The sequence below is a fragment of the Meriones unguiculatus genome, chromosome 11, assembly GCF_030254825.1.
Source record: "Meriones unguiculatus strain TT.TT164.6M chromosome 11, Bangor_MerUng_6.1, whole genome shotgun sequence".
In the NCBI taxonomy this organism is placed as follows: Eukaryota; Metazoa; Chordata; class Mammalia; order Rodentia; family Muridae; genus Meriones; species Meriones unguiculatus.
In genome coordinates, this window is record NC_083359.1 from 16,851,868 (window position 1) to 16,969,613 (window position 117,746).

General features: G+C 46.3%; 2 protein-coding genes and 1 long non-coding RNA gene across 10 annotated transcripts; all 3 read left to right on the forward strand.

Annotated features, from left to right (window-relative positions):
• Positions 1-6,176: 6,176 nt before the first annotated feature.
• Slc22a4 (solute carrier family 22 member 4) lies at positions 6,177-50,094 on the forward strand. 7 transcript variants are annotated; one of them, XM_060363716.1, is made up of 10 exons: positions 6,177-6,763; positions 26,765-26,868; positions 28,880-29,034; positions 35,127-35,298; positions 38,051-38,177; positions 39,730-39,830; positions 41,004-41,218; positions 42,607-42,789; positions 45,048-45,183; positions 49,558-50,094. In XM_060363716.1, the coding sequence occupies exons 1-10, from the start codon at positions 6,371-6,373 to the stop codon at positions 49,649-49,651; spliced, it is 1,680 nt and encodes a 559-aa protein (XP_060219699.1). In that variant the 5' UTR covers positions 6,177-6,370; the 3' UTR covers positions 49,652-50,094. The 7 variants fall into 7 exon arrangements, with proteins under 7 accessions (XP_060219699.1, XP_021493029.1, XP_060219700.1 ...); XM_021637354.2 differs by having other exon boundaries at positions 49,576-50,094; XM_060363717.1 differs by lacking the exon at positions 49,558-50,094 and adding an exon at positions 47,498-49,550.
• Positions 50,095-51,565: 1,471 nt separating this feature from the next.
• On the forward strand, positions 51,566-79,168 carry LOC110548780 (organic cation/carnitine transporter 2-like). The gene is made up of 10 exons (XM_060363720.1): positions 51,566-52,285; positions 57,474-57,577; positions 61,115-61,269; positions 62,220-62,391; positions 63,539-63,665; positions 65,630-65,730; positions 66,785-66,999; positions 68,680-68,862; positions 78,565-78,700; positions 79,030-79,168. Exons 1-10 carry the CDS (start codon positions 51,893-51,895, stop codon positions 79,145-79,147), a joined length of 1,704 nt encoding a protein of 567 aa, XP_060219703.1. The 5' UTR covers positions 51,566-51,892; the 3' UTR covers positions 79,148-79,168.
• Positions 79,169-100,892: 21,724 nt separating this feature from the next.
• Positions 100,893-103,818, forward strand: LOC132646469 (uncharacterized). Of its 2 annotated transcripts, none has more exons than XR_009584761.1 (2): positions 100,893-101,153; positions 103,253-103,818. It is a non-coding gene; the product is annotated as an uncharacterized LOC132646469 (long non-coding RNA). The 2 variants fall into 2 exon arrangements; XR_009584760.1 differs by lacking the exon at positions 100,893-101,153 and adding an exon at positions 101,601-102,429.
• Positions 103,819-117,746: the final 13,928 nt, after the last annotated feature.

A 117,746-nucleotide genomic window follows, 5' to 3' on the forward strand; every position in this document is an offset into this window, starting at 1 on the left:
AGGGTCTGTGAGTGAGTGATCAATGAAATTATATAAAATAAGCCTACTTTTTCTAATCCTTATGCTTTATTGGCAAATCTTCCCTGACTGATAAGTACAATGCTGTCCTGGATTTAAAAGGCTCCTGTGTCACCCTGGACTCTGAGCTATTTGCCTTCAAATGCAGGAATCTGAGACACTACAGGACCAGGTTCCCACCGGGATTCATGTTCTCCCAATCATGGACACGTCACACTCTCTGCGCTCAAGCTCAGGGAACAGTGAGAGAGGGCAGAAAGACTGTAAACTCCAGATGTTGGGGATGACAGCTGTAAAACACAGACGTTGTAACAGTTTTAAACTTGTTGACTGAAAAAGGCACAAAGACTTCCAAGGAGAAGGCGCAACTATTTAAAGAAATGGTGAAACACCTGTTCTTGTTTGGTTTCTGTTGCTGTGATAAGCGCCATGACCAAGAAAGCGACTTGGGGAAGAAAGAGTTTATTTCCAGTTACAGATTGATGGAAGCCAAGGGTGGGAGCTTACAGGTTCATGGAAGCCACTCCTTTAATAAACTCAAGAGGTCACTGATGAGTGACCCTGCATGTCTGCTGGACAAAAATAAGCCACTTGATTGAGATGCCCACGAACAAGAAATTGCAACTGGTGTATTGGTGCAGTTGCTGGGTCCCTTGAGGATAGATGTTTATTTCTCTAACCTACTAGTTGCTATGTGGTGGGATTGGTCCCCTTGTCGAGAATAGTTGCTACAACTTGCTTTTTCATTAAAGAGGCAGAAAAACTGGGCATCACTGACAGATCTGATACCAGGTCTCTATTGTTCTTGAAGCAGAAGGACATCTGTCTGAAAAGGTGGTAGACCAGAGTCTTTCCATCTGACTTCCAAGACCCTCACCCCACCTGTGGGCCATGACCCTTTCACAGGGTCGCCTAGGATCATGGGAAAACATGGACATTTACATTATGGTTCATAATAACAGTAGCAAAGTTACAGTTACAAAGTACCAACAAAACTATATTAAAGGGCCTCAGCTTTAGGAAGGTTGAGAACCACTGTTGTAGTCCCTGACTGCCTGGAAGGGAGTGGCTCACCAGACTAAAGCAGATAAGACCTGCTGCTGGCAGCCTTTCTGAGAGGCTGGAAGTGGTCCACAGAAACAGCAACATGACCAAGAGTCTATCTGTGGCCACAGCTTCGAGACCATGGTTTGCCTCAGAGGTCAGTGAATCAGCAGGTGACCAAATGGTACCTGGCATTTGCTCATCAGTCTTCAGGAGATAGGCCAGTCCTCCGGCCCAGAACCTATTGTTTTAAGACAAAGCCAAGTATCTTTCTGGAAGAATCCAGTCAATGAAACCAAGAGCATGCACACACAAGAGTGGTTTTCTCCCAGTTGCTCCCCATAAGAGATCTGTGGCTTTTCATTACAGGAACTCTGGTGGAGGTGCAGGTGAGGGTAGGGCCTACCCCTACCCTCAGTGGGGACTGAGGGGAGAAATGGTCCCTTTGAGTAATGTCGGGTAGAGTAGGAGCTGGTGTCCATGCTGGAGCAGAGGAACACTTCTTTGTTACTATTTCTTGGAAACACTTCTTTGTTTGTGACTACTTCTTTCTTACTATTTGTTACTTTCTTTATTCCTATTTGCATGAGAAATGTCCCTCACAGGCTCATATGTTTGAACATGTGGTCACCAGCTGGTGGTGCTGTTTAGGAAGGTTTGGAAAACTTTGAGGCTGAAGGCAGAGTAGAGGTGGCTCCCTGGGAGAGTTCCTCTGAGGTCTCTGGCTCAATCTCACTTCCAGCCTGGCATTCTGCTTCCCACTGCCTCACACTTCTGCCAGCATGGCTTCCTGCCACAATGGACTGTATGCTTTGATTTGTAAGTGAAAATATACCTCTTTCATCTCTCTCTTTGTCTCTGTCTGTCTCCTTCTCTTTTTCTCTCTCTGTCTCTCTCTCTTTGTTTTTTTGAGACAGGGTTTCTCTATGTAACCCTGACTGTCCCAGAACTTGCTTGATAGACCAGGCTGGCCTCAAACTCAGAGATCAGACTGCCTCTGTCTCCCTAGCGTTAAGATTAAAAATATGTGCCACAATTGCCTAGGGTAAATAAATCTCTCTTAAGCTACTTCAAACAGGTATTTGGTCACAGTGGCATAAAGAAACTAATAAGCTCCAATTATGAGAACTAGACAATCAGTGAAGTTCTTAGACAAACAGGTTCAATGAGTCCCTATAAAAAAGAAAGTTTCTGAGGTGTCCTAAATGTAACTGCAAAGTCTAGGGGATGGAGAGATATGTCAGATCACTTTCCACCACTATAACAAAACATCTGAGGTGATTTACAAAGAGAAAAGGTTACTTAGACTCATAGTTTGCAGGGTCCAATCCATGCTGATTGCCCTTAAAGTTTTGGATCTGTAGCAAAGAACTAAAACTACATTGTATGGGTGTGTGGCAGAACAAACACAGTTACATCAAGCAAAAGAGAAACAGGAAGGAGCCCAGGTCCCTTTAAGAACACACACCCAATGACCTAAGGATCTCCTAAAGGTCCCACCATCTTTCAACAGGCTACCCTGGGGTACAAGTAACCTGAGGGAAATGTTTAAGATCCAAGCTCTAACATGGTGAGAAGAGATAATGGAAATGAGTCAGGCACTATAGGCAAATCCAAAGAAAAGACTGTGTAGCTAGGGACATGCTCCGTGGTTAACAGTGCTTGCCTTGCAGAGGACCAAAGTTCGGTTACCGGTCAGGAGGCTTACACACTGAATATAATTCCAGCTTCAGGGGAATCAGCACCCTCTTCTGGTCTTCCCAGGCACCCTCACATATGTACACATATACAGAATCACATACACACAAATAAATTAATTTTTAAAAGGTTATGTTAATGTTGACTTAAATCCCATCCTCGGCAACTCCCAGGTCCACTTTGCCTTGCTATGTGCAATCATTCTGGCCTGTTAGTCCTGCTTCTTCCTCTCCCATCCCAGAACAAGTTTTCCCCCTCACCGTAACGGGAGTTTTAGTTTCTTTGTAAACTCAGTTATGTTATGTAAATATGTTTTTGTTTTAATTCCAAGTGTGGGATTTTAGTTTGGGCTTTCGTTTGTCCATGGCTGATTGTTATCTCCTGCAGGGGGTGGCTTTTGCCAGCTGGTAATGGACTGCCTCGTGCAGCACCGAGGTGGAGGAAGTAGTCTAGGGTTCTGAGTATATAAAAGAGAGCCCAGAAACTGAGAGTGTGGCGTGCGGTGTTGGCATGCTTCAGAAAGGTCAGAAATGGTAGGTTTGGGATCATGTCTAAGCAGGTCAGAAGGGTATGCGCATCATGGGCGGGTCAGACACTACCTCAGCTGTGCCAGCACTCCTCCCTCCGATCAACCCTGTGGCCTCCTGAGGTAGTTCTCTGTAACCAACTGATGGGAGCAAAATATGCAGCCCTGACTCCCAGATGTATTCGCTTACTATGTATTCGCTTACTAGCCAGAAGTCACTGTCACACATCTCAGGGGTGAGCTTAAGGAATGGTGGCGGCATAAGCCAGACCCATTTCGGATTCATTTTTGGGCAGAGGAAAATGAGATGCTTTACATACCCTTGTCAACAACTGGCAAACTGCTGAGGTGACTGATACCTGCTTAGCGCGCGCACACACACACACACACACACACACACACACACACAAGCCTAGAAGTGGGGGGGGGAGTGGCTCAGAGGCAGAACTAAGGATATAATGCCTCCTACTCTCCCCACAGGGACCAAACTCCATCCTCCTAGCAATGAGGGTGAGATGAAATTGAGGCAAGCCGCCTGCTGGGGGGACACATGAAGGGACACTAAGAAATGCAGTGAGTGAAACAGCTGTTTGAGCTGGGCGTAGAGCTGTGTGGGCATTGTCCCAGCTGTTTGGGAGGCTGGAATGGGAAGATGCCTCGGGCCTGGAAGATTTTAACAAGAGTTCTATCTACTCAGTTGGTAGACTGCTTGCCCAGCCCCCACAATGCCCTAGCCGACATTTGATGCCTAACCTTGCATAAATCAGGCAAGGGGGTACACATTAATAATGTTTTAATAGTATTACTGTTTCAGTGTTAGTCAGCCAGTATTTTTAATGCTTAGTTGATTAATATTAGTAGCTAACCATTTTAATAAGATGTTTGATGTTATAAAAATGCCAAAAAAGGTTTCGTTGTTTTTTTGTTTTTTGTTTTTTTTTTTGACACAGGGTATTTACTGTCGCTCAGGTTAGTCTGGAACTCACAATCTTCCTACTCTAGCTTACCCAGTGCTAGGATTTTAGGTGCACACTACATGCTTGACCACAACACCAACATTCATTGCCCATTCATCCAGTCTCGGGCTCCAAGCGGGCTCCCCTGCATGGCATGGGCACCGACCCTGCACACTTCCAAGAACCAGCTCGGCTTTGGGGTCCTAAGGTGATGTCACCTTCTCGTTTGCTATTTTTCCTCAGTCCCTCAGTTTTGTTCTTTGGGGAATCATTATCCAAAAAATAAACCGCTAGTTCTTGTCCCTGGTTGCGTTTTATTAGTAGTTTGAGGTGAAAGAATAAAAGCTAAGTAAGATTCCAATCATAACATACCACTCAAGCATTTCAGAAGAAAACCTGTGAGTAATCTCAGTGGATTAATAAATACCAGCAAATCCAGGCATAGGTGCACCTTTAATCCCAGCACTTTGGAGGCAGAGACAGGCAGATCTCTGTGAGTCTAGGCCAGCCTGGTCTACCTAGCAAGTTCCAGGATGGACAGGGCTACATACAAAGACCCTGTCTCAAACAGATAAATAAAAATAAAAGGCATAAGCTAGAGTTGTCCTAGCATCCTAGGAGGCATGCCTTAAATAACAGGAAAAGAGGGGCTGGAGAGATGGCTCAGTGGTTAAGAGCACTGTCTGCTCTTCTGGAAGGACCCGGGTTCAATTCCCAGCACCCACATGGCAGCTTACAACTGTAACGCCAATTCCAAGGGAACTGACGCCTTCACACTAATGCACACAAAATAAAAATTAAATAAATTATTAAGAAAAAAATAACAGGAAAAGAAACTCGGGTTTCAAGTGGTGGGAAGCCAGCCTAATGAGTAGGGGTCAGAGCAGAAGCTATCAAAAACAACAACAACAACAAAATAACAGAAGTCCCCTCCAATCTCTTGCCAGAGTCAGAAAACACAAGGCAATCCGGTTTGTGTAAAGCGTTAGGCTCCTCAGCCCGTCAGTCTCAACAGCCCCGTGGATCAGAGGCCACAGGGCCCAGCCTGGGCTAGCACACGCTGCCCCCACGGGCCTTAGGTGTAGATACTTGAGCAGAGAGAGGAAAAGGCAATCTTGTCCCCCCTTTAGTCACCCTACCAGATCTGTGGGCCAAATACTACCAGTTTGTCCTCTCTCTGTCCCTTCCTCCCTCGGTTGCTGGACAGGGAATGGGCCTTTCTGCAAGTAGAAGGCCTTTCTGTCCAAGAAGGCTCTGGCATTGTTCCACAAGGGCCCTGGGTGCCTGGAGAGGGCAAAGGACAAACACCAGAGCCTAGACTATGTTATGCTCCCACAGTGGGCCCGCCTCCCTGTGGTGTCTCTAAAGAGGCCCCAGGGAATCTTAGAGAGGACACTGGGGGACTACTCAGAGGCCCGTGACCCAGCCTTTTAGTCCAGCCTCTGACTCAGCATGACGTAGGACATCCCTCGCTGGCCACAGTTGCCTCTTTTCAAGGTGAGAATCCTGCTTTTCCAAGGACGAGTCTCCGGTGCCCGCTGTCCCGTGATGGACTACAGCCATGCTAAGGTTCATAAGTGAGCTCCCACGCTGGTGTGTGTGAAGAGGTGGTGCTCCTGCCACCCACAGAGGTCTCCTGCGAGCCTGAGCTCAGACTCCAGACTGGAACCGTGGAGCAAAGGACTCCTGCCCCGGGCTAGGCCTGGCACGGCCAACCCGTTAGAGACCTTGCTCTGGGGACGCGGCTCCTCCCTGTCACTCACCCTCCCACGTGGGGCCGAGAAAGCCAGAGCTCCGAGCTGCATGCGCTTTGTCCAGCGGACCCCGGGGCGGGAGGCCCCACTTGGAAGGCCGCTGGGTGCAGGGAACCGAGCAGGAGGCGGAGCCCGCCCGGGAGCCCCGCCCAGTTCGGTGGAGCGCACTGGCCTTTCGCTGCCTTGCCCGCACGGGGGTGTGGTCCAGAGGACACGGCTTCCCCGCGCTCCGCGCCAGCCCTAGGGAGTTTTTTAGCACCCGCCGCGCATTTGCACGCAGTCACCCCGGGAAGACCCCCGCGGCGCCCCGCCATCGCCGACCTCTCCTCCCCAAACCCCTCCCTCGTGCAAGCTGAGGAGGAGAGGCGGGAAGCATGCGGGACTACGACGAGACGACCGCCTTCTTGGGCAAGTGGGGCCCCTTCCAGCGCCTCATCTTCTTCCTGCTCAGCGCCAGCATCATCCCCAATGGCTTCAATGGTATGTCAGTCGTGTTCCTGGCGGGGACCCCGGAGCACCGTTGCCTGATCCCTGACACGGTGAACCTGACCAGCGCGTGGCGCAACCACAGTATCCCGTTGGAGACGAAGGACGGGCGGCAGGTGCCTCAGAGCTGCCGCCGCTACCGATTGGACACCATCGCCAACTTCTCTGCCCTCGGGCTGGAGCCGGGAGTGGACGTGAACCTGACGGAGCTGGAGAAGGAGAGCTGCCTGGATGGCTGGGAGTACGACAAGGACGTCTTTCTGGCCACCATCGTGACCGAGGTAGGTGGTAATGCCTTGCTGGAGCTGCACATTGGGCATGGAACCCCCATTGCGCCCCCAACAGTCCCTGGCAGTGCATATGGGCCAATGTCACACTCCGTCTCCAAGCTGCCAGGCACAAAGTGGGGTTATGAATGCACTCTCAGCACATGCTCAGAGCTGACGAGTTTCTGTGTGGTTTGGAGAGGGGGTGGGAAAAAAAAGCGTTGCCAACCAACTGCCTTTTCCTTTCTGAGTTTCACAACAGATGGTTTCCCAAGAGCCACGATGCTTCCCTGGCCAGGCCAAACCCCAGACTGTCTTGATTTACAGTCGGCGATTTATGTCCTTGCCACGGAGGAGAGAAGGGCTACAGGTGGTCTGTGGAGCTCAAGTATGGACACAGGGAAGGATCCTGAGACAGAGAAGGGCCTCTGTGTTTAGGTGCCAATTTCTCCAAAAGAGGGCAGCAACCCCTTGACACTGGTTGGATGCAAGGAGCCAAAAGTAGAATCTAGCGTTTGGACACTGGTGAAGGGACCAGCCCTTGTGTGGGAAGTGACAGCTGGTGGACAGGGGCTCCAGCTGAGGCCACCTACCTCCTTAACTCACCAGAATCTGGATGTGGACCTCTCTGTGTTTCCTGCTGAGCATTTGCCCAGGGCCAGGTGGTAATAAGGGCCGGGTCAGGACACACACACTCTTCCTGGCAAGAGCATCCCCAAGTACTGGTTTCCTGCTGCTGATCAGGCTGATAGAATCTCCTGCCTTTCCACCTGCCAGTGCTCTATTCTCTCTGTCTCCTAAGGTTTGGGTTGGGGGGGCTAAGTAAAAGAAACTATGTTCCTCCCAACAAAGAGGGCAGGGAGGGGACGCCCAACAGCTGCCCCAACTGCTTTATCTCTTTCGCTCAGCACTGCATAGCTGTCCTCAGAAAATATGTCTGGCCCTAGGGTGTAGACAGCTAGGGTGTGGATCCCACCTGCAGGGCTCAGATGCCTGTGTTGTTGGGAGAGTTAACATTAACCCTTACCTGGGCTTGTTTTCTGTGTGGCTCTGGGTAAATAAACTAGATCTGAGGATCCTGCGGGAAGGAGTTGTAAAATGAGCAGTAAATCTGGAGATGAGACAGTCAGTCCTGTTCAGCAAGGAACACGGCTGGTTCTGGGGATGGGAGCACCAAAGATAGGGTAGGTAGAGTTCAGGGGAGGGTCAGAGGCTAGAGCTGCCCGAGGACGAGCTCCTGGGTATTGTGAAGAGCTGACTGTATTTTGAGGACTTTGGAAATAGCAAGCCTAGGATTTGTGTGGTTTGTTTATTTGTTTGTTTGTTTGTTTTTCTTTTGAGACAGGGTCACAGGATGTAGTCTTGTCTAGCCTGTGACTCAGGCAGGATGGCTTTGAACTCAGTGATCCTCTTGTCTCTGCCTCCTAAACACAGAGAATTCCTCGTGAAACACCAGTCCTCCCAGCCCCTTCTTTGCTCTTAGAAGGAGTTTGATCAAGCTGCTGTGGAAAGTGAGAGTGGGAGGGAAGCTGTGAAAGTCGCTAGTGCAAGCTGGTCCTCAGCTAGCAGCTGTGGAGCACGTGGAGAGTGGCTGAGCCCGTGAGCCCCCTCTGGGTCCCTCACACTAGCACCCTGCCTGTCTTGAATCCTAGGTGGCTGTGCCTCTCCAGCTGTGATCCCCTAGCAAGGACTCAGAACACTTGTCCTGGGGTATCTAAGACTAGGAGTTCATCCTTCCGTTCTTTAGTTATTCCCTGCATCCGGTTGGACCCACACGCTGCAACCTCCACAGGCAGCTGGTCTAACCTGGCTGCTGTCCTTCTCCTGGATGATTCTGTTTGCCTGAGGATGGAAAAGGGGCGGGGACTACCAGCTCCTGAGTCCAAGGGTGCTCCTCCCTCTGTGCTGTCCCCAGGGTCCTATGGTCTGCCTCACACGTGAACACCGCGACTCGTCTTGCTTGGCAGCCTTTCTCTCCCTTGCATGCTCTTTTGGATGGTGGGAGTCAAAAGGCAAAGGGCACTGGTGGCTGGAAAGAGAAGGGAAGTAAGCAAGAAGCAGGGGAGAAGGGTGGGTGGCTCTCTCAGGGGGGTGGGGGCCAGGCGGTGACTCAAAGTCTGTGTGGCAGCTAATGAAAACAGAAACAAAACAAGTACGGGGGGGGGGGGGGGACTGTGGAGAAGAAGAAAGCCCCGGGAACTGCTTGTGGGGATGTGTCACTCAGCTTCAGGCCCTGCAACAGACACTTGACACAAGCAATTTATGAAGACACTAGGTTCCAGGCCCTGTTGATTGAGGGCCTTGTCGTGAGGCTGCTCATCCTGATGGGGAGTGAAGCAGCCTCCCTCATGGAGAAGAAAGAGGAAGAGGCCAGGATCCTAAACTCCCCTCCAGGAGACTCAGCTTCCTTCCAGTGGGCCTCGCCTCCTACAGTGCCCACCAATCCACAACAGCTTCAGGCTGGGAGCCACGACTTCAATAAATGTCTTTAGATCCAGTCTAGATCCCAGCCCTCAAGCAGCTGAGGCAGAAGGGTTGCTAGGAGTTCAAAGCCAATCTGCGAAACAGCGTGAAACCCTGTCCCAAAACAAAGCCCAAGCCACAGCAGAAGGTGTAGTGACACAGCCCCTGTGAGGAGAGTGTTACTGTCTATCAAAAAAAAAAAAAATTAAAAATAGAATAAACTTAGAGCGATGACGCATGCCTGCAATCCCAGAACTCAGGAATAGAAGCAGAGGCCCAAAGTTATCCTTGGCTACATCATGAATTCCAGACCAGCCTTTGATACATGAGACCTTGTCTCAAATAACAATAGAATTAAAAATACAATCCATCCTTTCCACTTCTAGGCAGACACCAAAAAGAATTGAAACCAGGGTCTGAAAAGGGTCATTTATGAGGCTGAAGAGATGGCGCAGGGCAAAAGCATACACACTCCTCTGACAGAGGACCAAAGTTCAGATCCCAGCACCCAGGTCAGGTGGTTTACAATTGCCTGGAACTCCAGCTCGGGCACCCATGCCCTCGCGTGCGCACATTCGCAATTAAAAATAGATAGTAAGAATCACTGTATGTCTTCATTCATGGCAGTATTGTTCACAATATCCAGAAGATGAATGCACCACTGGTCGCCATCAACTACTTGAATGGGTAAACAAAATGTTCTATGTATGACAAACAGAGGTTTATCTCACTCCAAGAGAAAGAAAGTTGTGGCACAGGCTCTATAAATGAGCGGTGAAGACATCATGCTTCACGAAACAGGCTTCACTTCACTGATCAGACTTAGGTGAGGCACAGACAAGATAGCACATGCCCAGAATAGCACTGAGGAGTGATAGGCAGGAGGATCAAGATCAGTCCGGGATGCGTAGTGAGACTCCTGTCTCAAAACACGATCAAGAGAAGGGAGGTGGGAGAAAGAAGGGGGGAGGGATATGAGAGAATTGTGGATTATTGTTGCTTAATAGTTTTTAGGGCACATTCAGCCATTCCCAGCTTCTTTTTCTTCTTTTTCTTTTTCTTCTTCTTCTTCTTCTTCTTCTTCTTCTTCTTCGTCTTCGTCTTCGTCTTCGTCTTCGTCTGCGTCTTCGCCTTCGCCTTCGTCTTCTTCTTCTTCAACATGAGTGCTGTAGTCCTCACTCAGATCCTCAAGCTTATATAGCCCAGTGCTTTTACCCACTGGGCCGTCTCTCCAGCCCTCTTCATCACAAGTTCTTAAAGAGTAGATGAACAGTGTCCATCTCCAGAGAGGTGGCCTCATGCAGCTGGACTGTATCATTTGTGGCGCCGACAAAATGGTGTCACAGGTGAGCGGTGAGTAGATCTAAGGACAGACCCTGGCCACCCTTTCCTCTTGCCTGCACCTCTCTCTGGGCACTGTGGGCATTTGGGAACTTTTCCCCAAGGCTTGAGTTGTGGCAGATAGAAAAGGTGAAGACAATTGCTGGATGACAGCTGAGCCCCTGACCCCACCGCTGCATTGCCAGGACTGTGAGAACCAGACATGTGTGCGTCAGAACCCGTGCTGATTGACAGTGAACAAAATGACCTCATTCTTACAAGCTGATCCCTGACAGGGGCCTATATCCTGGCTGACCAGGATGGAAGGACTGTCCTCAGAAAGTGCCTCTGTCTTGTACTGGGGCACCCTGATATTCTCCAGAAGAGAAAAGCCCATCCAAACTGTCCCTGGACCCCTCCACAGGAAGACAGGGCCAGCCAGGAGTCCAGAGAAATGCCTTTCATAGATGCCATGAAGGAAGATGGGAATCTGGTGTCTGGATTGTGACTCGCATGTATATAGCTGTTCCTGTGTCCTTCACACATAAGGTCATTTCCTTCCTTAGGGGCCGTGTGCGAGGTACAAGCCATTCAGCCTGTGTTCTGCTAAGAAACAAATTTCTCATCCTTATTTTGAGATAACTTCTGATTCAAAGAAGGGTTGTTAAAACAGTACAGAACATTTATATATACCCTCCAACTAGCTTCCTCTGCAATGTATTTATTGTTTCCCTGAAATAAGATTTTACTATATAGCTCTCAGGCTGGCCTGGCACTCTCACTATGTCATCCAGGTTGGAGTCCTCTTGACTCTGGCCCCCAGTGCTGGGATTGCAGACATGTGTCACCACACCCAGCTCTGATAATATCAATTCAAATTACCCATACTGCGCTTATCAAAACCAGGAAATTAACATTGGTCAAAGTGTCACTAGTGTCATTTTTCCGTTTTCTGATCCAGTCCATTATCCCACTACACTTAGCTGTCACGTCTCAGTCTCCAGTGTGACTAAGCTTTTCAGCCTTGGCTGATCTTTCGTGACCATGATGTGTTTTGTGTGTGTTGTTTTGATGAATGTCCCCTCAACTTGGGTTTATGTGATGTGTCTCATGATCTGATTGTGCTATGCAGTTTTGGGTAAGAATGCAACAGAAGTGTTATATTTTCAGGGCTTCAAACCTGGTATATAATGCTGACAGTGTCTTAATTACTAGTGAGATGAACATCGGTCATTTGGTTAAGTTGGCGTCTGCTGGATTTTCCACTATCGGTAACACAAACTTTGACTCGCTGAATTTGACACAGATCTTCAGACACTGAGTGAGGTGACTAGTTCTGTAGTAATTGCCTAGTGGTGACCTGAGATTATCCTGGAAACAAACGCTTCCCCTCCACGGCCATTTGCTTTTTATATATATTTATTCATGTATGCATGAGCTCATACCTTATATATTTAATCTAATCAGTTATGCCTAATGCTACCCTTAATATTCTGTAGCTCCAGCTATCCGAACTTGGACCAAATTACTTTTCACTTTAAGGAAAAAGAATGTAAAGATAGATGGTGAGGGTTTTCTGTCTCTGGACTCTGGGCTAGAAGATTCTGTGATCACCCTGGGAGAAGGCGTGACAATCCTATCTAGTAGCTAAGTTACCCATGGAGTGGTGTCTGGGCAGAGGGGCAAGGATGATGTATGGAATTTGTGATAGGAGGGACCCTGAGCACCAACAGAACCTAAACGGTCTTTCGGATGATGGGTGATTTTCACTGAGACCTACCATAAAGCTTTATCTCCAGGGCTATTCCATCCTCCAGCCCCTAGACCTGAGGAAACTCAGATGCCTCCTGCCCTGAGGCTGAAGGAGCAGGGAGAAGAGGCAAGGAAAGAGCATGTTTTCTTCTCTCACAGGACAGCATTAGGTGTCCTTACCTTTAGTCCACAAACTAGAAACACCTGGGTAGCTTCATTCGAATCAGACCCAGCATCTCCTAGGCCTTGTGCTTCAGAGGCCTCGAGGGAGTCCTATGTCCTGAAGGCCAGCCTGCTCAAAAGACCCTTCTGTGGCCTAACATGGGGCTGCTGTCTCACCCTAGCTGCGTTTGTCCTCATCTGCGGCTGGCCCTGACCTTGAAGCCTGGGGATGAGGAAACTGAGGGTATGACTACTCCCTCAGATAGAACCTGCAGCAAAGGGCCTGTGCCCATGGAGGCACCAGCCTTGTGCCACCCTTCCTGGGACCAGGACACTGATTTCACTCATACCCCGAAGGTGGACCATGTTTGTAGAGGAACATGGGGGAGGAGCTTCTGGGATGGTAAGGGAATAGGGACACTGACTAAGCCAGTATGGGACTGGCCATTCCACAGACTTCAGCTTGTAGCTGACCTTAACACAGACTATTTCCACCAGGGTCTAGGCCAGGGATAGACCTGGAGTAAAAGGCCGTTTGCCTCATTCCTCCTTTGTTACTGGAGTTGTTCAGAGCCTGGGCCCTGGCAGTCCTAAGAGCTGTGCTCAGCCAATTATCCTGATGAAGTAAACCATCAAGTACTGACAAAAAGCAGGAAAAGGCGATTATTCAGTGAGGCCATATCAGGAAGAAGAACAAGTCTGTCACAGTCCTGTGGTGGTGACATATGCCTTTAATCCTAGCACTTGGGGGGCAGAAGCAAGTAGATCTCAGAGTTCAAGGTCACCCTGATCTACAGAGTGAGTTCCAGGACAGCCATGGCTACACAGAGAAACCCTGTCTCAGAAAACAAGAAGAAGGAGGAGGAGGAGAAGAAGAAGAAGTCCTGTGACACCCCCCCCCTCAGAAGTCCACCACCTGGGTCCTGACATGAGGCTCAGGTTTAAGTGAAGGGCAAGAGGACTGCTCAGCTAAGGTCAGGGTGTGGTCCTGCCATCATCCTTGTCTGGAGTCCAGGCTCTCTAGCAAGGTGGGCTGAGAGGTTGTCAGAACTGTGTGAGATTTCCAGAAGACAAGTGGGTCCTCTGGATGGCACCAGCATCCCAAGTCTTTTCTTTCATTCAGGGACTCTTAGGAAAACTACAATTTCTTCAGGTCCATTGTTCCAATAGTCTGCTAGACAAAGAGGAGGGCACAAGTGTCTCTTTAGATTGTCTTCATTCCTGCCAGGATGGTTAGACCCTAGGATTCTACTGGCGGCCAGGATGAGACACTTGTGTCCTTTCTTGAATCATTAGACTAAAACAATGGGCCCCAAGACATCATAATGGTAACTTGGCTGTCAAGATGGCTTAAACATTAACTAAATCTCTCAGCACTCAGATTTGCCTTCATGGTTCCAAAGACAGTGTGCCAACCAGCCCCAAGGAGACTTTATTTCCAGTCAGCCTTCAGGAAGTGTGCTTTTGCCAGTGAATCAACAGAGGAAGACTTGGGGGCTGGCCCTGGCTCTGGCATGTGCGTGCTTCCCTGTTTATCAGCTGCTTCGTCGCCTTGAGGCTGTGTTTCTCTGACAACTGGCCCTGGCGTGTCAGAACGCACCTTTGTTCTCACCTGCACCTGCTGCCAAACCTCAGGATAAACAGACTTTGTCCATTCCTCTCAGTGGGAACCCAAAGACAGAGTCCAAGGTGGCATGGTGACAAATCAGGCAAGCTGGCTAGGAGGGGACTGGCAAATGCCATGGACTTCAAGCAGTGTTGCTGTTCCTCCCTATTGCTGGCTATTTTCTTATGGATAAGGTCTGTGTTGGCTCCTAATGCATGTCTCCGAAGCCTAAAAGAAAGACAAGAACCTGTATTTGTGACCACAGTGTAGGGGGAATTTGGCTGGAGGGGGATTTGGAGAAAGGATGGATTTACTCCTATTATATGCAAAGCTCCCCAATCCACTTTGCTCTTATAGGAAGTACTGGGAGCCCAGGCTGGCCTGCTTAGCGTTTGCAAGTTAAGAGGGCAGGCAGATGCAGCAGCCCATGCCTACAATCCCAGCACTAAGGAAGCAGGAGGGCCCCAAGTTTGAGGCCAGCCTGAGCAACAAAGAGAGGTCCTTTCTGAAAAATGGCTAACTAAATAAATCACTGGGCCTGGGGCCAGGCTCACAGTGATGTCACACCTTTGAGCATCTTCCTCTGGGTAGGTACTGGTAAAGTCTATTTGTTCATAGCCCCAGAAGAGGGTCTGGGCGGGCCACAGTAGACCCTGTCCCCAAAGGGACAGATTCGGGTCTTCAAGGGCCTCTTCCCCTTTGCACAGCTCCTTCTCCCAACCTTACCTTGCTTCTTAGACGGTTGGCTCACAGCTGTTACCAGAACCTTATGTCCCTTATCCATGGCTCTAACCCAAAACTTGGAAGACCTGAATCATTCAAAAGAATGGTTTTCTCTGAGAGAGAAAAATTCTTAGCTTATGTCCACCTTGCCTATATCAGTACTGTAATTTACAGAAAGGATTAAACAAAAACCCACACAGGAGACTGGGGGTGTCGCTGAGGTGTTAGAGTGCTGGCTTTGATCCCTGACATTGCACAAAGTGGGTATACACACCTGTAATCGCAGCACTCAGCCGGTAGAGGCAGGATGGTCAGGAGTTCAAGGTGTTCTGCTACAGGGCTAGTTGGAGGCGGGCCTGAGATACTTTGCCTCAGAGGAGAAAACAGAGCCTGCACATGATTCATAAGTCAGCACACGGAGATTCGACGATGAGATAAGCTAACCAGAACTAGGAGGTTAATCTCTTCCTCTAAGACAGCTCCTCTTCTGGCCAGGGCTTCTCAGTCTCTCTCATTCTGGCATAGAACTTCTTGGATAAAACGTAATTTTGTAGATTGTGTTACACTGTTACACAAGATAGGGCTTTCTGTTGTTCTTCCTGTTTGTTTGTTTGTTTGTTTGGTGTTGCTGTTGCTGGTTGAACCCAGGCCTCTTGCATGCTCGGCAAGTGCTATAACAATGATGTGTATCTCCAGCCTCAGGTGACCACAGAACTACCCCCTCACACCTGTCCACCTATGGTGGCTTTTTCTTTAGCCCAATCTAAAGGAAGGACGACTCTGCAAGCATCATTAGGTTCAGCAGTCTCGTGTCTCAGTTATTTATAAAGAAAAATGTAAGGGGGTTGCGGGGGGCAATGCACGCCTTTAATCTCAGCACTCTAGAGGCAGAGGTGGGCGGATCTCTGAGTTTGAGGTCAGCCTGGTCTACAGAGTGAGTTTCAGGACAGCCAGGACCACACAGAGAAAACCTGTCTTGAAATAAAGAAAACTAAAATAAATAAATACATGCATAAATAAATAAATAAAACAAAAAAAGCAAAGTATTTACAAATCATGTATGCGACAAAAAAGGATGGAGAGATGGTTGATCCGTTAAGAGCAAGTACTGCTCTGGCAGAGTTTGGTTCCTAGAACCCTTGTTAGGAAGCTACAACCATCTGTAACTCCAGCTGCAGGAGATATCATCTGACCCCTGCCTGAGGTCAAGACACACAGAAAATAAACCCACCCAGAGCTGGCCTGCCACCACAACAGGAGCGGGGAGGGAGGATGAGAAGCGAGGGGGGAAGGGAGGACACCAGGAGCCCACCAGCCCCTGGCCCAGCCATAGCAGAAATCACTACAGCATGCAAGTATGTGGTGGAGAGATGAGAAAGAGAAGCATAATGGTTTGAGCATCGTGAGGAGAGGTAGGATTGGAGACTGCAGGGTAGAAAGGAAGAGCCTGGTCTGAGTAGCCTGCCCTGTCACCTGAAGACCATGTCTGGGTCTATGGCCATGCAGTAGCAGGACTCTGTGTTGATGTCTGTGGCTCATATTACCACTGAAGGCCATGCAGATGTCCCTGTTCTGGGCTGCTGCCTGGGACCAGGTTGGTGTCCAAGGGTTGTGCAGAGCAGGCTCCGCCTCTCAGCAGTGGGGCTCTCTGGAGCGCTGGCCCCATCCCTCACCAGCCGCAGCATTCGGGAGAATAGGACCTCCACCTTGCCAAGGCAGCACGATGTGGGAGTGGGAGTGACCTGGCCCTCAAAGCACGAACACCAGGGAGCAGGCCCTACCCCTCATCTGGGCAGCCCAGGAGAGCTAGCTCTGGTGGTGTGGGTGCAAGGGAGCAGGCCCGAGGGCATGAGGACAGGAGAGCCCTTGCTAGCAGAGGCATTGGGCGAACTAGCCAGGGCAGTGCCAGAGAGCTTGCCCTGGTGCTGTGGGTGCAAAACCTCTGTTGAGCGGGTCAGCTCAGCCACCACCCAGGCCCAGATCCAGGGCTTTGAGTTGGCCCGCCCCAACATCTACCGCATCTAAAAAGTGCCAGAGCTCGGGAGAGGGCCAGCCCTGCAGATCCAAACCTGCAGGATCTCCCTGACACAAGGCAACAACAGCCTATCCAAAGGAGCCCCGGTGAGGACCTAGTATTGATAGTATAGCAAAAGCCAGAGACCGCGAAACAGACCATTGATTCATTGCAATGAACATTTGCAAGTAAAGATGTGTGGACAAAAGGGTGCTCTGTGGGAAACATTGTGACACACGACAGCTTCCATGACAGGATTTTTTTTTTTTTTTTTATGTTTTGTTCTGTTTATTTTATTTGTGTTTTAAGTTCCTTTGGGGTAGAGGTTGCAAGGGAAGAGAGATGAGTGGAATTGGGGTACATGATGTGAAACTCACAAAGAATCAATAAAAAGTTTTAAAAAAATTAAAAACCTTTACGTAAGAACATATGCGATAAAGGACTTGTATCCAGAATGTGAAAAGAACTCTTACAATTTAGTAAGACAAGCCAACCTTCCAAAAGGAAAAAAAAAATCATTTGGTTATTTTGGAGAATAGGTATTTCTCTACTTCAAAGAGGATTTACAAATCAGTAAATAAATGAAAAGATTCTCAGACTTCCCAAACACCACACACAGGCCTGCTTCCTGGTGAAATAGACATGACTGGTTGTTATGATCTCTCCTCTCTCTCTCTCTCAACAACAACAACAAAAAAAGCTTGAGTCACAATCCACCTTCTCCCTCACATCCTGACATAGACAGATGGATACAGCCAAGAAAACAGGGTTCCTATTTCCTGTGAGTCACACTCGGAGACACAGTGTTTCTTCAAGGGAGGCCACCAAGGCCTGCCCACCTTAATCCTACATTCCCTGAGCTCTGGGCTGCAGAGACTAACATCCTGGGGAATGCAGCCAGGAGGCCAGAAGCTGCCATCCTTTTCCATCCAGCCCCTCTGCCAACAGTGGCAGCTCTGTCCACCAGCCATTAAACCCAGAATCCCAGGGCCTTGATGGCTTTTTCTCCCTTGCTTATTTCTGGGTCACAGGTTCTATGCAAGAAAAGCTAGCCAAGCCAGAAAGCAAGCTAAGCGAGAACCCTTGTCTCAGGGAGAGAGAAAGAGAGAGAAGCCAAAACCACCCAAAATATCCACTCACACTCATCATTCCCTTATGACATAAGTCGCTTTCCCTGCCCACTGCTCTTAACGTGTATGAAAGTGGCCCAAAGAATACAGAGCACGGAAGCTGCCTGCACACCATGGAAGAAGCCCAAGATGGCTCAGAAAACAATGGAGATTTTGTGGTAACTCAAAAGCATCTCTAAAAGACCCACAGCTAACCCGCAGAGCACCTCATCACCAGAAAAAAAATCAACCAAAACAGCAGCTGAGAGCAGCCTTCCTGAGGTCAGAGCAAACCTCAAAATGACTCCACCCAGTATCCTAACTAGAGGTGACCCAGCTTTGCCGATGTGGTAAGCATGGGCAAACACTGGATTTTATTCTATCAGGAAATGACGCAGCCTTGTAAAAGTGAAGGAGAGAAGTCAGCCAGGCTTCTGCTTCTTCAGTTTTTAAATTTACAATTATTTAGTGTAGAGGAATTTTAATTCAGAACATGGCTGCTTCAGCAAGAAATCACATCGAAAGACCTTCTAAGTCTGTGTGATCTGGCTGGAATAAAAACACATCTTTAATCCAGGAGACAGAGGCATGCAGATCTGAGTTCAAGGCCTGCCTGGTAGAGATCAAGTTTTAGGTAAAAACAAAACAACAATAACAAAACTTTAGGTCCAGGCATGGTGATACATTCAATGTATCACCAAACAATGAAGGTAAAGATGGTTTGCAGAAAGAAGCACTCATGTTTGAAAGTGATGTCTAATTAAGTGGCAGAAATTGTGATGAATCAGAGAAAGATTTGACAGAATAGATACACACAACTCTATCAAGCAGAAGGAGGAAAGGGAAGCTACTTAATGGGTAATGAGAGAGAGAGAGGAGGTTTTACTAGGACAGTAATAGAGAGACAGGTTGCATAGAGAGGACTCAGCTGAAGACCAAATGAGCCAGAGAATAAGGAGCCAGAAGATTAGAAAAGATTACTTGAGTTAGTTTGAGGCCAAGGAGAGCAATTCAGAGGCCGAGAAAAAAAGCCAGATTGAATAAATCAGCTGGGAGAGGCGTTAGAGCCAGAACAGCTGAGTTGAGCAGGCCAGCCCAGAGCTCAGTAAGAACAAGAAAGGGTGAGCTTATTCAGCAGTAAGTCTCAGAGGCTGAAAACACTCTAGGCCTGGGTTAGATTGTACTAAGGCTAGAAGCTTCCAGGACTAGGCTTAGGTTAACAGACAGAGGCAATACGCATCTGAGAAAACAATTGAAGCAGGAAAATAAAAGTTCCTTCTACAATTTCGTGTGTGTGTGTGTGTGTGTGTGTGTATGTGTGTGTGTACATGTGTGCATTGCAAGCATGTAGACTTCAGAAGACAACTTGTGGGCATCGGTCCTCCCCTTCCTCTCTGTGGGTAACAGAGATCAGTCTGATGTTATCAGGCTTGACAAGTGTCTTTACCCACTGAGCCATCTTGCCAGCCCTGCTTCTTCAGTGTTTAATGAATGAGTTGAATGGTAAACTCCAAAATATTTACAGATTTTAATAATGCCTTAAATACTACTTTATATTTCATCTAAATCTTTGTCTATGTTTAAACAGCGGATGCCTATGCATGAGATGCAAAACAAAAACAAAAACAAAAACCCAGTGGGGAGGAGGGAAGGAGACGACAGAAACTGTGCAGAAGAACTACTTGTCAAATTTCATAAGAACTTCTGTTATAGTGTGTTCATGGAACTAAAGGAAATCATAATGTTAAAAATAAAAGAAGGCCTTCCAAAGGTCCTGAGTTCAATTCCCGGCAACCACATGGTGGCTCTATAATAAGATCTGGTGCCCAGTTCTGGCTTGCAGGTAGAACACTGTATACATAATAAATGAAACCTTAAAAAATAAATAAATAAAGGCATAGTGGCCATTACTATCAAATACAGAATACTGGTAAAGAGATAGACATTACGTGTATTTTTTAAATTAAATAGAGACCCTGAAGTAAAAATAAACAAGAGCTGAAGACAAAAATCCAAGAAAGGGTGTTGATGAAGAATTGGGCTGGCAGAAGAAAGAACCAACAAACTTGCAGATAGGAGATTGGAAATTATATAATTCAAAGAACAACATGGGGGAGAAATGACAAATGCACAGAGCCTCGGAGAAACACTAAACAGTGGCCTCGGGATGCCACTAAACAGGCCAATATATGCACAATGGGAGTACTAGAAGGAGACACATGCACACACACACACACACACACACACACACAGAGAGAGAGAGACCAGGAAGACAAACACTCCCAGAAGAAATGGCTAAAACAAATTACAAATGGCCTCCGAAATCTGATGAAAAATAACACTCTCCATGTCGCAGAAGCTCAGACTCCAAGTAGAATAATCCACAAATCCACACTCTGATACTTTATAATAAAACACCAAAAGACAAATATGACAGGAAAAATTTGAAGCAGTAAAAATATGACTTGTCACATACAAGAGGTCATAAATAGAATTAGCTTTTCATCTTCATAAATAACAGAAGGTAAAAGGTGGTGACGGGAGTAGCATTCTAATTGCCAAAAGAAACCAGCTTTCAGCCAGGCTCCTTATATCCGGCAGAAACATCTTTTAAAGCTAAAATAAAGAGGCTAGAGAGATGGCTCAGTGGTTTGGAGTCCACACTGCTCTTGCCCAGGATCAGAGTTCGATTCCCAGTACAAACCCCTGTGACTCCTGGAATAAATTTCAGCAAAAATTTTTCAAAATTCATACTCTGAAAACTACAGGACATCATTAGTAGAAATTAAAGATCTAAATTTGAAAAATCCCATGTTCTGTTCATGAAGCAGAAAACATATGGCCAAGGTGTCAGTAGTTCCCAAATTGATCAGCATATTCAGTGCAAAAAAAAAAAAATCAGCATTGCGAGTCATTAGAAAATTCCAATCAAAGCCACAAGGGGAGACCTCTTTACATCTACTTGGACGGTTAAAATTCAAGAGACATACACCATCAAGTGCTGGTATGGATGTGGAGAATTTGAAAACCTCAGTCACTGTTGGTGGGGTTGAGAAATGAGATTGCCGCTTTGGAAAACAGGATGAGAGCTCTCCTAAGGACTAAACACAGATTTACCATGTAACCCAACTATTACACTACTATGTCTATGTCTAAGGGAAATGAAAAACTATATCCACACAAGGTCTTGTAAATAAATATTTACACACAGTAGCCAAAACAGTGCAGTGCCTATACGTTTAGATAAATAACACAGGCTATATATATGAATGGGATCAGCCAATAAAGAGTAACGAAGCGCTGACCCAGGCTTCCCCATCATGATGAACCCTGAAAACACCATGCTAGGAGGAAAAGGCCTATGATAAGAGACGGCATGCCAGGTTGAGGATGTGGCTCAGTGTCACAGTGCTTGCCCAGCACCGGCAAGGCCTGCAGTTCAGTCCCTAGCGTTCCAAACAAAACAAAATCAAACAAAGACTACATCGTATGAAATATAACCAATAAAGAAACCCACATGGGCCAGGCACGGTGGCGCACGCATGTAATCCCAGCACTTGGGGAGTCAGAGGCAGGCAGATCTCTGTGGGTTCGAGGGCAGCCTGATTGACAAAGCAAGTCCAGGACAGCCAAGGCTGCGCAGAGAAACCCTGTCTCTAAACACAACAAAATACAACAAAACCCCACATGGTTAGAAAATAGATGAGAGTGCTATAGGAACAGGATTGCCTGCTAATGGGCTTGAGCTCTAGTTCAAGAATGTTGAAGTCTTCCAAAAGTAGGAGATGCTGGACTGGAGAGTTGGTTCCGTGAGTAAAGTGCTTGCTGCACAATCATAAGGGTCCGAGTTCAGATCCCCAGCAAGTCTGTAATCCCAGAGCTCCTATGGTGAGATGAGAGGTGGAAACAAGAGAATCCCTAGAGGCTAAGGGCCTGCATCAAACAAGTCAAGATGCCCCAGGTTCTCCTCTGACCTCCACACAAGGACCATGGCAATCAGGCATCAGCACTATCACACAGAAACACACACACGCACACGCACACACACTATCACTATCAATCAGAAACACACACACACTATCACTATCACTATCAATCAGAAACACACACACATACCATCACTATCAAGCAGAAACACACATGCACGCACATGCACACACCCACACACCCACCACACAGGTACACAAAGGCTCGAAGACCCTGCTGCACCCGACTCTGTGGCTATATTGAGAACTGCAGAGCTGCACATTTTACAAGAGTCATTTCCGTTATGTAAATTACAGCCCAACAAACCAGACATTAAACTGGAAATTAAACAACTCAGGGGTTTTTTGTTTGTCTCTGTTTATTTTGCAGATGGTCGAGAATTTTCACAGCCAAGTTGTTAAGAAAGGAGCTGGGGTGGCTATGTACTTGGTTAACTGTTGCCTCTCCTTTCCTCCCGGGAGGACACTGTAGAGACCGTTGACAGTTCTTAAATGGACCGATGCTAATGTCTTAATCACAGCCATCTCTGGGATTAAAGTCTGTTTATAGAAGGATTTTATACCGTGTGGTAAGAGCTTTTCAAGCTTTTTTCCTACTAGAATGGGAGAAGTTTTATTTGTAAGAGTTTCCTCACGTCAGGTTCACCCATAAATACTCTATTAGCCGTGCCACTTGAAGCCATGGCTTTCCTTAGCACAGGGGTGTGTGTGGGACGTTTGAGAGGAGGCATTTTCTTACAGATGTTTGCTCACGCTTGTGCTTCCTGCCTCAGGATCTCTTCTTTAAAGACAAAAGAGCAGGGAGACTGAGGCGACCGCTCTATCAGTGAGGTGCCTGCCTCGGAAGCGTGGGGTCCGTGTCCAGATCCCAAATACACACATGAAAGCCTGGAAAGATTGTGTGTGCCTGTAACCCCAGGGCTTAGAAACAAGCAAGTCTAGCCAAATGGCAAGCTCCACGTTCAGTGAGAGACCTTGCCTCAAATATCCACAGTGGAGGAAGGTCTCCACATGAACACTCACAGCCATGTGTGCCTGCGTACATACATACAAACACGGGCCTATACCTCACATACATGCAATTGTTGTTTTTAATGAAGAAGCAGGCTGATAGAGGTGAAGGGGTGGCAAAGTCATTGATCAGAAGAGCCAGAATCCAAGAAAGCCTGTGCTCTTTGCTTAGCATCGCACTGCCTTCCGGGGTTTCCAGTTTTGTGCAGGACTTACCTCTACGGTCCTTTGCAGCTTTAGTGCAAGCTGGAACTGCCAGGCTCGAACTACTTGGGGGGTTCCAAATCAAAGTCCTCTCTCAGGTTCAGTGCATGGGACTCTCTAGCCCTGGAACCACATTTCTTTTCTGTTACTCCTAACTGGTCAGTATTCATTCATCAGCAGCTTAGGTATGCACCAAGTGTCCAGCCCTTGGTTGTTCTAGGCCATCGAAAACCCAATTGAACGGACTAGTCAGGCATGAGAGCATTATCCTTTAATGAAGGGTTAGAGGAAAGGCTGCTTTTTTCTTCCCCTCCACCCAGAGAGCAAGGAGGAAGCAGCCCAGAAAAAAGCCTGCTCACAAAAATGCCAGGCTCATGCAGACACACGTCCAGAGCTGGTCTGTCTTGCTCGACCTTGAGCTTTATGAAGGAAAGAACTATGTCTTGTGCCTAACACATACCCTGGCCTGGGGCAGGTGTTTAATGTCGGCTGAACAAATGATTAATTAATTCCTGCAAACAGTCCACTAATAAAAGGATTTGGACGGGTCCCCTCACGGCTCCAATGCCTTCATTTATTCATTTATGAAACGAGAAGAAAGGACCCACCCCAAAGAACAGCACTGAGGGATTTTGAAGCAATACAGCATGTACACTAAGCACCCAGCACACTGTAGTTTCTAGGTGCGGTAGCACAGGTGTGTGATCTCAGCCCTTGGGAAGATCAGAAGTTCAAAGCCATTCACAGATACATAGCAAATTCAAGGCCAGCCTGGGCTACTTGAGACCTTGTCTCAGAAAAAAAAAAAGAAAGAAAGGAAGGAAGGAAGGAGAGAGAGAGAGAGAGAGAGAGAAAGAAAGAAAGAAAAGTACATATGGTTGTTACTCTTATGATTAATGTGGGGAGTTGCAGGAAACCACAAGTGACCTTCCATCTCTTCCTCTTTCTCTTCATCTTCTCCTTCCTATTCTTCCTCTTCTTGTTCCCTCCTTCTCCTCCTCTTCTGTTTGTTTGTTTTCCTCCCAGCAGTGATAAGATTGAATCCTGGGCTTGTGTATTCCAGGCAAGCATTCTGCCATTGACTTACACCCTCGCTTGTTGCTCCTGACCTTGTGACCTTGTTTTAATCTGTTGAAAGAGAAGGGAAGGACACATGGTCCAGCTTGGTGGATCCCACTCTGCTCTGTTGTCGGAACCTCAATCTTAGATCCTGAGGATCTTGGGGGTGCAAATCCAGCACTTCTCCCCTGCATAGCTTGAGCCAGCTGGTTGCCACATTTCACTCTGTCACCAGAAAGGAGAGGGGGCCTGTTTGGGGAACACTGATGTTTGGCTTAAAGAACGCTCTCCCCAGTGATGCCAGCCAGCTGGTTATGGAGGCTTCCTCCTTGAGGCTCTGACCCTCTAACGGGAAGTGTGTTTGTGTGTTTATGTGTGTACCCACATGTAGGGAGCACTTCCATCCCATTGAGAGAAACAGGCAGGCTTCGAACTCAGAGATCTGCCTGCCAAGTACGGGGATTAAAGGTGTGCACCATGCCTGTCACTAAGTCCTTTCTTTGCCTCTCTGTTTCAAAGTCCTAACAGTGAAATGGTTAAAAGCAAAACAAAATGCAAAGCAGAGAACATTCCGCTTGGAAGCTCTTTGCTGCCGAAAGAGTGACAGTGGAAGGCTGGCATGGCAGCATCTCTGCTGGTGTAAGATCTGGTGAGCTCTGCACAAGGATGAACGGGGTGATGGCAGCCTTCTGCCTCTACTCCTAAGCAAAGCAATTATCCCCTGGTGTCACATTCCTGTGAGAAGCACGGGAACTCAGAGCCCTCGGGGATACAATGACACATCTCTGTGTGTCGGAGTTAGAACTCAAGCTGCTTCCCAAGCTTTGGCCAGCTAGTTTTGGAAGAAGGTAGCCATCCATTCAGGTACATCTTGCCCGCTCCTTCCAGTCTGTATGCTGACAAACATGGAGGCCTGACTGGACAGCAGTAGAGGGCTCTTTGTCTATCTTGTCTTCCGGAGTCTGTTAAAGGACCTCAGCTCCACATACACCAACACACACGTGGAATAAAGGTTTATTCAACTCCGGGTTATGAGGGCTGAGGAGTTCAGGGCCAGCGGTTGTCAGTGGTGAGACAGAAAACTTGCTAACTTACACCTGTCCTCTTCTGAAGCTGCTGTCCCTTTGGATCAGGCCACACCCTCATCACCTCATTTAACCTTAATCGCTACCCAAAATTCTTACCTCCAAGAGCCATCACTGAATTAAGTATGTTTGCTTACTTTCTTGATACCTTACAACAGAGCTTAAATTTCACTGGGAGTTTGACTTCCTAGTCCATGTTTGTCTTCTGCAGAGCCCTGCTTTGACATCCCAACAGCATCAGGAGTCTAGGGCAACCCGTTATGGAAGGCAGTCTCAACGGGTAATCTTGTCTGTGGGTCCTGAGGCCCTTCTAGAGCTGAGCTGCTGGGAATGGGTTTTAAAGCCAGCCCTGGGACCCCATGGCCACAGGCAGACCCTGGAGCAGGTCGGTCTGCTGTGAACTCCTGGCTTGAGTTTTCATAGCCTCCCTCACTCTCTGTTTGCACTGATTGCCTTAGCTTTTTGGTTTAGGCTTTTGTTGTTGTTTGTGTTTCTAGAAACGCCTCGCTGCACTACAGAATGAGATGTAGAATAATGCATATGCATGAGCTAATTTAAATCAACTACGCGTTGAGGACAGCTATGGGGAGTGAACAGCATCGCTCCATGAATGCCGTGAATATAGGGTGAATATAGGATGGCTCCACCCAGGGAGCAAGGGGCAGGCCGGAGGCGAGGGTCCTTCTCCTTGGCTGGCTCATCCTGTGACGTGCTGTTTCCACACATACTGCAAGTCCAAAATATATAAACAAAGGTTGTCAGGCACACTTTGAAATCTCTGCAGCCTCCCTTGAGACCTGGTTGAATTGACTTCAATGGAAATCTGGAAACAGAAACTCTGGCTGAAACTCGTTTTATGGATCCACCAGCAGGAACTTGTTGGTGTGGTAGCAGCCCACAGGGCCTGGGGACTGGGAGGGACCACAGCGCTGTGAAGGCTGGGTTCGAAGGAGGGCAGAGGAGTGGAGGAAGGCGTCTCAGGCAACCCTTGAAAAGGGTGGGGAGAGCCGGCACAGTGGATCAGATGCGCCGTATAGGTCTGAGGAGGAAGCCAATACTTTCCAGAGACGTCTACTTAAAAAAATAAACTCACACAGCACTGGGGCTATTTTCAATTTTCAACACTGCAGATGACATTTTAACTCTTTGACCAACTTGGCCATGTCTTCTGCCCTGCTCCTCTGGCTTTTCAAATCTCTCCCTCTGTGCTAGGCTGCCTCAAAGGGACCAGGATTCCTTTGCTTCATGCTGCTTTGTGGTTGAAGGCTTGTCAGGTTGAAACTATCTCCTCTTGAACAGGAAGCTCCTCTCACTGAGGGATAGCGGCATGCCCCAGGCTGCTTGTGGCATGGAATGGCAGAGTCAAATCCAGAGCCCTGCAGCCTGTGCCCTTTGCACAGAGCCAGCAGGCTGGCGCGAGGGAGGGCAGTGCACCTGGCATCCATCTGGCACTCCTTGGAGTGGGGCATGGGTGGGTCCGGCTGGAGGACTGGGCTCACGTTGCATGCTGTCTTGTTGACAGTGGAATCTGGTGTGTGAGGATGACTGGAAGACACCCCTCACCACCTCCCTGTTCTTCGTAGGCGTTCTCTGTGGCTCCTTCGTGTCTGGGCAGCTGTCAGACAGGTAAGGACACTGGATGGGGAATGATGGGGTATAGCTGTTTATCAGTTCGTAGCCTAGCTTGACATAAGGCCAAACTCATGGGCTTTCTACACAAAGAAGGACCCTCTAGGCACTGGGCAAACAATAAGAGGAGCCTAGCACTTGGGAGGAGAGGGCCTGGGAAGAGAATTACAAGGTCGATGTCAGCCTGGACCCTGTATCAAGACTTTGTCTTACAAGTAGCACCCCTATATGACAAGACTCTGCTTATCCAACTCACTGAGTGACAAACGAACTAAGAAATAAAGAAGCCTTTCCCGTATGGTCCTAACATGCAACCTTAGCCCCAGAACCCTCCCAAGACACACCCCTGTCACCCTCCCGGTCTGAACTCACAGGGCTTTGGCCAAAGAGACAGAAGTATCAACCCAAGCCCCTTCACAGAAGAGGACGCTGCTGTCATGAGTGACCCCCCTCCCCACCCAACTCTTGACAGGGTTGGGGGTAGATGATATGTTGTTATTGTACCAACAGCCAATATTTAGAGTCAGGCCAAGCAGCCCCTGCTATGCACTCTCTGAGCCTGGGAGCTGAGCCATGGCTCAGCAATAGAACTGACCCAGGCTGGCTTTGGGCCACCAGAGCTTGCAGGCTTCGTGGGGGCAAGATTGTAGTAGCCCAAGTTGTGTCCTACCTGTCCCAGCTGTTCTCTTGTGGCCAAGGCAAGCGGGAGTGTTAACTGGCAGTGTTGGGCACCACTTCCTGGGGATCCCCAAGTTTTAAAAGCCAGTGGGAATGGGGCAGGAAGGTCCTAACCATACCCACTCTCCACCCTGCCCATCGGTCACTGCCAGAATGAAAAACTAAAGCTTAAACTGACTGGTGATACAACAGACGCAGCTGAGAACAACATCTTTCCAGAAAACAGTAGTTTTCAATTTTAGAGACACAAAGACATACCTGGGAAACTTCATAACACCCCAATATTCAAACTGCATTGCAGACAAATAAGGCTTGGGCAAAGTGGGGAGCTGGCATGAGCGCCTTGACTTTCCCCCTGGCCTGTCCTGATGAACCCATCCTAAACTGAAGAGGTCTTACGTTTAAAAAAACTCCTCATGTCCCTAATACAACATACTAGCTCAGCAAACAGCCAACTGGAGAGGACCGGCCGTTTCCTGTCTGTCAGGAGTGCAGCTCACTGCTGCTGCTCAGCATGGAGAGGCCCAAAGGCCATATCCCTGTCCACCAGGGAGAGTGCAGAGAATCCAAGAGCAGAATTCAAAGCAGCTATTCTAACTGAATGTACAGCACTTCCCCACCACTGGAAAGTTACGAAGTCCTAAGCTGAGCCATTGTAAGTCAAGGGCCACATCTATCATTTTTAAAGCTCTCTGTGTGGTTCCCAGTGCAGCCAAGGTTAAGAGGCAAGAGGCCTTGAGGGAGTTTCTAAACTTACAGAATTCCCATGTGGGTGATATAAGACGTATCTGCAACCTGCCCTTTGAGCTTTACCCACTCTTCACAAATGATGTGGCTCTTTTTTTAAATTTGTCTTTCGAGACGGGTCCAGGATGGTTGAGGATGGCCTCAGAATCGCTGTGTCGCTAACAGTGGCCTTGAGTGACCCCCCTGACTCAACCTCTCTCAAGTGCAGGGATCACAGATGTGTGCTGCCACACCCAGCCTACCCCATTCTGGGGATCAAAGCCAGAGCTTCGTTTGTGCTAAGCAAGCTCTCTGTTTCCTAAGCCATGCCCCCAGCCCTCCTACGGCTCCTCCTAAAGATGGCATCTGTCAATGTGCTCTTCACAGAAGACGCCCTGTTTTCCAGAGGCGTGGCATCTTGGAAAGTAGTTCCTGGGAAGATGGCTTCGCCTCTAGGAAAAAGGCTGACAGGATGTCACAGGGAAGGAAAGACACAGACGGACATCTGTCTGAGTCCTGTGACGAGGCAGAACCTACAGTGAAGCTAGGCTCAGGGGTTCCACACACCCCGAGTCACGGTGTTTACACTTTGTTCCATGTGTAGGTTTGGCAGGAAGAAAGTCCTCTTTGCGACCATGGCCGTGCAGACTGGATTCAGCTTCGTGCAGATCTTCTCCACCAGCTGGGCGATGTTCACCGTGTTATTTGCCATCGTGGGCATGGGACAGATCTCCAACTATGTGGTGGCCTTCATACTAGGTAGGAATGACTTTGAGACTTGCTGCCCCTTCCTGCAAAAGGTTGAGAAGGAGGAAGCAACTGAGCATGCATCCAAAGTGCCCTCAACCTTGGATACTTGTGAGGTGTGGTAGGGCCTGCAGCTATGGGGACCTCGAGCCAGCCACAGCAGGACAGGAGCTCACAAGCTCACATCTGTTCTGGACCAGAAGGTGGCCAAACACAAGCCCTCGAGCTGGGAAGAAGTAGCCACACAACAGCTGAGACACATTCTCAGGAGCAAGGAGCTTGGGACAGGAGGTCCTGGGGGAGAGACAACAGGGTATGAAGTCCTTGACCTGGGCTATGAAGGCAGAAGGCTGGCGGCCTACAAAGGGACTTGGGGGGTGGGAGGAGGATGTGGCTTATACATGGGAAGGAAAGGTGGCAGGAATTTGTCCCACCTGGGCAGATCTGCTCTGGCCTGAGTCTGAGCCCACACCCAGAGCATATGAGCTCTGCACGGGCCAGCTGTGCCTCTCTGATAACAGTCCTATGGTCGGAAGGCCAGGCTAAGGGAGGGCGAGCCACCAGGTCCTAGACTCTGGGGAGATCCTGGACCTGCTCCAGCTTTTCTGGGGAGGAAATGAGGTGAGCTTCGTGGACATTGTTCTGGGGGTGCTCTCAAAAGTGTGAGTCCCAACAACAACATACCTTCTGGGCCCCCTCCTCATTATGATGAAAAGAGGTGAGATGAGCCCCAGCAATAAACACAATGTCCAACAATCTTTAGTACAACCATTCTAGTTGACCCAAAATTATCCCAGCTTGTTCCCATTGTCCCAGCGTAACTATTGATTGTGCCTCTTTAATAGGAGTCTAATGGCCTTTCTTGCACCTGGCTCTGTGGTTCCGATTGCTCTCAGGGGCCTGTGACTCACTGGCCTTGGCAATGGCGTGTTCTGTTAGCCAAACACATGCACAACCTGTCAGGTTGCCAAGGTGGAATTATCCAAATTCCATTCCTTTAATTATTGCCACGGGCTCAGCCTCGTGTCTGAGGAGGGAGGACACACAGGAGGAAACAGAGCAATCAGGAACCGCGCAGTCCCACGTGGCCGATAGGTAACCCTCTGTTAAGCGGGCCCTGGCACGGAGGAAGCGTCCTCAGCCCTAGAAGGATGAGGAGTGCTTTTCTGACGTCACCTGGGAGGCTGCACACATGTTATCAGGAGGCAGAGACAGGAGAATGCGAAGTGTTAGGATAGACTGGGGTGTGTGGCAAGACCATGTCTCACAAAGGCGAAATAGGCAAAACTCGCCATAACAAAAATTATTTCTGTAGAGGCAGAGAAGTTTGTGCAGAAAGAAAAGAGCTGCAAGCAGTGAGTGATGTGAGGATGGAAGGAAAAAGCCAGAACAACCCAGGCTGGGAGCAAGGAGTGGTCCGTGGCAGGCAGTCACGCCCTCTGAGGCAATTTACTGTGTGTGTGTGTGTGTGTGCATACAAACATGCATGTGTGTATGCATAAGTGTGAACACAGGGTCCTGGGCAGGTGGAAGACAGAGGGAAACACCAGGTGTCTTTCAAAATGGCTCTCCACCTGTTTTTGTTTTTAATTAATGTTTATGTGTGGAAGGGGATGCACTCAAGCCATACAATGCACATGTGTGAAGGGCAGAGAAGTTCATTTTCTCCTTCCACCATATGGGTCCCTGCGATTCAACTCAGAGGATCAGGACTGGCACTGAGCCAACCAGCTAGCCAGCCAATTTTTTTTTTTTAACTTTATTGAATAAACTCTTCATGTTGAACTCGGAACCCTCGGGCTAACCTACCTCAGAGAGTCTCCTGTCTCTGCCTCCCCAGCGCTGGGATTACAGGCATGTTCCACAGTGCCCAGTTCTTTTAGGTGGGTACTGGGCATTTGAACTCACTTCCTATTTTCTTGCATGGCAAGCGCCTTATCCACAGACCCAGCCCCGGGCCCCCTCAAGTTCCTCAGAACAAGACCTCCCAGGGCCTCTTCCGTGAGAGTAAACAGCGCTGCAGCTCCGGCCCTCCCTCCCCCTTAGCCATGGCCTCATGTGCAGGGTAGAGAGGAGAACCAGGTCGAGGGTAGGTTGGAGCTTAGGCGTGTCAAGCCAGCAAGCAACAGAAACGACTGCAGACACAGGGCCCTGTCTGCTTGGGTCCACACCTCTCAGCCTAGTGGCTCAGGGGGAAGCTGCTGCATCGGGATAACACTCGTGTTAAGATCTTAGCTCTGAAGGCCTTTGAGAGTCACTGAAAACTGGTCTGTCCCAGAGCAAGTGGCGGCTCCGTCAGCTCCTGCAAGGGAGGACTTGGAAGGGCGGACATGGTGGCTGGCTGGTTTTCCTGCAGCACAGCAGCGCCGTCTGGTGCGTCAAAGATAAAACAGCTGTAACCGAGAGTCTTGTTGGGGCTTTTCCGGGAAGCCGAATTTGAACAGATTTTCCTTTGATTCTCTCTGTCGAAGAGCTTTTATCCTCCCGGCTCTGGGAAGGAATCTGGATGCTTGGGATGGCAAAAGTTCATCTTGGGATTAATCTTTGCACTGATTCCAGAAGCTGAGTTGTTCCCAAAGCAGTACAGACGTGAGTTTTCTGGGCTGCTCTTAAAACCTCACAAGGCTTGTCCGACTTCGGGTTATTTGAAAGGCAAGCCAAACTCATGCTACCCAAAGCAACGAACAGTGGATGCACCTCCCAGGGTGGGGAGGTGAGGCTCAGGATCAGGGTCAACGACCCTCTCAGCACTCCAGCTTTCCTCCAAGCCCCATGTCATGCTCAGACATAGTGCCCTCAACCTGCCTGTAGACTTCTGAGTAAAATAGCCAGCAGTGTCTTCCTTCATGCCCTATAATGAACTGCTTCTCTGCTATCTACAAAGAGAAAAAAATAAATAAATAAACCTAATCACCTCCTGACTCACTGATTCACAAACTCAGTATTTTCCAGTACTTCTAACATTAATACCCAACCACCATGCCACCCACGCCCACCCCCGCGGTTGGTGCTATGACATCTCCTTAGATGTGGTTAAAGCCTGCTTCCTCCGGTCCACGTTTCCCTTTCAGGAATGTGTACAACTGATGTCCTCTGCTATAACACCGGCTTCCAGGAATCCCAGACATATGTGAAATTGAACTATATCAGTTACGTAGCTTTTATCAGCCACAGATGTAGTTTTTATGGCTGTTCACTCATTTGTTAATGTCCTTATCTTTTTTATATTGGGGATCAAGCCAAGGGTCTCCTGCATGTGCTGTCTATGGGATCTGCACACAAGCCCTTCAATGTTTTTAACTTGAAATGTAACTTTGTCCTGGTCTATTTAAATGGAATGGCCTAGCCAGATACCACAGGCCGGCTCAGCTCGAACACAAAGATTTCATTTTCTGTGTCATGGTAGCAGGAGTGTGAGGTCCCTGATCACACTGTGTCATCAGTCAGGAAGGAGAGAAAGAGAGAGAGAGAGAGAGAGAGAGAGAGAGAGAGAGAGAGAGAGAGGAATGCCTGTGCCCAGCCGGACTTTTCCTCTATACTCAGCCCAGCACCCTATCCCATACCCCAGTGCCACCCACATCTAGGATGGATCTTTCCTCCTCAGGTAACCCGATCTAGAATCCCTCACAAACATACCCAGAGATCTGTGTCCAGGTGAGTCTAGATCCCAACAAGTTGGCAAGCAGCATTGACCGTCCTAGGCGGCTTAGCATAGAGGAGCCCAAACTCCCCCTTGTGATGTGGGACATTCCTTAGCCCAGCTCAGCAGGTGTGTTTCCCAGGCTTGTAGTCCATTTGTTTGTGTTTTTGAGACATGGTCTCTTGTAGCCCATGCTGACACTGAACTCAGAATTTATGCAGCCAAAGAACTCCTAGTCATCCTCCTTCCTCTTCCTGAATTCTGGCATTTTGACTATGAGCTCCCACGTCTAGTTTGTATCACCGTTACAGATACATGAATGCAGGCAAGTGGCTTTAAGTCCTTACGTCTCCATTGAATATTTGTAAGACAAGAGCCAAAGACATCACTTATATAAGCATTTACCATAAAATGAGGCTTAAAGAACTGCTCAGAAAAGTGTTGGCTGTGAAGATGATGGTGGCACTGATGATGATGGTGGTGGTGGTGGTGGAAGTGACAATGGTAACGATGGTGATGGTGGTGGTGGTGGTAATGACGACAATGCCTGGAATTGTGATGGTGATCATGGACCTCTTGATTACTGCTCTGTGGTTGTGATGGGATACACTGACAAAAGCAACTTAGGGAAAGAAGGGTTTCTTTTGGCTTATCCTTCCATGGGGACTGTAAGTCATTATTACAGTTACACTACTACGTGAATAATAGACGTTCATGATGGGGGAGGGTGTGGCAGCAGAATCCTGACGCTGTCCTGGCAGTCAGAAAGCAGAGGGATAACATTTTCTCCCTGCACAGGAAGCATAGACAGAAAAGGGCATGGAATCACGCTATTAAACTTCAAAGCTACCCCTAGATGTACTTCCTCAAGCAAGGCTCCACCTCCCAAAGGCTCCATCATCTTCCCCAATAGCGCCACCAGCTAAGTGTCCAAATACATAAGCCTATGGGAGACATTGCTCACTCAAATGACAGCAAGGTATAAGGAGGGGAGAAATGCTAAAAGTCAGGGAGCAGTCCACCATGATCCACAGGCTGGCAGAGTTCTGCCTATCCTTGCCCGGTAAGTGGCACGTAGCCAAATCATCCTGAGTCTGTTACCGTCCGCTCTACAACCCTGACCTGGCGCTACAGTTTATCCCCCTGGCCTCACATGTAAACAAGAGTCTCAGTTGACCCTGTGTGCTTTTCTTTTCCATGATCAAACTCTCTGCTTCTGGATTTCTGGCTAGAAAGAACACACCACATGCCCATTCACCGTCATATCATAATCCCAGCCATGTCATGTTAGAATGCATTCATTCAAGTAAGGAAAGATCTGGAAGCAGCACTGAAATGTAAAGTAAACTTAAGTACCACCCTTGGGAATGAGTCTACACGCTAAAGGTTAGCCCTGGGGTTAGAAGCCTGGTCACACTGTGAGAATCGGGGGACGCTCAGCAGAAGACTGTCGAGGCCAAGCCCAGCCTCAGCTCTCTCAAGAAACTGAAAGAAAAAAAATCAGAAGGGGAACCTCTGAGGAATGTGACCTACCTTCTTTTTCATTCAGTCTAGGACCCCATGCTATGAGCTGGTGCTATCCACATTTACGAAGGCCGTTCCAAGCTCACTTAATCTAATCCAGAAACTCTCTCTTCAGACATGCTCAAAGTCTCGTCTCCTGGGTGATCCTAGATCCTTCAAGTTGACCATCAGTGTTACTAGTGCAGTGTGGGCAGGCCCTACACAAAAGCTGGAGCTCCTGCCATTGGCTGTATCTCTGTCCTTAGGTCAGAGGCCCAGAATGGGTGGGTTCTAGAAAGCGCTGGTGCTCCACGACAGAGGATGATGTGCTAGAACTCTGACCCCAGTGACAACAGCATCTCTGAAGACCCGCTGCTGAGTGGCCCGCTCTGCTGCTTGCTGCCAGCTCACCCTTCCCCGGGCAGTGCCAACTGCATGTGGTCTTGAGCCTTTGATCTGGTCACTGGGTGTGGGCCCAGCAGTTGGGCCACCCCACAGGGACGGCAGGACAGCTCTTGCTTTGCTGTCCTATCCAAGCTCTGTCTTCCTGGGGAACATCAGCTCCGGTGCTGGCTGCAAGCTCTGGGAAGCTCGAGAGGCAGCTAGCTTCTAGGATCAAGGACAGGGAGTGTGTCCTGACAGCTGGGAGTGCCTCTGTTGTCTCCTAGGCCAGTGTCTGTTCACACACAGATGAGATCTGTGGAGATGCCTCCCACACCCTGATGCTACACAGAATCTCAAAAAAGGCAGTTCCCGTCTCCTAGGACAAGACAGTCTCTGTGTCTCCCGCTGGCCTCTTATTCTGAAAACAGCCTTCTCAGAAAGCAGGCATATTAGTTTTGTTGGTAGAGTCCTTGTCTAGTGTACATGGGTTCAATCCCCAGTACTGGGAAGAAACCCCGTCTCAGAAAGCAAATGTTGGAGAGAGCGGGATTGCTTACACCGCCCTTGTTTCGAACAGGCACTGAAATTCTGAGCAAGTCGGTTCGCATTATCTTCTCCACGTTAGGCGTCTGTACATTTTTTGCAATCGGCTACATGGTCCTGCCGCTGTTTGCATACTTCATCCGAGACTGGAGGATGCTGCTGCTGGCCCTGACGCTGCCTGGGGTGCTGTGTGTCCCCCTGTGGTGGTGAGTACAGCCGCCATTCCCAGCCAGCCCTCTGCTGAGGCAGGCAGGTTCCCCAGGGAGAAGCCCACTGCTCACCCAGCTGCATCTACATGCTCTCTGCTGCAGCTCGCCCTGCTGCCTCAAACTCCCGGCGCTTTCTGAGCCTCAGTGAGCGGGCACACGCACTGTGCCAAGCCTGTTACTCGGGAGTTCCAGCCTCCTTCCAGATGCTTCCCACGCCAGCTTCATGCCCGTTTACTTCCACGTTGTCTGTGGAGCTGGTGCTGCTGGGCTGTGTTTTTAACTCTGTCCTAAGGTTGGGGCACTTTCCTTTCTTTAGAAATCCTCTTTTCTCTGTTCAGCACAGTACAGACTGTGCCTGCTCCACATACAAATTCCATATGTACGGCTGCAAAGACCAGAACCAGAAAATAGTGTCCTGAGCATGCTCAGACTGTTTCTCCTGTTATTCCCCCAAACGATACACTACAGGCACTCATGCTGTGTTTACGTTTTATTAGGCGTTGAGGGGCTGATGGTAGGTAGCTCAGGGGCAGAAGGCTTGCCTGGCATCCCCAACACCCATCTCCAGCAAGCTGCCCCCAAAGGAGTATCACACATTGTGTTACACAATGTACGTAACCCAGAGAGAAACATATACAAGAAGTGCGTAGATTGTGTACAAGTCTATTGAAGTTTGTTTTGCTGTGCTAGGGATGGAGCCCAGACACTGTGCATGCTAGTAAGCTCTCTACACTCTACAGTTTTACCTTAGAGGAGGTCTTGCTCTGTTGCATAAGTTGGCCTTGAGCGCCTGGGTCCAGTGGTCCTCCCACCTCAGTTTTCCTGAGTAGCTAGCCTACAGGCACACAAACCACAGTGTCTGGCTATGCCATTTGCTGGAAGAGAGTTGAACATGGGACAATTTTTGTATCCTGGGACCAGTTCTACAAAGACCAAGGAACATGTAACTGCTCTTCACAATTAGCATCTGAGGTGTGCTTGTGCGTGTGTTTGTGGTGTGTGTGTGTGTGTGTGTGTGTGTGTGTGTGTGCGTGTTTTGTCCTGGAAAAAAGATAATTTTTCAGCAGTCTCCCGTTATTCTTGGCTTGCCCTGGACTCCTCAAGATGAGCTAAGGATGGCCTTGTGCTTATTCTCCTTGTGTTTGCCAGCATATGGGGCTTATGCAATGTTGGGGATGGAGCCCTGAACTTTGCATGCTAGGCAAGCATACCCTGAGTTATATTCCCAACTCCCCAAATAAGCTGTAAAGGAGGTGTTTTTTTCTCCTATGGTAGCTTGCCAAATGGGAACCTTCTTTCTAAGAGGGAGAGTGAACCTAGGGCCCCGTGCGTTCTAGGCAGGCAAGTGGTATGCCACCGAGCTGGACGCCCTCAAATGGTTCCCCAACCTAGTTTTCCAATGGCAGTTGTAGGAATTTCAAAGTTTGGAGATTCGCTGCTAAGTCTTACCATGGGATAACTGGAGGCTTTGGAAAGAGACCAGATTTTTAATATTAAAAAAATAAAAATAAAGTTCTAGCCACAGCCCCCTCTTCAGAATTTCCCTTCTTTACTTTTTCCTATTTAAACAAGACAAAAGGAAATTCCTGGCTGTTATTCATTTCCTCTGTCTCTAATTCATCTTGGTTTTATTTTGTTTTACCAAAATCCACTGTTCTAGAAATAACCCTACTTACATGATTAGCCTAATAAAGGTGGTTTTGGTCAACTTGTGGAATTCGAAGTTTAGCCCTCTTGGTTGACTTTGACACCTGCCCGGGAAATGGACTAGAAGGACCTTCAGCTTTCTGCAGCTATCACGCAGCCACGGGAGCTGACAAGTGTCCCCTTGGCTCAGCTGGCCTCCTCCAAGCTCTACTTGCTTTTACCTCCCAGGCTGCTGTGGTTTTTACCAGCAGAAATATTTTAGAGTAAAGTGTGTATGAAGGTTCAAGTGGAGTTTGTATTCGGGGGGAAAAAATTACCTTTTCTGGCTTGTTTTGCTTTATTTCTTATTTCACTGGAGTTGGAAAGATACCTTAATTTTTCTTAACTTTTATGTATGTGGGTGTTTTGTCTGCATGTGTGTCTGTGTGCCACGTTCAGGCAGTGTGTGGGACAGCCGTTAGAGGGCCTCGGATGCCCTGGAACTGGAATTACAGACAGCTGTTAGCCACCATGTGGCTTCTGGAGGACTCCTCCAGGGTCTTCTGGAGGAGCAGCCAGGGCTCTTGACCTACTGGCCCTTGGAAGACAGCTTTGTAAGAGCTAGATATTGTGCTGATTTATCTGGAAGTTTCCTCTGGAAGCCAGGGTGAGGGTCAGTAAGAAACAGCAGGCCAGGCTCCACACAACTCTGTGCCCAAGAGAACCTCTGTGGTAGTTAGTTTCCTTGTTGCTGTCTCAAAAGTCCTGACAAAACCACCTCAAGTAGGAAGGGTTTGCCCTGGTTCACAGTTTAGGGTGCAGTCCATCAAAGTGGGGAAGCCATGGCAGGAAGCGGAGAGTGATGACAGCTGGTGCTCAGCTCCTCTTCTCTTCTTCTCTTTTTATTCAGTCTGGCCACATTAGGCTGTGCCTTCCCACCCAGGTTAACTCAACCTGCAAACTCGTTACAAGCTTGCCTGGAGATTTGATATAAATTGATTGAAATGTCACACTGTACCTTAGAAATATAGTTTATGTGCTGATTAACATTTTACTATATGTATTTGCTAACATCAAATCCTGTGGTTATGAAAAGTTACAAACCACTGCAAATGAATTCTAGGTTTATTCCGGAATCTCCCCGGTGGCTGATTTCCCAGAGGAGATTCGATGAGGCAGAACAGATCATCCAGAAAGCTGCAAAGATGAACAGCATTGTGGCGCCAGCAGTGATATTCGACCCTCGGGAGGTGAGTGAGCATGTGTGTAGGCGTCCCTTTTGCGATCAGCTCTGTGGCCTTCCTTTTATGGAACTCAATGGAACTCTCTGTTAGGTTCCCACAGTGCACCAGGCGCTGCGCTAGGCATCGGGGTGTGGTCGTGACTGCCGTGTCAGGAATAAACCTTGGGAGGCATGGCGCTGCACACCTGTTGTCCACCCTTCTCAGGAGGTGAAAGCCTGAGGGCTTGCTTCCTAAGCCCAGGCACTTAGGGCCAGCCTGTGCAACATCGTAAGACGTCGTCTCTCTTCCTGAAAAAAAATCTACCTAAAGGACTATTTATAAATTAAGAACAATGTTAGACATTTGCCTTTCTTTCTTTCTTTCTTTCTTTTTTTCTTTCTTTTTTTCTTTCTTTCTTTCTTTCTTTTTTCTCATTCTTTCCTTTTTTCTTTCCTTTCTTTTCTTTCTTTTTCTCTGTCCATCCAATTCATATGCCCAGTTGTTGGTTGGCAGTTTTATCCTCTTAGTGACTAACTGGTGTGACTCTTTGTGAATTCTATATATCTGCTGGCAAAGAACTTCTCCCATTCACTGAGATGTTGCTCCGTAAACGTTTCCTTTGCTGTGTGGAAACTTAATTTTATTCTGTCCTAGCTGCTGGTACTTGGGGCTTTTCCTGTGCTGGAGAGACTCTCGAAAAGTCTTCCCTACCCCAGTGTCTTGACGAGTATTCCTTATGTTTTCTTCTGGAAGTTTTAGCATTTGGGGTTTTAAACTAAGACCCTTGATCCATTTTGAGTTGATTTTTGAATAGGTGGAAGATAGGAATGTGATTTCCCTCTGCACAGGTGGCTATCCAGTTTGCCGTACCATCTGTTGAACGGGCTATCTTTTCTTTTCGCAAGTTCCCAACTTTAGGTTGGCATGTGTGCCTAACCATTACAAGGGTACATACAGATGGTTTTTAAGATACCCACCGTACCTGGAAAAAGTGCGTCTGAGAGTTGGTCAATCCTCAGTTCCCACTGTATCCCGAATTACACCAAAATCTGCTAGGGAAGAGGTACTTGTCTTCAGTGGGTGTGTCTGGCATGTCCAAGGCCTCAGTATTTGAGGGCACAGGCACAAGGCTCCCCTCCTTGAGTGGAGGTGGCCATGAGGAAAGCTGATATATCATGGGTTTTGCTGCACATTGTAAGGGTGAGGACTTTTGGGGTGTCATGTGCTGGCCCTTAGAGGAGACAAGAAGGCTAAGACATGGCCCCCACACTAGCTGAAGGAGGCAAGAGGAGTTGATCTGAAGGAAAATGGTGGCACAGGAAGGAGATGTTGAGGTCCCCAGGGAATTGACAGGGTTTCTCTGTGTAGCCCTGGCTATCCTGGAACTCTCTTTGTAGACCGGGCTGGCTTCAAACTCACAGAGATCCGCCTACTTCTGCCTCCTCAAGTGCTGGGATTTCAAGGTGTGCACCACCATGCCCAGCTAAATTAAATTTTTAAAAAAGAGCTGTGTGCCCATGTTTTTCCCGTAGGTACTTCCTACCTGCCTCTTCCTCGTGTTTTATTTATGTTATTTTAGCTGCAGGAGCTGAACTCCTTGAAGCAGCAGAAGGTCTTCATTCTGGACCTGTTCAAGACTCGGAACATTGCCACAATAACGGTGATGTCTGTGACACTGTGGTAAGCAAAGGATGCACTGGGCGTGCATTCTCGGGGCACCCAAGGATGCAGCTGATCTCCTTTAGCTCAAAGGAGAGTGACAAAGCCTAGGCTCCCCCACAGCTAAAGGAGAATCATGGAATTCTGAGATCTTTAGGCATGTCTCAGATCAATTGACTAAATACGGGGACTAAATACGGGGACAGTTACGGGTAACAGTAAGTCTGCAGTATGGGGACCCCACCATGTGGAAGGCGATGGGCTTGAGGCTGCGGATGCCCCTGGGGACCGAGGCAGAAGTGTTGAGTCTCCCCACTGGCTTCCCGGAACTGAACAGTGGAGTTGCTGTCACCTGCCTCCACATGAGTTTAAGACACGGAAGTAATGACCTGAGCTTATTAACTAGATTAGTAACAAATCTTCAAAGAAATAAGGACAAAAATAATAACAATAATAACTACCCCATAAATAACAACAAACACACACACACACACACACACACCCCACAGAGAGACTGAGTACCAGAACTGGCAGATGCTATCCTAGAACCACGCTGTTTTACAATTAGAGAAACATCAGTGTGGAATATCCTGGCCCACCCTCTGTCAGCTGTCTTCTTCTTAGCTGTCTGCACACATCCCTCATGCAATGTATTCTAATCAATGGCACTAGGGAGCCAGTAATCACCGACCCCTAGCCCCATCCATGCTGCTCTTACACAGCACGTGAGCATCACCGAATCTCCACAGCAATAACGTTTACTTTTTCATGTGCTGGCTTGTTTGTTTGTTTGTTTGTTTGTTTTGGATTAGTCCTGTGTCCCCACCTGGTCTAGTAGCCAGAGACCCACCGTGTCTCTGAAAGCCCCCTTCAGAGATGAGTGTTCTCCAGTCATGCTCAGATGTCCGCACTGTTGACTAGTGACTTGTTCAGAACGCCATTGTTCCACAGCACTTTCTGCAGAGACAGAAATGTTTGGGATCCATTTGTCCATCCCAGTAGTCTCCAGACTTTTGCAGCTACTAAGCACATGAAGTGCCATTCCAACTGAGAAACTGAACTTGTAATCTCACTTTAATGTAGTTCTATTCAAATAGTCCCACATAGCTAGTGCTCGCCTAGAGGACACAGGACCTAGACCAACTTGTGGCCGTGGCCATCTTTTTGTGACTGGATCATTTGTCTTTCTTTCAGGATGCTAACTTCAGTGGGTTACTTTGCTCTGTCTCTCAATGTTCCTAACTTACATGGAGATGTCTACCTGAACTGCTTCCTCTCTGGCCTGATTGAAGTTCCAGCTTATTTCACGGCCTGGCTGCTCCTTCGAACCCTGCCTCGGAGATACATCATAGCTGGGGTGCTGCTCTGGGGAGGAGGTGTGCTTCTCTTGATCCAAGTTGTACCTGAAGGTAAGAAGTCAGCCCAGGCTAAGAGCATCCCAGAAAACCTGGCTGCATTAATGGCCTAGAGTATCGGTACAGGTCACTACCCCCCTTGACATCACTGACCGTCATCAGTCAGATAGGCAGAAGAAGGCTGACTGTGACATTTCCTGTGTTCCCAACAACTGTCCCAGCAGGGTATGGTGGCCCATCCCTATAACCTCAGCGCCTGGGAGGTGGAGGCACGAAGACCAGTTCAAAGCCAGCCTCGGCTGAGTAAGTCACTGTCTCAAAACACAAAAACAGCAAGGCAGTGCAAACAGTGGGTAAAGGTGCTTTTCACCAAGCCTAAGACCCCAACTTCCCTCTTTGGAACCTGAAAGGAGACCCCACACACGTGCTCTGACACACACTTGCCCATAGAAAGAAACAAGGAACTAATAAATGTGGGGATGGTGCAGCAAGACTAAACAATAACAAAAACCTCCAAAGCTAAAAGAACACAAAGGGGCACACATTTCCTTTTCCTATTGTGTCTGACTTTCTCCTATTGTTAAACTACAAGTTTGGTATATTACGAATACATTGTAACATACAGATAACACTGTTTCTATTTGTCTTTAACTTTTTAACCTCTGCAGTACTAAGGCTGAAACCCAGGGTCTTGCACGAGCCAAGCTCCCTACCATGGAGCCATATCCCCAACCCTTTATTTTTATGTAGAAGCAAGATCTTGCTAAGTGACCCAGCCTGACCTTGAACTCATTACATAGCCTAGGCTAGCCTTGCATCTGTAATTTCCCTGCCTCTGTCAGTCACATATTAATAGCTGGGATCGCTAGCATGCTCCAGGAGCTGGGGGGATGGCTCAGTAGTTAAAGTGCATGAGGAGCAGAGTACAGATCCCCCAACCCACATAAACGCTGGGCCAGCACGATGGTTCACCTGTGGTTCCAGCCTTGCATGGCTACATGCAGGCAAAAGCATGTATATACATGGGCACATCACACCAAAAAACAAAAAAAAAAAAAAGAATTTTTTTTTTAAAGCATGTGCCACTGAGCCGGAATAGAACCATATTTCTTAATAATAAATCAGGAAGGAAATGACTGGCCCCCTCTCTTTACAAATCAGATTTAACTGTGTCTAACATCTAACAACTCACTATGAAACGCTTGTAACAACATGGACGGGGGTCACAGGATACATTAACAATCCAAAAACTAAAAGTAATGAAAAGTCCAAGGCCACCCATGACCTTCCATCTTCAACCACCTGGTGATCGCAATTTTCGAGGGCAGAGTCTTGTCCGGCAGGGCTTTGTGTGTAAACTACCGTTTGACAGCAGTAAGGATAATAGAATAATTAGGTGTTGATTCTAGGAGGGCCCTGTTTGAAAAGAGCCTCTTTTCCAGATTATAGCTTCGTGTCCATTGGCCTGGTGATGCTGGGAAAATTTGGGGTCACCTCTGCCTTCTCCATGCTGTACGTCTTCACCGCAGAGCTCTACCCAACCCTGGTCAGGAACATGGCTGTGGGCATCACCTCCATGGCCTCTCGGGTGGGCAGCATCATTGCTCCCTACTTCGTTTACCTGGGTGAGATGCTTCTTGCTCCGTCTTTAAATTATTGTTTTTAATTTTGTGTGTGTTTTGCATGGGTGTGTGTGTGTGTGTTGTATGTATGACCTCCTTTGGGCAGTCCCTTCATGTGAGGAGTTGGTTTGGGTCCTGTGCTGGTCATACTACAGCTGAATCCCTCTCCATGCTCTGGCTGCTCAGCCCCAATGCAGACACACTTCTTTTTAAAGCCCTCACTGGTTTCTTTTTGTGATCATTCTCAATGACTCCTTGGGTCTTCTGCTGTGTCTCTGTTGGATTCTCTCTCTCTCTCATTAGATTTAACAAGTTTTGTGTTTTTTTATAACACTGTTTTCTCTGAATGTGAGTGTAGCACTTTCGTACCTGGTGTCCAGGGAGGTCAGAAGAGAGTATCTGAAGTCGTAGAAGGTATCAGCCACCATGTAGGTGCTGGGAATGGAACTTGGACCTTTGGCGAGAGCACCAAGAGCTCTTAACCACTGAACCATCTCTCTAGGCCTGAATTCCTCTGTGGATAGCCTCCTTGGTGTGAACTGGAAGCAGGCAAAGGAGTGGAAAGAGCAGAGGTTCTAACTAGTGGACATGAGTTAGGATTTCTTGTTCTTGCCGGAACCTGACTTTGGAAGGGCTGTGAGAACAGGGAGACAGATACAGTGTAAGGATGGACGGGGCTCAGGGGTGCTGCTGGGTCCTCCCTAGTGGTTCAGCGGCTAGGCTCAAATTTTCTTTGGGATGTATATGTGTGTGTGTGTGTGTGTGTGACTTGACTGGAATGAACACACCTTATTTTGCTTCCTTATATGTTGGTTACCTACTAGTTCAAACACACACACACAACACACATGTGTGTGCTTACATGCAAGTGTGCATACCTCAGAGATGAATTCTCGGAAAAGGTACACTCTAAGTCCACACAGAGAAAGAAACACATTTTCCTAATTCTAACACACCCTCCACAGCTGCTCTGAGCACAACGGCCCTGAGCACGCTGTGACAGCACGCTGTACAGGAGGAAGCCATGACTCCTTAGACTTCTCAGCCACACTTAGATGACCCAGGGCTGGACCACCAGTTCATGAGAAGCAGATCAGAAGCAGGAAAGAGCCCTGAGTCTAACAAGCTGTTCCTTTTAGCAACACAAGGCCACAGAGAAGTCCCAAGAGCAGTGTTTTCCTTAACAGCAAAAAAAAAAAAAAAAAAAAGTATTACATGCATGGGTGTATTGCTTTTCTATCCTCTCTGTGTGCAGAGAAGCAGAACGGTGAGGGTTCTTGTTCTTCTCTCTCAGTAGCCCCATAAAGAGGAGTAGGGCCCGGCATGTGCTCAGTCAGTATGGTCTTTGCCTACTAAGCAGGCACAAAGCCTTGGGCTTGAGCCCCAGCATTGCTTAAACCATGGATGGAGTCATAGAAGTAAGGGCAAGAAAACCAGATGTTCAAAGTCATCCTCTGCTATCTAGCTAAGTCCTCTCGCCACCCATGTCAAGCTACCTCCACCCTAAGGAAGATTTCATAGTGAAGACTTGTAGCCAAGAAACATGTCACGCACGGTTGGCAACAGCTTAGAACCTAAGAGTGCGCGAATGTGCAGAAGGATCATTAATAATTAATATTGGCTCATATTATTAATAATGCAGCAATAACTCTTTAACCAGCTGTTTACCCAAATAACCACACAGAGAGAACGAAGGTTTGTTTCACTAACCTAGAGAACAATCCTTAGCACTAATTACTCCATCCTAAACCCCCAAGCTAGTATACCTTCCCTCCCATTCGGATTTCCCTCGTTATATTTGCTTTTTAATTGTTTCCTAGGTCTGATTCACTTCTCCTCGTGCTTCCTGGTCCTCTCCTTTTGTAGAATGGGAGGAAGATATGCTAGCTTGGAGGTTTAGAATGGAGTAATTATTGCTCAGTATTATAAGTTCCAGGCTAATTAAATAAATCTGAGTCTCTCTGTGTGGTTATTTGGGTAAACAGCCGGTTAAAGAGTAACTGCTGCCATTACTAATAATATGAATCAACATTAATTATTAATTAATAATCCTTCTACACTAATGTACAACCAGGGGGTAAATAATTTTAGGGGAGCAGGCTGTGGTATCCCTCCGCCGTAACCCAAGGTATTTTGCTGACTTTCCTTCCTCTAGAAGAGGTTTGCTTAAATCTGCTCCCATGGCGTGTCTGCACCTTGGCAATGTGAGTCCAGGAGCACGCTCGCATCTGACTGATGTTCTCCTGTCCGGTGCTTTACAGGTGCTTATAACAGACTCCTGCCCTACATCCTCATGGGCAGTCTCACTGTCCTGATTGGAATCATCACGCTTTTTTTCCCTGAAAGTTTCGGAGTGACTCTACCAGAGAACTTGGAGCAGATGCAGAAAGTGAGAGGGTAAGGAGCAAAGTGACTGGAAGAAAATAAGAATGACTGGAAGAGGAAACACAGTGTCTAATGTGGGTCTGAAGAGTGTTGAGAGATCAGCAGAGGGGCACTGTTGAGACCACTGTTGAGCAAGGCTATCTGAAGTGGCAGGGCAACGGTGTAGAAACAGAAACCCATGGAGCAGGCTGGAGTTCAGGATGAAGCCCGAGAAAATAAGAGAATTCAGAACATGGTTTAAAAAAACAAGTCACTTACCAACTTAAAATCCATTGTGAAGGTCAGGGCACATACCTGTAGTCCAAGCTACAAGGCAGGGAAAGGCGGGAGGTCACATGAGTCCAGGAGTTCAAGACCATCCTGAGTCACATAATGAACCCCCTCAAATTCCAATCATCCATATATACATGCATGCATACATATGTAAAAATAATCAGTGGGCGAATTCAGTTATCCTGTAAATAGCTGTTAGAATATTCAGCTAGAAATGGTGGGACCTGGAAGAGATCATCCTGAGTGAGGTATCCCAGAAGCAGAAAGACACACATGGTATATACACACTTATAAGTGGATAGAAGACATATGATATAGACTAATCATACTAAAATCTGTACAGCAAAAGAAGCTAAGCAAGAAGGAGGACCCTAGGTAAGATGCTCATTCAGAAAAGCAAATGGGATGGATATCAGAAGAGGAAGAAAACAGGGAATAGGACAGGAGCCTACTACAGAGGGCCTCTGAAAGACTCTGTCCTGCAAGGTATCAAAGCAGAGGCTGAGACTCATAGCCAAACTTTGGGAAGAGTGCAGGGAATCTTACGAAAGAAGGAAGAGATAGAAGGATCTGGAGGGGACAGGAGCTTCACAAGGAGAGAAAAAAAAATCTGGGCACAGGGGTCTTTTTTGAGACTGATACGCCAACCAAAGACCATGCATGGAGATAACCTAGAACCCCCTACACAGATGTAGCCTGTGGCAGCTCAGTGTCCAAGTGGGTTCCCTAGTAAGGGGAACAGGGACTGTCTCTGACATAAACTCAGTGGTCTGCTCTTTGATCACCGACCCCTGAGTGGGGTGCAGCCTTACCAGGCCACAGAAGAAGACAATGCAGCCAGTCCTGATGAGAACTGATAGACTAGGATCAGATGGAAGGGGATGAGGACCTCCCTTATCAGTGGACTGGGGGAGGGGCATGGGAGGAGATGAGGGAGAGTAGGATTGGGAGGGTAAAATGGAATACAAAGTGAAGAAACTAATTAATAAAAAAATAAGTTTTTAAAAAGAATATTCAGCTAGATATTTTTGAATAAAGACAAAAAGCTGAATTCTTCCAAAAACATCAAGATAAACTCTAGAAAGAAAAAAGTATTTAGGAACAAAAAATACAAAATCATGCATCTACAAGAACATTTTTTAAAATGTGAACTGAGCAATGAGATCAAGAGTTAAAGGTCATCCTGCATAGCGAAAGCCAGTTCCAAACCAACCAACCAACCAACCAACCAACCAAAGCAGTAACAAAATCAAAGATGTCAATAAAGCAGGGGAAAATATGTGCTGCACAGAGGTAGACATGGGCTGATACACCAGCTTCCTGCGATCTGTAGGGAAGAGGGCTCTCCAGCAAAGGAGAGGAAATTTTACTTGGAGAGGGTGGAATCTAAGTAGGCAACATCTGCGTGAAACAGACTGTTCATTGTATATGTTTAAAGACATACAGGAGCCAGTAATGTGCTCGACGGACGAGGGTGCCTGCCACCAAGACCCAGCACAGGAGTTCTACTCCTTGAACCCCCAGAGTGGAAGGAGAGAATTAATCTCCACACGTTATCCTCTGTTGCTGTGATTAAATGCCATGACCAAGGGCAGCTGGCACAGAAAGAGTTTATTCTGGCTTACGGAAAAATAAACAACCTTGCATCCATGTAAGAACCAGCATTATGTCTGTTATCACAGGACCAGAAAGGCAGGGGCAGGGCCGACCCTAGGACTTGCTGGCCTGCCAGTCTGGTCAAATCAGTGAGCTCCAGGTTCAGAGAGAGACACTGCCTCAAAATATAAGGTGAAAAAAACAACTTAAAAACTCAGGTGAAGAGCAATGGAGGACAACACCCATCATGCAGCTACATACATACACACACACACACACACACACACACACACACAAACTTTAAAAACTAGACTGTCTTTAGGACTATGATATTTATGTGTTTTTATCTTTCTGAGACTTTCTGGGCGTCCTACAGTCTAGCTGAATACTGACTCTACAGGTAGCGTCAGCCCCCACAGGTGTGAGGGCCCAATGGCACACCTTTCTCAAACTGCAGGTGCCAGCCACAGGCCAGTCTCACTTCAGTCTCACTTGGCTAAAGACGTCTGGGGTCCACAGAGCTCCCACCTTTGTGTTCGACCATTTGCTGGAAAGCCTCACAGACCTTAGGGAAATACTTCCCTTGCCGTCAGTGGGAATACAGACAGGTGTGTGCTGGAAGGACCCTGGGTGTGGGGTGTCTGCTCTGTGGGTTGGGGCGCTTTACTCTCCTGACAAGGAGGCATCAATGATCCAGAAGATTCTCCCCCCCCCACCCGCAAACCCTACTGTTAGCAGACTCTCCGTCCTGTGGGCTTGACTGGTCCTTTAAGGCTACCCCACCCTGCTCTGCTCTGCAGAGGTGGAGACAGCAAAACTGAAAAGCTCTGTGCTTCTAAACCGAGGCTTCTTCCTTCTGGCAAGCAGTCCCCACGCTGGGGTTAGCTAAGCGTCCCCTCAGAGAACCAGAAACAACACATTGCCCCCTATCACCCAGGGAACCACGAGGGAGGTAGGAGCTCTGTGCCAGGAACCAGACGCAAAGACCAGACACCCTTCTGTGACAGCACAGCTTGGCATGAGAGAAAGGAAGATTCTGAACTGCATCTGCCTGGCTTCAAGTTTCAAATTTACAGCATAAAGTTGGAGAAATTGAGTTTTCCCAACCCTCAGTTTTCCCACTTAGTACGTGGGAATATTTCACATGGCTGCCTATGGGTTCTGTAAAAGTGTTAGCCGTGGCTCACCATGAAAAAGCTAAGTCTGTATGTGTAGACCCTGCTCTGTCACAGAATTTTACAGGTGCCTGCGTTTGATAAGAGTTCATCTAAACTCACTTATAAGCGGATATTAGCCGATAATACAGGACAGCCATCTACAGACCTAAAGAAGCTAAACACTAAAAAGGACCCTAGGGAGGATGCTTAAATCTCATTCAGAATGGCAAACAGGATAGACACCAGAAGCAGTGGAAGAGAGGAAACAGGATGGGAGTCTACTATACAGGGTCCTCTGAGAGGATTCACCCAACAGGGGATCGAAGCAGATGCTGAGACTCAGGGCCATACTTTGGACAGAGGGCAGGGAGTCTTATGGAGGAAGAGAGGGGTGGGAATAGAGCGACATGGAGGGGACAGTAGCCCCACAAGGAGACCAACAAAACTAAAAGATCTGAGCCCAGGGGCTCCTGCAGAGACTGATGTACCAACCAAGGATCATGCATGGAGAGGATATAGACCCTTTGCTCAGATGTGGCCAGTTGGCAGTTCAGTCTCCATGTGGATCTCTGAGTGAGGGGAGCAGGGGCTGCCTCTAGCATGAACTCAGTTGACTGCTCTTTGGTCACTCACCTCTGGTGATGTGGCCTTACCAGGCCATGGAAAAAGAGGATCCAGGCAGTCCTGATGAGATCTAACAAGCTATGGGCAGATGGCAATACTGGAAACCTCCCCCCCCCACCTTCAGTGGACTAGGGGAAAGGGATGGGGGAAGATGGAGGGAGGGTAGAACTGGGAGGAGTTGAGAGAGGGAGTCTTGATCGGGATATATAATGAATAAATTGTGAAGAAAAAAATAAAAAAAAAATTAAAGCTAAAAAGAAGAAGAGTTCATCTAATCGCCAGGCTTTGGTCGTGCACGTCTTTAGTCCCACTACTTAGGAGGCAGAGGCAAGCGAAGCTCTGAGTTCAAGGCCAGCCTGGCTACAGAGTGAGCTCCAGGAAAGCCAGGGCTACACAAAGAAACCCTGTCCCAAACAAACAAACAAACAAACAAACACGCAAACGAAATGAGTTTAACTAATCATTAAAATTCTTCACTCTCCACTCATATTGCCGTGAACTTTCTGCCACCCCTCTATCCTTTCCTGAGGGAAACTGAAGAGCTTAGATTGCGGGCATTGTGTTTAATCAAGAAAGTAGCTCCAAATCATCAAACACAGTGGGATTTTTTTGTTTGTTTGTTTTTGTTTTTTCTTGTTAGAGTTCATACACTTTTCATTGGTTGAGTGGGGTAATGTTTCCTGATGTCAGTTTGGAGTTTTAAGAAGAGGAATACTAAGTGTTTAATTTTCTTCAGTGGTTGTTTTGTTTTCAGGTTCAGATGTGGGAAAAAATCAACAGTCTCAAAGAACAGAGAAGAAAACCCCAAGGTTCTAATAACTTCGTTCTAAGAAGGTTTCCAAGGCACTTGGCAAAGAGCAGATGTGTAAGATGAGTGGGGTGTGTTTGGGCATACCTGTAATCCCAGGAGGATCAGGAATTCAAGGTCACCCTTGGCTACATAGAGTGTGAGACCAGTCTGGATTACCAGCAGCCCTGCTCAACAAGACAAAACCAAATTAAAGCCTTTTCTGCTGAAAGGGACTAATAGAAACGAGGACTGGAACAGAAATACACCCTCTCTCCTAAACTCTGGCCGCTCTTCCAGGTGATCCTCTTGTTTTAAGAATAAACATTTCTAAACAGTCTTGACCACTAAACTCTTCAGTGAAATAGGTTTGTAAGATTTTTTTTTTAACGTGTTAGTCAAGGGTTGGCAAAATCCATATGAAGATTAACACACATTGCCAAACATATAAATGTTATCCAAATAAAATTCATTGTGTTATCTCAACTCTTAGATGATAACAGTGATTGTGTGTGGGTGTGTGTCCGTGCGTACCTGGTTAAGTGTAGAGGTGATCCAGCACATTCAGAGAACAGCTTTCGAATTTAGCTCCTCTGGGGCTGTGGCCAAAGCATCGTTTGGACTGCAGGTCTCGAGTCTTTGATGGGGGGGTTGCCACCCTGAGCTAGAGGCTCTAGTCTGAGAGTCCCATCAAGAAGATGTGCTCAGAGTCCGCGGATGATGAGCAGACCCTGCTCAACACTGGATCTGACTCACGTTGTGTCACCCGACCAGAACACCAGCAGACAAAAAAAAGTCTTTGCAGATCTGGGGAGACGGCTCAGTTAGCCAAGGGATGACGGAGCATGAGGATGTGATAGCGAAACCGAGGGAGGCTGGACCTAACTTATGCCTGCTGTGCACACCTGTTGTTCCTGCTGCTAGAGAGGATGAGGCAGGGTGGTCATCTGTGGTCAAAGTTGCAGATAAAGCCAGGGAAAGATAGTGGGACCCACCTCAAAACTATATAAATAAAACCATAAATGTAACTTCTCTTCATTTGACAATAATATTACTTTAGAATCAAGCATTTGTTGTTTTTTTTATACTTAAGGATATATTATTTGCATAAAATAATGAGTTTCGTTGTGAGGAGTGCGTACGCTTTGAGACAGGGTTTCAATGTGTAGCCCTGGCTGGCCTGGAACTGACTATGCAGGTCAGGCTGATCTCAAATTCACAGAGATCCACCTGCCTCCGTCTTCCTAGTGCTGGGATTAAAGGCCTTTGGCACCAAGCACAGCAAGTTTTTCCCCCCTTTGTTTGATATTTTTACCAGTCATCCCCTGAGTTAACTATAAAAATGACCAATCTTGGTTAAATCCTAAACTAAGATCCTTAATCTTGAAGCTAAATTTTTACATTTGCTTAAATCAGTTTAATGAAGGGCAGAATGAATTCTTAAAAACATCATAACAGAATAAAGACTGGGAATTAAAATTCATTGCCCACAGCCTCACGATCACGGTCTCAAAATTTGCCTCAATTTTTAAAACGATTGTTATAATTTTATTTTATGTGAAGGGGCGGTTCGCCTGCATGTATATCTGTGAAGTAAATGTGTGTCTGGTTCCCAGAAGGCCAGAAAGGGCCTCGGTTCCCTGGAAATGGAGTTACAAAAGGTTGTGAGCCACCGATGCATGCTGGGAATCAAACTCAGGTCCTCAGAAGGAACATTTCCAGCAGGCTTACAATGCCTTTCTGACCCATAAGGAAAAGCCGAGAGGGGAGGCTATTCCACACTTAAAATTCTAAGCCTATCTCTAGTGAACACCCAGCTCGGTCACCGTTTCCCCCAAAGGACCAGGGGCCCTTCTAGAGGGCGTGGCCTGAGAAGACCCACCCCCTTCCCCACCCGCGGCTTCCTGGGGCGGGGCTCCAGAGGCCCCGCCCCCAGCCCTACTCTGGGGTCGACTAGACCGGCGCCCCCTCACCTCAGGGCTCTCGGCGCACAGACCAGGCAGGGGTCGGAGGACTCCGAGCCTCCCTCACTGGCCACCCACGTCCCGCCTGCCCTACGTTGCTCCTCGGAGCCCGCGGCCAGGGCCTCACGCCCGAAGCCTCGACGTCGCTGGCTGCGTCTGAAGCGGCGGGTGGTGTGAAGGAGGTCCCCGGAGGCCTTCCTCGCGCCCCCCTGAGCCGGGTGACCGGTGCTCCGCGCCCACGCGCGCTGCCACGCCGCGCCCCGCCCCCTGCTCCCGAGTGACTTCGGACTCTCCAGAGGACACGGCGAGCGGCTGACCTTATGCCAGACTACGACGAGACGACCGCCTTCCTGGGCGAGTGGGGCCCCTTCCAGCGCCTCATCTTCTTCCTGCTCAGCGCCAGCATCATCCCCAATGGCTTCACTGGGTTGTCCTCTGTGTTCCTGACAGCGGCCCCGGAGCACCGTTGCCTGATCCCTGACACGGTGAACCTGACCAGCGCGTGGCGCAACCACAGTATCCCGTTGGAGACGAAGGACGGGCGGCAGGTGCCTGAGAAATGCCGCCGCTACCAACTGGACACCATCGCCAACTTCTCTGCCCTCGGGCTGGAGCCGGGAGTGGACGTGAACCTGACCGAGCTGGAGAAGGAGAGCTGCCTGGATGGCTGGGAGTACAGCAAGGACGTCTTCCTGTCTACCATCGTGAGTGAGGTAGGTGGCAACTCCTGTCAGGGTTTGGTGACACCATGGGCGACGGTTGTAGCCAACCGTCCAACGCACAGGCTCCCTGGTGATGGGTGGCCCAGGAACATTTCATGAGATGACTTCTAGCCACAGGGTACCCCTCAGAGTACAAGTGTCAGGCTGGCCATTCGTCCTTAGAGCCACACTGAAGAGAGAGTCCAGAGGATGCTGCCCCTAGGTGCCCTGAGACCCTGCGTGGTGGGACTTTTTCTAGTGATGCGATTCAGAGGGGCGGAGTTAGGGCTTGGTCCAGAGAAGTGTCGCTGCCATAGCCTCTGTTCAGAAAGGAAGTATTCTTTGCAGAACTTTTTAAAGTTAAGAAAACACGTGTCCCAAACTCTTCCCTTTCTCTAGTTTCTCTTTCTTCCCTCATCTATCCTCACCCCAAAATGAAGTCTTGCCCATGCCCCACGAGATGGATTTGCCCTCAATGGATTGTTATTTCTTAAGGACACTCGTGTTGAAGATCTCTGTTCAGGGTGATTTGATACGGAGTCTTTCCCCACGGTGTTCTGAGACGAGCTCACCAGAGAGGTTGGTTAGGGCAGGTAAGCGTCTCTGTAGAGCAGTGGAAACCTAATTCCTCATCCCATTTGCACTTTATTCTTAGGTGACTTTGACTCTTTGCAGTCACCCAGCTGGGGATGTGGCATGCTGTTTGGGAGAGTTAGGCACCAATAGTAACTGCCTGGAGTCTCAGCAGTACTGAGTATGCTGACAATGAAAAGACTCTTCCATGATGGTGGTTTGAATGAGAATGCCCCCCCCCCCATAGGCCCATATATTTGAAGGCTTGGTCCCCCACGGGTGGAACTGTTTAGGAAAGGTTAGGAAGTATGCTTTGTTGTAGGACCTGTGGCCTTATTGGAGGAGGATATGTCACTGAGGGTAGACTCTGAGGTTTCAAAAGCCCATGCCATTCCCAGTTACCTCTCTCTCTCTCTGCCTGATGTGTTGTCTGAATATGTAAGCTCAACTCTGCCTGCCTGCCTGCCAGTCTGTTCCCATGCTCCCTGCCACAATGGTCATGGATTTACCCTCTGAAACTGTAATTAAGCCCCCAATAAAATGCTTTCTTTTATAAGTTGTCTTGATCATGGAATCTCTTCACAGCAATACAAAAGTAACTAAGACATGTCATCCAGCTGTAGGTTCACTGAGTCAGAGATGAGGATTCACCAGTTAGGCTTCCTGGGAAAGAAAGCCTCTCAGTGAGTCAGGCCATTAGGTCATAGGCAACAAGAAATGATAATGGGAATATATAGAAAGGAACAACGGAGAGAGGCTAGGAGTCCAGGTGTAGCATTGAAGCCTCTTGGAGGCAGGGACTGAGTTTCCCTCCTTATGAGGGCACCACAGACCCCAGGTATGTTGCTTCAGGGTAGATTCTGAGAGCAGTACCTCTACATGTATTTTATGGATGTTTGGAAATTTGATGTCCCTCAAACCTGTGCCCACCTGCTATATAAGTCATGAGAGTGAAACCTGAGCTCAACTGGGGTTTTTGAACCTAGTGACATGCCAGGTCTGTGCATCACTATCTAGCAGAAATAATGAGATAGGTAACTGAGTGCAATAAATTAGGAATTGTGAAAAGATGCTGGATGAGAGAGATTTTTATTGGAATTTTTTATTGAAATAATGAACGAATAAATTTTGTACCTTTTTTAGAAGGTATAATTACTAACTGATAGACAAAAGAGAGACTTGAAGAGCCACAAAATTGGCTGTAATGTTTAAAGAGAAATGTGATTCCTCACGCCACTGGCTACAACTTGGCTCTGTGTGTGTCTAAAACCAGACAGTGAGGTTGGACAAAGAAAAAGTCCCTACTTAGGAGGTCAAAGAGCTTTGTGTGTCCATGTTTCAGGAAAGATTGGTGAGCTATGTGATTGTAGACTGGCCCCTCTTCTTGCTCATCCCTGGCACACCTGGAAATCTTCAGACCTGCCTTATCATAATTCTCAATCCAGGACTACCCCTTCCTCTGAGAACCTGGGTGATTTCTTAGGTTGCTGAGCCACCTGCTCTGTGGTTTCACGGAAACTCAGCCAAGCCAGCAGGCAGAAAGTTTTCTTTATCGCTTTCTGGTGCCTGTGACTTAGGACTCCTTCAGATGAAGTCTGGCATGGCTCTGCATTGTCTACTCCATGCCTGTCTCTGCTTTCCATAAGTTTCTTGCCTAGGCAGTAACAGGACTCCAGGGCACTCTCTGCTGTTCCAGACTAGCTTTTCCATTAGCCTTGTCTCTTGCTTAGATCGTCTTGGAAAATGGGAATTCCTTCTCGCTGTTATCCACAACCACCTAGATGAAAATTCCTAGCACCTGGGTGGTAGGGCTGGCATGAGTCCGAACTGTAGAAGCCAAAGACACCCAGGACCTTACTGCCTGCCTGTGCTACCCCCAAGCCCATCTGTCTCTGTCTCTTTTTCTGGAGAATCACAGATCTTCATTCTTACAAGCCCCAGTGTTTCTATTATAATATAAACTGGTATTTCCCTATGGTAAAATAAGACTTATTTTTATCTTGTTTTCGCTGGACAGGAGTCAACATTTTTTTTCACAGAGGCTTTTGATTATTTGAAATATTTAATAATACTTTTGGATATAAGAAACTGGTTTATTACCTAGAAGCTGTGCTTTCTCTCTTACTAATGTCAAATAAGAACTGCCACGTAAGGTGTTAGAAAGAAGCAGATTCTCTTTAAAGGCATAGCCTTGAGATTCAGGAAAAGGCAGACTGAACAGTCAGATGCAAAGAATGCCCAATGCTTATGGTAACATCTTTGCCATTGCTTCCGAAGGGTCTCACTATGAGTTCCAGACAACCCTGGAGTTCACTGTGTAGCCCAGACTGGCCTCATATTTATGATCCTCTTGCCTCTGTCCCAAACACTAGGATTATACATGCACCACAACACCTGGCTCAGCGTAGGTTTATTTTAAAAATCTGTGGCATGGAAATGTATATATTTCCTTGTCTAAGATTGGATGGCAGTGCTAGATTTCCCCTTCTGCATTTTTTTTTCAGTTTAGGACATAGCCTATATTAAATAGTATTAGGATTGTATTGTTTTGTTTTCCTTTGTTTTGTTTTTAAGCAGACTAGAATTCATAGGCCCTAAGTTCAATCCCCAGGACCATAAAAACAAATACATAAAATGAAATAAAAACAGAAAAGAACACAAATACTTTAAAAGGCATTTTCACAATATAGGGATGTGTTGTAATGTTTAAATTACCAAATTCTTAAGGGCTTTAAAATAGTACAACCTAAGAAGGTATCCATTAGATGGTGCGTATTGGAATGTGTGTCTCACCAGAGTCAACTGAAATGGGCTTTAAGTATGGCTTGGACTCCAAAGACTTAGTATGACAAACGGGATTAATGATTTTTTGATAAGAATCAAATGCAGGGGCTGGAGAGATGGCTCAGCAGTTAAGAACAGTGGCTGACAGCTGTTCTAGAGTCTCCAAGTTTGGGTTCCCCTCTTAGAGCTCTCCAGCCATGAAACTTGACTCATGGCCAGGTTTGCACATCCACCCACCAAGTAGAATCCCTGATGGTCTGGTCTTCCAGTGCTTTAGTTAGAGCTGAGTAGCCAGCTGAGTACAGGAATACTAAGTCCATGGCTAAGCTCATCAAGCAGGGATACTTAACTCTAGAACTCAACTGTAGAACCTTGTGTACATTTCCATTTCCTTTTTCATCTTTCTCCTTCAGCTCCTCCTCCTTTCTTAAAAGACATGATCTGATGTAGCCCAGGTTAGCCTTGATATTAACTTGTAGCTAAGGATGACCTCGAATGTTGACATTTTCATCATTCTTCCAAAGACCTGGGATTATACACATGAACCACCATCCCTGGTTTGTGCGGTACTGGGTGGGGATTGAAGCCAGGGCTTCGTGTATGCTAGGCAAACACTCTACCAACTCAGCTACATCCCAGCCCCATGAGTGGATTTCTTGCCTAGCTTGGATGTATCAGTCCCCAACCATCACAAGGGACATGTTAATAACAGCTTCCAGCAGCTTATCCTTCATGCCATCTTTGTTGCATCAAAATTAGTACATTTTAACATTTTTAAGAATGACAGGGGGCTGGAGAGATGGCTCAGCATTGACTGCTCTTCCAGAGATCCTGAGTTCAATTCCCAGCAACTACATGGTAGCTTACAACCATCTAGATCTGGTGCCCTCTTCTGGCACACAGGTGTACATGCAGACAGAACATTGTATACATAATACTTTTTTTTTTTTTAATGACAGTGGCTGTAACTTAGTCTGCGGCACACAGCTTCACAGAAGCTCAGAAGCTGCCTACCAGTGCTGATTCCTTCAGCTTTATGACCCCACCCCCTCCCAGTCTTGGCTTTAGCAGCCATGTGTGGATGCTGACTATAGGAACATTTGTCCACCTGCCAGGTATCTGGGTGCTGGCACCACCAAGGCAGGTGGAGCCTGGAGGAAATAGAGCATCTGGGTCCTGATGCTCAGGATGCTTGACTCCTGCTGGTCTCTGCTTCCTCCTTGACCTGCAGGGCCTTATGTGAGGTTGGAAAACCAATTAACACTTGATTAGCAGTTAAAACCCAGAATCCAGACTCCCCATCCAGAGCCCACTGGGTTTAGTCCTATTGGTGTGTGGCATCAGGTATTCCAGCTCAGAATATCACAGGGACTGAGGGGCCATTGGCCTTGGTGGGAGCCCAAGCCAAGCTGAAGGATCAGGTTTAGACAGAACACCGTAGGCCCTTTGGCCTCAATCTTTTGCTGGATGCTTTGGCACTTAGGTTCCCTCAGTTCCAGTGGCCTGAAGGGCACTGAGCAAGGGTTCTTTCCTCTTGCACAGCCCTCGGGCTCAGTCTGGAGTCTTAGAAGTCAGCACAGCAAAAAGTGGCCTTGCTAACTAGAGGTCAGTGTCTGGGTAGAGTGCTGCTGTTTGCCCCTCCCCCTCCTCAAACTGAAGCAAGACCTGGGAGAGGGAGAAGCCACCTGCTTTCTCTGCCTTGCTGTCCAGGTGAGTCATTGCCTAGCTTATTGAGCTCATATACTCAAAACATTCGGGGATGCAGGGGATGCCAATTCGTTTTCCAAGAAGCTTTCAACTTCAGAAAAGGAGTGAGTAATGCATCCCTTTGCTCCTCCTACAGTGGAACCTGGTGTGTAAGAATAACTGGAAAGCTGCATTCGCCACCTCCTGCTTTTATGTGGGTGTGCTCTTAGGCTCCTTCATTTCGGGACAGCTCTCAGACAGGTAAGGTGTCCAGTACTGATCAAGGAAGTGTGTGCCTGGACTTGACTTCAATTGATGGTGTTCTCTTAACCCAGGGCCATCCATTTCAGAAGCAGCAGCAGCTATGTCTAGAATAGACTTTATATCAAGGAAAACAGGCCAACAACTTCCAACATCATTCCCTAACCCTCACTGAACAAGGAAACCTGAGCTAGCTTAGCCATGTATATCCATGGTCCAATACTAGTTACTTTGCGGTGATTCACTTCTGCACAAGTGTGGCCTCCTTTCCCTGGGAGAATATAGCACTCTCCTGTCCCTGAGAGGTTGACACTACACATGTATGGAAGACTGTCTTGTAGACATTAGGCAATACCATGGTGGCCACTTCTGTGTTCCCAAGAAGATCAGTTTTCCTTCTGAGCAATGTGAGAGAACATGGTCCCTCTAGTCCGTGGTGCTGTGAGGAGCAGAGCTCTGGTGTCCCTTGGCCTGCGGTTATGGCACTTACTGTAAGACCAAGAGAATGAATGTTATTGTTACAAGCATGGTATAGCATCATTTTAAAGCTGTTATCTAATGTTTGTTAACAGCTCGAGAGAATCAAAAAAGTCTTTGAAATTAAAGCATTGGTGGTGCACACCTGGAATCCCGATATTCAGGTGGCTGAGACCACACGATTGAGAGTTTAAGATCATCTTGGGCTACTCAGTGAGAATTTGCCTCAGAAACCAAAAGTAATAACTCATAAAATCATATACAAAATTATATACAAAAGGTTAGAGATTATATATGAGGTTTGTTTCTTGTTTTTGCTATTTAATCAAGGTCAGTAGCTTCAGTAAAGCTGTCAGAAGGTTCCATTATACTATGTCCCTTTACATGGAGCTTTGGAATCTATCAAGACAGTTGAGGTCAGCAGAGAGGACTTCAGCAGATCCTTGGTCATGGTGGTACTGAGCAGATACTCCCAGACCCAGGAGAGGGCGCTGCAGCATCCTCCTGGCCAGCTAGGAGGTGCACAAAGAAGTACAGTTGAGACGGAATGTCATCCTGTCTGGGGAGCAGAGCTGCATCGCTCTGTCACGTACACTCAGGGTTATATGATTGCATGCTTATAGCTGTGGGTCATTCATCAATACTCAAAAATTTTGTTTTTTGTTGGTTGTTTTTTAAGCTTGTATTTACTACTTTGTGTATGTATAATGGAGGAGTGGTGTGCATGCCAGAACTTACATTTGGAGGTCAGGAGAAAACTATGGAATCCCACTTTTGGCATTAGTTCCAGGGATGCAACTAAATTCATGAGGCTTACACAAGCAAGTACTTTACCTGCTGAGCAATTGTCTTGCTGGCCCTTGTTTTTTCCGGGTGGTTTTTTTTTTTCCTCTAGCTGACCTGGCACTTGGTATGTAAGCCATGCTGACATTAAACTGTGGCAGTCCTCCTGCATCCCCTTCCTGATGCTAGATGTAACAAGAGTCTACCACCACTCTCATCTAATGAAAACTTACACAAGTGCATATCTCATTAGATTCATTTTTCAAGAGTCACCAAGTGATTAAAAGCAAAAATACTCAACTGCCACCAGGGTACATTGGACAACAGTAGAATGCCAAGCGCTGGGGCACACCCCTTTAGTACCAGCACTCAGCAAGCAGAGGCAGGTGTTTCTCTGAGTTTGAGGACAGCCTGATCTACATTGTGAGTTCTAGGACAGCCAGAGCTACACTGAGAACCCCATTTCAAAATAAATAAATAGATAAATAAATAAATAAATACGTCAATTAGCCTGTGAGCATAGATTGCCAGCTCTGGCTGAGCCTGAGGTATTGCCCTGTTGGGGAATGATGCTTCTCTTCATCTAGTAACAAGCATCAATTGAATGCTTTTTTTTTTTTTGTTATCAAATATGTAGTATGTAATATGTGCCAAGCTCTGTTCTAAGTACAGCCCACCTTAACAACCAAATAGGTAACCATATCCTCACAACCCTCTGACAAGATCTGTTATTCGAATTTTATAAGTGAGGAAAGTAAAACACGGGGGTTAGGTTATGTCCCTGGGTTTACATAGCTGGCAAGTGGCAGGCTATGTTGAAGCCCATAGCTCTTTGCTCCTCTGATTTTCTGGACTACTGCTGAAGATCTCTGCTCACCTAGAACTTTGGCAAGTCCCTTTGGCAAGGCAGATAGATTCAACTTACTGAGGAAGTGACTGTTTTCCTTGGCCATGGGAAGTGATACCAGAAAAGGTCAGGGTGCATGCACCACCACACCCGGCTGTTTTGTTTGGTTTTTGTTGTTTTATTTATTTGTTTGTTTTGTTTTGATCCCCAAGAATTAGATTGGGGGCTAGAGATACTGCTCATACATTGAGAGCACTGGTGGCTCTTGCAGGACCTGGGTTCAACTTCCTACAGAGAGGCTCACAACCACCTGTAACTCCATCTGTAGGGGATCTGATGCCCTTTTCTGGCCTCTGAGGTCACCAGGCATACATATGGTGCCCAGGCATATGTGTAGGCAAAACTTGTACTCATAAAGTAAAATTATAATTTAAAATTTTTAACTCAAAAAAAGAAGTTAGATTGCTTGGCTGGTGACCTTTTACCTTCTCAACAGGTAAATGTGCTTGCTGCCAAGCATAATGACCTAATTCAGTCCCCAGCCCTCATATGGTACATAAAGAGAATCAACTCACACAAGTTACCCCCTGATCTCCACATGGCTACATCCCAGTAAATAAAAATGAAAGAAAATTTAAAACAAAAAAGTTAGAATTGTAGCCTGGGCTGCACGTCAGTGTAGAACATGGGCCTAGAATTAGGTTCTCGGCCCTGATACCACAGAAGAAAGACTCAGGTTCATGGCTGCTCCAGCTCACTACAACAATAAAAGAGCACACACAATTACCAGGCAGATTTGTTAACACATTCCATATTTGACCACTGTGACTGTTTTATGTTTATCAAACTGTGTGTGATTATCTATTTAATTGTGCAAATGATAGGAAATGTCTTATCATGTTTATTTCTAAAACCCCTCTTCAAAATGGAAATAAAGTTAAAATTTTTAATGTGAGAGGAAATATATTCTTTATCTTAAAAATGTCAAATTGTCAAGGGCACCGACATTTGTAAAAGAAACATTAATAAAACTTAAACCACACACTGATTTCCAAACATTAATAGTGGGAGACTTCAACATCGCACTCTCACCAAAAAAAAAAAAAAAAAAAAAAAAAAGTCAAATTGTTACACAGTTACGCATTTGGTTTTTTTTTACATGTGTATTTTTAATCTGTAAAAATTATGAATATGTAGATTTCATCATAACAAATCTCTTTCTATCCTCTACAGTCATTAGCATCATTTTGGCACTGCCTTTGAAACAGCCTAGGTGTCCTGGAAATTGTGGAATTGAGTGTCAGCATGGAGACTAAGAGAGCAGAGCTAACCTGGTGCCAGTCCTTGAGGCCTGAGAAAGCCCCTCAGAGTGGAACTGGTTGCTGCTGCCTCTCCCACCTGCTTCTCTGTGATTCTCCTTTCTTCCCCAGGTTTGGTCGGAAGAATGTGCTGTTTTTGACCATGGGTATTCACACTGGATTCAGCTTCATACAAGTCTTCTCTGTGAACTTGGAGATGTTTATAGTGCTCTATACCATTGTTGGAATGGGTCATATATCCAACTACGTGGCAGCATTTGTCCTGGGTATGGACATTAGGTTGGAGTTTAGTTCTAGTTACTGTGTTCCCCTTTACTGGAGACAGATTATGTTGTCCCTTGTGGAGAAATTTGCTAGAATTCCCTAGTAAATAATGTAAAACCTAAGTTATCAGCTGAGAAATTGGGCCTGGCTATGGTTCCTGACTCCTGATGTCCAGTTCTTGTCTGGCTCTGACTTGGGCCTCTTGGCCTTATTAGCACTTCAGTCATTAACTAGGTTTCACCACTGAGCATCCCTTTTTAAAGGCTTGTACAGCTCATGCGTAGGAAGCTGAGGAAAGAAGGAGGCCCACCAAGGGGAGATGGGCCATGACAGGCAGCATCCCCAGGAAAAGGAGCTGCTGCAGAGCATTGGTGGCTGTCAGTGTCTGCTAAGGAGAGTGAGTTGAGCAGGCCAGTTCAGGTTTTGATCAGAGTCTTCTCTGACCTTCAAGGCTCTGACTCAGACAAGCTACCTTGTTCCCACTGGAAAACTTCTAGTCTCCCTATTTGGAAGAGCCTTGCTCTAGCCAAAGAGATCACTGCATTCCTTCAGTTTGTATTGTAGAAAGGATTACTATTTTCTTTTCACAGTTACTAGAACATTTTTTTCCTCAAAGGGGAATAGTTAGCATGTGTGTCTTTCTTTAGTAGTGATTTTGCCTTTGGTTAATTCTTCCTTGTGTAAGGACTTACAGGGGCCTAGCATCTTTAGCATGTGTCTGAGGATGATGATGACATTTTCAAGAGAGCGCTGTTGCCTAGGGAACTCAGAAAAACACCCCAGGAGCAAATCAGAGCAGACTTAGTCTAGATGCCACCCCTCCCAGAGCCTAAGGACATAGAGCTAATTTTGGCTCCTTCCTTGTCTCTATGTTGAAAATGATACCATAGAAGATTCATAAGGAAACGACCCTAATTAATGATTAACTTGATTCCTCCCTTGTTTTGAACAGGGACAGAAATTCTTTCCAAGTCAATTCGAATTATATTCGCCACCTTAGGAGTTTGCATATTTTTTTCATTCGGCTTCATGTTACTGCCTCTGTTTGCATACTTCATCAGAGACTGGCGGATGCTGCTGCTGGCAATCACTATGCCAGGGGTGCTGTGTGGGGCTCTTTGGTGGTGAGTGTGGCCCTGCCCTTTGGGCTGCCTACCCTGTGGGGTGGGGTGGCTTCTGTCTCATGTCCAGTAGAAGTCAGCAGTAGTTCCAAATCGCAATTCTAGAACCCAGAAGAAGGAAGTGACTGTTATTTAGAAATCAGCTCAGAACATCTCTCCATACTAAGAAAAGCCAAAACAACAAAGAATCCAAAAACATAAGTGGCCATCTCCTCTGCCCTGTTCTAGGTTGAACTGAGAATTTGCTGCAAGCAGATAGGGACCAGCTGAACCTCTGGGAAGTTCTCAGATCCCAACAAAGCCTAGGCTGCAGCTGCTGGATGCTGAGGCCCCAGGCCATTGTGTGTTGGGAGGTAGAGAGGGAGAGCTCCAAATTGAGCTTCCTTGAGCGGCTGTGCAGAGGAAAGCAAGCGCCAGCTGTGCTCCAACAGATGGGGATTGGGCAGGCAGAGCAGAAGCCATTCTGAGCCAAGAACGGACCCTGTCAGGAATCACCCCTTAGGCTAGACTAAAGTGACATCCTCATCCTGTGCACATTGGAGAGCATCCTGGAGAATAGTGGAAGAAGGAGAAACAATGCATCATGGTTCCTCATTATGACAGAGAAAAGAGGGCTGCCTGGTCACAAGGTTAAGGAAAATATGCACCAAGACTCCATACACCAAGTCTCCAGCCTTGGTAGCCATGCTGTTCTATGTAGAGAGACTGACAGGTCTATTGACTAAATCAGCTATGGAGTGAGGGAAAATGGACATGATCGCTACAGAAGTTTCTGTGGATCTCAGGGACAGAATAGAAGAAAGCAGGATCTGGCGGAGCTAACTCTCAGCAGAAGCCAGGCATCAGGCCCCCATCTTGTACCTGTCTCTTTAAAGCCATCACTGCACCATCAGTGCAGACATGGCGGTGGGGATCCCCTGGGATGTACAGCACGCTTCAGGTTCTGCTCACTGCAGTCAGTGCTCAGCAGAGCTCATGCCTCAGGTAGTTATTGGGCCATCTCTATTTCTGGCTTATGAACACCTGACATTCCACACACTTACCTCTGCATCTGAAACCTCATTTCCCACCTGTAGTTGAGCCACGTCCAGCCTCTGGGGGAGCAGGGGAACAGGAGGCCTCACGAGATTGACTGCACATGTACTTCCAGGTTCATCCCCGAGTCCCCCCGATGGCTCATCTCTCAAGGACGAATTAAAGAGGCAGAGGTGATCATCCGCAAAGCTGCTAAAACCAATGGGATCCTTGCACCTTCCACTATCTTTGATCAGAGTGAGGTAAATGCCACGTGGAAGCCGGTAGGAGACTCACACTGGCCATTTTAGGTCAGCAGCATATAGCAGCACAGCTCACAGCAGCTCAGTCCTTGCCCTACCCAAGCCATGGCCACCCCTAAGGCAAGGGCTGTTAAAATGCAGACGCTGACGGAAAAGAGAGATGATGATTCAGTCTGTAAAGTTCTTGTCATACAAGCATGAGGGTCTGAGTTCAAATGCCCAACAACCAACTAAAAGCCAAGCATTAAAAAAAAAAAAAAGCCAGAGCAGAGTGTGCCTGGAGAAGTCACATCCCAGTACTAGGAGCACAGAGACAGCCAGCTAACCAGTCAATGAGAGACCCCGTCTCAAAGATAAGGTAGAAAAGTGATTGACAATGACATCCCAGGACAACCTTTAGCCTACACACATACATACACACTCAAACACACACCCACAGTACATACACGTATGCACCCATGAACATGTATACACACAAAACTCAGAAGATAAGAGCAATGGGTTCCAACTACCTAATTCTCTCCCATGAAGTTTTGTTTTTGTTTTTGTTTTTTGGCATGCTTCCTATATTTCATAATGAAGTAATCATATTTTTTAACAATTCCTTTTTCTTTTATTTATCTATTCATTGATTCATTCACTAATTTATATATTTATTGCATAGATTTTTACTATGTAATACTGAGAGGTCTGAAGATCTCTGGATAGACCAGGTAACCCTCAAACTCACAAGGATCTGACTACTTCTGCCTCTCAAGAACTAAAATTAAAGAGATATGCGACCATCTCTGGCTTACCCAGTACTTTTAAAAATCAGTACCTTTCATGAGAAAGAGGCCTCCATCATCTTTAGCATTTTGGAAAGTTATTGTTTCTTACACCTCAATGATTGTCATCTGAACATAATCAGAGTGTTGGCAGATATGCACTCAGCAGTTCTGTCTCTCACTGGTTTCTTACCCTTCATCATAGATTCAGGTCCTTTCTAATGGCCGCCTCTTACCTGTTCTCATGCACCATGAGTAATTTCTTGCAGTGTATGCACCAAGCATGTTTGAGATGCTCTGGACTGATGAAGACTTGGGCCTTTGGTTTTAGGCAGCCAAGGTGCTGATAGCCACAAACAGCCCTGCTATCGTTTAAGTGGTGGCCCAGCGGCAGCAGTCATTCAGCATGTTCAAGAAGGGCTCTGAAGCACAGAAGTCAGGGCTGAGAGCGTTTTAAGTGAGGTGACTTTGGTTGCATTTAAGTCAGAGGATCAGTCTGGGTGAATCTATAAGCCTCGCTGAGGAAACGAGACTGTTACAGTAGAATCTATGAGTGGCAAGGTGACCTTTTGGCCAACTACTGAACTGGTAAAAACAAGCTCCCAAGCTGGGTTACCTAAGAACACAACTTCAGTGTATTTAGACATGTGGCTTAGTGATGGCCTTGGCTCTGCCGAATCTCATAGGAAGTTAGTCTGGGGGAAGGGTGGGTCAGTTCTCCTGTTTTCAGTTAGATTTTTTTTTTTTTAATTTCTGGGAGAAGACCAGTAACTACACAACATGAGGACTCACAGCATTCATTCCACTTCCATATCAGCTGAGTAAAATACACAGCCTTTTCTTTTTCTCTGACCAAGAGAACAGGGAGTCAGCCTAGCACAGGAATTCCTGAAGGCCTCCCTGGGAGGTGGCCAGTGAGGAGAGGCAGGATGATGCAGTGAGGTGGCTGTCAGCTTGGGCCTCTGCAATTGCTGTACACCTCTCTATCTCTCATTGGTTTTCATTCCAGTTTATCATTGACTAAGGCTGCAGGGGGCTTGGATGTCTCCTGTGAGTCTTTTCAAGGAAGAACCTTAGAATTCTACCTAACTCTTGAGAAGTAGATAGTGAAAATGATGGGTTCCAGGTATGTGTCGATATGAGGCAGACCTCCAACTCTTTCCCCTTCCTATACCATTAACTATTTTCTTCCTGCAGTTACAAGACCTTAAACCCAAGAAGGCTCCATCACATCATATTTTTGATCTGATCCGAACCAGAAATATCAGGATCCTCACCATCATGTCCATAATGCTGTGGTGCGTAAGTGAGACCTGCCTGAGCCTCACCCACTCTCAGGACTCCTGTCTGCAGATGTGCCTCAACCAAAGCTGCAAGCTTTGTGTCATCACGTGACACAAGGATGGCAGCCACAGGGACGTAACTGTTTTTAATGCAGTGGAAATCCAGAAAAGGAGAAAATGAGCATGGAGGCTGTTTGGGATCTAGGATTTTCACAAGATCCTTGCTTAGTTGTTCCTGTCCCTTGTCCCCTCCTTCAGTAGATTATCTGTGGTACATGGCCAGAAGGCTGACAACTCTACTGTGTTCCTGGAGACAGAGGGAGCTCCCCTACAGGGGGATCACGTTGTCTATCATTTGCACATAACATGCACATCTTACTCCCTTCCCTCATCTGGTTATTTCTTCTTAAAACTGTTCTCTGTTGATGATGTCCATACTGGCTGGGACAGTCAGGGGTTTGAAGAAGGGCCTCAATGAAGGCACTTTATTCTTTAGGTTCCAGAGGCTGCTAACAGCTTTCTGGAAACATGCAAGTGAGGTATGGCTCTTCTGGCATGTTCATAAACCAGTGGTTCTCAATTGTCCTAATGCTGTGACCGTTTAATAAAGTTCCTCATGTTGTGGTGACCCCAACCCTAAAATTTTTTTCATTGCAACTCCAAAACTGTAATTTTGCTACTGTTTTGAATAATAATGTAAATATTTTTAGAGCTAGAGGTTTGTCAAAGAGATTGGGAAAGAGGGCTTTTGTAAATGCTTAGATGTAAGATTTTAATGTTGAAATGGCAGTCAGGACTTTTTCTCTAGTGAATAAGTCAATGTGAACTATATAAAACATTTTTGCTGAGAACTTTCTTTGTGGGAGGTTCTGATGGAATAAATCAGCAAAGAATTTACCCAGGGAAAGTTTACTTTTGTGCTGTGAAGGCACAGCGTGAGGTCTACCACTGCCCTCCCATTCCCTGCATCAAGAGCAGATCAGAATTCTCGAGGTGAATGTTTGTCAAGGTGTGTGGGTCTGGAGAGATGGATGCTGCTGCTCCAGCTGTCTTCCGTGCCCTGTTACAGGATGACCATATCGGTGGGCTACTTCGGACTTTCTCTTGACACTCCTAACTTGCATGGGAACATCTATGTGAACAGCTTCTTTTTGGCGGCTGTTGAAGTCCCAGCCTATGTGGTGGCCTGGATCTTGCTGCAGCACGTGCCCCGGCGCTATTCCATGTCTGCCTCCCTCTTCCTGGGTGGCAGTGTCCTTCTCTTCATACAGCTAGTGCCTTCAGGTATGGACTACATTGATTTGTAGACCTGAGTCTTCTCTGTTTCACTTCCCTTGAACCAAGCTATCATGGCGTGAATACAGTCAAGACCATTACAATGCTCCCTTAAAGTCAAGAGATGCTGTCACATAGCCAGAGCGTTCTTCACGGCCTGGGCTTTGTTCAGTGTGAAGAAAGCAATGAGCTGTTGGTTAATGAAGCTCTAATGCCAAGTTAACATGGTCATATATGTGTCCTCTCTGTCATCCTGCTATTTCTCTCTTACTTTGCTATTCAAGGAATAGCTGGAGGGGGAATGCATGGAGGATGCTTCTAGTGGAAAAGACAACAAACAAATTAGATGCTGTTATTCTGCAGATGTTGTTACTGTGTTTGAGCAGAAACAAAGGGAACAGGAGCTCATCTAAAGAGCAGTCATGGGTAGCACCCTGAACAAGAGGCATTCAGTAGAATTAAATGAGGTAACAGAACACCATGAGAAAGTCAGAACATTTCCAACAATTTGATAGAAAAGAATGAGCAAGCCACGCTGGGTCGTGCCTGTAATCCCGGCACTTGAGAGGGAGGATGCAAGATAATCAGAAGTTCAAGGGCATCCTTGGCTATCTAGGGAGTCTGAGGCCAACGTAGGTTACATGAGACCTTTAAATAAATACATACATACATACATACATATATACATACATACATACATACATACAGACAGACAGACAGACAGACATCAAGGCTCTGACAGATATTGAGCCCAGTGTGCTTCAGGGCAACAAATGAACTAGTAATAAGGAAAGAAAAGAAAGGTCTCAGAGTCTACAGACAGGATTTGGCTGGTAAAAATACCTTGGTATCCCACTAGTGGCCAGGAGAAACCCTTCTGACAACTCATAGAACAAATGGCAAGTCTTCATTTGTCCATTACGTCCCAGAATCATTCATGCTCCTGTGGCTTTTGGAACCTGTGGTAGTCACTTTGAGGCCTGTGACACTGAGACCCTCTTCACAGGAATAGCCCATTATGTGCCAGAAGGAACCTAGGAGTGGCTGTAGTGGCTTTCACCTGAGTTCAGAGTGACCAGTGGACACTTCCCTATACTCACCAGGCAGTGAAGTCAACTGAAGGATCATCCCTAAGTTCAGATGGTTTATAGAGTTTTTCAATGATTTTATTGCACTTATTTGGAGCAGGGAGACATGTTTCTCAGCACACATGTAGAGGTCAGAGGACAACTTGCAGGAAGTGGGAAGAGTAGATTCTCTCCTTCCAGTGTGTAGATCCTGAGGAGCAAACTCAAGTTTCTAGGCTTGGCTGAAAGCTCTGTTGCCCACTGAGTCATCTCAGAGGCCCAGATCTATGAACTTTTTGAGTAGACTACAATCATGAGCTGAGCTTGAACTAAACTCCCCCTCAGTATCTCATTCCTAACACAGGATGACTTCCAGAAGGCAGGTGGACTGGGCTGATTGGGCACTTACCATCTCGGCCTCTGAGTTGAGGAACAGCTGTATGCTCACATAACTGAATGTCCAGTCTCCATTTAGTAATTCCCTCAGAAATCTTAGCCATCCTGCTATAGAAACTAACCAACTTTCTCTACCCCAAATCAGGGAGAAATGGGAAGAGAATTCCTCAGGGGCAACCCTTACACTGATCCCTCTTGCCTTCGCTATCTTTCTTTGTCTCCCCAGACTTACGTTATTTGTCTACTGTCCTGGTGATAGTGGGAAAGTTTGGAATCACCTCTGCCTACTCCATGGTCTATGTGTACACAGCTGAGCTGTACCCCACGGTGGTCAGAAACATGGGTTTGGGGGTCAGCTCCACAGCATCTCGCCTTGGCAGCATCCTGTCTCCCTACTTTGTTTACCTTGGTAAGTACCGTGGTGCACCGGAGCAGTGGAACAGAAGCTCCAAGCAGCCTTAATGTGAACTGGAGAACAAGTGCTGTAGTCAGCAGGATGCATCAGTTACTGGATCCCTGGCTTGGAGAGGGTTCCTTTCCAAAGGTAGTGTGTAGACGCTAATTTTTAACTCTTTTGGGGGAAGGAGTCCTTAAAGCCTGTACCTTGCTTCCAAAATCCCCCCAATCCTAGGTAGTAGAGAAAAAAGTTAGAAGGGACAGGGAACATAGGCCTTTTTAGACTTAGTTCTGACTGGTGAGGGTCACTGGGTTCTTTGGAGAAATACAAATCTCAGTCATCAGGGATTCTAGCAGTCCAGCAACAGCAAATGGCAAACATAGCTGGAGGAGCAGGCAGCCTTCTTCCTCCTCTTTCATTCTCCTCCAAGCTTTCTTCCTCTCTTTCTGGGCTCTGGTATTTATACCCTCTCAGAGTCCTCGGAATTAAACTAACTGCAGTTGGCAAAGACCACACCCCTCTCAGAGCTGGTCAAGGCTGTTATCAGCTGTGGGAAAATTAAAAGTGTCTCCATATCCCCCACTTGGGATTAACACAAAAACCTGTTTTTATAACATAACTGAGTTTTTAAAGAAACCAAAACTTCCACTACATATCCCCCATTTTATTTTTTTTAAATGGCATTTTTTTCTCTAACACTAATAAACTTTATACAATGAGAAAATTATCAGGTAAGAATTACATCTACAAAAATAAAAATAAAAAAAGAATTACATCTACAACATCCAGTCCCTTTGTATTTGGCACCTTTGGAAAAAGTATTACGTTATATATCCACCCTGGTGAGTCCAAAGTTCTATACCTAAGTTACTTTCTCTTATAACCTTCATTTATCTACCAAGAAACATCTTTTTAGACTTAAAAATTGTCTTAGTTCAGTTGTTGAATATTAATATTTACTATTGATTTATCTTTTAGTTAAACAATGGTTATTCCTAAACCAGCCATATATCCAAATCACCATACAGAGACCAGGATCTATTTCATTAACCTAGAGCACAGTGCTGGGCAATAGTTACTCCATCCTAAACCTCTAAACCTGCATAGTTTCCTCCCATTCAGATTTCCCACATTATACTTGCTTTTAGTCATATCTTAGGTCTGGTTTATCGCTCCTTATGATTCCAAGTCCTCTCCTGCCAATCTGTCCTCTCTTACTCCTCCCCCTCCCTTCCTTCTCCTCCCCTCTGGACCAGGATGTCCCACCCTATTCTCTCCATTGCACAGCATTGGCTGGTTGTTTAATTGGCAATATAGAGAACAAATGGTGGCATGTTTACACAAACCTGAGACAGGTGATGCTTAGGATAAACACCACAATGCAATTGAAACCAGATAGTGGGGTAGAGAAATCAGCATTTGAATGAACAAGGGTAAATTGTGTACATTCCACTAGAACATTATACCAACATAGTTCCTAAACAACTAAGCTCAGTAGTCTTCAACCCCATCAAAGATTTTAGAAGAAAATAATATTACCTAAATATATAGGAAGTGTAGAGCAAATAGCTTCCAGAGCAATAGAAATGACAGAGAAAGATGACTGCCTGGACAGTCACCAGAGATTTCTCAATGTCATTAGGGCATCCAATCTTCAGCCTACCAGCCCCAAATATCTGACAAACTTTTCTGTGAAGCAGGGATTTTGAAGGAAAGGCCTACTTAGGGTCTACAAAGTTAGACTATCAATTTCTCAATGTCCTGCTTGTTCACAGTTTGGATAGACTGCTCTTGGCAGATTTTTCTTTAAACCTTCACTGTTAACATTGTGTTTTTCATAAAATTTTGAGGCTCCTAACACACCTATTATTAATAATTGGTCAATTTCCTCATTTCCTTGTGCCAGTGGACCTGGCAAACTGTATGAGACCAAATATAAGTAATAGACAATGGATAGTTTCTACTTCTGATGGCCTGTTGCAACTGCATAAATAACAAAGTTAATTCTGAGTGATCAGGAATAAATTCAAAAGTTTCTATATACAAAACAACTCTACATATTGAGAGTCAGTAATTATATTAAGAGATTCAGGAAAATCTAATAATACCATAAGTATTGCATACAACTCTGATTTTTGAACTGAAGTTCACCTTGCTTATTTTGTCTGACTTATAAACTGCCATTCTCATATTGTTTATATCAGAATGTTATGCCCAGTTTGTGAGACCCCCATAGACCACCAGGAATTGACTCCGCTGCAAATACATGAGGGTTTATTGTATACGTGCTCAAACCTGGGTTGCAAACTTCCTGTGGAAGCAGGAGAGGAATGCGGCCCTGCAATCTGGGGAACAAGGTTTTTAAAGGGAAAAAATGCAAGCAGGGAGTTACATGCCTTGGCGTTACATGATTGGGTAAGGGAAATTGACTTTTGAATTGATTGGTTTACTTTAGGTGCCAAGACCACAAACAGTCTGGCCTGGCCATCTGGGCTGGTTTCCTAGCAACTGTATCTCTAGTGGGCAGGAAATGAATATAGTAAAGTTAGTTCCTTTCCCCAGGTGGCTGGATGTGTCTACACCAGGCTAGCCTTCACTCAGGCCTGTATTCCAAACCCAAACTAATACCCAAAAAAACAATTTTCAATTCTTTGGTCTCTCAAGTATAGAATGTAAGTGCCTCAAGAATTGGTGTCCTCTTTAGAATACATGGATTAATCCAGTTAGTTCTTTTTATAAACTGTAAATGTTTGGTTTTAGGATATTTGTTATTAATTTCTTCCAAGTAGTTACTAGAAGCTCTTTGCCAATCTTCATTGATTACCCACAATAACATGATCTCAGCATTAGTAAAGAGTCACTACAATTTCACCTGGTTCTGTTCCTAATAACTGATGTAGTCTAATTCTAACTTTTATAATTAATTCAGAAATCTTTTCTATGTATGTCTTCAAATTTTTACTTTATGTGCTAAGAAAATCAATTCCATAATATTATCTTCTCTTTGTATAATGAGCCCAGTAGGAGAATGACTTGAAAACAACATAACCGAAATACAATTAAGTTCAGGATCAATTTGAGCAACATAAGGATCTTGCAGTCTGTTCTACGAGAGTTAACTCTTTTTCTACCTCAGCTTCTGCTCAACATCTTTGACTATTTAAATCTGAATCTTCTTTTAATGCTTGAAATAAATTACTTAAATCATATGTAGTTAATTCAATTGTAGGCCTCAGCCAATTAATATCTCCCCCTTTATAATTTTTGGAAATCATTACTAGTTTGCAACTGATTTCTATGACTTTGTACCTTTTGTGGTCAAATTTTTTGTTCACTTATTTTATAACCCAAATAGCTAATAGAATCTCCTCTCTGTATTTTTTTCTGGAGCAGTCTATAACCCCCAACATGGCAGAGTTCTTTGTGTTTCCTTAAACTTTTTTCTAAAGTATTTTCATCAGAATCAGCCGACAAAATATGATCCATGTAATGGTAAATAGCAGATTGAAAAAATTGCCTACAAATTGTTTCTAGCAGTTGTTTCGCAAAATATTGACATAAAGTTGGCCTATTTAACATTCCCTGTGGTAAAACTTTCCAATGGTATCATTTTATTTGACCACTACCGTTAAAAGTAGGTACTGGTTAAGCAAACCTTTCCCTGTCCTGCTCATGTAAGGTAATTGTGAAAAAGCAATCTTTTAAATAAATTACTATTACATGCCATGACCTAGGTAACAAAGAAAGTAAAGGAATTCCAGGCTATAAAATACCCATTGGTTGAATTATTCTAGTCACTTCTCTTAAATCTGTTATCATCCTCCATTTTTCTGATTTGTCTTTTACAACAAACACAGGGAAACTCCATGGGCTGGTAGGTTCTTCTGTGTGTTGAGCCTCCAGCTGCTCTTGTATCAGTTGTTGAAGCCTGCAATTTTTCCTATCTTATGGGCCACTGCTCTTGCTACACAGGTCTGTTTGATATCCACTTTAGGGGTAAGGTTGTTGGTATTTCAGCAGTGGCCCCCTTTATAAATTTGGAAACTCAATGCTTGTTATGTCCTGTGTTTGGACAATGGACACAGCTTGTGATTGTTTTTTATTTCCCATATTAATACCTTCCCTAGGAGCATCTACCTTCATCCCTAATTTCATGAGTCTGTCTCTGACATTATAAGAATGTTAATTTGAGTACCCCATTGTGGTAAAAGATACCCTCCCCATAAATTTATAGGTATGTCATCCACATAGGGTCTCAGCTTCCATGTTTGCCCTTCTTGTGTCACACATTTAATCCATCAGACACGTTGTCTTATTTGAGATAATATATCAATTCCTATAAACTGTGTATAAACCTTCTGAAGTGACCATTCTGGATTCCAAGACTTTTGGGAAAGGATCATGACATTAGCTCTTGTATCTACCTTAGGTCTCTGATCATTAACCACTGTTTGCCAGAACACACATTTTTCAGTACTTTCAAATGCTCCTGTTTTTTCTGCTGGAGCATCTTTGCCCTTCATGTAAGGAAATGGCAACAGCTAAGCAATTCTATACCCTGCATTAATTTACATTTCCTTTTTTATATATGCCATGATTTTAATTTCTTTCTTGCAATACCCATCTATACTGTCTTATTGTGAATGCACAATAAGTCCTTGAGAAATTAATCTACTTCTTCCCAAGATCATTCCTACTGTCCCTGAATACAAAGGACATAAACATCAGTGCTCATTTTGTAACATTCAACTTTTGGGGATAGGGTTAGAGGTTTATCCATAGCCAGATATGAGGCCACACTGCTTTCAGTACCATGCGTGAGATCAGCAATACTTAATTGCCATTTAACTGCCTGCTTGTTATCTCCTTTGGCTGACCAAAGGAGGTATTTTTTGCTGTGGGGTCTCAAGCGGACAGGCCCCTCAGTTCATTTCCTAATGGCAAGGGGTTACCTTGTGTGTCTCTTGTTGTGGGTTATTAATATTTATTATTGATTTATCTTTTAGTTAAGTAGCAGTTATTCCTAAATGAGCTGTATACCCAAATCACCGCACAGAAACTAGGATTTATTTAATTAACTTAGAGCATAATGCTGGGCAATAATTTTTCCATCCTAAACCTCCAAACCTGCATAGTTTCCTCCCATTCAGATTTCCAACATTATACTTGCTTTTAGTCATATCGTAGTTTCGTTTCATCTCTTCTCGTGGTTCAAAGTCCTCTCCTCCTCATTTTCACTCTCCTACTCACCCACTCGCTTCCTTCTCCTCCCCTCTGGACCAGGATATTTCACCCCATTTTCTCTATTGCACAGCATTGTGGCTTGTTGTTTTATTGTCAATACAGAGAACAAACGGTGGCATGTTTACACAAACTTGAGACAGGTGATGCTTAGAATAAACATCACAATGCAATGTCTGGATTGAAACCAGATAGTAGGGTAGAGAACAGCATTTGAATGAACAAGAGTAAACTATATACATTGCACAAGAACGTATACCAACAGTGTCTTGGATTCACACTCATTACTACAATGTTTTCCCTTTTTACAGCACCTACAAACCCTGGGAAACCTGGTCATCCCATTGCTATGAGTATTTCCCCAGAGTTAATGCACCTGCCATTTTGAGCTCTAAAGCTTTTAAGCCATACAATTTCTTTGTCAATGGCCAAATTCACCACAATTAAAGCACTGAGTATTTTGATATCTGAGGCTTCTAGCTATGGCTTGTCCGATGATATTGGCATGATACTCCTTGGAGCCAATATCAGTTTCGTCTCATATCCATTCATCTGTTGGTGCTATTTGTGCCTTTAGTGGTCTAATTATATTTAGTATTTGCATTCTCAAATACCAAGGTCTCTATCAATACCTTTCTGGCGTCAGAGTCTGATACAGCTTTATTTACAACTGTAAGGAGTCTGTGAAGGCTTCTCCAGAGCCTTGTACTTCTTAGTAAAATGAAGTAGATCTTTCCCAGGCTCCTCAACCATATTCCAAGCTCTTAAAGCTAGCAAGTGATATTGTTCTATAATGACATCCTCAAATCAAATTTGTTCTGTAGGTCAGCATAACACCCTTCACCATTAATTATCTCTAACAACATTTATTCTCCTTGCTATATTTTGTTGTTGTATTTTTGTGGCCTCATCCCTCCACCACGATAACCATTGCTATTTCTGACTGACTTCAAGCACAGCTGAAATCAATCCCTTCCAGTCTTGTGTAGCCCGGTACTTAATATTTTTTTAACACATGGGGAATGCATTTTGTAGATTTTTTTTTGTTTTAGTTTCTTTTTTAATTTTTTATTAATTACACTTTATTCACTTTGTAGCCCCCATAGTTCCCACCCTCCTCCCCTCCCAACCCGTCCCTTCCTCCTCCTTCTCCACGATTGCCCCTCCCCAAGTCCATTGATAGGGGAGGTCTTCTTTTCCTTCCTTCTGATCCTAGTCTATTAGGTCTCATCAGGAGTGGCTGCATTTTCTTCCTCTGTGGCCTGGTAAGGCTGCTCCCCACTCAGGGAGAGGTGATCAAAGAGCAGGCCAATCAGTTCATGTCAGAGACAGTCCCTATTCCCATTACTATGGAACCCACTTGGACACTGAACTGCCGTGGGCTAAATCTGTGCAGGGGTTCTAGGTTATCTCCATGTGTGGTACTTGGTTGGAGTATCAGTCTCAGGAAAGACCCCTGTGCTCAGATTTTTTGGTTCTATTGCTCTCCTTGTGGAGCTCCTGTCCTCTCCAGATCTTACTATTTCCCACTTCTTTCATAAGATTCCCTGCACTCTGCCCAAAGGTTGGCCATAAGTCTCAGCATCTGCTTTGATAGTCTGCAGGGCAGAGCCTTTCAGAGGCTCTCTGTGGCAGGCTTCTGACTTGTTCCCTGTTTTCTCCTTCTGATGTCCATCCTCTTTGCCTTTCTGGATGGGGATTAAGCATTTTAGCCAGAGTCCTCCCTCTTCATTAGTTTCTTTAGGTATATAAATTTTAGTAGGTTGATCCTATATTATATGTCTATATGAGTGAGTATATACTGTGTGTGTCTTTCTGCTTCTGGGATAGCTCACTCAGGATGATCTTTTCCAGTTCCCACCATTTACCTGCAAATTTCATGATTTCCTTGTTTTTTATTGCTGAGTAATATTCCATTGTTTACCACAATTTCTGTATCCATTTCTCAGTTGAGGGGCATCTGGGTTGTTTCCAGCTTCTGCCTATTACAAATAAAGCTGCCATGAACATGGTTGAGCAAATGTCCTTATTGTGTACTTGAGACTCTTTTGGATATATGCCTAGGAGTGGTACGGCTGGATCTTGAGGAAGTGCTATTCCTAGTTGTCTGAGGAAGCGCCAGATTCATTTCCAGAGTGAATTTTGTAGATTTAAAATGCTTTAAATCGAACATTTCTATTGAACACCATGTTGTCTTATATTTATGACCAGCATCATTAGCAGGCCATGTGCTGCACAGTTCCTGGAAAAACTGCTGGTGACTTTGTAATCCCAGGCAACTCCTCTCTCTGGCAGCACACTTGGCTCAAGATTAACCCTTTTGCCCTGTACAGCCTCCTGATCTTCCCTGCCCCTTGCCTCAGGCAGGGGCTCTGGGCACTTGGCAGCAGAAGTGTATGGATCAGGGTGGGAAGAGCAGTAAACTCTGGCTCCCAGTTACCAGGTATGAACATTTTTTTTTCTTCCCTCTCTAGCTCTTTTTGCTTTCCAAGTGCTTCAGCCTCTATCTAAAAACCCTTTAGTTGCACAGCCAATTCTGTAATCCTTTTCGAAACAAGAGAATTGAGTGACATTTCCGGTTTTCCTTTTTTTTTCCTTTTTTTTTTTTTCATTTTTTGTTTCTCAGACCCCTCCATATTCACTCCCACCTTTTTCAGTTGTTCAGTCATTCTCCCAACCTTTTTAAAAATGGAATATAGAAAGAAGACAGCAAAAACAGAAAATCACCCCTGGGAGCAATGCAGAAGAGAATCCAGCAGCAGTAGGTGCCATTTTGCTGACCTCCTGAAACAGTATTTTCATTCATTCATAACTTGCCCTCTCCTCTATGACATTAGAAACCAAGTTTCCCATTATGTATAGCCATGTCTGGGTGCCACTTGTTGATGCTATTTTTTTTTATCAATTTTATTTGGGGTACCTTATCCCTCTTCCTCCTTTCTCTACTTCTTATCTCTCCTAATACCTTCCAACATGCCAACATTAGGTAGGAGAGAAAGGAGGTTAATGAAAGAGGGGACAGAGTTCTCTTTAGCTACTTCTGGCTATTTAGTGTCATCAGGTTCTTTAGGGCAATACCAATCTAAGTCATCAGGATATCCAGCAGTCCAACAAAACAGCAAACGAAGCAAACAGCAAACCATCATAGTCTTCTTCCTTCTCAGAGCATCCCTCGAGGCCTCCTCCTTCTCTTGTGGCTCTGGTATTTTTACCCTCTCAAAGTCCTCAGAATTAAACTAACTGCAGCTGACAAAGACCACATCCCTCTATGAGCCCCACAAGGCTGTAATCAGATGTGGACAAACTAAAAACATCTCTGTATCCCACACTTGGGATTGAAAAAAAAGCCCGTTTACATAACTGAGTTTTTAGAGAAACCAAAACTTCCAGTGCAGTAATGTGGAGAAAGCACTCAATTGCAAATAGAAAATAACTCAGAAACCAGCTAGATGGGGATGAGAAAGTGTGCAGATTCTATTTCAGTCTTCCCATATCACAAACTACAACTTCTTTATCCTAAGAAATGCTTTAGAGAGTCAGTGTACTTTACTGGAGGAACTTCTTGGAGTTAGGAACATGAAGAGACTCATCTCCATTCAAGATGTCTGATGGATTAACAGTTGCCATAACTTAGAACACTTCATTCATTTAATGTATATGCAGAGGTCAGAGGACAATTTAGAGGAGTCACTTCTTTTCTTCCACCATGTGGATCCTGGGGATCAAACTTAAGTCACCAGGCTTAGCAGCAAGTATTTTAACCAGCCAAGCCATCTCCCTGGCCCCCACTTTACTTTTTAAGATACAAGTTCACTGAGTTGTGTGAGCTGGGCTTGAACTTGCTCTGTAGCCCAACAGCCCTTGAACTTTTGCTCCTCTTGCCTCAGCCTGCCGAGTAGGTGGCATACAAGCCTGCATTGGCACACTTACTTGGGAGGGTGTTTTATGCCTGTAAAGATCTACCATTTGAGCTTGTATCTACCAGGACAAGTTTCTCTGGCTCAGAGAAGTGCTCCCTCCTGGCAGCTTCTCCTCCTCTGCACATCTGTGGCTCTGGAGAGGACCTGCCAATGTCCAGAGAGTAGCAAGTACTCTGCACACATGCTACATGGCTCTAATAGGCAATGGGACCCTGTCTAACCTGCATGCATAACAAACTGTGACACATATGTAGAGGGAGAAAGTTGTTCCTGTCCTAGATAAATACATTGTCTTCCTTGAAATCCCTGCAGCTTGCTGTCTCTTCCTCTATACCTCTCCTCTGTCCAATGTGGTCACTGCCTGACCTCTGGATACATCTGTGCTAGGTCTGGGCTCCGAGACTATCTAGATGCCAGACTTCACTCGGGCAGCCCATGCTTTGGGAAGCGCTAGAATCAATAGGAAGGCAAGTCCTATATAGAGTGCTGAGAGAATAAAGGGCCAGAATGAGACCAAGTCTCACTGTAACCTGGGTTCTCTGTTCAACCACAGGTGAGATAAACCGCTCCCTGCCTTACATCGTCATGGGAAGTCTGACCATCCTGACAGCTATCATCACCTTGTTTTTCCCAGAGAGCTCTGGGGCTCCTCTCCCAGACACCATTGATGAGATGCAAAAGGTCAAAACGTAAGAGACCTCCCTCTGCAGTGTAAATGGACTGAGTCGGGTCCTGTTGGGGTCTTACGGCCCCAACTGCTTGAGGTCGTGCTCCCTGCACACTCTGTCTCCCAAACAGCTGGACTGCTTTAACCATGGTGCCGTCTAGAGCAGGAGTATGACTTTATGTGAACATGTACATGCCTGTGAAAGCAGCAGCTCTTGTTTAGCACAGAGACTAGAAACTTAAGAATCCACCGTGTGTGTGTTTGTTTCTCCAAAACTGCCTTGCTTGTTTTGCAACTGGTAGATAGCTTTATACAATCTGTAAGTGACATTTGTCTTGCGTGTTTTGACAGAATGAAACGTGGGCAAGCCGTAAGCCACAAACACGCCTCAGAAGGCAAGAGAGCCAAAGGCCAGAAACCTGGAAAGCACAGCCGCTCAACACTCCCAGAAGCTGAAAAACTAAACTGAAAGACTGCATATTGTCAGAAACACTGTCAATGACCCAGGGCTCTTCTGTTCTGTTGACCTTGTGTCTAATGTGCTCGTGGATGGGGACATCCATCCTAGAGAGCCGCCTTCCTCCAGGGACACCAAGGCTAACCACAGACAGCTTGCACATCACATTGCAGTGGTGGACTTGGGCTTTCCAAAGAAGTTAATGAGTTTCTCGAACCAGTGGGACTTGGAAGACTATGAAAACATTAGCTAGACGTGCTATGTTATTTTAGAAGACCTGAGAAGGACCAGATAGAACTGCAGGTCCGTTTTCCCTCCTTTCCCTAGCTGGAGAACTTACAGGAAAGGGAACGGATGTGACTCAGTGGCAGTGTGTTTGCCTAGGATGCACAGGGCCCTGGGTTTGATCAATTGTACCAGAAGGAAACAAAAAAAAAAATTTTTTTTTTTTTCAAAAAATAAATTAATCCATGGATAGTTTGATTTTTTTTTTTGTCTTTTCTCAGTTAAAGTTTTAACTGCAATTCTCTTAACTCATGATAGAACACAGGACCTAGGGAACCCCAAAGGAGACTAAGGTGGAAGCAGGTACATAAAGCAGGCAGTGTATGGACTGTGAAGGCTCAGTCCCACAGCCTTCTGTGCTGTGTGTGTCTTGGTCAGAGTCCTGGGCTTGTTCAGACCCTGTGAGAAATCCACAAGGCTTGGCTTCCACTGCTGTCTCAGTCAGAATTCTGGCTACCAGACTTAGAACTGTCTGTGTCTTGAAGGAAATGTATGGACAAGAAAGTGTCCCTTCCCTCTCTCAGCACTGTCATGGGGGTATGTTCTGTGTGTCATCTCTGTGTGTCTCAAGCTATTCACCCTTCATCAAAGACTTGGGAACTGTCTGTGTGTTTCTCAGCCCAGGATTACCCTGGCTGGTGGTGTGCAGTTGCCACCATACAAGGCCTTCCCAGCCTTACACTAGAGCTGCTCTGAGTGCCGAAAACAATAACACTATGCATAATCATGGGAAAAATTACAAGGAAGAAATGTAAATTGTGTTCACAGTCTCTCAGAGTTGCTGTCTGCACTCTTGCAACATTGGCGGGTATTTTGTGTTCAGTGTGATTGTCTTCTCTTCTGATTATATCGCTATAGTATACCTGCTTGCACATGCTTCACCTACTTAAAAAAACAAAACAAAACCTTACCTTTGTGAAAGCTGTTGAAGTGCCTTCAGCAATGAAATGGTTTTAATCAACAATAGTATTTTTAAATAATAGCTTTATTCCTAAAATTGGATAGGCTCTAGTGTGATGGCTAATCTTGATTGTCAACTTGACTACATCTGGAATTACCTAAAACCCAGGCAGCTGGGTTCACCTATGAGGGATTTTTCTTGGTTGGATTTTTTGATGTGTAGACCAATTCTAAATCCATATCATTTAAGATCAGAAAACACACCCTAAATCTGGGCCACACCTATTGACAGCTCACAGGAAAGAAGGAAAGTTTTTTTCTTTGTCTGCTTGCCCTCACTCTCACTAGCTAGTTCATCTATCCTATTCCTAAGCCATTCCTTCACTGGTGTTAGAATGCACATCTGGTTTCCAACACAGACTAAAAATTGACAGTTCTCCAGAACCTCCTTGGGATTCTAGCACCAGATGGCATTGCTGAGGTACCTAGTCTTGTGGAATGAACAACTCCATCAGGAGATAGCCAGTGTGGAATTACTCAGACCACAGCTGATAAACCACTCTAATGACCACCCCCCCCCTTTTTGTTAAATATGTATTGGGCATTCTGTTGTTTCTGTTCCTTCAGAGAACCCTGACTGATCAACCTGTCTGGTTCCAGGCAGTCACGACTTCCTGAAGCAAACACTGTACTGCCTGAATACCTTGCACTTTCTCTGAAGGAGAGGGGGCAACAGCCCAAGTCCCTTCTCCTGAAAACCCTCACTCTCTGCACAAGCCTGCTGAACATGCACAGCCTGTTTCTTTTAGAGCCATAACTTCAGAAGGCCTGTCTTCAGGAGAGCAGCATACAAGGGATGAGGCTCTTAATTCCTGTTGTCACTAGGAGCTGGCAAACACAGAGATGAGGAACAAGAATATATGGAGAAAGAGGTCTTAACAAAAATCTCACCACAGATAAAGGTGAAGACAAGGATCCCAGTATAGTGATGAACATCCTACATCCCAGAATTGAAGATGATGAGACAGGATCATATGTTTAAGGCCAGCCTGTGTTACAGTACTCTGGCCTCAGAGTTAAGATAAGGTTTGCCTTCTCACTGTTGTCTTCTTTTTTATTTATTTTTTATTAGTTTATTCACTTTGTATCCCAGCTGTAGCCCCTCCCTCGTCCCCTCCCACCCCCACCTTCCATCCCTCTTCTTCCCCCATACCCCTCCCCCAGTTACTGATAGGGGAGGTCCTCCTCCCCTTCAATCTGACCCTAGTTTATCAGGTTTCATCAGGACTGGCTGCATTGTCTTCCTCTGTGACCTGGTAAGGTTGATCCTCCCTCAGGAGGAAGGTGATCAAAGAGCTAGCCCCTGAGTTCATGTCAGAGACAGTTCCTGTTCCCATTTCTAGGGAACCCTCTTGGACACTGAGCTGCCATGGGCTACCCCTGTGCAGGTTCTAGGTTATCTCCATGCATGGTGTTTGTTTGGAGTATCAGTCTCAGAAAAGACTTCTGTGCCCAGCTTTTTTTGTTTTGTTGCTCTCCTTGTAGAGCTCCTGTTCCCTCCAGGTCTTTCTATCTCCCCTCTGTGGTAGGCTCCTGTCCTGTTCCCTGTTTTTCTTTCTTCTGATGTTCATCCCTTCTGCCTTTCTGAATGAAGATTGAGCATCTTACCCAGGGTCCTCCTTCTTGCTTAGCTTCTTTCAATGTACAGATTTTAGTATGATTATCCTTTATTGTATGTCTAATATCCACTTATAAGTGAGTATATACCATGTGTGTCTTTCTGCTTCTGGGATACCTCACTCAAGATGATCTTCTCTAGTCCCACCATTTGGCTGCAAATTTCATTATTTCCTTGTTTTTAATTGCTGTGTAATAATCCATTGTATAAATGTACCACAATGTCTGTATCCATTCCTCAACTGAGAGACATCTAGGTTGTTTCCAGTTTCTGGCTATTATAAAGCTGCTACAAACATGGTTGAGCAAATGTCCTTGTTGTATACTTGAGCATCTTTTGGATATATGCCTAGGAGTGGTATAGCTGGATCTTGAGGTAGTGCTATTCCTAATTGTTGTCTTAATTTTGGCAGCTAGCTCCTTTTTTAACTCTATACTCATGAATTACTAAACAGCTGTTATTTGACAGCTACTTAACAGTTCTATAAGTGATGCTGCAGAAGATGGAAGAGATTGCTGTTCTCAGAAATTTGAAGATCATGCTTTTCAGTGTTTGTCTTTACTTATTTGTGTTTTGAGATGGGGTATCCATTATGCTGCCCCTCTCATCTCAAAATCATGGGCTTAAGTGATCCTACCACATCATCCTCCTGAATGCAGGTTTATGGCCACATGCTACTGTACCCAACTTAGATTTCTGTCTTTAGTTGCTTTTCCTAATGGGCTTTGAGCTGATGAAAATTCTGAGGCTATACATCATGAACCTTGCTATGGCTGGAAACTGACACATCCTCCACAGGCTGGGAGTTTGAATACTTGTCCTCTGGCTCGTGGTGCTATTTTGATGGGCCATGGAACCTTTAGGAGGAGGAACTAAGCTGGCGAACTTAGGTTACTAGGACCAGGTCTGTAATGGTTATAGCTGAGTCCAGATTTATGGCCTTCTGTGACGTGAGAGTTCTCTAGCTCATGTTCCCACCAGCCCCCTCAAGCATTACTGTAAAAAATTAAGTTGCAACTAGAGAGATGGTTTGGAGTCCACATGGAGAGACATTGCAGGAATTCCAGGTGCAGGCTGATCAGGTTCTTGCTGGGAGAAATGGAGTTGGACCTGTAATTTCCCTAAGGACTACATGTCATTTCTCAGGTAGAGGCTGTGGGGGTTACATTTCTTAGGTAGAGGCTGTGGGGATCTGTGATTCCCCAGTCAGAGAAGAGGAAGCCTCACTAAAAAAGGGAGTCCTCCATTTCACACAGAGCTCAGGGCTTTCCCGTCATGGCAGACCAACACCTTAGCAGCAAGGTTTCCCAACAGTAGTTCACTGGTTAAAAGCTCTAGCTGCTTTCACAGAGGACATAGAGTAAAAAAAACTCTCTTTTACTGGGGTTTTGTTGTTGTACTTGTTAAAACTTTTATTTACATTTTTTTATCTTTTTCTCCCTAAGCTACCCCAATCTCTTCCATCACCCCAACACCAGGTAGGAGAGATAAAGGGTTAGTGGGAGAGGGGGCGCAGTTCTTTCTTAGCTGCTTCCTGCTGGTCAGGGTTGTTGAGTTCTTTGAAACATGTCCAGTCCTCATTTCAGGAGATCTTCAACTTCTTGTTTCACAACAGCAACCAGGAGCAGCAGGGGGAAAGCAGGAGTAACCTTGTACTTTCTCTTCATTCCACTCTCTGGGCTCCAGCATTTATCCTTTCTCCAGAGTCCTCAGAGTTAAACTATCTGCAGCTGACAAAGAGCCTCTTTCAGAGCCGGCATGAGGCAAATAGTCTGATGCTGTGGACCATCTGAATCAGTCCCATATCCCACACCTGGGACCAAAACAAAAGCATGTTTATATCCACAACATTTCCTCCCTTTCTGTTTAAAAAAAAAGGGGAGGGGGGCTTTTCTTTAAAAAAAAAAAACGAAACTTCCTGTTGCTTTCATAAAAGGAGATAATCAAGGAACCAAACCCTTTGCTTTTATAACCTGATGACTTTCTGCTGCTCTTGTCTGGATTGACTCATAATTTGCTGTTGAGCCTTGAACTAGGTTCCTAACAGCCAGAAGTTACCCAGACACTCTTGCAGAGAACCCAGTGCTGCCAGAAACGGCTCATTCACATATCTGGCAGAACTTACTGGATTTCTGCGTTAACACACCAGCCATTTTAAGCTCTGAGGCAGCATTGAGCATTTTGATATCTAAAACTTTTGGCGGCTACTGATGTTAATCTCCTAACCTGAGGCCGTTCCTCTGGCAGCTCAGTTTGCTCAAGATTCACCTGTTTTCTTGAAACAGGCTTTTTGCCTTTAACCTTTTGGCCTGTACAGCCTTCCACTCCTTTGGTTCTCCAGCCACAGGCCGTGGGAACCCGACACTGAAAGTGCTCAGAGCAGGGCTGGGTGGCAATTGTGGAGAATTCTGGCTCTTAGTTACCAGGTGTTCTCCCTTTACCAACAAAACTTTTTTGCTTTCCAAGCATTTCAGCCTCCACCTGCTAATTTTCTAGTTGCATTGCCAACTCTGCAATGAATCAAAACCAAAGAATCCTCTCTGGGAGTAAAATGGGAATAAAACCAGAAGTAGCAGCTGCTGTAAACCTTATGCTCATATCCTGAAATGGTATATTCATTATCTCTCTGTACCCTGCTGTCTTCTGTACAGCATTACTCATTATTTTAACCCTGGGCTCCAGGGTTTCTTATTGTCTCTACCTCCCTTTTAATCACCCAACACTAAGCAGGAGGAAAATAAGGTTAGAGGGAAAGGGGGTGTAGTTTCCCTTAGCTACTTCTAGCTTGTTAAAGTTGTCGAGTTCTTTCGGGCAATACCAATCTCAGTCATTAGGATATCCAGCAGTCCAGCAAACCAGCAATAGCAAATACAAAAATCACAGCAGCAGAACAAACCAGCAGCAGTACAAACCAGCAGTAGCTTTCTTCCTCTTCTAACCATCTCCTTGAAGCCTCCTCTGCTTGGCTCTGGTATTTATACACTCTCAGAGTCCTCAGAGTTAAACTATCTCCAGCTGGCAAAGACCACACCTCTCGCAAGACGATTATCTGCCATGGATAAACTAAAAGCAGCTCCATATCCAATATTTGGGATTAAACAAAAATCTGTTTACATAATATAACTGAGCTTTTAAAGACACCAAAACTTCAACTACAATGAAAGGCTGATCACAACCTTTCGTTGGCGACAAACATACGTATGGTGCAGATACAACATACATACAGGCAGACAAATACTCAAATATATCAAACATTTTTTTTTGGACCTGCCAATGATTAAATATACACACGTAGACATGATAGTTTAGGCTTTAGCTGGGCAGATTCTCAACCACCCTAAACTTATCCCAGCTGTCTTGCCACAACCTGCCACTTGACAGCTCTACCTCTTTGCTGGTTCATGTCAGTCCACCTCCACATCCTGCTGGCGAACCTTCCCAAGTCTCTTTTTCTCTGAGAAACACCTCTCTCATCTCAGAAGTCTTGCCTTCCCTTTCCTGCCTACATATTGTCAAAGAGATCTTTATTAAAGCAACCAAAAGTGAAATATGATGCCAGTGATGACCCATTAGAATGACAATTCCAAAATCTGTCTGGTACCCAACTCTCTGCTGGCACAGCAATCAACAAATATGCAGAGACAATCTTCACACCGTGCATAAAAAAATCACCCCTTACGTATCCCCCCTTTTGTCTAATAAATGGCTTTTAATCTAACATCAATACACTATACACAATAAACAATTATGAGAACTATCAGGTAAGAATTACATTTACAATGTCCAGTCTATTTGTGTTTGGTAACTTGAAGAAAGTATTCCATTATCCCATCTTGCTGAGTCAAAAGATCTGTACCTAAATCATTTTTCTATCACTATTAAAGCTTTTATATTCTCTAACTTTCAAAGCTTGCATTACCAACCTTTAAATGTCCTTTCAGACTTTAAAACATTTTCTTAAACCCTAAACAACTTAGGCTTATATGTGAGGCTATAACTATCTCCTCTTCAACCTCATCAAAGACCTGAGAAGGATAAATATGACCGGAAAAATCAGGAAGTGCAAAGCAAGTACTATCCAAAACTATAGAAATGACAGAGACTTCTAGTTGCCTGAACAGTCACCCACGGTTCCTATCAACTGTTGTGGGGCATGAAGTCTTCAGCCTCCAGACACAGCTTATCTGACAGACATTTCTGTGAAGCAGGAATATTGAAGCATGGGCCTACCTTGTCTTGGCAAAGTTGGACAATCAACTTCCCAGTGTCCTGCTTGTCCACAGTTTGAAAAGCAGGCTCTCAGCAGTGAAGGCAAGGGCAGTTTTTTTGTTTTTGTTTTTGTTTTTTTTTGCCCAGTAGCTAGGTGCCAAGAACACCTGCATGAGGCAAGATGCTGGGAAGAGCAGGTCACTGTACAGGGCAGAATGATCAGTGTTGAGCCAAGTATACCACCAGAGGAATTGCCAGGGATTACGCAGGCAAGCTCAGCTTTCCCAGTCTTTGTGCAGCATATGCCTGCTAACGATAGTGGTCAAGCTTATGAGGAGAGGACATCCAATAGATGTGCTAGATCTAAAGCATTTAAAGAGTCTATTGTATGGTATGGAATGCATTCATTAAACAAGTATTAAGTAACTGGGCTATGCAAAACAGATTTATTCCCCAAGATTAGAAGGGATTGGTATCAGCTATACTAGAAAGCTGGTCAACAATTGCAACAATTGTGTTGGAGGGACAAAGCCATAAAAATAGATGGATGGGGAGGTGATAAAGACCAACTGCTCAGTGAAGGGCATTATGCTGACTTATAAGAACAAATCTAGTCTGATGATGTCGTAATTTAACAATGTTGGGCTGCAGTTTTAAGAGTTTGGGATATGAGGGAACTTCCCAGAGACTCATACTCCAACCAAGGACTATTCATGGAGATAACCTAGAACCCTGACAATGCAGCCACTTCTGATGAGAACTGATAGACTAAGATCAGAAAGAAGGAGAGGAGGACCTCCCCAATCAGTGGACATGGGGAGGGGCATGCATGCAGAAAGGGGAGGGGAGGAGGGAGGGGCTTATGGGGGGATACAAAATTAAAAAAAAATAAAATAAAATAGATGTGTGATTTAAAAAAAAAAAGAGTTTGGGATATGATTGAGGAAAAATATCCTGAAAAAATCCACCTCATTTACTAAGGTAATACAAGGCCTTGGGGAAGTCTTCACAGACTTCTTATAGAGATTGACTTCAATATTCCTGCTTCACAGAAATGTCTGTCAGATAAGTTTATCAGCAATTGTTGGTTATACGTTTTTTTTCTTGCTTACTCAGTTGCTAGCTTGTAGTGTTAATAAAGGCAATCAATTGTTTTTAGTCTGGTCTCACACCTTTCTACCTTTCTGAACACATTCATTCTGATTTCTGTTGATTATTTTGAGACACATTCCGGATAGGTGTTGATAGAGCTCTTGGCATTTAAAATGCAAATATTGGATGTAAGAGAGTAATTAGACCATTAAAAGCATAAGCAGCCCCTAATAGATGAATGGATAAGAGAGACAACTGATATTGGTTCTCAGGAGTGTCATGCCAATGTTACAGGTCAATTCATAAGATAGTTTAAAGTCTAGATTTATCATACGCAGGAAGACAATCCAGGAAGATAAGAGGAAGTTGGGCTCTATCTGTATGGCTGTTGGAAAACCTAATGACTCCTCCCATTCCCAAGCTCCTGGACTAATGATTCAGACTCAAAATATATTTACAAATACATTGGCCATGCAACTAGGCTCATACCCTGATTAGCTCATAACTTAATAAACTATCTAATCTAAATTCTGCCACATGACTGGTTACCTCTCCTCAGGTACCATGAATCTGTCCTCTTTCGTGTCTTCCCAGGCATATCTCCCATGCCTGGCACTCTCCCAGAATTCTTTCTGACTGTCAGAAGTCCTACCTTCTATTTCCTGCCTTAGCTATAGGCTATTAGCTTTTTATGATGTGTTGCTTCCATATACAGACACAAGAGATTCCTTCTACAATCATCCCTAATGTGTAAAGACTTCCCAGTCTGGCCTTTGTGTGGGGAAGACAGCACCAACACTCTAGTAAGTAAGCCCCCCTTCATCTATGCTCTGGAAGCCCAGTAAATTCATGGTTCCCCAGAGAGAACTGTAGCAGAATTATGCCTAGGTTTGCCTTTGGTACTTTGGGTGGAGGAACAGACGTTGGTTACGTTTTTAATTATGTTTTCCCCAGGGAAGGAGTTTATCAGCAATTGTTGGTTATACGTTTTTTTTTCTTGCTTACTCAGTTGCTAGCTTGTAGTGTTAATAAAGGCAATCAATTGTTTTTAGTCTGGTCTCACACCTTTCTACCTTTCTGAACACATTCATTCTGATTTCTGTTGATTATTTTGAGACTCCTGTGTAAATGATCATGCCAGTCATGAATAGTGATAGCTTTTGTCTCTTTTTATATCAGTTGTTTTCTTTTCTATCTCCTCGTAGTCTCTCCTGCCTCTGTAATTCTATGACATGACAGGGAGAGCAGGTGCCTTGTCTGGTGCCATTTCTTAAGAACACAGTTTCTTTGTTAAGTAAGATGTTAGCTGTGGATTTGTAGAAGGTAGCCTTTATCAAGCAAAAGAAATCCTTTTGTTGGTACCTAAAGCCCATTGAAAACAGGCAAAAAAAAAAAAAAAAAAACCAGCTTTCTTCTTCAATGTTCTTCTATGTGAGCTGCTACCAGAAGATGTGGCCCAGATTTAGAGTGTGTTTTCCCTCCTCAAATAATCCAACCAATAAAAGCCCTTATAGCCCTTAGGTTTTAGTTGATTCCATGTAGTCAAATTGTCAAGCAACATTGATGATCATAAGTAGTAAGTCTCCTAATGCTAAACCATTGGTCATTTATGTGACAATTTTATAACCTTTAAAATGTCAGTTGTATTTTTCACTTCCTTCTTTTCTGCATAGACTCTTTAATTTTTTTTTGACTCTTTAATTTTGTATGTATATTGGGGGGAGTGTTCACATGATTCAGCACACATATGAAGGTCAGAGGACAACTTACAGTCATTGATTTTCTACCATATAAGTCCCTGGGATTGAATTTAGGTTGTCAGGCTTGGCAGTAGACACCTTTACCCTCTGAACCATCTCACCAGCTCATTGTTGTTGTTGCTGCTGCTGCTGCTGCTGCTGCTGCTGCTGCTGCTGCTATTTTGCAGTGTTAAGAACTCTCTTAGGGTTTCTATTACTGTAATGGAACACCATGACCAAAAGCAAGTTAGGGAGGAAGGAGTTTATTGAGCTTCCAATTCCATAGCACTGTACATTATTGAAGGAAGTCCGTACAGGGACTCAAACAGGGGGAAAACCTGGACACAAGAGCTAATGCAGAAAACATGGAGGGGAGCTGTTAACTGGCTTGCTCTCCATGGCTTCCTCAGACTGCTTTCTTATAGAATCCAGGACTACCCTCCCAGAAGTGGCCACAACCCCAATGGGCTAGGCACTCCCACATCAATCACTAATTAAGAAAATACCCTGTAGGCCTGCCTACAGCCAGATCTTATTAAGGCATTCTCTCAGTTGAGGCTCCTTCCTCTCTAGTGACTCCAGCTTGGGTCAAGTTGACGTAAAACTAGCCAGCACAGGAACTAAATCCAGACACTTGTGCTTATTAAGAAAGTGCTCTGCAGCCAGTGGTGGTGCACACCTTTAATCCCAGCACATGGATCTCTGTGAGTTCCAGGACAGCCAAGGCTACATAGAGAAACCCTGCAAAGAAAGAAAGAATGAAAGAAAGAAAGAAAGAAAGAAAGAAAGAGAAAGAAAGAAAGAAAGAAAGAAAGAAAGAAAAAGTTCTGCACCAAGCTTTAGCCTAACCCACGCATAGTATTTTAGATGCGTAAGAGAAAGGACAGAAAGAATCTTTTATTCCTCCTGGGCTGGAGGTCCATTATGGTTGTCGACTGCTTGCCTAGCATGCATGAGTTCCTAGGTTCCGTCCCCAGCATAAAACTCAGTGTGGCGGTGCTCACTGTAACCCCAGCACTGGGGAGGTGAAGGCAGGAACATCAGGACTCAAGGTCATTTATAGGTACGTATTGAGTTGATATATTAAAAAAAAAAAATAAGCCTGATATATTAAAAAAAAAAAGGTAAAAACAACAACCACAAATTTGTTCCTAGTTTTTAGTAACACAAAATACACACTCTCACCACCTACTGAAAATACCCTAAAAATTTCAGACAGAGAAGGTTCTAGTAAGTTCCAGCTAGAAGAAAGAAAACAGGTGTCTGTCCCAGACATACCAGCGTGAGGAGGAGAGACTGGATTTCTAGAGCCACCAAACTAGGTAGATTGGTTAGACAAGTTTTGGTAGATTTTGAGTTTGAACTCGATGCCATTAAAAGAAAGAGAACACACGTGTGTTGTGGGCGGGACTGCAGCTGTGGGAGCCTTGAGTCCTCACGGCAGGAGCTCACTGTGGGAATCTGTTCTGAGCCAGAAGGTGGCCAAACACAAGAGCTGGAGCCAAGAAGTAGTAGCCACACAACAGCTGAGACACATTCTCAGGAGCAAGGAGCTTGGGACAGGAGGTCCTGAGGGAGAGACAACAGGGTATGAAGTCCTTGAGCTGGCCTATGAAGGCAGAAGGCTGGTGGCCCACAAAGGGAGAGGGGCAACAGGGAGCCAGAGCAGTCCAGATGGAGGGAGTAAGGGGTCTGAGCCTGGCAGTCCATCCTCAGATGTTTGTTTCATGTGTGTGTCTATGTGTGTGTCTGTGTGCTCACACATGCAAGGATGTATGTAAGCGTGAGCACAGCTGTGTGGGCATGTGCAGGCCAGAGGGAATTACTGGGTGCCTTTCCCAGTTGTTCCCCAAGTGATTTTTAAGTTTTTAAAATGTTTATTTTGTATGTGGGAGGCGGTGAGCACAAGCGACAGCACATGTGTGAAGGGCAGAGTAACATGTGGAAGCTCATCTTCTCCTTCCACCCTGTGGGTCCCTGGGATTCAGCTCGGAGCTCAGACGAGATGATCAGGACTGGCACTGAGACAACCAGCTAGCCAGCCACCATTATTTATTTATTTATTTATTTATTTATTGACCTTAGTTCTTACACTGAACTTACATGGGGCTCTCTCAGGCTAATCTATTGATCCATTGTGGCCTGCCACCTCAGCTCAGGGACGGTCACCTCGATGGAGCCACTGCCCGCTGCCTCAGCAGCAGCCCACAGCAAACCGCCCCCCACCCCCCACCCCAAGGCTGACAAGCAATCTCTATGCGGTGCTGCAGCGGTCGCCCCAGGCTGAGGCAATGTCAAGCCTCGCCGTCCCAACCCACCCCAAGGTGTGGAGGGACCCACCGAGGTCACAGTAGCCCTTGAGCAGCCGCCATGTTCTTCCCACCCTGGGCCTTGCAGAGGCAGGAAGCAAATGGCCGCTCTGGCCAACGGTTCAGCAGGAGCTGTCCATGGTGACTGGGCCTGCTTCAGCTGACTACTGTTGGAGCCGGACCCTTTTCCTGTCCCACGGCGCCTACTGCCGCCACCATGGCAGCTGTCCATGATGACGACAACCTTCCCGCTGAGGGCCGTGGACACTTTCTAAATTCTGGACACTTTGTAGACTGTCTGACCCCTCAAGCAGAAGAGGCCAGACCTCTGCCTGAGGAAGCTCCAGCAGCCCAGCTCCCCTGCCCCACCGCAGACCTCCGTGACGGTCGTCTGCAGTTGTGTCATCCCAGATTCTGGAAACCTGAAGTGAGAAGTGTGGACACACCCCCACCAATCTTTGAGCGGGAAGGCTGACCAACCCCTGAGCTTCCCACTAAAGTCCACCTGAGCAAGAAAACCGAGCAATCCCTGAACAGGGAAGCCCACCAATCCCTGAGGTCCCCAAAGCTTAGGGACTTGAAATCCCGCCAATCCACACTCTGGAAATCCCTGCCCCCCCCTCTAAGAATTCCTGTATGAAGGTTGTGTCTGCCCCAGTTCTCTGCTGCCTTCTCCCTGGATCCATCACTTCAATAAACCTTTTAAGAGACTTCCTGCCTGCTGTGACCCACTCTGTGAGAGAAGAAAGAAGAAGCGAAGAGGGAGCAGAGCCCAGGCTTCTGGGCCCCTCAGTTCATCAGGGTTGGGGCGACCCTCCCTGGGAGCTGTAGTATCTCTGTTGAGGAGGCCTTCTCTCAGAGCTGTGTGGTTCCTGGGCTCCCGCGCCTCAAGATACCCCTGGGACACTGTTCCACCTCAGAGCTCTCCACCTTCCCAGCCCTTGGAGTTGTGGGTTTCCTAAACACCTTTCTATCGGATTACCAGAAGGCAGGCCAACAAAGCAACAGCATTAGCAACGCTTTTAACTTGAACTATACCTTTGCCCTGTTCTATTTAAATAGAATGGTATAACCAAATGCCACAGGCTGGCTCAGCTCAAAAACAAAGATTTCATTTCTGTGTCATGGCAGCAGAAGTTTGAGGCCCCTGATCACACTGTGCCATCACTCAGGAAGCAGAAAGGGAGGGATGCTTAGGCCCAGCTCTTCTCTTGCTTTTTTTTCTCCCTGTCAATAAGAAATTAACTTATTTTGCTGGGCATTCATGGTGCACGCCTTTAATCCCAGAACTCAGGAGAGAGAGGCAGGCAGATCTGCGAGTTCAAGACCAACCCGGTCTACAGAGGAAGTTCCAGAACAGCCAATACACAAGAAAACCCTAAAAAAAAAAAAAAAAAAAACAGGAAGGAAGGAAGGAAGGAAGGAAGGAAGGAAGGAAGGAAGAAAAAAAAGAAATTCACCTTTTTTTTTTCAAATCCAAATATGGTATTGTCCAGAAATTTCTAACAGGTTTATAATTGTTATAAGTTTTTAACTATTGAAATGTGTTCATTGAAGCATTTTTTTGGCATTAATGCTTTATATCTTACATTTATTTTAAAAAGTCTCACACAAATGAAAATGGGAAAACTGCCAATGCCTGGTTTCTGCCCCCTATTTTTTCAATCACAGTTATATACTTAGGTAGATTTTGACCCCATGAGGGGAAAAAAAAAATCTAACATTTAGAAATACTGATAACAGGAAGAAGAACTAAAAATTAATTAATTAATTAATGGAACTGAGACAGGGTGGACTTGCTTTATAGACTGGCCTCGAATTCATAGTGATCTGCCTGCCTCTACCTCCCTGAGTGCCGGGTTTACAGGTGCGCCACCACGCCAGGCTAAGAAAATTTTTTTAGAATGAAATGTTCCCCCTCGCAATGGATCCTTAAGCACATTGTCCATGCATGCGACATGCTAGCTGGGTATCTTTTGGCACGATTGTTACATGTTTGGCCTGGCTAGCTCACAGGTTAGTACCTTCAAAAAGGTCAACCAGACAGGCCTCACTTTCCTCTTGCAGAGCTCGAATAGCTGCACCCTGGAAGCCCAGATCTGTTTTGAAGTCCTGGACAATTTCTTGCACCAGATAACGGAAGGGGAGCTTGCCGACGGCAGTTGAGTGGACTTCTGAGAGCATCTGATCTCAGAGTGCGGGACCACGCCTGTGGGATGAGGTTTCTCCACTCCTCCAGCAGAGGGCGCACTCTGAGAGCGGCTTCTGTAGCCTGTTGTCTCCTGGGTGCTCCACCACCTGCCGGGTTTGCAATCTGCTTGGTACCGCCGTGGCATGGGCGCCTCCCTATTTACCCCATCCCACTTCTGTTTCTTCCGCTGGAGTTCAGCTAGCAAGAAGCAACGCTGAACACTTTCACTCTCCTCAGCCCAGCACCCTATCCCGCACCCCGGTGCCACCCACATCTAGGATGGATCTTTCCTCCTCAGGTAACCCGATCTAGAACCCCTCACAACCATACCCAGAGGCCTGTGTCCAGGTGAGTCTAGATCCCATCGAGTTGACAAGCAGCATGGACCGTCCTAGGCGGCTTAGCATAGAGGAACCCACGCTCCCCATTGTGATGTGGGACATTCCTTAGCCCAGCTCAGCAGGTGCATTTCCCAGGCTTGTTGCTGAGCTACAATCAGCCGCACTGAGGTCCATGTCCTGCTGCCTCCTCATAGAGCATGCCTAGTGCTTCCTGGGACTGAGTGGCAAAGCTCTGATGCAAAGGGAAGGGAGCCAGTCAACGGCATGATCTCCTGGGGCTGCTCATGGTCTCCCCAGAGCCAGGATTAATGTGGCTGTGAGAATTTTTGCTCTTGGGAGACACTGAGAAGCCAGGCTTTGCCTAGGATCACGAGCCTATGGGGCAGATGAGGAGATCTGGGTGAGCAGAAGTCTTCTCTGCCATGGGTCTTTTTTCCAGGTGAGCACAGAGAACTTGTCGCCTCTGTCAGACTTGGGCCCTCTCCTGTTGCTCCTTAGACAGAACTGCTTGGCTTTTAGCCAGTTTGATGATCAGCAGGACTAACATTCCTGGCTTCTCCAGTGTCTGTGTGTGAGCACAAGTACCTCATGCCTTCTACACTTACAGTTCCGTAGGGTTACAGTCCATGGTGGACCTCAGGCAAGGTGGCAGGAACCGCTCTGAGCTCTCATCTTGATCCATGAGCAGGAATCAGAGAGCAAATTAGGAATGATGCAAGCCTTTTGAAAGCTCAGGCCCATCCTCTTTTGCATACACCTTTAACCTCCTAAATCTTCCCAAACAGTTCCACCAACTGGAGACAACGTATTCAAATATATGAACATATAAATCACCACAACTGTGCCCCCCTGTGGTGGTGAGTACAGCCGCCATTCCCAGCCAGCCCTCTGCTGAGGCAGGCAGGCTCCCCAGGGAGAAGCCCACTGCTCACCCAGCTGCATCCACATGCTCTCTGCTGCAGCCCGCCCTGCTGTCTCCAAACTCCCGGCACTTTCTGAGCCTCAGTGAGCGGGCACACGCACTGTGCCAAGCCTGTTACTCGGGAGTTCCAGCCTCCTTCCAGATGCTTCCCACGCCAGCTTCATGCCTGTTTACTTGTCTGTGGAGCTGGCGCTGCTGGGCTGTGTTTTTAACTCTGTCCTCAGGTTGGGGCACTTTCCTTTCTTTAGAAATTCTCTTTTCTCTGTTCAGCACAGTACAGACCGTGCCTGCTCCACATGCAAATTCCATATGTACGGCTGCAAAGACCAGAACCAGAAAATAGTGTCCTGAGCATGCTCAGACTGGTTCTCCTGTTATTCCCCCAAACGATACACTACAGGCACTCATGCTGTGTTTACGTTTTATTAGGTGTTGAGGGGCTGATGGTAGGTACCTCAGGGGCAGAAGGCTTGCCTGGCATCCCCAACGCCCATCTCCAGCAAGCTGCCCCCAAAGGAAGTGTTACACGTTGTGTTGACTACTGTATGTAACCCAGAGAGATATGTATACACAAGGATGTACCTAGATTATATCCAAATCGTACATGGGTTTTTATTGATGTTGCTCCTTTTGAAATGCTGGGGATGGAACCCAAGGTTTTATACATGCCATCCAGAACTCTACCACTTGAGCTACACTCTAGTCCCAGTTTTGTTTTAGATGAGGGCCTACTGTGTTGATTAAGCTGGTCTCAGGCTCCTGGGTCCAAACGGTCCTCCCACCCCAGTCTCCTTTTGAGAATTTCCCATCTTTACTTTCCCACATGTAAACGAGGTGAAAGAAGACTCCTGGCTCCGTTATTCATCCCCACCTCTCAGATTCATCCTGGTTTTATTTTGGTCTATCAAAATCCAGTCTACTAGGAATGACCCATTTTACTGAACTGTCAATTGCCACCTGCTTACATGACTAGGGCTGATAAAGGTGTTTTGGTCAACTTGTGGAATTCACAGTTTAGCCCTCTTTGTTGGCCTGTGACACCTGCCCAGGAAATGGACTAGAAGGACCTTCAGCTTTCTGCAGCTATCACGCAGCCACGGGAGCTGACAAGTGTCCCCTTGGCTCAGCTGGCCTCCTCCAAACTCTACTTGCTTTTACTTCCCAGGCTGCTGTGGTTTTTACCAGCAGAAATATTTTAGAGTAAAGTGTGTATGAAGGTTCAAGTGGAGTGTGTATTCGGGGGGAAAAAATTACCTTTTCTGGCTTGTTTTGCTTTATTTCTTATTTCACTGGAGTTGGAAAGATACCTTAATTTTTCTTAACTTTTATGTATGTGGGCGTTTTGTCTGCATGTGTGTCTGTGTACCACGTTCAGGCAGTGTGTGGGACAGCCGTTAGAGGGCCTCGGATGCCCTGGAGCTGGAATTACAGACAGCTGTTAGCCACCATGTGGGTGCTAAAACTGCACACAGGTCTCCTGGAGGAGGAGCCAGGGCTCTTGATCTACTGGTCTGTAAAGACAACTTTTTTTTTTTCAAGACAGGGTTTCTCTGTGTAGCGTTGGCTGTCCTGGACTCTTTGTAACCAGGCTGGCCTCAAACTCACAAAGGTCAGCCTGCCTCTGCCTCCCTGAGTGCTGGGATCACAGGCGTGCACCACCGTGCCTGGCTTAAAGACAGCTTCGTAAGAGCTAGATAATGTGCTGATTTATCTGGAAGTTTCCTCTGGAACCCAGGGTGAGGGTCACTAAAGAAGGGCAGGCCACACTCCACACAACTCTGTGCCCAGGAGAAACTCCGTGTTAGTTGCTTTTTTTTGTTGTTGCAGTGACAAAAGCCGTGGCAAAACTAACTCAAGTAGGAAGGGTTTGCCCTGGCTCACAGGTCCAGCCCACCTTGGGGGAAGCCATGGCAGGAAGCAGAGAGTGATGACGGCTGGTGCTCAGCCCCCCCTTCTCCTTTTACTCAGTTCAGCTAGGCTGTGCCTTCCCACCCAGGTTAACTCAACCTGCAAACTCGTTACAAGCTCGCCCAGACATGTTGACTCCCAGGTAACTCCAGGTGCTGTCAAGTTGATGATGATCTTGGCCAACACAAGCGTCTGGGCCTACAAGAGCAGAGCCCTGCAGGAAGTGAAGCCGCTGTCGTTATCACCATCATGACACACCCGTGTCGGTTTCCACAAACCCGTGCCTAAGCTAACGGGTTCATCTGAAAAGAAGTTGGTGTCCAGGAATTCTCTTGAGACACAGGTTATTTTGTGCCTCTGCAGAAGAATGATCTTTGTTCTAGTTGTCACTTTGGCCTAAGGTTTCTGTACTTCTGAAAAATGTTATGCTCAACGTCAGACCTTACCATCTCAGAGGCAGAAAGAGATGCAGGGGCAGCAGTCACAGAGTCCATACAAGGGTTAGGAGGAATCTGCCTGAGGACCACAGTGGGGACCTCTGGTTCTCTGCCCACGGAGTTCAAGGAAAGCCTGTTGCAAAAGGCTGCCTTGTTCTTGCTTAAGAGAGCTCTTCTGTCACCCATGGACTGGTCCAAGCGCTCCTGGCAATGGGCACATTGTACCAAGGACAAGGCTGCCGCAGGCAAAGGGCAACCAGAGGCCACAGTGAACTAATGAACTGGAGGTTTATGAACACTCTTTCCTTTTCCCTATAAAAATACAAAACAAAAGGGCGCTTTCCTGGACGGCTCGTTTTTGACGGTTAGACTTGCAAAAAGCATCAGCCGCTGGATGGGGTGGGAAATGGCTACCCTCAGAAAGTGCCTTGCTGCCTGCTCGGAATGAGGTGGACTCCAGCAACACCCCACCCATTCCATCTGAAGAAAATCTACATGCGCAGCCTCAGCAGGCCCCACCGGTGTCTGCAATAATCATCTCCGCTTGAGATGTCACACCAAATATCAAGGCAATATGAAAACACGGCCCTAAGGAGCACAGGCTGAGAATGGGAGAGCTGCCTATACAAAAGCACTGCAGGTGTTTGGGGATTTTTTTTAAATGCCCCAAGTTTCCATTAAAAGGCTAGGCAGTGATTGGTCCCAGATGTAAGCACATACATGTGTTAGGGGGCCGGGGCAGCAGTGAGGACAGAGGTCATACAGGCACTCTGCAGCCATCTCCACAGTGCTGAGCTGGTCAGATGTGTGCAAGCCGAGGCCAGTGACGACCTAGACCCTTCAGAAAGGAAGGAGGGAGCCATGTGGAAGCAGGGGACCAGCAGTCCAAGGTTATCCTTTACTATACAGCAAGATTGGGGCCAGCCTGAGCTACATGAGGCCCTGAAGAAGGGACTGTGGGAGGGGGGAAAAGGAAAGGAGGGAGAAGAAAGGGGGGAAAGGAAGGCAAAGAGAGAGAGAAGAGAGAAGGAAGGAAGGAAGGAAGGAAGGAAGGAAGGAAGGAAAGAAGGAAGGAAGGAAGGAAGGAAGGAAGGAAGGAAGGAAGGAAAAAAGAAGAGAAAAAGCAGACATTTCTAAGCAAAACCTAACAAAGGAAACAAGGTGGAGCCGGGAGAGTGGCCAAGGTAGTCAGAAAAACACAAATTAGGAGTTGAGGGGGGATAGCTCAGGGGATAAACTGTTGGGAGCACAAAGGTCCTTGCACCCACAGATCACTAGGGAAACCAGTAATGTTATTCACACACAGTTGCCTTCTCAAAGGAGGAGATCCCTGTTTTCCACCCAGAAAGCTGGGAGAGGATATTGTTAATGACCGTGACTTCTGCTATCTGTACAGCCGGACCTCACCCAAACACCCCACAATGTTTATCCCAGACTCTCCTACCCTAGCCCTCTATTTTCAGCTTTGTTTTTCAGTCCTTCCGAGAGCCGTCACGTGTACTCTCTAGCCTGCCAACCTGAGTGCTGTCTCGGTCAGAGACCACACCAGCTCCTAGGCGCTTGGGCTACAGAGTCCATCTCCATGGTCTCATGTACTTTGAGCTGAGTTTCTGTGGAATTATGCCTCGGTGTGCACCAGGGGTTGTATTACACCAGGAAACTTTTGTCCAAACTGTACTGTGTTTAAATAGACTGATAATAAACGGTCTGGTGTCAGACCCTCTGGAAGTCGGAACCTGCACTTACTAAGTTGAGCTGAACCAAAGTTCCCTTCTTGCCTCTTGTGGTCCGTTTCCCTGCTGCCCGGCTGTGACGCTTGCAAGGGCACACACTCCTCCACCACCATCCCCTCATGCCCTCACTTGTGCAATTATCTACTTGCCCTGCAACTGTGAGAACCTGACATCAGGTCCCCAGAGCCCACATCAAGCCATACACAGTGGCACGTGTCTACAACCTGGACACGCCTAGAGCAAGGTAGAAGGCAGTGACAGGAGAATCCACAGAAACCCATGGGCTACCGGGCCTGCTGTGTGCAGGGCTGAATAAAAGATTCTGTCTCAGATAAGGTGAGAGATGAAGAGCAGCCTGCCTGCTTCCTCCTGATCCCCCACAGGCACCGCCACTGTATCTGCATTCGTACCCACCCACGGATTTAAACAAAATACAAGTTAACAAAACAATAGAAGTTTTTATTTATAAGTTAATCTGTAAGTTAAATAAACTAGTTCTTTTAGATGTGTTTTAGCATTCAAAGAAAGACAAGTGTGCACAGCACTCTAGAATGATTGGGGTTCTGATCTCAGCTGTTGGGAGCCGCAGACACCTTCCCCAGGTGGCACAGCTGTGACCACTTGACAACCTTGGGGAAACAGGTGTCCTGAGCATCCTTTGTCCCCAATAAACAGGTGACAGCTGGGGTATAGCACATCCACGCGGGAATGGATGCACTGAATGGACACGCTCTTTCCTCCAGGCACATACAGTCCGGTAGCCATGGTTCTTTTAGGGACCACGCTGATGTTTTGAGTGTTTACGCAGTAGACCTGTCAAACACCCACACTTGAGGTCATTTCTCATGGTCTGGACCTGGCCTCAAGCACAACTTACCGACTTTCTTGTAACTTGCCCAGAGATTTGAACTAGGAGGCTGCGGTGACAGCTCAGTCTTGTAAATATGGTTGCACTTTGCCAGTAGTAAGAGCCTGAGTGTGACCTCCAGAACCCTCGTGAAATGAGCAGAATAACACAAAAGCCAAAAATAACACAAAGAGGGACACAGTTACCTTTTCTGGTCTGTCTTTCTCCTGTTGTTTAAAATACACGCTGATACATCATTGATACGTTGTAATACGCAGAGAACACTTTCTTTTGTCTCTCTTTAACTCTTCAACTCCTGCAGTTTGAAACTCAGGCTCTTGCAGTAGCCAAGCACTCTTTCCATGGAGCCATATCCCCAGGCCTTTGTTTATTTTTATATAGTGGCAAGGTCTTGCTGAGTGACCCCACCTGACTTTCAATTCATTACATAGCCTAGGCTAGCCTGTAATCTGTAATTCGCCTGCCTCAGTCAGTGACATATTAATATCTGAGATCACTAGCATGCACCAGGAGCTGCAGGGTTGGCTCAGGGGTCAAAGTGCATGAGGAACAGAGTTCAGATCTCTGAACCACATAAACACTGGGCAGGCACAATGGTTCACCTGAGGGTCTAGCCTTTCCTGACTACACACATGCAAAAGCATGCAAACAGCATATACACATGAACAACACACACAAATAGAAACATATTTTAAAAAGCATGTACCGCTGAGCCCACCAGAATTGTAATTTTTTTTTAATTTTTATTAATTACACTTTATTCACTTTGTATCCACCCATAAACCCCCCTCCTCCCCTTCTAATCCCACCTTCCCTCTCCCTTCTTCACGAATGCCCCTCCCCAAGTCCACTGATAGGGGAGGTCCTCCTCTCCTTCCTTCTCAGGAAATAAAAACCAGGAAGGAAAGGACTGGCTTCTCTCTTTAAAGATTAAGCTTGACTGTATTAACATCTAACAACTTGCCCTGAAGCTGCTCTAGCAAATAAAAGGCATGTGGACAGAGGTCACGGGGTACATTAATAATCCAAAGTCAGAGGGGCTCAGAGTCCAGGCCACCACCCATCACCTTCACTCTTCTACCACCTGTGATTAAGACATTTGAGGGCAGAGTCCTGTCTGGCAGTACTTCCCGTGTGACCCGCCACATGGCAGCCAAAAGGACAAGACATTCAGTGTTGATTCTAGAAGCACCCTGTGTGAAATGAAGCCCTTCGCCAGGTTATCTATAACTCCGTGTCCATTGGCCTGGTGATGCTGGGGCAATTTGGAGTGACCTCTGCCTTCTCCGTGCTGTACATCCTAACTGCAGAGCTCTACCCAGCCCTGGTCAGCAGCACGGCTGTGGGCATCACCGCCATGACCCCTTGGGTGAGCAGTATCATGGCTCCCTACTTGGTTTACCTGGGTGAGGAGCAGTCTTCTCTGCCTTTAAGTTTGTCTGGTTTTGCATGGTTCTTGTGTGTGTCTGTGCATTTATGTCTGTGGATGCAGAAGACCACATGCACATGCTTGTGCATGGATGTAAAGGTCAGGGGACAGTCTCTGGGGTCAGTCCTTCCCTGACACCTAATTTGGGACAGGGTCTTTGTTGGTTATCACCTGAGGATGCCAGGTGGGCTGTGTAGAATGAGAGACTGTCCCTGGGGATACCCAACACACTTCTACTCACCTCAGAAAGGAGAGCCACAGCAGACCAAAGTGTAGAGAATTTTTAATTCAGATCATGGCTGCTCTGGCAAGAGATCGCGTCCAAAGACCTTCCATGTTTGTGTGACTGGCTGGAATGCAGATATGCTGGGTGGTGATGGCACATGCCTTTAAACCCAAGGGACAGAGGCAAGCAGATCTCGGAGCTCAAGGCCAGCCTGGCGTAGAGCAAGTTTCAGGTAAAGAAAAGTTTAGATCTAGGCGTGGTACTTCAAGCTTTAATCCCAAACAATGAAGGTAAAATTGGTTAATGGAAGAAAGTTTGAAAGTGATGTCTAATTGAGTGACAGACAAAGTAACAAATGAGAGAAAGATTTGACAGGATAGGACATGCCCAACTCTCACAAGGAGAGAGAGGAAAGGGAAGCTACTTAAGGGAGCAGCACAGAGAATGAGAGAGGGAGGAGGTAGTTTACAGAGAGAGGTGAAAGAAAGAAAAAAGTAGATACTGGTGAAGACAGAACGAGCCAGAGAACAAGAAGGAATCAAAAGATTAAAACATATTGCCAAGCTTAGTATGAAGCCAAGCTGAGCTATTCAGTCAGAAGGCGAGTAATGCCAGAAGGCAAGAAAAGCCAGTTTGAATCACTCAGCTAGGAGAGGAGTTTGAGCCAAAAGAGCTTAAGTTGAACCAGTCATCCAGAGCTCAAAAAGAACAAGAAAGGGTGAGCTTATTCAGCAGTAAGTTTCCAGGCCTAGAAGCTTCCAAGAATAGGCCTTGGTTAATCAGGCAAATAAAAGTTACTTTTACACCAATGTAACCAAAGTGCAGTCTTGGTGAGCCATGATTTTATTGGAGTTGCTAACAGGAGTGTGGATGAGGGGTTACTTAGAGGAGGAAGGATGATTCAAAAGCAGCTGCATTACTAAAAAGCTCCACCCCCAACACACTGGAGACAGACTGTGAACGCTGAAAGCCTGAAGATCTCTGCACAGCTTGCAGGTGGCTCAACCGGTCCCAGAATCCCTTCAAGGTACCTCAGTTAGACTGTCTCCTTGACAGCCCTTACTGCTTCCATAACCCTGGTAAATAAAGGACTTGTGTATCTGGTCAGTTTTAGGGACTTCCTGATACTCTTGAGTTGTTGACTTCCTTAGTCTTAACCAACTACCCTTTAGAACTTCCACGGTCTTTCTTGAATATTGCCACACAACAAGCTTGATCTTGAGCTTCCAGAGATTCAGACATGCTTTGTGTAGCATAAATATACTCTGAACAATCAAAATTATGTCTTAGGTATAACTTTCTAAAGCATAACATAGTCCCAGAATTGCGTCCTTTCATGTGGGTGTATATTACTCTGTGCTTTCTTTTTAAGAAGTACTATCTTCTAATATATGCATGTAGATAATTTACTGAACCTGGTTCCCACGAGCTGACAGGCCAGTTCCAGGCTTTTGCATTCCAAATGTTCCAAAATCAGGACCTTTTAGTGTCAATACTTATGTTCTGGAAGAACCTATACAAATATTCCAAAAACAAACAAACAACAAACTCTGAAATCTGAAATACTTTTAGCACCAAACCTTTTTTTAAAAGGTTTTTAGAGGATTGCCACAATGGCTGTGCGGGGACCGCTGAAGGTTCTGTTTAAGCTCAGCCTGCTGAACAGAGGCAGCCTTGGGAAGACAAAGTTCATGAGGCACCACTTGATGAGCTAGTCAAGAAGTATGTAGCCACCCTGGGCGTGGAGGTGCACCTGCTCGTCTTCCATACAATTTGTAAAAGGTCCCTGTTCGTTATGCATTTTCCGTTAGAGCACGTGCTTGTTCCTCTGTTTCTATTTCTGGCTTCAGATACATTCTGATCAACAGGAGAATCGGGAAACCTGCACAAACTAGTTCAATAGGTAGAGATGGCCGTGTACACTCATCGGCCAAGAAGAACGGGCACCAAGAGAGACGGCTATAGAGGCCGAAAACTGTCCTCGTGAATCCACACCTGCCTTGCCATCACCGGCAGCCACAGCTTTCAAACCAGGTGGCTGAGCGATCGCCGGTAGCGGAAGCCTAAGGCCGGAAGCCAGCAGCGCCAAAGCCACGATGGATGACGTAATAGCATCAGCCACGTGTCAGCAATGTGTCTCGTCAAACACTGAAGCTGAGGCCGCAGCACAGAGCGCTCCTGAGACACGCGGCGTGGGCGCATGCGCTTTCACAAGAGTGGCTTCCGGAGAGCAGTCCTGTAACAGACTGCTGTCCCCTGAGCACATCCAGCGCCGCACCAGACTGACTTTTAATGTACTGCCGGTTGACATCACCTCCTGAAAACAGCGGCCTTCGAACATACATTTTTTTTCTCTTATCACTGTTTTACAAAAGACTTTTTGATGTACCATCTCAATAAACTGACGTTATTTCAAGCTGCGCGTCTAGAGCATTTCTGGCTAATTGGGAGTGGTTTCCTCTCTGCTGTCCTATTTTTAACAGTTTCCGTGTAAAGCATCGACACTCTAATCGTGTGGGGTGGGGGGTGGAGGATGACCTGAGGGAAGGAGGGGCTTTCCTTCCACTATATGGGTCCCAGATGGGTCCCAAGGATCTAACTCAGTTCATCAGACTTGGCAGGCTCCTTTACCCACTGAGCCATCTCTCTGGCCCCATCTTGTTGTTGTGAGAGATACAGCATCTCTCACTGGGACTCTAGGGATCAAACTCAGGTCCTCATGCTATGGAACAAATACTTTACTAACTGGGCTATCTCTCCCAGATCCTGATCCAAACAGGCAAGCATCCACAGAATTGAGCAGAGAGATGGCTTAGGAGGTAAAAACAAAACGCTCATCATGTGAGATTGATGACCTGAGTTTGATCCCTGAACCCAGGTAAAGATGGAGGGAGGGAACTTACGCCACTATGCCGTCCTCCGATCTCCACCTGTGTGTTATGGCGCATGCACACCAAAACCTCTCTCTCTCTCTCTCTTTCTCTCTCTCTCTCTCTCATTCTCAATAAGCAAATAACAATATAGATTTAAAATGAAGGAAGAAGAGTTTCTGATGCTTACCATGGCTTGGCCACGCGGATGCAGGCCCACAGCCTTGGTCTCGGTTGTTTGTATCTTGTTCTTTACCGTTCCTAGGTCACCATTCCTTCTACACGCAGCCACAGGGCTGCCTTGCTGCCTGTCCTGCCACCCAAGGCGCTGTCCTTGGCATGTCACCCTACTGGCAGAGGCTGTTGATGTCTGTGTTCTCTTGTACCTCTTATCACCCTCACTCAATTGCCCCTCAGTATAATTCTTGGCCTTGGGAGGCCAGGGACCTCTCTTGCTTAACTCTTCATCTTTTTCAGGAAGGCTTAGCACAGCTAAGAATATAACAGGCATTGTTATGATATGGGCTTTATCTTTGTTTGTTTGTTTGCTTGCTTGCTCTTTTTCTTTCTTGAGACAGGGTTTCTCTGTATAACAGAGCCCTGGCTGTCCTGGACTCACTTTGTAGACCAGGCTGGCCCCGAACTCACAGAGATGCCCATCTCTGCCTTCAGAGCGCTGGGATTAAAGTCACATGCCACCACGCCTGGCTTATGGTATGGATCTTAAATGGCTGTAGACATGGTCCCTAGCTGATGGCACCACTGAGAGCTGGTGGGACCTTTAAGTGTGGCTTCCTTGGAGTAAGTAGATCACTGAGGATGAACTTCACTGAGGATGTGTCTTCTAATAATAAGAAAAATGTTCAGTTTTCCTTTCCTTTTGGCTTCCCAGCTACCCAAAAATGAACAAGTTCATTCCACTAGATTCTCCCTGCTGTGATGTTCAACCAGGAACCCAAAGTGATGGGGTGAAAGAACCACCAACCAAAGCCCCTGAAAATCGAGCCAAAATAAACCTCCTTTTAAACTGTTTCTTACAGGTCTTTTGTCACCATGACAGAAAGACATCGAAAACTGGATTCAATAAGTAATTTAAATACTTTTTCATTAGCCTGATGAAAGTATTCTTTTTGATATGTTGACATTTGAAGTGTATATATGTATAGAATATACATAAGTGTTCACGTGAGGTTGTACACAGATACATGTAAGCACATGTACACATCTGTATGGGTACATGGGGGGTCAGAGGTCACCCTCAGTTGTCCTCGGTTGTTCTCTGTCTCATGCCTAGAGATCTCAAGGATCCGCCTGTCTCACCTCCCTGGTGCTGGGGTTGCAAAAGCATGAGCTGCATCTGAATTTTATGTGGATGTGAGAGGTCCAAACTGGGGTCTTCACGGTCATACAGATGCCAGCTCTCCAGCCTCCCAACACCTGAATTTCATACAACTACGCAGTGGGCAGGGCAGGCATCTCTTTGACCTTCACTAGTCTTGTGACTAACTCAATCCCAAGTTCACAATAGAGCACACCTAAATCTCTCCGAGGAGCAAAGTAAGCTAAATACAGGTCAGATTCTATAGACTGACTGAGAAAAGCAAGTTTACAAGAAGGGTCTGCGGGAGGGCCGGGTGCTGGAAAGTCCCCGGCCACACAGACTGAGCAAGCGTCACCAGGTGATGAAGCACGCCTGCTCCAGCCTTCTGGACAGAAAGCAGATTCTGCTCTCCTTCCCTTGAAGGAACAACCCGATGCGAGTTTCTCTCAGTCGGCCTATTGGGCCTGTCTTTATGGAGGTGTCAAGTGCACTTTACGAAGAGTTTTGAGGTTGTGGTGTCTGAACCGTATTAAAATGGTCTGCACCACACCGTGAAGTTTAAATACACCTAAAATAAATAACTCTGGGCAAGATTCCTAAGGTTTGCCCCAACGCTGGCTACTGAGTTGTGTCTCACTAAATGCCTTCTTGGCAGCTCCTGACCCTGCTGCCAGTTGAGGTCCTGGGGGCCCCTGCAACCTCCACATAAGCCTCCAGGAAAGTCTACGCTTACAATTTCCACATCTCTAGAACCTAGTTCCTTGCCTGGATTCTGCCGGCTTCTTAACAGGGCCCTCCTCCTTCCTGTGGCCCCCGCTTCCCTTTAATCTACTCTCCGCTTTAAAGTGACCTCACCCGATCTCGTCCTTTCTCAACTCAAAACCTTCTAACACCTTCTCCTTTAAATCAGATGGGGAATGGGATGTAGGTATACATGTATGTGCAGGTGTAAGGCACATGTGACCATGTGTGCATGTGTGAATGCCGGAGGTCGATGTCAGGTGTCTTCCTGTACTGCCCCGCACCTTATTTTTCGAGGCATGGTGTTTCGCTTCCACGGGCTCACCAGTTGACTGGAACAACTGGCCAGTGGCCCCTGGGGTTCTCCTGTTTCTGCCTCTCGTCACTGAGACCACAGGAACAGGCCATCACAGCTTTTTACATGGGTTCCTCAGTCTGATTTAAAAAAAAAAAAAAAAAAATCACGTCTTGGGTTAAATTTCCAGCACTGTGTAAACCAGGTACCTAAAATTTAAAAACCCGAAGATGGAGGGAGGGTTAGAAAGAAGTCAAAGTCACCCTCAGCTGTGTCGTACGTGTGAGGGTAGCCTGGACTACCTGTGACACGGTCTCAAGCAAACCAATAAGACAAAACAAAGCAGGAATCCTTACAGTGCCACCATTGGTTCAGGACAGCCCTCATCCAGGGGCTAGTGTAACGGTTCCTGGCCCTCGCTCCCACCCTTCACGCTAAAGCCTCCCACGGATGACGATAAAGTGCAAATGGTCATCGCACTTTATGAGGCTGCATCGCTTACTCCAGCTCCTGTTAACCTTCGTGGCATTTTTCCTTCGGGGCCCCCTGTCTTGGCGCACATAGGACACGTGTTACAAGTCCTCTTTGCCTGAAAAAGATCTTCCAGGAATCCTCCCAGCTTCTCCCACGCTTTGTGTCTTGCTCGAATAAATAAATCTTTAGCCGGCCACCCCATTTAAGACTGAGCCCTGTTCTCTTTCTGCCCTGCCCTGCCCTGCTTCCTTTTTCTCCACAGCAATTATCAACCCCTGATGTCTTCACTAAGTTGTTCGTTGATTTTGTCCTTTGTCTTTCTCCCTCTACTAGGAGATATGCTTGTTGAGACGTTCAGACAGTACTTAGGGTGCTGGCAGTATAGCTCAGTGGTTAAGCACCTGCCTAGCATGTCTCAAGAGCCTGAGTCAACCTCCTACTGCCCACCCATGTACTCTCAGACACTCACAGAGTGCTTAGCGTGCAGTTAGGTATCCAATAAACATGTGGTGAGTTGTTGGGCAGGGTACACACCAATAACCCCAGCACGGAGACTGGAGGATCACAGCCAGCCCAGGCTACCTAGCAAGATCTGTCTCCAGAAAACAAAGGTGAATAAGAAAAGGGAACCAGTAGCCTCAAGAGAGAAACTGAGGCCGATAAGCTTCCTATGTAATGTTCTACTTCTCAGGTAACCAAGAGTCCTGGGCTAGGGAAATGGCGTAGTGGGTAAAGCATTTCCTGCATAAATATGAGGACCAGAGGTTGAATTCCCAGAAGCCATGGAAAGTGGGGTATGGTCACGTGCCTCCGGGTAAAAGGGAATCTGAGAAAAAGAAAAACAAAACAGAACAAAAAACTCATGGGCCATCTAAGCAGGCATACGTGTTGGTGAACAAAAGACCCTGCTAGTTCCAAGCAAAGTGAAGGACAAGGGTAGCCGAAGTTGTTCTCTGACCGCCACACAAGCACCATGGCGCATGCTTGCGTGCATGAGTGCCTTCATTCATAACTACAAACCCACATACACAGATGCACACACATTCACACTGCACACACCAAGAAAACATTTTCATTCCTAAAAACAATGATGTGATACTATCTTCCGTCTAACACACAGCACAGATGACGTAGCACCTCAGTTTTAGAATACCAACGAGATTGTGACTGAAGACACTCTGGTGCCACGGCCCAGGCTACGTGAGACCCTATCCCAAAACAAACAAATAGAGCCATAAGCAGGACGAGTATTCATTATTAATGAAGAATGGCCAAATGAAGAAACTGTTAAAAGCTGTGGAGAGGGAAAAATTAAACGTCTGGCATTAACAAGTAAATGGTAGAATTATGGATGATTTCTGTTTTTTTTTTTCCCCTGTGGTTATTTTTTTCTCACATTTTACAAATACTTCCACAAATATATTACATTTTAAACCATAATAGCACTTTAATATAAATACTTTCATTGTCTGCTGAAGTAATTGTTTTGGTAATTGTTTTTCCTCTTTTCTTGCTGCAGATGAGCTAAGCAAATGCTTCTGCACCTCTGAGCTACACTCCCAGCTCAGCCTTAGGAAAGAACTATACAGAACTTGAAAAACGCAAAACTCTGGTGCTGGGGCAGCTTAGGCCACTTGCCCAGCCTGGTGCCCCCCACTTGGGGGCTGCACCCAGATCAAAGTCATTTTCTGAATGTTTGATACCTCCTATTAGCACTCACCTTTACTCTAGTTTAGACCCAACCAAGCTGGTTCTGCCAGGGTGAGTTACGTTATCACCAGGGTGATATTTAACAGACTGCTAAACAGGTTGTTAAAAAAAATATATATATTACAAGGATTTGAACTATTACCCAATGCCTTTGTCTGTGTTGGCACAGAGAAGTCTAAAACCTGATCTTGTGACCCTGGAGCCTAGGTTGCTCCAGCGCTGAACCCTGCAAGCTCCCTATTCATGGCAGTGCCTGGTGGCGCTTGGCAGCAGGGCACGCCTTTAATCCCAGCGCTCAGGAGGCAGAGACAGCCAGATCTCTGTGAGTTTGAGGCCAGCCTGGTCTACAGATAGAATTCCAAGACAGCCAATGCTACACAAAGAAACCCTGTCTGGAAAAACTAAAACCAAAACAAACAAACAAACAAACAAACAAAAAACCCTCATGGTGATCCCCACCCCACTGTCCACCAGCTGCTCTTGGCTGGTCCAGCTCCCTCCTCATGCCTAACTGCTAACATCTACTCACTGTTGTTTTGGGAGTGGGAGTTCACGAGGAACACTGAGACAGATGACGGGGTAGTAAGGAGTTTATTAGAAGCATTATTCATGCTGTGAGCAAATAGTATGGCGGGGTCCCAGGACCCCACATCAGGAACGGCATGGAAAGGGTCTCCGGTGAAAGGCAGAAATGGGGTGTCATTTTTACGGTTTTCTGAGGCTGGGAGAAGTTTCGAAGCACAAGCTTACAGCCAGGCTCTCTGATTCACAGACAGAAGGGGTGGGGAGCAGGACATGCAGTCACCGGCATCCCTGCCTTGATGTTGACTCACTTCCCAGGTGAGAGATTTTGGCACCAAGAAGTCCCACTAATGACTCACGGACGGTGTCTGTGAGGTGCCTGTGGGTATCATGTTGGGTGTAGGGACCTTGAAGTTGGCTCAAGATACCCAAGACCAGGTTCTCAGCTCAAAGGAGATGTATTTGTCCCAGAGAAACAGAGGGCAGGGATAAGGGACAAAGACAGGAGATGGAGGACAAGGGAGAAAGGGAAAGGAACAAGGGAAAAAGGGAAGAGATATTTGTCCTGGGGAACAGACTATCCCCGCTTCCCTTTGAACTGTAATGCCAGGTTCACGGGACCCTCAGAGACCACCAGGAGACCATTCGATGTAATAACAAGAGAGCTTTATTACGAGAGCAATCGAACCCGGGACCCAAGTCTCACTGATGCAGCAGTAAAGAAGTGGGACCTCGAACTCTGAGTGAGCAGGGTTTTCAAAGGAAAAGTCTGTGAGCAGAGGGTTTCCATGACAGTAAGCAGAGGGGCACATGTTTCCATGATAGCGAGCAGGGAGAGGGGCCCGTGTCTTGACTTTGCAGGATCAGGTAAAAGTTAGAGGGGCGAGGTGACCTTCTCTGAGGCACAATTGCCTAAGGCCTATGCTTCTCTGAGGCACAATGGCTATTCTTCTAAACTGTATCTGAAACATTGGGGAGAATTTTCCCACCCGATTCCCAACCGATTCTCATTGATTATTGCCAGGGAGATAGTCTCTATTTTCTATGAAGCATTTTTTTTCTGTGATATTTCCTGGAGGCTGTTGCTAGAAGAATTAACTTTGTTTTCTGCCAGGGGCACATTTTGTGATATTTCCTGGTCCCTGAATTCAGATCCCAGTCAAAATGGCTCTTTATTTAAAAAATGGAGTTACACCCGGGCTAACTATACCCAGGCAAACTTAAACTCTTCAGAACCCTCCCAGGAAGCTGCTTGTTCTCCAGCTGCCATGAGCTTGAGAGGGGGGCAAGGCCCCTTGCATCATCTCCAACCGCCTGTGGTTTGACCCGGTAAATGCCTCTTTCAGACAACAGCCAGCCCAGTTACGTGTACCCACATTCTGTGAACTCTGCAAAGCCCTTTCTTTGGTGCCCAGGAAGATGAACACTTCATCACCTTGACCTCACATTTCTTAGAGCCAGGGCCACACCCAGATCCCCTCAGCCCCAACAGTTCCACCTTACACTATGGACTTTGCTTTCCTGTCCAGGATCAGAGTTTATTCTGCCCCCAGACCTCCTCAGCCGGCTCCTAAAATACAAGTCCAAGATCAATCGGCCCACTCTCACTTTTCACTTTCCATCCAGGCTGCTGAATTCAGGTGTGGATGAGAAGGTAGATGGAGGAAGCCACCAAGTGGGAGAGAGACACGCTCAGATGTGACTGAAAGCGTCATCTGTGCAAATGCCGTGTTACAAAGTTGTGGGCTTTCCTCTACCAACCCAGGGTAGGCGTGACATGCACAAATGGCTGGACTAGGGACTTTAAAGTTCAAATGAAGAGAATGGTAAGACGATAGGGGAACTATGATTTTTTGACACAAAGGGCCATGGGATGTATTGAAGAGGACGGAGTAAAATATGGCTTCTGTTAGGTCAAGTATGCTGTGTGTGTGTGTGTGTGTGTGTGTGTGTGTGTGTGTGTGTGATGGTACATGTGTGTATCCAGCTTGTGGAGGCCAGAAAGCAACACTGAATGCCTTCTTAACTGTTCTTCACTTTATTTTTATTCTCAAGACAACCAACAGCCTTGGCTGTCCTGGAGCCTGTTTGTAGACAAGGCTGGCCTCTAGCTCACAGAGATCCACCTGCCTCTTCCTCCTAAGTGATCAAAGACATGCAGGCTCACTTTATTTTTTAATATCGTATTTGAAGGGGTATCCGCAGGTGTCAGGCAGAGAAGTGAACTTGTGAAGAGATGAGAATGAAAACTCAGTTCAGGTTGCCTGCAACCTGGACCAAGACTTCGGGGTGTCCAATAGCAGGGAGTTTATTCCCAACAGATTTAAGCCCAGCATAATTTGTGGAGGTTTGGGGGGAGGGGAAGGTTTCCTGGTGCTTGAGGAAGCATAATTACATTGAAACTCAACTCAAGGTACATATCATTTATTCCAAGAAGACAGGTTTTAGAGATAGGGTACCTGTATAGATTAAGGACCTAGGGGTCGCTGGTCCTGGTTGTGGGAGCTTGGGAGGAGACCCTGACTCTAAGGGTCATTTAGATTACTAGCCATCTCCGGTCCTGGTTGTAGGAGCTTGATATGGGCTGGCCCAAAGAGATAATGCAGAACAGCAGGATATTAATCACTTCCAATTCCAGTTTCTGGATAGAAGAAAACGGTTTTTACATCATTCCCATCGAGAAGACAGTCTTGTGTGCTGACCATCCCTGGTCTCTCTGGAGCTCTGTGGGCATGAGAACCTGGGTGCTGTGCTCGCAAGGCATGTTTTTATTTATCCTTTGAGAATTTTATACATGCATAGGACATATTTTTGCCAACTTTACCCGGAGCCTCCTCCCCCAAGCCTGGATCCCTCACCATACTCCACCCCGATACTTCATGTTCACTTTTATTTTTTTATTTTTTTATTTTTTATTTTTTTCAATGCAGTTTATTCAGGAACCTTGAACAATCCTCGGACCCTGGGGAAAGCCAGCCCACAGCTTAAATAGCCTCTGGGTAGCCAACCCAGGTGTGCCACGTGGGCAATGCAGATAGGTCCACATACATGGAAGCAAGCCAGATCCTCAGCCTTAGCCAAATGTGGAATTGTTCGTGACAGAGAGCACTCTTCACTTTGATTTTTTAATAACCCACTGAGTCCAAATAGTACCTCCCGCATAAGGCTGGGTATAAGGCTAGCCACCGGAACAAAGCCAGCTTACAAGGCACCACGCCCCTGAAGAAAAATGACTGTCTCCACCAGCAGCTAGCAGCTAGCAATAGCTCCTCAGCCAGGTCCTCTTGGAGTTGGTTGGTTTGGCTAGACTGGCTAGCCAGCAGCAAGCCCTGGACAGCCTCTTGCCTACCTTTCTGTCACTGAAATTACAGGCAAGGGGACTTCATAGCCAGCTTTTTTCTTTTCTTTTTAATGTGGGTGCTAAGGCTAGATCTCACGTCCTTATCCCTGTGCAGTAATAACTTTACCAACCTCCCATTCTCCCCAGCTTCTCATTGCTCTTCTTTGTCTTTGCTGGAGTTATGAGCCTGTGGCACAGTGTTCAGCAGTGTCTGACAGTCCCATCAGGAGAGGAGAGGCGGGGCGCGGTGGTGCAAACCTGTAATCCAAGCACTCAGAGAGGCAGATGCAGGAGGATCTGTGTGAGTTCAAGGCCAGCCTGCTTTATAAAGGGAGGCCAGGACAGCCAGAGCTACAGAGAGAAACCCTGTCTTGAAAAAAACCAAAAGAGAAAAAAAAAAGAGAGAGAGTGAGAGAGAGGTATTCCTCTCCTGAAGATTTTTTTTAAAAGGGACCTGAAGGCTTAAATTCATCCTCAGCTTCATAGTGAGTTCCAGACTAGCATGGACTACATAAGACCCAGTTAAAGAAGGAGAAAGAGAAGGAGGAGGAGAATAACAAGATGAGGACAAGAACAAAGACAGAATGTTCCTTTCCTCTGTGTTTTGTTCTATGAAAGTTTCTGGGTGGTGTCTGTCCACACAGGCAAGGGTGGGTCAGTGTACTGAATTAAATGCTCTTTAGTTTCTGGTTTCTTCTGAAACAAACCCTCACAGAAAAACCTTGCAAGACACAGTGTTCCACCCACTATCTAGACATCCTCATGTGAAGTAGGCATATAAAACTGATTTCACACAGACCAGAGTTCTAATTTGGACCTGCCACATACTAACAAACACACTAACTAACGCGGCTGAGCAGAGGCCTCGCTTCTCTTCTGCTTTCCTGCAAAGTGCTCAGTGCTCAAAGTGCTCTGCAAAGTCCCACTGCTCCGGAGGCAGAGGCTCCTGAGTCTGAGGGCTGTCCATAGTACAAAGAGAGTTCCAGCACAGCCAGGGCTACGTAGTGAGACCCTGGAACAAATAAACAAAGAAGCAAACATCTGCAGAAGCAGGCCCTGAAGAGACCGAGCAGAGGTTATGAGCATGTGCTGTTCTTCTAGAGGACCCAGGTTTAGTTCCCAACACCCACATCAGGTGGCTCACCACCACCTATAACTCCAGCTCCGGAGAATCTGGTACCTCTGGCTTCCTAGGACACCAGAACCCATGTGCGCATAGCGACACACAGACACAAATATACACATGATTAAAAAATAAAATATTAAAAAAAAAAAACATAACAAGGGCTGGAGAGGTGGCTCAGAGGTTAAGAGCACTGGTTGCTCTTCCAGAGGTCTGGAATTCAATTCCCAGCAATGACATGGTGGCTTACAACCATCTATAATGAGACCTGGTGCTCTCTTCTGACCTGCAGGTGTTCCTGCAAACAGAAGGTTGTGTAGACAATAAATAAATAAATCTTAAAAAACAAAACAAAACAGAAAATAACCCTATTGATATGAGTGTGAGGACCTGGAGCCTTTGAAGTTGCTAACAAGAATGTCAAATACTAAGAGAGAGAGACAAAGAGAGAGAAAAGCTCTTCAAAAAGTTAAATATAAGATTTGGGATATGGCTTAATGGTAGAACACTTGCCTTGTATACCCAAGGCCTTGGGTTTGACACCCACCACACTAAATAATAGATAGATAGATAGATAGATAGATAGATAGATAGATAGATAGATAGATAGATATTGAGTAGATGGGTAAGCATTACATTATTACACGGTCCAGCAATTCCATATCTAGACATATGCCCAAAAGAATGGAGAGCCAGGGACTGGGGAGATGGTTTGGTGGTCCAAACACTTGCTGCTCCAGCAAAAGGGCCAGAGCTTGCCTTTCGAGAACCCAAGTAAACGTCAGGTGGGCAATGTAGCACCTGTAATTCCAGCCCCAGAAAGCTGAGACAGGGTGCCTCAGTTACTGTTCTATTGCTGTGGACAGAAACCATGACCAAGGCAGGTTATGAATCGGTGGGTCTCAACCTTCCTGATGCTGTGACCTTCCAACACAATCCCTCATTTGTGGTGACCCGCCAACCATAAAACTATTTTTGTTGTTACTTCATAACTATACGCTTGCTACTGTTTGAATGCAAATATTTTTGGAGACAGAGGTTTGCCAAAGGGGTTGCAACCCCACTATTATAAAGGGAAGCATTTAATCGAGAGCTTGCTTATAATTGTAGAAGCTTAGTCCATGATGATTATAGAAGGAAGCAGACAGGCACAACATCAGAGCAATATCTACAAGGTTTACGTCCTGATCTGCGGGCAGCAGGCAAAGAGAGAAAGACTGAGCCTGCTATGGGCTTTTGAAACCTGAAAATCCACTCTCAATGACACACTTCCTCCAACAAGGCCACATCTCCTAATCCTTCTCAAACAGTTCCACTAGCTGGAGCCTAAGAATTCAAACATATACATTTATGAGGAGGGGGAGAGTCATTCTCATTGAAACTACCACTGGGGGGATCCCCAAAACAAGATGGTCAGAAAAACGTAAACAAAAACAACTACACAGTGATTTCTGTGCTTCAGAGACCCTTCCTCAGTGAATAAGGTGGATGAGCAATAGAAGATGCTGCTGCCATCAATCATATGCAAGCCCACACACAAGTAAAACATGCATGCACACAGACAGGAAAATGGAAAGAGAAAGAAAGAGATCTCGGAGCAAGTACTCTGATGGATATTCCTGTATGCAAGTTCACAGATTTACACAATCACCAGTGTCTGTTGGTGGGCGGAAGTGTAAACAAAAGGCAGGTTTATACCTCATGGACGGTCACCCAGCCTTAAAGAACAGGGGATTCTGACACTTGCTACATCTCAGATGAGCCTGGAGGACATAGTGGCAATGATTAAGTCACTAAAGGACAAATCCCTTATGTGGTAGAGAAGGGAAATTAGTTTAATGCATGCACTTTCTGTTTTTGCAAGCTGAAAGCTTTCCACAGAGGACAGTGGCATTGCTCCATTCTCTGAATGCAGCTAACATCACTAAGCTATGTAGTTTCTAGTGACTATAATGCTCTTTCACTAAGTGCATTGTCACCATTTTTCAAAAGCCAAGCCAAGATATATATATATATATATATATATATATATATATACAATTAAATTTGAAAACAATTCCCCAAACCTCTGTCACATCAGTTCCCCTTTTCAGAAACTGGTACCAAACGATTCCAAGCCATTTAGGCAGAAAATATAGGAGTCATCCTTAGCTCTGGTTTCCATGGGGCTAGGGGACTAGAAGTTAGACAGGTTCTTTGATAGACAGATAGGGAAAGGAAGCATGGCCAAGTAATAAAGATGGCCAACTTCCAAGATGGCTGCCTTTCTTTCTTTGTTCAAACTGACCAACTCTAAATTTCAGGAAGATTTCCCCTCAAAGACCCTTTATGAAAAAAAGAGGGAAAAGGAAGGACATGACTGCTCCTAGGTACAGTAGAGGAAAAAGTTTATTGTTGGCAAAAGGAAAAGCATAGCCAGCAGCAGGGACATCTGGGAAAATCCAGAGTGAACATGACCTGAGCCATGAGAGGAGAGGGGGGAGGGGAAGAGAGAGGGGACCCAGGTGCAGGAGCCAAGATGGCAGAATAATAAAGGGCAGGTAACCAAAATGGCTGGATGATACAGGGAAGAACCTGGCGGGGGGGGAAGGCAGCCCGGTCCCTAGCTGGAGAGGTCGGGGTAGAGGGCAGGGTATGCCAGCCATATCTTGTAGCAGGTAGGTACCGAGGGATGCTGGGAAAACCTGGTGGCCAGGTTCACTTTGATATGTTAAATAGGTACCTCAACCCTTTGTCCCAGGGTTGGAGACTAACATCCAGCCTTTGTGTGGATAATAAATGACAGGGGTAGATGTAATTGTCTATGACTACTTCCTGCTGACACTGGTGCATCGTTGTTGGGGGCCCAAGAAAGCTGGAATGCTGGCCAAGGCCAGGAAGAACGGGCTCTCAAGGACAGATTTCCCCAGTGCCCCTTCTGGTCTGCACAGGGTCTTTCTCCCTGTGTGGCTGCTGTCTGTGTGTGCTTCCTTACGCCTAGTGAAAGAAGCCTTTCTTCCGCTGCCCAGTCAGTCTGCTCCCGTTTGCTGTGTTTAAATTTTTCCCTGCTTCTGCCTGTCACGCTCGAGTTCTTCCCGCCTTTTAATTCTCTAACTGGCAGAGAAAATGAACCAGACCAAGGCCCCTAGACATTAACAATACTAGTCACCATCCATTTACACACGCACATACACACACACACACACACACACATCTGTGCTTGTCTTTGATGATGAAGACTAAGCCCAGCCCTCCCCCAGTACCTCTCATTTTACCCACTTATCTCTTCTACAGCTGCCTCACAGTGCAGACTGTCAGAAGTCCTTGCCTGTGTCGTGACCACGGCTTCCTAACCAGCAGCATTTTTGGTTTTCCGAGACAAGGTTTCTCTGTGTAGCCTTGACTGTCCTGGATTCCTGGACTTTGTGGATCAGGCTGGCCTTGAATTCACAGAGATCTGCCTGCCTCTGCCTCCTGTGCTGGGATTACAGGCGTGAGCGACCACACCTGGCTCCTGCTTTTCTTCTTGTCGGTTCCTCAGTTCAAAAGCACTCCCAGAGTCTCTCAGGATAAAATTCACACACACACACCCACACACCCTCGGGACTGTCCCCAGGTGCTCTTCGGTGGGTTTCACCTCCCGCCAGTGTGACCTATGTCCCATGCCTTTGATTGCTGTGTTCCTGCCACGCCTCCCCTAGTGACTCACACCTTCCAGACACATCCTCTGCCCTCAGTCAGTTCACCAGCTGTTCTTCCACGTCTTCACAGGGGCCGTTCCTTCTCTTCCCTGCTGCTCAGCTCAAGACACCAACGTCCAGAACAGTGCTCCCTCACCATTCGCTCTAGAGCAGCCGCCACCAGAAAGGTCACCGCCATCGACCTTTCCCTCGTGTTTGGCACTAGCCGCTGTGTGACATTTTTGTTTAGTCTTACCAATGCGTGCTACGCCTCCCGTCTGGCAATTAA

Coding starts and splice junctions, on each gene's coding strand:
- Slc22a4 (XM_060363714.1), top strand. CDS start 6,371: ATGCGGGACTACGACGAGACGACCGCCTTCTTGGGCAAGTGGGGCCCC. Junction 6,764..26,764: donor TGGCCACCATCGTGACCGAG/GTAGGTGGTAAT, acceptor TCTTGTTGACAG/TGGAATCTGGTGTGTGAGGA. Junction 41,219..42,606: donor GATCCAAGTTGTACCTGAAG/GTAAGAAGTCAG, acceptor CCTCTTTTCCAG/ATTATAGCTTCGTGTCCATT.
- LOC110548780 (XM_060363720.1), top strand. CDS start 51,893: ATGCCAGACTACGACGAGACGACCGCCTTCCTGGGCGAGTGGGGCCCC. Junction 67,000..68,679: donor CATACAGCTAGTGCCTTCAG/GTATGGACTACA, acceptor TTGTCTCCCCAG/ACTTACGTTATTTGTCTACT. Junction 78,701..79,029: donor GAGATGCAAAAGGTCAAAAC/GTAAGAGACCTC, acceptor GTGTTTTGACAG/AATGAAACGTGGGCAAGCCG.